The 124110-nt window shown below is 41.3% G+C and overlaps 2 protein-coding genes, 2 non-coding genes and 1 pseudogene across 4 annotated transcripts; 2 read left to right on the forward strand and 3 right to left on the reverse strand.

The window, feature by feature from the left end:
• The first annotated feature begins 15409 nt into the window (after positions 1–15409).
• trnaw-cca (transfer RNA tryptophan (anticodon CCA)) lies at positions 15410–15520 on the forward strand. The gene is made up of 2 exons: positions 15410–15447; positions 15475–15520. It is a non-coding gene; the product is annotated as a tRNA-Trp (tRNA).
• Positions 15521–20253: 4733 nt separating this feature from the next.
• trnat-agu (transfer RNA threonine (anticodon AGU)) lies at positions 20254–20327 on the reverse strand. The gene has a single exon. It is a non-coding gene; the product is annotated as a tRNA-Thr (tRNA).
• A 6217-nt stretch (positions 20328–26544) lies between these two features.
• Positions 26545–27560, forward strand: LOC148824451 (uncharacterized). Its single transcript, XM_088926454.1, has 3 exons — positions 26545–27102; positions 27204–27319; positions 27395–27560. The coding sequence occupies exons 1-3, from the start codon at positions 26545–26547 to the stop codon at positions 27558–27560; spliced, it is 840 nt and encodes a 279-aa protein (XP_088782580.1).
• A 25636-nt stretch (positions 27561–53196) lies between these two features.
• Positions 53197–66367, reverse strand: LOC148824452 (antigen WC1.1-like). The gene is made up of 16 exons (XM_088926151.1): positions 66331–66367; positions 65560–65793; positions 63931–64161; positions 63179–63493; positions 62471–62785; positions 61006–61227; positions 60833–60931; positions 59691–60005; positions 58331–58633; positions 58014–58082; positions 57502–57813; positions 56685–56831; positions 56048–56137; positions 55232–55303; positions 54049–54120; positions 53197–53357 (listed from the first exon to the last, which is right to left on the reverse strand). Exons 1-16 carry the CDS (start codon positions 66365–66367, stop codon positions 53197–53199), a joined length of 2994 nt encoding a protein of 997 aa, XP_088782277.1.
• Positions 66368–66754: 387 nt separating this feature from the next.
• Positions 66755–93187, reverse strand: LOC148824453 (uncharacterized; annotated as a pseudogene).
• Positions 93188–124110: the final 30923 nt, after the last annotated feature.

Consider the following 124110-nt stretch of genomic DNA (forward strand, 5'->3'; position numbering starts at 1 on the left):
GCGCTGGCAGCTGTGTGGTGTGACGCAGTGATGGCCTGGCATGGTGAGGTGCGCTGGCAGCTATGTGGTCTTACGCAGTGGTGGCCTGACACGGTGAGGTGCGCTGGCAGCTGTATGACGCAGTGGTGGCCTGGCACGGTGAGGTGCGCTGGCAGCTGTGTGGTGTGACGCAGTGGTGGCCTGGCACGGTTACATGCGCTGGCAGCTGTGTGGTGTGACGCAGTGATGGCCTGGCATGGTGAGGTGCGCTGGCAGCTATGTGGTCTTACGCAGTGGTGGCCTGACACGGTGAGGTGCGCTGGCAGCTGTATGATGCAGTGGTGGCCTGGCACGGTGAGGTGCGCTTGCAGCTATGTGACGCAGTGGTGGCCTGGCACGGTGAGGTGCGCTGGCAGCTGTGTGATGTAGTGGTGGTCGGGTATGTAGAGGTGCACTGGCAGCTGTGTGCTGTGACGCAGTGGTGGCCTGGCACGGTGAGGTGCGCTGGTAGCTGTATGATGCAGTGGTGGCCTGGCACGGTGAGGTGCGCTGACAGCTGTGTGGTGTGACGCAGTGGTAGCCTGGCACGGTGAGGTGCGCTGGCAGCTGTGTGATGCAGTGGTGGCCAGGCACGGTGAGGTGCGCTGGCAGCTGGGTGATGCAGTGGTGGCCGGGCACGGTGAGGTGCGCTGGCAGCTGGGTGATGCATTGGTGACCTGGCACGGTGAGGTGCGCTGGCAGCTGTGTGGTGTGACGCAGTGGTGGCCTGGCACGGTGAAGTGCGTTGGCAGCTGTGTGGTGTGTCGCAGTGGTGGCCTGGCACGGTTACATGCGCTGGCAGCTGTGTGGTGTGACGCAGTGATGGCCTGGCACGGTGAGGTGCGCTGGCAGCTATGTGGTGTTACGCAGTGGTGGCCTGACACGGTGAGGTGCCCTGGCAGCTGTATGATGCAGTGGTGGCCTGGCACGGTGAGGTGCGCTTGCAGCTATGTGACGCAGTGGTGGCCTGGCACGGTGAGGTGCGCTGGCAGCTGTGTGATGCAGTGGTGGTCGGGTATGTAGAGGTGCACTGGCAGCTGTGTGTTGTGACGCAGTGGTGGCCTGGCACTGTGAGGTTTGCTGGCATATAATGAATATATTTCCATGGATATAATACAACTGTTATTATTGATCACCGAATTATTGTACTTGACATGACTTCATTCAGCCTTTCCTGAACGTCTATGACAGGCAGAGAGAGTGCTGTTTCTGGTGTGATCTTTTGCAGCTGACATTTCAATGTTTTAAACGAACAAGAAATTAGATTGCTCATAAATCACTTATTCTATATAAACACAGCGTAATTGCCCTCCGAAAATCCTCTTTTTCTTGTTCGTTTTAGAGACCTTGATCGAAACTGATTTTAGATGTCAGAAAGGATTTATTTTCTCTGTATTTCCTACATTGCTTTGTCGAGATTTTAACTTTATATCTAACTTTATATCTAGGCTCAGATTTCAACTATAAATTGTACAGTGATTAATAGCAGTAAATACTGATGTTTTGCGACCTCCTACCACAAAAATATATGTTTAAAAAAATGTCATGTTCCCATAAAAAAGTCATGCCTTGGAGTATAGACCCCCAAAAGAATGCCATAGACTCAAACTGCAAAATAAACACATACAGAAAGAAAGTATTTGTATTGTAATTGCAAATCCTGGTACTGTATGAGTGATTGGTATGACTTTCCTCATTACAAATCTCTTATTAGAATTTAAATTTCTCTGTAACTCCAGGTCAGAACAGAGAAAATGTAACTGCCTTAAGGAGTTTACGATTATGAAAAATAGAAGGATAAGCATGATACGTATGTCTTCTGTCATTTTCTAAGTCATGTTACTGAGCACCAAATCTTATTGAGAATATGAATCCATTTAAGGTTTATACCATTAAAGTAACGGTTTATTCCATGCTGAAAATGTTTGTACCAGACTTTTTTGAGGCCTGTTTAATAGTGTCTGAAGTCTGATGTTGTAAATTTTATTGTTAAAAAGATCCATGAAAATGTCACAACTAAAGTTAGCCGGTACTGTTGGTATTGTAGGTGGCAAGTAGAGCTCATATTTTAGATTTTGTGTAGTTGCTAGCGTTGAACTGTGTGTTGGATGCACATGAATTGAAGGAATGGGCAAACAGCTGATGCGGATCCACAGAGCCAGCATATTAAGATGTTTATAATTAGAGGCAATTTGTTTAAATAACTAGGTATGGATACTGATGTGCAAGAGAGGTGGAAAGGCTGTTTCCTTAAGCCAGTAACTTAAGCCTGTAACATGCTGTAACAAGATTGGTTAAACTGCGAAGAAAATGCTTTCAGAGAAAATGTTTCAGGTGTGAAGAACATAGATCTCCAATGCAATTTCAACCAAACCTGTTCCCACACACCCTGCCCCCACTACCATTAGAATATACACAAACATTTTAGCGTTTCATTCTGAGCAGAAGACCCTCACACCTGAAGAGTGCTGGCTGTGACAAATTAAACCGGTTTTACAGGTTTCAATCACAGACCATGTGACATGGGAGTCAGGAAACTAACACACAGCGCCACCGGATTTGATAACGCTATAAAAACGCTATAAAATAATGTGACTAGGCACAGAACAAGTTTACAGCACAGTACAATAATAAATGCTGACCATGACTTTAGAAGCATAAATTGCCTTACACTCAATTTAAACACAAGCTGTCTTTAGCCCTCTAAGCTGGTTCATACAGAAATGTAGAGATCCAGGCTCAGAACACACAGCTTCATTAGCGAATACATATGCAGGACAACTAGAGAAGACGTTTTACAGAGGATGGATTTTTAGAAACATCCCATCAGTGACATCACTGAAGTCAACTCCTAGGTACTGTAACTGTCGTGTGGATAGTTTCACAAGAATCAGACAAAGGTTTAAGCATCGCTTGTTCTAGATAAAACTGCAAAAAAAAAAACAACAACCAATAATGTACTTCTTTGCGGCTCTGTTTGCCCAAATCATATATTCACAACGTGAAATCTAGAAAATAATATTACGTAACCAAAATCCGCAATATGGAAACAGAACCTGTGTAATTGTTGATAGATGATGTACTCGTAACATTTTTTCAAGACGAACTACAACATTTAAAAAATGACTTGTATGTACTTGATATCTCTAATCAATCCACGGGTCCCAGCACAAAACGAAACTAAAACGCATACCGTTTCGCGCTTCTTATTAGTTGCTCAAAAGTAATTTGACCGTATGAAATGGATAATATAAACCTAGAAACATATACGTGAGCAGTACTTAAGCACTGTAGTATCGGTGTTAAGACATACCTCTCAAATACTGTAAATCAAGTTAAAAATATCTCAAGACCGATTCTGGTCATAATGAAACCATGTTTCGTGTATGTTTTCTTTTTCATCTTGAAATAACTCATTTCTAAATACCCTTTTCACTGTTAACATCTTGCAGCAACTCTGCGACAAAATATACACTCTGACAGTTCATCCTGCTACCAACATTAAATAAAACAAATCTTAAGATTTCTATATTTATGTCTTTATTTAGTGGTTTCATTAGTGACAAAGGCTAAACTTTCTTGGAAAAATGTATTTTATGTGTTGTGGAAAAAACTGACTTGCTTTAACAAAATATGTTTACAAATCCTTTCACCTGGCATTTTCGTTGTTAGAAATTATGGAACGCTCTGTTAAAAGCAAGGGAGTTTTTATGTCCGTTGCAGTTCTTTTGCAACATGAATATAATTATATCGTTATTAATTTCTTGAGATACGCGATTCCATATTATATTCCCTTTTAATCAAATTCTAAAAGTATGCTTGTTGACTCCGGTATCGCGTAAGTTAAAGACTTCGATGCTTAAAATGTTTAGGGAGTAATGGAATACTGGTGTGTATGTTTTCTTTAAAGTACCGAGACCAGCCATATACTGTATGTTTATGTTCCAAAATTAATATCGTTTATGGCCTTCACACGCGTTGCAGTATGCTCCTCTTCTTTTTATGCTCAGCTACTAAGATTTCCCTTCAGTGGTAAAATTAGATATGAATATTCAGTACTTAAACGGGCACAGTTAAGACATTAAATATACATATACATACTGTATACAGTACAGTTTGCATACGGTAATATGTTTATGTTACGCGATTAAAAAATAAATAAATAAAAATGAAAATGAAAAGTCCAGCACCAGCTGGATTTGAACACACAACCTGCCAGTTGGTAGTCATGCACCTAGACCAGTAGGCTACAAGAACTCTTTAGATATGCGATTCCATATTATATTAGCAGAAAAGCTTAAAACTACCACTTTTTCACACGCTATTTCACATGCTAGTTAAATACTTCGATGCTTAAAATCGTTAGGGAGAAATGGAATACCGGTGTGCATTTTTCCTTTAAAGTGCCGATTCCTGGAATCTGACTGGCTGACACCCCTCTGAAGTGGTTCCATAAAATCTGGTATACGGAAAAGAAAGCGTTGATAAATACAAGTGTCTTTTAATACACTCTTTGCTGTGCTCTTGAGGATCCTTGTGATATTTTAAGCTCTAGTTGAATGATAGGTGTCGCATTTTAAATCATTTTCGTAGTTAGAAATTATGAAACGCCCTGTTAAAAGCAAGGAAGTTTTTATGCCCGTTGAAGTAAAACAAAATGCCTGACAAAGTATGGCTTGGACAGATTCCAAGTGCTTGTACAAATGTGCTAAAGAAATTATACTTTGAGTATACAGCTTGTCCAAAGTCATCCATTATTAATACTATTAGTAATATCTTCAGTAAAGGCTTTGATGCATAAATATTTCTGATAAAGGTAGGTTGTGTACTTTTGTCCAACTGAGCAATCTTGCTTTCATAAAATATACCAACATTTTAATGACTGATGATTAACATGCTGTAATACACAGTTCAAAATTAAAGGCTCAAATGCTGTACATGAGAGGTTAAGCTCCCCCTGGCGGTTTTACAAGGCGACGCCGGATAGTTAGTCACGTGACACACGTGAACTGCGTGATACCGCGACACGCCCACCGGGGTATGCCGCGAAATACCTCACCCATTTTGAATGGCTGCATCTGTACATGCACAAATACAAACTAGCACACATTCACAGACACACACATACTGTAGACACTACACTCAGAGATACACACCCACACACTGATACGCACACATTTACAGAATCACACATAGACAGTACACATACTCACAGACACAAACTCACACACTGATGGACATCACATACACTCTTACCTACAGTTACACTATAACAAACACTAACAAAAATACAACTAATATTACAACAGTAAGACTATCACAAAGTTACTACTACACTACTAATACTAATAATAACAGTAATAATTCAGGTGGGTAGCTGCGTCAGCATGCGTAGGCTGCAAAGGAACAAGTAATAGGTTTTATTCCATGCTGAAAAAATGAAGAAAGAGAGAAAGAGAGAGTGTGACACCTGAAGAAGGCTCCACGGCCGAAACGTTGTGTTCTCTTTCTTCTTTTTTTCAGCATGGAATAAAACCTATTACTTGTTCCATAACAGTAATAATATCACTAAAACTAACATGACTACTAGTGTAAATAGTCTAACAGTATATCCATAATAAGCACTAATATTAACATGAATACTAGCATTAATATTAAAACTACCAGTTGTACTCTCACTAATATTAACATGAATACACTAGTATTAGTATTAGTAGCTGTCCGTGACGTCACACCGCTCTTTGTGATGAAGGCGAGACACCTAGCCGGGCACAGTGACTTGGCCCGTGTCGCCGTGGTTACCATACTTATGATTTGTAAACAAATGAAAAATGCATTTAAACTGTTACTTAAACAAATTTATCAACTTGAAATATAATTCTCTAGCTCTATGATTAAATTCCTAAATAATAATTTGAATAACCCTTCTTTAATTTCGGATTGAACATTATTAACACTAAACGCACTATGGTACTGTAATTGATCGATACAGGCGGTATTGACCGTTTTCTAGATATTTAAAACAGGGTCAAGAACGGGAAAAGAATCAGTACTCACCAGTCGATGAAGTTAATCGTTTATTCTACGGTTCTTCAGTTGAATTAATAGGTTGTCGATAGATAAGTGATCAATAACTCTCCGCAGTGCGCTCTGCGCACCTCCCGTGGTCTTGCTCGCTGATCCCGGCGCTCTGGCTGGTGTCTCTGACGTCACAGTGCTCTTTCTGACATATACAGATGCAGCCATTCAAAACAAGTGGGCGGTACCGCATTATTTTGCGGTGGGCTTTACGCAGTCTACCGCGAGTTACCGTAAATTCTCCTATAATACCGCAATTAAAATAATAGTATCCGGAATTTCCGCAAGGTGGAGCTAATAAAGCTCAACCTCTCATGTTTGAGCTGTCGCCATCAAAGTCCTTAACGAAGATATTACTAATAGTATTAATAATGAATGACCTTGGACAAGCTGTAAACTCAAAGTATTGCCCTTGTCCACATTCTTTTTTTCATTGACCGTCTTTGTAAAAGTAACACCACAGCATTTCGCAATCACGCATTTGTTTCCAATCATGCAAAGTACAGTAATTTTTGAGAATCGATTCACCATGCCTTTCACATGCTCATAAAAGAGATTGATTTAGGAACATAACATATTACTGTATGCAAACTGTACTGTATACAGTATGTATATGTATATTTAATGTCTTAACTGTGCCCGTTTAAGTATTGAATATTTATATGGAATTTTACCACTGAAGGGAAATCTTAGTACCTGAGCATAAAAAGAATAGGAGTATACTGTAACACGTGTGAAGGCCATAAACGATATTAATTTTGGAACTTAAACATACAGTATATGGCTGGTCTCGGTACTTTAAAGAAAACATACACACCAGTATTCCATTTCTCCCTAAACATTTTAAGCATCGAAGTCTTTAACTAACGTGATACCGGAGTCAACAAGCATACTTTTAGAATTTGATTAAAAGGGAATATAATATGGAATCGCGTATCTAAAGAAATTAATAACGATATAATTATATTCATGTACCGCAACACAAGAATAGTACACGCTGTACATTGTCTGTTGATAATGTTTCTGTAGTGCTTTTCCAGCACTCTGGGTGTGACCTTGCTGGTGGCGCTGTGGGTTAGGCTCCTGACTTCCATGTTGCAATGTCTGTGATTAAATCCCACTGAAACCATGACTCTTCCTTTTTAACAAACATTTCTTTGAAAAAATGAAACGTTTCCCTGGGTCAGAGATTAAATAAAACCTCACTCGCACCAAACAAATTTATATTTCTAAATATAAATATTTCAAAATATCACAACATGATCGAATTTAAGTCATTTTAATAACAATGAATAGTCACCTAGTGGTAGTGGTAAAATTCCATATAAATATGCAATGCTAAAATGGGCACAGTAAAGACGTTTACTGTAAATCTTTCTACGACCGACCAACGGACCACGAGTGCCCCTGTCGGTCAACCAATCACGTACCGCGGTGTTTTGCGTCAATTACCTCCGGCACTTTGAATGGCTGCATCTGTATAACATCTCCAAAAAAAAACACACCGGGCTTTGAAGAGAGGCGATTCATTACAGCTGGAGAAGGTGTAATATTTGTGTGCGTCAGCAGTGAAACTGCATGTTGATTGATGGAGGGCTGAGCGGAGAATAACGGTTGCTCAGAGTCACAGGTCATAGTGTATTTAGGAGCTAACTGGTTCGGAGTTACAGGTTAAATAATAAAGAGTTTGTTCGAGTGTCACATCTTCGTCCTGGGTTCTTAATTTTTACACTATACGTGTAGGAGAAACAAGACAGTGTGTGTGTGCGCCCAGGTAATTCTGGGAGACAGATCGAATCTGGGCAAAAAGAGAGGGGGCTTAGCCCTCTTACATTTGCTAGTTCAAAGTTGTAGAACCCATTTGTATCTGCTAGGCCCTGGTGAATTGCTGCGAAATGCTGAAATAACCTCTCGGCTCCTTTTCGTCATTTGGTCAAACTTGCGTTTGGTACAAGAGTGCATGAAGGCTCTGAAAATACATTGGGAACAAATGACCTGTGGCTCAAGACCTCTATGAAGTAAGGGAGCGTGCAAAAAGAGGTTGTTTCCACATGGTCTCGAACCAGGGACCTTTCGCATGTTAGGCGAACGTGATAACCGCCACACTACGGAAACCTGCAAAGGATGGAGCTAGTGTCTCACTTGTGTTTCGGGCTGAGAAAGGGAAGCATCATTTTGGCCAGGGGGCGCTGGAGAGAGGAACAAAGGGCGCGATGAAACAAAATGCCGAAACCCGGGATCGAACCAGGGACCTTTAGATTTTCCGTCTAACACTCTCCCAACTGAGCTATTTCAGCAGTGCGCACAGCCCACAGCCACCTGCTCCAGCCTTCCTGTGTTGTGGCATGAGCGCACCAAGAGTAGCGGGAGAGTGTTGCAGGAACGTCACTCAGAAGGAAAGCCACCCAGGTGTGAGGGGTTGCCGGGCTACTTTGGAGCAGAGCTTGGGTGGAGGGGGGGTGGGAAAGCAGACAAAGAGGTGACACCTCAAGGTCTGCACGATCACAGCTCTCCGCCGCCCCAGGCTTCCGCTCGATAAGCTACTGGACACACCCGCCCTTCCTCACACAGACCGTGAAAAAGCCCCCGAGTGGGAGGGCTCTCTCTTCCTCCCAGGAGCTCTTGGACACGACGCACAGACAGGGCGCAGGGAGCTGCCGCCTTCAAACACGGCTCCAGGCAGGACTCCACTCCGCAGGAGCCGCAGAGCAGAGGAGATTGGGGCAGCTTAGCTCCTGTGCAGAGACCTGAGCTGTTGTTGCTGCGGACGCTGTCTTTTCTGCACTTGGGGTAGGAGTGAATGTTGAGTTGCCCTTAGAAATGAAGCAGAGCACTTCAACGGCACGGGTGTGTGTGTGCGCGTGCGCCCTGGTGATTCTGGGAGACAGATCGAACCTGGGCTAAAAGAGAGGGGGCTTAGCCCTCTTCCATTTGCTAGTTCAAAGTTGTTCAACCCATTTGTATCTGCTAGGCGGCGCAGTCGTCGTGCACAAAGAACGCTTTGAAAAGCGTCAAAGGCAAGTCATTCCGAGTTGGTCGTTTGTGTTTTCTGTTCAGACGCGAAATGCTGGAATGATCTCTCGGCTCCTCGGTTGTCATCCCTGACATCCCAACCCCGCCACTCTTTGTGTAAAGCATTGTCATATGGCCCTGACATCCCACCCCCACCACTCTCTGTGTAAAGCAGTCGTATGGCCCTGACGTCACACCCCCACCACTCTCTACGGAAAGCACTGTCATATAGCCCTGACACCCACCCCTCCACTCTTTGAATAAAGCAGTGTCGCCAAGCCCTGACATCCCAACCCCTGCCACTCTCTACGTAAAGAAGTGTCATAAGGCCCTGACATCCCACCCCCACCACTAACTGCGTAAAGTAGTATCTTAAGGCCCTGACATCCCACCCCTGCCACTCTCTATGTAAGGAAGTGTCGTATGGCCCTGACACATACCCCTCCACTCTCTGCGTTAAGCTGTGTTGTCAGGCCCTGACATACCACCTCCGCCATTCTCTGTGTAAACAGTGTCATATGGCCCTGACATCCCAACCCCGCCACTCTCTGTGTAAAGCAGTGTCATATGGCCCTGACATCCCACCCCCACCACTCTCTGCGGAAAGCACTGTCATAGAGCCCTGACACCCACCCCTCCACTCTTTGAATAAAGCAGTGTCGTCAAGCCCTGACATCCCACCCCCGCCACTCTCTACGTAAAGAAGTGTCGTAAGGCCCTGACATCCCACCCCCGCCACTAACTGCGTAAAGTAGTATCGTCTGGCCCTGACATCACACCCCCACCACTCTCTACGTCAAGCACTGTTGTATAGCCCTGACACCCACCCCTCCACTCTCTGCATAAAGCAGTGTCGTCAAGCCCTGACATCCCACCCCCGCCACTCTCTATGTAAAGAAGTGTCGTATGGCCCTGACACCCACCCCTCCACTCTCTGCGTTAAGCTGTGTTGTCAGGCCCTGACATCCCACCTCCGCCATTCTATGTGTAAACAGTGTCATATGGCCCTGACATCCCAACCCCGCCACTCTCTGTGTAAAGCAGTGTCATATCGCCCTGACATCCCAACCCCACCACTCTCTGTGTAAAGCAGTGTCATATGGCCCTGACACCAATCCCTCCACTCTCTGCATAAAGCACTGTCGTATGGCCCTGACATCACACCCCCACCACTCTCTGCGTAAAGCACTGTCGTAAAGCCTTGACATCCCAACCCCACCACTCTCTGTGTAAAGGAGTGTCATATAGCCTTGACACCCACCCCTCCATTCTTTGCATAAAGCAGTGTCGTCAAGCCCTGACATCCCACCCCCGGCACTTTCTACGTAAAGAAGTGTCGTATGGCCCTGATATCCCACCCCCACCACTAACTGTGTAAAGTAGTATCGTCAGGCCCTGACACCCACCCGTCCACTCTGTGCTTAAAGCAGTGTCATCAAGCCCTGACATTCCACCCCCTCCACTCTTTGTGTAAAGGAGTGTCATATAGCCTTGACACCCACCCGTCCACTCCCTGCGTAAAGCACTGTCATATGGCCCTGCCATCCAACCACCGCCACTATCTGCGTAAAGCAGTATCGTCAGGCCCTGACATCCCACCCCTGTCACTCTCTGCGTAAAGCAGTATCGTCAGGCCCTGACATCCCACCCCTGTCACTCTCTGCGTAAAGCACTGTCGTATGGCCCTGACATCACACCCCCACCACTCTCTGCGTAAAACACTGTCGTATAGCATTGACACCCACCCCTCCACTCTCTGGGTAAAACAGTGTCATATGGCCCTGACATCCAACCCCCGCCAATCTCTGCGTAAAGCAGTCTCGTCAGGCCCTGACATCCCAACCCCGCCACTCTCTCCGTAAAGAATTGTCGTATGGCCCTGACACCCACCCCTCCATTCTCTGCATAAACCAGTGTCTTCATGCCCTGACATCCCACCCCCGCCACTCTCTGCGTAAAGCAGTATCGTCAAGCCCTGAAATCCCAGCCTCGCCGCTCACTGCGTTAAGCACTGTCGTATGGCCCTGACACCCACCCCTCCACTCTCTGCAGGAAGCAGTGTCTTCATGCCCTGACACCCACCCCTCCACTCTCTGCATTAAGCAGTCTCGTCAGGCCCTGACATCCCACCCCCGTCACTCTCTGCGTAAAGCAGTATGGTCAGGCCCTCACATCCCACCCCTGCCACTCTCTGCGAAAAGAAGTGTCGTATGGCCCTGATACCCACCCCTCCACTATCTGCGTAAAGCAGTATCGTCAGGCCCTGACATCCCACCCCTGCCACTCTCTGCGAAAAGAAGTGTCGTATGGCCCTGATACCCACCCTTCCACTATCTGCGTAAAGCAGTATCGTCAGGCCCTGACATCCCAACCCCGCCAGTCTCTCCGTAAAGAATTGTCGTATGGCCCTGACACCCACCCCTCCATTCTTTGCATAAACCAGTGTCTTCATGCCCTGACATCCCACCCCCACTACTCTCTGCATAAAGCAGTCTCATCAGGCCCTGACATCCCACCCCCGCCACTCTCTGCGTAAATCACTGTCGTATGGCCCTGACATCCCAACCCCGCCACTCTCTGTGAAAAGCACTGTCGTATGGCCCTGACATCACACCCCTCCACTCTCTGCATGAAGCAGTGTCTTTATGCCCTGACATCCCACCCCCGCCACTCTCTGCGTTAACCCCTGTCGTATGGCCCTGACACCCACCCCTCCACTCTCTGCATAAAGCAGTGTCGTCAAGCCCTGACATCCCACCTCCGCCACTATCTGCGTAAAGCAGTATCGTCAGGCCCTGACATCCCACCCCCGCCACTCTCTGCGTTAACCCCTGTCGTATGGCCCTGACACCCACCCCTGCACACTCTGCATAAAGCAGTCTCATCAGGCCCTGAAATCCCACCCCCACCACTTTCTGCATAAAGCACTGTCGTATGGTACTGACATCCAACCCCCGCCATTCTCTTCATAAAGCAGTATCATCAGGCCCTGACATCCAAGCCCTGTCACTCTCTGCGTAAATAAGTGTCGTATGGCCCTGACACCCAGCCCTCCACTCTCTGCATAAAGCAGTGTTGTCAAACCCTGACATCCCACACCCTCCACTATCTGCGTAATGCAGTATCGTCAGGCCCTGACATCCAACCCCCGCCACTCTCTGCATAAAGCAGTGTCGTCAAGCTCTGATATCCCACCCCCACCACTCTTTGCGTAAAGCAGTACGGTCAGGCCCTGACATCCTACCTCCGCCACTCTCTGCCTGACCGTAAAGCAGTACGGTCAGGCAGAGAGTGGCGGAGGTAGGATGTCAGGGCCTGACCGTACTGCTTTACGGTCAGGCCCTGACATCCTACCTCCGCCACTCTCTGCCTAAAGCACTGTCATATGGCCCTGACACCCACCCCTCCACTCTCTGCGTTAAGCAGTGTTGTCAGGCCCTGACATCCCGCCCCCTCCACTCTGCGTAAAGCACTGTCGTATAGCCCTGACATCCCAGCCTCGCCACTCACTGCGTTAAGCACTGACAGAAAGAGAGGCCAATCAAGAGGTTTGAAGTCAGAATGGGTGCAGAGAGGTGTGAAATGAAACTTCCAATGAATGGAGAAAATTTAAAAGAACAGTTGTCTGTCGTTAAGGGAAGGGAGAATGTGTGATCCTAGCTGCAGAATAATTTTAGTTTCGGTGGTCTTTCTGATGTATGAGTTCGGAAAACAGTCTTTGAGAACACAGACGGAGAGATTAGAGTGGTCGTGGCCGTCAGAGGTGAAATGAGAAACAATGGGCTTGGAGAGATCTTTAATCTTCACAGCCCTGACGTGTTCTCTGAAGCGGTCTCCGAGTCTCCTTCCTGTTTCTCCAATGTAGATGGCTGGGCATTTACTGCAAGAGATACAGTAAATAAGGTTGCTGGAGGTACAAGATGCTGTCTGGGTGATCCGGAATTGTCCTGAGGGGTCTTGAATGAGTGTGGTGGTGGCTGTGTACTTGAAGGTGATACAGCGAGCTCTGTTGCAAGGGAAAGTGCCTGGTGTGGATGGTTGCTGAGGGCGGTCAAGGGAGCTGTGAACAAGGAGGTTGCGCAGATTAGGTGGTCGGCGATATGAGATGATAGGGCGATCAGAAAAGAGGGCCCCAATGGAGGGATCATCCTGTAGGATGGAAAAGTTCTGGTTAATGGTCCTGGGGATAGGAAGTGTGTTAGGGTGGTAAGGAAGCACCAAAGGAATGCAGTTGTTACGGTGGGAGTTCCTGATCGGGTTGATGGTCCGGGGGGTGTTTTTGGCTCGGGCAAGGGCCCTGTCAATCTGTCAATCACACTGCTGGGGTATCCTCTGTTGATGAAAAATGAGTACATTTCGAGGGCTTGGTTTTCGAAGTCGATGTCGTCGCTGCATAATCGTCGTAACCTAAGGAACTGTGAAAAGGGAAGAGAGTTTTTAGTGTGGTTGGGGTGAAATGAGCTGTACAGGAGGTAGCTGTGTGAATCCGTGGGTTTGTAATAAACTGAAGTGGACAGTCGGGGGTAGTTGATAGACAAGTGGATGTCTAGAAACGGAAGAGTGGTGGAAGATATGTTAACCGTATATTTGAGGGACGGGTGGAAGTTGGTAAAATGGTGCAGGAAGAATTCAAGCTGATCGTTGGAGCATGTGGCGGCATCGACGCAGTCATCAATATATCGTTTGTAGAGGTCAGGGACATAGCCAGTGTAGGAAGCGAAGAAGCGTTCTTCTACCCAGCCGACAAAAATGTTGGCATAGCTGGGTCCCATTCTGGTGCCCATGGCAACTCCACTGACCTGTTGTGTGCCATGTCTGCCTTTGTAAGCATTTGTTTCAAAAATAAGTTCACAATATGTTAAAAACACAAAAAGCACAAACTTAATAATACAACGATACAAAATCAAATTCAAATCATAAAGCCAATTAAGTACCTATCCTTTGAAAACAGAGAACACCTTTATATCTAAAATAAAAATGTGACATTTGTATCTACTTTTGAATTACTGTACAAAGCAGACAGAGTAGTCCCTGAATTCAAAGATCAGATCTTGGCCAAAACAAGACAATCAGACGTGAGCTGAATTCGGAACAAGAGCCTCTGCTTCGTCGTTTATTGCGCTTTTGATCAAAGTCTGAGTGAAAAAAGATCGGCTATTTTAACTGTTTGTATGAAATACACAAAGGGCACCTTCCTTCAAGCCAGAGTCAAGCCAGCAACCTAAGGATTCCCTCTTGTTTCAACTACAGTCCTCTACTCTACCAACTGAGCTATCAACAGATGTTAGGAGCTGCTCTCTGGCACATACTGCCCAATGTAGTGAAATGTTTCGGATGATTTAAATCCCAGATCGACATCGTTTCCAACTCGTTTCCTTAGTCTTGTTTACCTTGAATTTAAGCCACAAACCAGGATTCTACTGTATAAACTTCCGGAGATATTACAAAATGTTTGATGGAGCATCAATCATTCCAGGCGGAAATTGACTCCTTTTCTTTCTCGAGGGATTATATTAAACTTTTCATTTGGATCGAGAAGAGGATCACCATGAGACACAAAACAAACAGTTTCATTCTGTCTTTATTAGAATCTGTATCACAGCTAATGCATGTAAAGCCTTTAGTATGCGAGAGTGAGAGTTCAGTTATGCGAGGGAGTGTGAGAAAGGAGAACTGAAATTTAGTAAATTAATATTTAAATAGAGTGTAAATCTTCAAAGTGTCACTGCAAAATTATTACAGGGGTCTACCAGCTGCCGGACGTACTTGTTTTGGGACTATTTCCAATAAGTACCGCATTAGTAGTTGTGTGTCCTTACTGGTATCTTTTAAACATTCGGTTATATACAAACGGGACAGAGACACAGTAATAATCCGATTTTAACGTGTCCTGCATTTTAACTTACTGAACAGATAAATTGAAATGTTCTGATTCAGAGCCCCTGCAGTTCGTGCTAATTAGAACCACAACAATACTCCTGAGTCCTGAGCACCACACTGAGCAAAGGTTCAGCTGAACTGACTTTGTTCAGCACAACTTGTTATTGCAGTTGAGCTCAGAGCTGGAGATGATCTCCATATTCTACCACACTAACTAGTCCTAAACGTAGAACACAGTACACACTTTTTTAAAACAATTTAAAATATTACACAAAGGCTGTAAAGCACACTCAAAATCGATCCGAATATATGATTTCCGCGATCCGTTTAGGCAACATTAGGCAACGTGGCGCTTCTCCAGCAAAGCATTTCTCAGTTTTGTGAACTACTGGTGCTTTTAACACACCAACTTACATACCTCGTCAGGATGGCCGAGTGGTCTAAGGCACCAGACTCCAGGTCTCCTGTCTTTCCATTGCTCGGGTGTTCTGGTGTCTGAATAGAGGCGTGGGTTCAAATCCCACTCCTGACAGCTCTTCCCTCTCTTGCATTTTTCCTGTCTTCTTGTGCTCGCTGACAACGACAGAAAGAGGAAAACGGAGAAACCGGCTTGCGGGCACATGATGTGCAGGGAAATACTTCTTGAACACTTATGTGATTAGCAGAAAGTCAAATAGGCTTCGATTTCTCCCTTAAGAACTGTTTGGGCTGCCTGTAATCGAGGAAAGATTTACGGTCAAGGTATGCATTCAAAGGTGAAAGACCGAAATATAAAACCACAAGAAGACTTATTAAAAGAAACATTGTTTTCCTTGAGGTTTCTCCTGTATTTCACTGGCTGGAGACGCTGTGTCCGGGCTCAGCGGTTATATAAGAAAAGACACAGGCGCGGTTCATGGTTCTGCGCACCCCGTGCGGAATGCGCGTCTCTTCTCTCCTTTAATACCTTCATACACTCCTCTCAAACCACAGCAAATTCCCGGAATATTTCGGTTTTACCTATTTCACAGGTAGTGGGTCTTTCTTTCCGAGATCACAGGTAGAAACAATAAACACGCTGAAAACAGGAAGGTATTCCTGATCGTAGGCGAAGATGTGCAAAAATAAATTTCCTAAAATCCAATAAGGTCCAGTCACGTTCAGGTACTATTCTGATGTAGATGAATATTTTTGGCACAGCTGTTACAACAAACAGGCAAATAAACTTTTTTTATTATTCTATTCCAGCTGTAGTTTTGAAAATGTTTTTTTCCATTCATTAAATAATACAAAACACAAACCCACCATAAACGTCTGACCATTGATATTCCTGAATTATAAGATCGTACACACGTACCGCGAAATTCGTGCAAGAGTCACAGCTGGTAGGCAGTTCAACGAATATGATGCCTTTCAGGGGCCGAGTATTAGACACGCTTTATCGTGCGGAGCTGATTCTTCCTCTACCGCAGTCTTTGCCTCCGACCACCCCTCTTGGCACATTAGCACTTTAATTTTCGATTTTCTGTATAGAACAATGAATATCTTGAGGAAGTCTGTCAAGCAAAGACTGCTGGATAATTGAGGTGCAACCGTTGGTTCAAAATCAACATCCTCTGCTATTGCCGTTGATTCTTTGAGAGTTTCTTCAAGTTCTTCATCTGACCTTCAATATCGAGGGATATTAAGCATAATACCGTACTATTTGTAGCTTTCTTTTGATCGCCCGTTTTATTAAAATGCCAGCCTCTTTTACAATTATTTAGATGTTTGGCAAGGTGTAATAGCCCCCCTCGCATCCTCAGCTCAAATATTTTAAAAGTACAACAAAATTACATTATATTGAACAGCGTTTATGTTAACAATTATATTCAAATTATAGTAAATATACGAAAATATTAAAATACAACTTCGGCGATCTGTCGTTTTTGCTTGTCAAATTCTCAAACAATTTTGCGTTGTATTTTAAATTACTTTAGCTGAAGATGCAACGGGAGCATAAGTGAATTCTCCCGCCATCCACTCGAACATATAATTCCATGGGTGAATACTAACTGCTCGCAAGTTGCCAATATCAGAAATTATTGGAAATTCCCGGTAATGTTGACTCTGGTACTCAATTGTTTACTACTGCAAATATCAAAATAGTTCAGGTTTTGCGGAACAATTAAATTTTTGCGGTGATGATGTTTACTATAGGAAGAAGTGCGTCCCTGGGTGGGATCAAAAAAACCCACCTTGGGGTTAATAGCTGAACACGCTAACCGATTACACCACAGAAATGCTTACACCTTGATTTTTTTCATTTACATACTTTTGGTGAACAAACAAATTCGCTCGCATTTCACCTTTCGCAAGCTATATGATTTAAAAAAAAACAAGTTGTTCTGCAAAGGAAATGAATAAACGCATTAAACCAAATCAAGACCTCTTTGAGTGTCCCAAATTACATGTTCTGTAAAACAAGACAGGAAAAAAAGGTACCGCTGGAATTCGGATCCAGTATCTCCTCTTTATGAAACAGGTGTTTTAACCAGCTTTACCACAGCACCGGCAGAACACTATTCTTATACAGGTGGGTACCCACCCTCAAACCTTTGTTCTCCGGCTACTTTACCTTTGCCTACTTCCCTGTCTCTCTCACACCTGAAGAAGGCTCCACGGCCGAAACGTTGTGTTCTCTTTCTTCTTTTTTTCAGCGTGGAATAAACCTATTACCTATTCTTATACAGCCGCTTGGACACACCGCTCTGAGACATCTGAGGTCGATGTGCGCTGAGCCTGGTCGCCGAGCAAAATCATGCCCGGGGGGGGGCAGTAGCTGACAGATATAGTCTCTTAATATTTAGGTTAAATTTATGCTTTGGACTGCTTTCACTTGATATTAATAGTAGTCCTGATGAACGATTTAGGGACATGGCGCATCTTGAAAATGTTCTTGTTAATTTCAGTTTAGAAAAAATGCACTAACCAGAAGCAGAAACTGGTCTTATCTGCAAAATGCGCAATGCAATAGCATGTCTTGTCTTGCTATGAGTCCTTATCTGTTACAGGAGGCGTTGTAGGACTTTTTTAGCTCAGAAAAAGCTATCAATTCATCTTACATTTCTACTCCACCAATATTAGCAATGTTATCTTTACTAAGCTCTAAATAAACGCAAATTTTAAAATACATTTTAAAATAAATGCTATTCCATATATTGTAACTTTTTGGTATTTAGAATTTTTATCTGAGGATGCAAGGGAAAGTATTATACAAATGTGAAAGAGGCTTGTATTTTAATACAATTTTCCATCAAAAGAAAACCAAAATCCGTATGATATTACCGTCAATATCACTTGATATCAACGTTCAGTTGAAAGGTTTGAAGAAACTCTCAAACAAGCAACTGCAGTAGCAGAGAGTTTTGATTTGAACCGATGCTTGCAGATCAATACTCCATTCGTCCTCGAAAGAAGCAAAGACAAGTATGTTTTGAGTGTCTCCATGATCCTCTTCTCAGTCCAAAAGAAAGGTTTTATATGATCCTGATCCCACTAGAAAAAGGGTCAATTTCCGCCTGCACTGATGTCCCTTCAAACGTTTTATAAGAACTCTGGACGTTTATAGAGTAGAAGCCTGGTCCATTTCTTCTTCAGAACGAGACTATGGGAGTGAGTATTTTGATGTCGAACTGGGATTTAAATAAAGAGTAACACTACACTACATTGGGCTACACGTGTGACAAAACGTTTATTTTCGGACCTCTCGATAGCTCAGTTGCTAGATCTTGAGACTGTAGAAAAAACAGCGAGTATTTCTTATGTCCCTGGTCTGAATCCAGTTTGAAGGATGGTGTTTTCTTGTTCCTTAATCAAAAATTGAAATCTCTGGCATCTCTGTATTCTTTTTGAACGCGATATCTTTTATTCTTCGTGTGTGAATTTCAGGGAGACTCATAGACCCTTTGTCTGTTTTAAAGATACATTATTTTAAACCAGACATAATGAAAGACGTAGCAATTAGACACACATACAAAACACATGAATCTAATTGAGAAAATGTTGACCGGGGCGATGTACAGTATTACTAGTAGCGGCTCTGAACTCAATGTGGTGCTGTTTGGGAATGCAATACAAACGCCAATGGCACAATGGATAACGTGTCTGATTACAAATCAGAAGACTGTAGGTTTCTACTCCTTCCTGCTTCGTGAAAAAGCTTTTAAACCACACTACTCAACACTGACATCGTAGTGTGTGCGGTCCTACACAACCTTACTATCGACTAGATGAGTCTTCTGTTCAATCTCCGATTCTTTCCGCACATTCCTGCTATTTCACCACCGTTATTGTAGGATAACAGCCACAGACACGAGAAGATATACTATTCCAAACAAATGTCTTAAAAATATTACGTTGAAAAGGGTGACAATAAGTTTTTGTTTCTTTAAGGTAACCTTACGTTTGCCTGTAAAGTTCACATTATTTTCTGTAGCCGCAAAACCCCAATATTTCTGCTGTCTCCCGAGAAACACAAGCGTGGAGTCAAATCATATTAAATAACACAACACATTTATTAATTTAACACCCAGATGTGACAGAACACATGTAAGACTTACACACAACCTTTAATATGCGATAGTGAATTTGCAGGTATCCTGGGGAGGGAAGAGAACTGTTATTAAGGAAATACATATTTAAAGGGGATGTAAGTCTTAAAAGTGGTTTGTCACATCTGGGTGTTAACTGAATAGTTTTTTAGCATTATTTATTGTGTTTTGACTCTATACTTGTGTTTCTCAGGAGACAGCAGAAATATTGATTTTTACATTTATATTCACACTCCCGGTGATATTGACTTAGGAACTCAACTATTTACTTGTAGTTTGACTCGTGTCAAAAGTTGAAAATCTCTGCAAACATCAAGATGGCTAAGGACGTGGAAAGAAACTCAATCACATTTAGAGAAGGTAATGTTTAGATCGGATTAATTCGAAGTGTGTCTCTGGGTACGTTTGATCTACCAACGTTGTGATTAACTGAAGGACACCCTGATTGAGTGTGCCATAGAAATTTACACATGTCGTATTTTTTCTACATTCACAGATTTTTGGCTAAAGTTTTTTTTTCTTTTTTTTTGCCAGCTGGCAGTAATTCTTTTGCACTGATAAGAAAGATGAGCATTTTATCTTTCGCAATGTGTGGATTTCTTGAAAAACAAGTTGTGCCAAAAACGAACTGAACACTTCATTTAAACATAATACAGAAGCATGTTGTCTGTAACAATAAACGGTGCGCAAAGACAGGCACCGCTGGGATTTGAACCCAGGATCTCCTGTTTACTAGACAGGCGCCTTAACCAACTAAGCCACGGCGCCGGTGAAGAGCCACCCTTTTAAAGCCACTTGGACACACCTCTCTGTCACATCTTCGTTCGGTGTGCGGTGAGCCTGCTCGCTGAGCAAGTTGAGAAAGGATGTGAAATGGCTTTTATCCGGCAATTTCATTACCAAGGAGCTCGATGTGCTTTTGATGATTTACAGGGTGTCCAGTGCAACACAGGCGATGGGCTGCTGGGATTTGGAGCCAGGATTTCCGTTAACTAGACAGGTACTTTAACCAACTAAGCCACGGCGCCGGCAGAATTATCCTCTTTTACTTTATTGCCTCTTTACTGCCGCTTGGACACACCGCTCTGAGACACCTGCGTTCAGTAAGCGCTGAGTCGGCTGGCTGAGCACGTTGCCTACTTTACATTCAATAGGAGCCCCGACTGTAAGAGAAACGAAGAGAAATGGCTTTTATTGGGCACTTTTCATGTCCAATGCGCTTGACATCTCCCAAGGGCGGCAGAGTTCATTTACGACACTTTTCCTTTCTTTCTTCTTTCTGTACTCTTTGATGAAACAAAACGAGAAATCATGTGAGGGAAAATGTCTTTTTTCATGGAGAAAACATGCATCAGAAAATGTTGTGTTTAGAAGAAGTGAGTTAACATGAAAAGTGACCTAATTTACCGGAGCAAATGCTCACCTAGCAAGGTCTGCTTTACTACAAGAGAAACGTAGAATGAAAGATGTGATAATTTAACGCCGTTGTGGAACAAAACGCTTTTTTCTTGGAATTCTAAATCAATTAGAAATTCAGAGCGACACATAAACGCTTTGTCTGTTTAAAAGTGACGATTTTTTAAAACTGATAAAAATGTAGAAAACACGTTTCTTACTTAGAAATTGTAGATGGGGTGGTGTACTAGTAGCGGCGCTGAACTCACCAAAGTGCAATTCAGTTACGTGACGGGCTAAGTTGTTTAATGGATAACGCGTCTGATTTCGGTTTATAAGATTATCGATTCGACTTCTACCGGGGTTGTGTGATTTAAATCAGGCTCCTCAGAAATAGATGTCGGTTATGTAAATAGACCGCACCTGAAAGCAAACGTTGGGCTTGGTTCTCAAAGTCGATGTCGTCGCTGCATAATCGTCGTAACCTAAGGAACTGTGAAAAAGGAAGAGAGTTTTTAGTGTGGCTGGGGTGAAATGAGCTGTACAGGAGGTAGCTGTGTGAATCCATGGGTTTGTAATAAACTGAAGTGGACAGTCGGGGGTAGTTGATAGACAAGTAGATGTCTAGAAACGGAAGAGTGGTGGAAGATATGTTAACCGTATATTTGAGGGACGGGTGGAAGTTGGTGAAATGGTGCAGGAAGAACTCAAGCTGATCGTTGGAGCATGTGGCGGCACCGACGCAGTCATCAATATATTGTTTGTAGAGGTCAGGGACATAGCCAGTGTAGGAAGCGAAGAAGCGTTCTTCTACCCAGCCAACAAAAATGTTGGCATAGCTGGGTCCCATTCTGGTGCCCATGGCAACTCCACTGACCTGTTGGTAAAAAAGATTATTGAAAGAGAATGCGTTCAGTTTGAGGACCAATTCTGCAAGGCGTACCAGGGTGTGGGTGGGTGGATCAAGCACTGTGCGTTTGTCCAGCGTGTGCTTGAGGGCTGTAAGGCCGTCATTATGGGGAATGACGGTGTACAGAGATGTGATGTCCATGGTAAAAATTTAGCATTCGGTACCCTGAAATTGGAAATCATTAAAAAGTTGGAGCGTGTGGTTGGTGTCTTTGATTTATGAGGGAAGATCTTCAACCCGCGGTCTCATGAGGCTGTCGAGAAAGGCTGAGATGTAAGTAGTTGGACAGTTACATGCTGATACGATGGGGCGTCCAGGGGTGTCCGGTTTGTAGATTTTGGGGAGGAGGTAAAATTGAGATACCTGTGGATGTTCCATGATGAGCCGGTTCGCCTCCTGGGGGAGCTCGTTATTGCTGATAAGAAGGGAAATGGTGGATACCACTTCCTTTTGGTAGTCAGTGGTAGGGTCCTGTTGGAGAGGGAGGTAGGCAGAAGTGTCAGTTAGTTGTCTAGAGGCTTCAAAGATATATAGATCCTTACGCCACACCACAACAGCACCTCCTTTGTCCACTGGTTTGATGACAATATCATCCCTGTTGCAGAGAGACTGGAGCGCCTGATTTTCTCCTTGGGTGAGGTTAGACCTATGTTTACTGGGTATAGGGAGTGCCTTGGGAGCTTGATTAGTGCATTGGTTGATGAAATAATCAACTGGTGGAAAACGGCCAGAGGAGGGAGTCCAACAGCTCTGTTTGGGATTAATGTTGTCAATGACATCAATAACCGGGTTGTTATCAGCTGCCTGTGAAGAGAAATTGTCGGCAAAATATGCTCTGAGACGGATCCTGCGGTAAAAGCGGTTAAGGTCGACATTGGTCTGGGGGATGTCCAGCTTCCTGGGAACTGGTACAAAACTGAGCCCTTTGCTGAGGAGGGATCACTCATCCTGTGAAAGGGAAAGGTTAGAAGGTATGGTGACAACAAGGTTAGGGTTGGTGAGGGTGTTCGGGGTGTTGATGGTTTTCTTCTGTAGAAGATGACTGAGTTTTTTGTCCTTCTCTGTAGTGAGAAACTGGTAGAGTTTAGAGTTCAGAGATCTAATGAGGTTAGTTATGAAGGGAAGATGATGTGGAGCTGTCAGCCGTAGAAATTCCTTAGCCTCTTTGATGTTGTTGTCGGAAAGGATAATCTGTTTTTTGAGGGAGAAAATGGTAGAGAGCATTAGTTTCCTAGAAATTGTTTTAGAAGTCTCTGAGTGTTACTCTGGGTGGTATCAGAGTCAAAAGAAAAGGTATTAAATTTAAGGCGAAATCCTTTAGGGATGATATTATGTCGACGACATCTGTAAAGGAATAGAAGGTGGTTAGAAAGCCTGGTCTTGGAACAGATAGCTGTAAAGAGACGGAATGCTGGTTTAGTGAGAGAAGCGAGCAAGTGGCCCAGGGAGGAAGAGAAGGTATGATGAAGAGATCTAGAAAAAGATTTGGAGGAAGGCATAGTGGGTCGCATATATTTTCGTTTTTCTCTTTTTTACATAACACGCTTTCGAGAAATAGACTGTCTTGTAATGAAAGCTGCATTAGAAAATGTAAATCTAATTTAAAATCCGGAATATGTCTTTTGCGTTATTCAGCTTTCTTAGCGCTTGGGTCTCGATTCAGATATTGCAATGAAAGCAACAGGGGAGTAAGTTTTCCTTTTCTAAATCAAAGGTGATCTGCTCACAAGGAAGTATAAAAACTTCAGCGTTTACTTTTTGAAGACCGCAAATGGTCGAAACACTGTTGCTTCATAAGCTAATAAGTAACATTTCTGAGCACGCATTGTATTACTAATGCTATTATTAATTAAAAAAGCTTAAATTCACATAATGGAATTTGGATGGCTCAAAGTAGTCTATTCCTTGTACAACTTTACTTGCCCGCTGAGTAGAGTTTTAACCAACGGCAGCAGATGTAACAGTAGCAACACCGGGGAGTGTCACAATACACTCTGTGAAAGAATTGCGGCTTCAGATCGTTTTGTTCTGTTGAAGCTACCTACAGGCTCTAAATTGTTGACATTGGCTGTGATCTTTTTTCAGGTTTATTGAAATTCTTCACATATTTGAAATATTTCATTCGGGTTCGCCCAATACACGGTGCAAACCATACCTGCAGCAGAATGCTGTGGCACATGAAGCCGTTTTGTTTATCGGTTGTAAGGATTGAAGAGCGTACTACAAATCGAGCAAGCGAAAAGAAAATTAAACAGGAGTCACTTTTTGGATTGCTAATCCATTGTGCTCTGCTCGTCTAGTTTCAAATCCCATCCTTGTCATGGTTAAGGCCTGAGACGTGTGTGTTTTTTCTAAACGGTGTTTGCATTTGTTTCCTCTTTTACTACTGTACTAGAGCAGTAATATTTCTAGCGGTGGAAGAACATGGTATCACAGGCTGACAGCAGGAACACGTGGCCACAAGCTGCAGTACATTGGTTTGGGAACAGCAATAACTTTCCTGTGGAGTCAGGTGCGCCGGTATTAATACAGCGCTTTCGAGCGGAAAGAGTAACTGAACTGACTTAAACTTACCAGTTATGTTCAATAGCTAAAAACATAAAACCAACCTCTTCAGTGGTTGAATCTAAATAACAGAAGCCAATGCTGCCATCAAGGAAAAAAAAATCCTGAGTTATGTAGTTTTGAGACTAAATATCTGACTTTCAGTTTGAAGCGGTACAATGGATTCTAGGTCACATTCGTTATTGATTCAGGATATATATGAGTGTGCTAATGGTTAAAACTGTTTACATGAGCTACAAACGGTAACATTTTCATTGCGAGAAGAAAGTCAGTCCGTGCGCATTTCTCAGCATGCACATTGTCAGGAAAACTAAACCCACAGTGCCAGCAAACCTTTCGATAGCCTGTAGGTACTGTCATTGCAAATGTAACAGGTTGTTCATACACACATATGATATCATTGCTATCTCGTAATTAGGAGATAATTTGGTATTTATTAATTAAGATTTTTTTCCTGGGTGGCAACAATGCGCATCCGCAATAAATCATAGACTCTGCTTTCAAAATAGCTGCACCAGGCACTTGGACACAGATAAACACAGGATTTAAAATTCAGGAATATGAATGGTCAATTGCTTACAGTTGGGTTTTTACGTTTTCTTATTTAGAGATTTGTGTATCAATCTTTTAACAATTCATTAAAATTCTAACAATATGTAAAATAAAAACAACAGCACCGTTAAAATGAAGGGGAGACAGGTAGTTTTTTTTTACAATCAGATTCCAATCTCTAATGCTGTGTGTGAGAGCTTAGGTAACTTTCCTTTTCTCACATTTTCTGACGACTATTCCAAAGGGGCACCCTGTCAACTTCTTATACTTTTCAAAAGTCTGCCTGCATGTTTGATTATTGTCGTTTTATTTAGAAAAAGTTCAATATTGATCATAACTTAAGAAAATTATGATCACGAATAAAAAAAAGGGGCGAAAGATGTGAGTTGCTCTTGAATCAGAGCTGGGTGACACGGGCTTCTGTTCTGATATGGTTGTACGAGAAGCAGGAGGAATCGCTTCACTCCTATGGAGCATGAGCTGAATCAGGAGGGAGAAATTTCGTATGCTCGTGGATATGTTAACGTATGACCTACATCGTAAAACTAAATTAAAAACTAACATTAAGTTGTCAAAGACATTCATTTATATACAAACAAGAGACAGACATAGCAATGGTTCTACATTGACTTGTTCTACACTGATGAGACTAATTGAAATGTATGAAAGCCCGTTTCTGCCAGGGAGTTAAAAAAACGCGCTATGGTATCGCAGAATTCCGACTAAGTAACTCAAAATTGCGACTTGGTAACTCAGAACTCCGACAATGAAATATGGGCTATTTCGAAGTCGCAAATGTGAGATCTAAAGTCAAAATTCTGAGTTTTTAGGTCGCAATTCTAAGATTCTAAGTCACAATTCTGAGATACCATAGTGCGTTTTTTTTTTTTACTCCCTGGCGGAAACGGGCTTCCATTGGTTCTCAGTGCTGCGAAGCAAAAGCAATCTCTGGAAAATCAGACAAATTATTAGCAGATCATGTCAAAAGCTGATCAGTATTTCTTTACTGGGAAGCAAATAAATGCTTGTATTACACATTTTAATATGACATGCAATTACACATGAAAAATAGTAAAATTATTTTCATTGCGGTACATGTTGATAGAACAGCCCCCTCGATAAAAGAAAGTGTGGACGGACGTGTCACATGTTCCGAACTCTGTCTGACAGCGAGTTTAACACACTGTCCTTGGAATTTAGAAACTAATTGAACAATAAATTAATCTGAGCAAATTTTACACGTGTGGGTGATTTAATTCTGTCGAAATTGCGTGGAACTCTTCCGCTGAGCTCAGATACACACGGGAAAGTGTTCAGGCGGCTTCACGGAGTCCCGCCTCAGACTGGAAGCAGGTTCTAATTAGACGCTGAGAACAATCCGGGTCTCTGTGTGTAATTGATTGTGTTGATTGAGCGGTAGTGTGACCATGTGTGTGGTAGCATAGTCCTGCTAGTATAAAAACCTAGTCACCGCGTTCACACTTTATGCTCTCTTGCTTCAACATAGTTTGGTGGTTTATTTGTCTTACTTCTGTAGTAGTTTAGCGGGACGTCAATTTGGCAATGCGCTCGTTTCTCTTTGTGCTGTGCCTGTGCGAAGGGGCCGGGCTCCCTGCACTGATCTCCGCCGGGCCTGCTGGCTGGGACTCTCGGGAATTAGCGCTCCAGGCCGACCTCCCGGCTCCTGAAGACGCAGCCCAGTTGGAGGACTTGAGCCTGGCAGATGCGCCCTCCGAAGACCTGTCTGCAAGCGAGAACGACTCGCAGTCCTTGGCTCCCGACTTTCGCCGCCTTCCCGTGTCCAGAGACGCGTACTCGCCCTACTTCAACAAGGAGAAGATGAAGCCCGAAGCCGGCAGCCGCCCCTTACCCGCCTACATCAAGAGCATCCTGTTTCCTCCCCAGCGAGGGCGGCAGCCGGCTCGCCCGGCCATCGGGGGCACCCGAGGTGTGGCTGTGTGGTGCGACTCCAGCAGGATGTATGTGAGGGTCAGTCGGCTCCTGTTCGGCTTCAGCTGTCGGCCATCGGAGGTGACCTTGGGCAACTGCAGCGTCAGCCGAACCACACGCAGTTACTTCTACTTCATCTACGGGCTTCACGAGTGCGGCACCGAGCGATCGGTAAGCGGGTCTTCATCTACAGGCAGTGTATCGATGTGAGCTGTAGGACTAGTGTCGGGGTTGCCTTGCCTGGGAATATCCCTTCCTCTGTGACCCTGCAGGTTGTCCAGGGCCACCTGGTGTACTCCAACACTCTCCGCTATGCCCCACCCTCCTCCAGTGCACCTGTGCATCGCTTCATTCCCTTCTCTGTGCCGGTCAAGTGCTCCTACAACAGGTAGGCAGGGCTCTGCTGCTGCTGAGAAGCCGCTAGGAAAGTGTCCAGAAGCCCCTCATCCCCTCTGTCCTGCAGGTTCCACGACTCCTACAAGGTTGGTTATGTCCCCACGTGGGCCAGGAGAAGGACCTTCTTCAAGGACCTGAAGAACAAGCACAGCTTTGTCCTGCTCACCACCAACTGTAAGCTCCTTGAGCGAGTGGCTCCTCCTGCCTGCAGGGGGTCCTGTGTGCAGGTGTAATGCTGCCTGCCTGCCTGCCTCTCTCTCTCTCTCTCTCTCTCTCTCTCTCTCTCTCTCGCCCACTGGGTCTGGCTCTCTCCTAAGGATGAGTACTTCCTGGGTCAGCCCATGTACTTCCAGGCCACTGCCTACTTTGCCACAGTGGAGCAGAGGCTGTACATCCGCTCGTGTTATGTAACGGAGAAACCAGACCAGCACTCCCAGCCCCGTTTCCCTGTGATCAACAACTTGGGGTACGGCCCCTTCTGGGAGGAGAGGTGGGCAGGAGCCCCGAGAGCCTGCAGGGATTCATCCTTGTCCTTGTCCCCAGGTACATGGTGGACAGCAAGGCAGATGGCTGCCTGTCCAGGTTTGTCACCTCCAAGCAGAAGGATGTGCACAGCTTCACGATTTGATGCCTTCCTCTTCCAGAAGCTGTCCAGGAAGGTACTGCTCTCAAAGGCTGCTCAGCCTTCCTGCTCTACTGATCCATTGTCTGCTTTTCCATCCATGATCTAGATGTGAACCAGACTGTGGCAGCTGTAGTGCCTAGAGTTGCCAGCTTGCCTTCACTGATGGCAGAAGGTCCTTCTCTGTCCCTCTATTGGCCTTGATCCATTAATGCTGTGGCTTTCCCTCTTGCAGCATGAAGTGACTGAGCTGTACATGCACTGTCATGGCTGTGGCTCCTGCTAAAGCAACACCAGGGACCAAGTCCTGCACCTACAACAGGGAGGCGAAGAGCTCCTTCTGCAAGGAGCCTGCTGAGGGTGCTCTGGGACATGCCAGGTGGAGGCCTCACCTGTCCTCCTCTCCTCCAGGTGGGAGGAGCTGTATGGTGACCATGAGGTCTGTGCCTGCTGTGAGTCCAGGTGTGCTGGCAGCTGGAATGAAGGTGGGTCTGGTTCTCTATCCCTTGTGGATGCATCTCTGCCCAAGAGACAACCATGCTTGGACAACTGAGGAACGATCCCATGCTGGACAAAGGGACTGTTTAGATGAGTAGCATCACTGTGGGACTCTGGGTATAGCGGATCCCTCACTCCTGGGTGCTGCTTGTCCACAGGTACCAGGAGCCTGGTGACCAGCAGTCAGGTGGCTGTGGCACCAGTAGAGGGTCCTCTGGATGTGGGAGCTGACTGGACTGAGGATGAGGAGGGAGACCCTCAGAGCTCCAGTGAAGATGCTGAGAGCACCAGTGAGGATGTGGAGGGAGCAGAGGACTTTGGAGATGTTGGCCAGTGGACAGGTAGGGTCTGGCAGGAGGAGCTCCTGTAGGGGTGGGTGTCCTGCAGTTCAGCTTGATTGTTCTCCTTCTTCCTCCCCAGGTGCCTGAATGAACGCTCCAGCCTGGCCCTTGTGACTCTCCTGCCTCCACTTGCCTTGTAATGGCAACATCTCAATAAAGCTGTGAAAGACCCTTCTGCCTGCCCTTGTTTCTTTATGGTTTATAGGTTTGAATGGGGTGGAGGAATTCAAGGGGAGTGAGACCCATTAATAAATGGAAGTATTTGTGGGGGTTCCACTTTCAAGAATGCTTCCTGTCTTGCTGCCAATGAGGACTGAAAATGGCTGGAGTAATAAAGCGTTGTACTGGGGGAAGATGGCCGCACTATTCCTTGGGCAGGGCCGTGTCTCTTTTTTACGGGGGGAGAGACAGGTGTTCAATATACTGGAAATTCTCCCATTTCCGAGAGGGGTAGTGCTTATGGAGTGTGAGTTGCTACTGTAGTGACCAGTAAGAGTGAGATCTGATGTCCTATTCTAGGCTGCACAAACTGACTAAAAGAAACACAAGGAAGGAATTGTCAACAGGGGCTTGGTATAAAGTAGGCCTTCCTTCCTTAGCAGAAGAACAATACTGGTGCACAAACATCAGTGAATAATGGTACAGTTAGAGTCTTGGAGGTCTTGTCTTACGGGTGTTGGTTTTGTGGTAGTGGACAGTCATGAGAAGTATTAGGATTGAGACTGGAGATCCCAGTACTTGACTGGGAAGACAGGTGTTCACAACCACCTCTACCAGCAGCTCAAACTGTGTAGGTTGAGACTGAACCTTTACTACACAAAGCCCCTCCCCTGTTTCAGTGTCCCATGTCATGAATTTTAAGTGAATCCTAGTCTCCCGTTGTGACTACCTATAATTTGCACAAATCCTGCTGGCCCACTAACACTGTCAATTTTTAGCCCTACTGCACTGCCCTATTAAAGCTTCAAGGATTTAGGATAAACTATTTTATATAATGGTTCCAAAGGTGGCTTCTCAAAGCACTTGACATAATTACAATAAGAATACACAGGATAAAACAATTCCAATAGACAGAGGAGACCATGGATGGTGGTACTAAGGAAAGTAGAAGCAGAGGGGTAAAGAATGGAACCAGTTCAGTAAAGGCTCTTCTACAGAAGAAGGTGTTGAGTCTGAATTTGAAGGAGTTTAGGGAAGGTGACTCTGGTATCCTTGGGGAGAGAGTTCCAGAGCTTGGGGGCATAACAGGAGAAGGCCTTGTCACTCATACAGTGTAGAGGGGCTTGGGGGACAGTTAGGAGACCAGAATAAGAAGAGCGAAGGTTCTGAGGTGGGGAGTAGGGTGATAATAGATCAAACTGCTACTGAGGTGCAACTGAAATGTGACGGCATGTTCTACAATTTATGCAAGAAAGGGTAATGTTAGGCTTTTATGGACCGTTGGTACAACAGCAGTGCTCAAGGATTCATTTCTAATATTGAGGACAATGGGTTATATGCCCATCGTTCTTACCAAAGGATCGGAGACCTTTTGCTATATAAAAAGACTCCTTTCCACCACTAATTTATACAGGTTTGGTTCATTTGGGTTTTATCAGTTAAACATTTAAGTGAAGTCATTGTCCTGCTCGCAGCCGAGCCCGACACACGGTACCGTCTGGTTTCTGTCGCTGGGCGCTCACTCTGCGGTCCATATGGGTCCTAATGCCCCAGTATACGGTAGTGGCAATATCCCTAAGGAAACAAATACTCCACATTAGTCTGAATGCCACATTCTTCATTGGTCCCATTACATCACAGAAATATAAAAACAAAACTACTCACTCTTTAATCTCGTCTAATCCAAGACGCACCAAATATCACAGTCTTCTTTTAACACGCGTGCTGTGATTCCTCTATGTAGCAGAAATGACAACCGAGGAGCCGAGAGATCATTTCAGCATTTCGCGTCTGAATGGAAAACACAAACGACCAACTTGGAATGACTTGCTTTTGACGCTTTTCAAAGCGTTCTTTGTGATACTCGCCACTATACTAACGAGGAAGACATCGCTCTCTGCTTAGTGTTCAAAACACTTACTTGCAGCATTGTGGGTGCTGTGGTTTAAATGCTATTGGTTTGTGAACAGAATACCCCTATCCCAGTGCATTGTGCCACATTAAATAAACGCACGAGAAAAAGAGATTCAGAACGCAAAGCTGTGTCAGTGTTCTGTGTAAAAAATCGGTTTGAACATCACGGGAGCTGTTTTTAATTAAGCTGCTGAGTAAAGAATATTGTAGCATTTACAGGTTCTTTTCAGAACAAAGGACGAGTGGAGAAGCGATTAACAAACAAGCATTAGCTTTATTCGTTAACAACCACACAAAACCCAACACAGGATATACACGCACATGAGGAGACTGACGGAACACGTACACATCATTAGGGTGGTAATTACCTAACAACACACTATACTTTTACAAGACTACACAGGGCACTCGAACAATTAGGACATTATTTACACAGGTAGGGTCAGCCGCTGGTCATCGTGCTGACCCTCAGACTCTCCCCGGCTACCACTCCCAGCATGCCCAGCGGTACTACGAGCGCCTGGGGGCGTTTCTTCCTCACCACCAGGCGAGAGCGTTACACTGTCCCCACCTGAAGCGTCTGGCGTCTCGTCGACGTCGAACACCCCCCTCAGGCTGTACTCGTACTCGGCTAACTGCTGTGGAACCCTGCGTGAGCGGCTGCTGCGCCGCGGTGACGGCTGGCGACCCATGGACGCCCCACTATCGGTCAGCTCCAGCCCTGGCTGCTCCTCTATAGCCTCCCCACATGGCTCCTCCTCCCGGGCCTGGTAGGGGGCCAGGCGGTCTCGGTGCAGGACCACCACTCTCCCCCGTGTTCGCAACCAGACACGGTAGCAGACCTCGCCCACCACCTCGAGTACCTCAGCGGGCCCCTCCCACGTAGTGCCGTTTCTGCCGCACTGCTGTGTCAGGTGGGTCTGTGCAAAGCTGTGCACCCGCTGCATCCGCTGCCACAGGTCCAGCCGGCAGTGCCGACCCGTTTTCGGGCAGCAGGCCAAAGACCAGGTCCACCGGGGTTCGCATTTCCTGGCCCAGCATGAGCGAGGCTGGGGTGCACCCGGTGGATTCCTGGACCGCGGTCCTATACGCCCAGAGCGCAAGGGGGAGGTGGCGGTCCCAGTCCCGTTGGTGCCGGGACACCAGGGTGGCCAGCTGGGAGCATCCGATTAAACCGCTCCACCAACCCGTCGCTCTGGGGATGCAGCGGTGTGGTCCGCGTCTTAGTGATCCCCAGGCGCTGGGATACTCTGGCGAAGACCTGGGACTCGAAGTTACGCCCCTGGTCACTGTGTAACTCCTCCGGCACCCCCAGCCTGGCAAACATCCCCTCCAGCAGTGCATCGGCCACCGTGGGGGCACTCTGGTCCGGGAGAGCGTAGGCCTCCGGCCACTTCGTTAAATAATCCATGGCCACCAAGACGTAGCGGATCCCGGCCTCGGTGCGCGGAAACGGGCCCAAAACGTCCACCCCCACCCGCTCCATAGGAGCCCCCACCTGGTGTTGTTGGAGGGGGGCCCGAGAGTGCTCGGGGGGACCCTTCTGCGCCACGCACACCGCACACGTTCGGCAGTACCGCTCCACGTCCCGGTGGCAAAGACCCCAATAAAAATGGCCTCGGAGACGCTGCAGAGTTTTTTTACCGCCGAAGTGCCCCACGCCCGGCTGGCCGTGCACCGCTCAGAGCACCGCCCCGCGGAGTGACCGAGACACCACCAGCTGCCACCGTATTTTGCCACTGGAGGGTACCCGCCACCCCCGGCGCAGCACCCCGTCCTTTACCTCCAAGGCCTCCCACAGGGCACAGAGGGCCTTGACGGAGTTTGGGTGCGGGGCGAGCTCCTCTTGCGTAGGCCGCACTCCTGCTGCCCTCCAGCGGAGCACCGGCCCCACGTCAGGATCAGCTGCCTGACGCTGCGCCAGGTCTGGCAGGCCCACCCCCAGCGGACCCTCCCGGGCCGTGGCCACAGTGAAGTCGTACTCCTGCAGAATCTCTATCCATCGCGCCATCTGCCCCTCTGGCTCCTTAAAGTGGAGCAGCCAGGTGAGGGACGCATGGTCGGTCCTCAACCGGAACCGGGTCCCGAACAGGTACGGCCTGAAGTGGTGGACAGCCGCCATCACCGCAAGCAGCTCGCGACGGGTCACGCAGTAGTTCCGCTCAGGCCTAGTCAAAGCCCGACTATAGTAGGCCACTACGCGCTCCCCATCCGGCCCCTCCTGCGCCAACACCGCACCCACTTGAGTTACTCGTGTCGGTATCGAGAACACACGACAACCGCGGGTCGGGGTAGGCCAGCACGGGGGCCCCCACCAGAGCTTCACGCAACCAGCCGAAGGCAGTCTCACAGCCCGAGTCCCAGTCGAAAAAGCGGCCCTTGTCGGTGAGGCAGTGCAGCGGGGCAGCGATGCTGGCAAAGTCCCGGACGAACCTCCGGTAGTACGAGGCCAACTCCAGAAAGCTGCAGAGCTCCGCGACGGTGCGTGGAGTCGGCCAGTCCCTCACTGCGGCGACCTTACCTGGGTCCGTAGCCACCCCTCGCGGTCCAACAACTTGTCCCAGGAAGGTCACCTCCCGCCGCAGGAGCTCACACTTGCGGGGGTTGAGCCTCAGGCCAGCACGGCGGATGCAGGCCAGCACCGCCTGGAGGTTCGTCAAGGCCTGGTCGAAACCCCGGGCATGAACCAGCAGATCGTCCAGATACAACACACACTGGTTCCGCGGGACCGATGCCAGCACCCTCTCCATCAGCCTCTCGAACGTCCCTGGGGCATTGCACAGGCCAAAAGGCATGACAGTAATCTGCCAGAGGCCCAGGCCGATGGAAAAGGCCATCTTCGGGCGAGCATCGGGAGCAAGCAGTACCTGCCAGTAGCCGCAGCGCAGGTCCAGGGAGCTGAACCAGGTCGACCCGGTGATGTAGTCCAGGGTGTCATCTTTCCTCGGCAGGGGGTAGGAATCTTTCCGGGTGACCTCGTTCAGCTTGCGGTAGTTGACGCAGAACCTCCATGAGCCGTCTTTTTTTTTTACCAGTACAGCTGGCGCCGACCACGGGCTCGCGGAGGGCTCAATCACCCCCGCTGCGGCCATCTCCCGGATCTTTTCCTCAGCGTGAACCATGCGTCCCAGTGGGATGCGGATGGGCCGAGCGTCGCCGGTGTTGATCTCGTGTTGGACCAGGGCAGTGCGGGTGCAGTCCTCATCTCTCGCCGCAAAGAGGTCTTCGTTCTGGGCGAGTAGCTCCTGGAGCTGCTGCCGCTGGTCCTGATCGAGGCCCTCGCAGCTCCGCTGGAAGAGGTCCTCAACGGCACGCCTCGCTTCCACGCAACGCTCGGCCCCCGCCGCCGCCGCCTTGTCTGGCCCCCCAGCCAACTCGGGGGCAGGATCCGGCACGCTCGCTCCCCGGCTCGCAGGCCTGGTCTGCCCCAGCAACTGACGCTGCCGCCGCCTCTTTTTCCCCCGGCTCCGGCAAGCCCGCGTCCCTCGGCCATCGCCGGGCCTGCCCTCCACCAGGTGAAGTTGCTCCCCCTGCCACACCAACTCCTGCCGGTCCAAGTCCAAACTGGCCCCCACTCGCTGCAGTAGGTCCAGCCCCAGAATGCAGTCCTCCTGGATGGTTGCGAGGTAGCAGGGGTGGCGCACCGTCTCTGCACCCAGATGGAAGGCAAGCACCTGTTTCCCCCGGACTGCAGCGAGCTGTCCCGTCACGGTCCTCAGCCGCAGGCTGGAGGCCTCCCATCCTGGGGGGTTGGTGCCCTCGGTGTCGGGGAGGACGCCCGGCCGGAGTAGGGTTACCGATGAACCGGTGTCGAGTAGGGCCAGGCAGGGTTGGTCCTCGATTCGGCAGTGGAGGTACAGGCCCCGGCTACAGCCGACTCGCCCCACGGTGGCGTGAGGGGCGCCAGTTTTTACAGCGCTCTCCGGAGCGGGGGTTGAGGTGTTCAAGGGCGGCCTTCCCCGTGCTGAGCCGCCCCGTTCCCGTTTCCCGACGCCAATCGGGGAGTGCGAGGTTCGGGTGCCCGGCAGAACCGGGCTCGGTGTCCTCTCTTCCCGCAGCGGTTGCAAATCAGCGTGCGGGTCTGTTCCGCGGGAGGCGCTGCACGGGCTGGCTCCTCTTCCCCCTTGCTGGATTCCTCCGTTGCCGCCTCGGTCAGCTGGCAGGGCGCACTGCGTCTGCTGGCGCTTCCAGTCACCCCGAACACCGCCTCAGCCCATGTAGCAAGGGCCAAGGCCTGCTCCAGCGATGTTGACGCGGTCAGCTGCACGTGGCGCCGCAGCTCCTCGGGTGAGAGGGCCTTGAGAACGGCCTGGAGAGCCATCTCCCGCTGCGCCTCCCAGGGAAAAGTTGGGTATCCTCGGCGGGCGAGGAACATGACATCCGCGGAGACCGGGCCCAGTCGCTCTCCTGGTCGGCGCCGCCGCAGGGCCAGCCTCTCCCGCATCAAGTCCGGCGCCTCCTCTACACCGAAGCGCAGCTGGAGGGCTGCTGCCAGCGCCGCGTATTCGCCTCGGTCCTCCTCCGGGATGTCCAGGAGCACCTGGCAGGCCACTCCTTCCAGCGCCGCCCGGCACCAGCCATTCGTCCGGGCCGCGAGCTGGAACTGCGCCTTGTAGGTTTCCCAAGGCGCTTCCCCGTCGTAGCGACCAGGTCGCACCCGCGCTGATGGGTGTGGGAATCGCTGGTCAGCTCCGGCAGGGAGGGTATCTTCTCTTTGGGGCATCCACTGGGCGGGAGTAGCGGGCAGTCACCCTAATTCTACCGGCAGGACCACTACTGGATAGCCCTGGTAAGGGCTGTGGCCACCTGTCGCACCCAGGAGTTGCTCAGGCTCCCTTTGTGCGCTGCCGATGGGTTCTGTCTCTTTTAGAGTCAGCCAGCACTTGACAGAATCGGTTAATGTCTGCCAAGATTTGTCCATCCTGCCGCTTCTGACACCAATGTAGCATTTACAGGTTCTTCTCAGAACAAAGGACCAGTGGAGACGATTCAATTTTTAAGAACTTTATTTTCTTTTCACAAAAAAGTACAGGACATCACAATTTAGAACGCTTTACATTAATATACATACTTAAAACAGTATATATGATCACATCTCATTACATTTTGACACGGTACCAGTTACATAGCAACAATTTCTTTTTTTCTGGTGCAAATCACATTCTTTACTTAAACATCATAATGTTTTTCACAGTTTCTTGAGATATTGACCTATGCTCTCTATTTCCCACAGATTTTCTGCTTCCTCCCTCCCTTCTCTCCACAGATCTCTGAGGTAATAGTTCTCTCGGGTGATGAACAGGGCCAGGCTACCTGCTGCCTTGACTGGGACCTCGATGCCTTTGAACAGCCCCATGTTCCTCACTCTCCACAGGGCGTCTTTCCCACTGTTCACCACGGCCCAGATCCTGTCAAACACGTCAGGAGGAAGTTTGACAGGAGAGATGCCGTATATGACGAAAGCAGCGGTCAGGGTAAATTGGGGCGAGAGAGCTTGCAACCAATCTTCAAACTGTGCCCAGAAGGCCTTAGCAAAAAAGCAGGACCACAGGAGATGGGTCACAGTCTCCTCCTCGCCGCAGCCCACCCTAACGCAGCGAGGGCTGGGGGTGAGGCCCCTACGGTACAAGAAAGTTCGTACCGGTAAGCACTGGTGGACGACACTCCAGGCTAAATCTCTGTGAATGTTGCACAGAAACTTAGAGGATGTGTGTTTCCACACCTTCCTTGTTTGGGCTGATGTTAAAATGCCCACAGGGGTCTGCCTATTGTTCTGGGGTGCAACGAAATCTTCCAGTTTTTGGACGCTGACATCTCGGAGGGGAATATGGCCAATTGGGTGAGATCTTAGAAAACTTTTAACTGTCCCATAAATTGCAGGGCATGTGTCAGAGAGTGGGACATCCAGCTTGGGTCTGACACCCCACACTCTGAACACCTCCCTACCTATCCAGAGCCTGGAAAAATAAGTCCAGGTACGCGCTGCAGGTGCTGTTGCAAAGCCTCTCAGCACAGAGGCCAGGAAAATGCACAGCAGCTTCGTAGCAATATCTGGGACAGACTTCCCCCCTGAGGGGAGCGGCCTGTACATTATTTCCCTTCTGAGTCTTTCCTGCTTCCCACCCCATAGAAATTGAAACATCAATCTCCTCAGCACCGCCGCAACACGGTGTGGGATTGGGAAGGTAGAAGCCAGAAAATTCAAGACAGGCAAGAGCTCAGCTTTGATGACCAGCACCTTCCCTGTCATGGTGAGGTCTCGGTCCTTCCATTGCATCAGTTTTTTGTTTAAGATTGGCAATTTGTTCTGCCAATTTACTGTTCCCATCTCTTCTCCAAAATACACCCCCAGGACCTTAATTCTCTTCTCTTGCAGCCTGAGATCATGTCCTTCTTTTGGCTCCCTCCAGTTCTGATAAAAAATCTCACTCTTAGATTTGTTAATTTTTGCAGAGGAAGCCAAAGAGAAACGATCACAGCACTGCAGAGCTCTGCTAATTGAGGCATTGTCAGAGAGGAGCAGGGTGACGTCATCCATGTATAGAGATGTCTTTACCTCTCCTCCCCCACTTCCAGGCACTGGTATCCCATTAATGGCCTGATCCTGGCGCAAGGCACAGGCTAAGGGCTCCATAGCCAAAACGAATAACAAGGGGGATAATGGGCAGCCCTGCCTCACCCCTGAACAGACTTCAAAGGGGCGTGATCTATTGCCATTAACCATTACTCTGCTGTTGCTACCTGTGTACAGCAGGTTAATCCACTTTCTCATGATGGGGCCAAACTTCATGTGCTCAAGTACCGATGTCAAGTACTGCCGGTTTAGGCGGTCAAAGGCCTTTTCTAGGTCTACACCTAAAATGCACAGAGGGAGGGAGCGATCCTCCGAGTACAGACAGACATCCCTCAACAAGGCCAGGTTGTCGCTCATCAGGCGTCCTGCTATCCCACAAGTCTGTTCTTTCCCTACCAGTGAGGCCACTACATTTTGTAGGCGCAGGAAAAGGGCTTTGGACAGGATCTTAGTGTCCACGCCTAACAGGCTGAGGGGTCTCCAGTTCTTTATGTCATTCTTTGCTCCTTTCTTAAACAAGAGAGAGATAGTGCCTTCTCTTAAGGAGTCAGGCAGCAATTCTGTCTTATAGCTTTCCTCGAATAGGAGCAGTAGCGGATCCTGAAGCAGATCCCAAAAGGTGCAATAAAATTCTTTAGGGAGCCCGTCAGCACCCGGAGTTTTCCCCTTCTGTAAGCTCTCCATAGCCTGTCTCAGCTCTTCTACTGTCAAATCCCTCTCAAGTACTTCCCTATCTTCTTCACTCAAAACGTTTTCTAGCTTTGAGGTGAAAAAATGAATTTCTTCATCCTTTACCTCTGTAGAGCTGTACAGTCTTGAGTAGAAGGCCTCGGTGCAGGAGAGGATAGCACTCGGCTCTGTTCTCTCTCGTCCCTCCTCATCAACTACACTTTCCATGACAGACTTGGAGCCTACCACTTTCCTGAAAAAGAAGCGAGTACACTTCTCATTTTCTTCCAAGAACTGCACTCTGCTTCTTAACATGAGAAGACTGACAGAACACGTACACATCTTTAGGGTGGTAATTGCTTAACAACACGCTATACACTTATAAGACTACACAGGGCACTAGAACTACTAGGACATTATTTACACAGGTAGGGTCAGCTGCTGGTCATCATGCTGACCCTCAGACTCTCCCGGCTACAACTCCCAGAATGCCCAGCGGTACTATGCACGCCTAGGGGCGCTTCCTCCTCACCACCAGGCGAGGGCGTTACAATATATATATATTTTTTCTCTGGTTCTCAGCAGTATCATTGGGCTGAACTCCAGTTAAATGCTTGGCTTAGAAAGATCAAAAGTGAGCGAGGGAAGATGGGTGGAGATTAATGGAAGTTATAAAAGCAATGGGTTGGCTCTGCTTAAGCTTCATTCAGACCTTATTAGGGCAAACTCTATGGGTTAATTGCATCGAACTGAAAGTAGCATACTAACAGGAGTTCAACCTGTGCTTAGAACGCAGATGCCGTCTAAACTTGTGCTCCACCTTAAGTCCAATTGCAACAAACTTTGCTGCTGTGCTTAGTCTGCAGTGCCGAACTTAACCTGTTCTCAATTGCAATGAACACAAAGTAACAACTGCAGCACTCCAGAGTAACTAAATTAGCAGACTAATTTAAATTATGTCTTCATATGGCTTAGCACCGTACTCGGTGTAACGCAGGATTGCATTAGAAGGCTCCCAAATATAGTGGAAATAATCCGTTGCTTGGAAATGTATTGGAATATTAATTAAAATTGCTTTACACTCATACCATATTTATTAATAATGAAGTTCATTAATGTGTGTATTTACAGAAGTGTCATTTACTATTTATGTTTAATGTCAATCATTACTAGTAGCTGTGAGTTTTAAGATATGCTAGGGAGTGAAGAGAACAGAACAGAGCAAATGGTTATATAAATGGAGTGGGAGCCTTTAATATGTTCTATAAAATTTGGGAGTCAACTGAATAGATTTGCTAAGTATTTTATTGTGATGGGTCTCTGTATTTGTGGTTATCAGTGGAAAGCAGGGATAATAAGGAAATGGGTGGCACCCAAGCATATGTTAAAGAAAAAAACTTGGCTTCTTAAAAGTGATTATGATAGCCACAGGACAGAAGAGACAGTGCACTGTGGTCCAATAATGACTGTGTTGAAACAGCCAGAGTGTGCTGCATGCCATGGAGATGGAAAAGGTAGCTCATCCCAGTCAATCGCAAGGTTGTGTAGGACTGCACATGACCTGATGATGATGGTGCTGGCTCTTGATGGACTGATATACAAACCAAATGACAGCCAAGCAAAGCGTTAGTTGTTTTACAATTCCGAATGATTGTTCAATGTGGCTTCTTGCATTTTTATGACTCCTGTTATAGCGCTTCTCTTGTAATGTTGTCGGATTGTGCACAGGTGTCAGAAGATATAGTCATAAAGAATACCCACAGGCAAAACAACATGCCAGCTTGCTCCTCCCTACTTTGAAAGGATATTGGAACTGATTAAAGAACTTAATTTGAAATGTAAGCTCCTACTGACACAGGAGAGAGAGAAAATCAAAGTTCTGAAAAGTAAGCACAAGGCACACCGTGGATAAATTAATGTATTAATTTAAACAAATGCTGAGAAGGTCAGAGGAACAATATTTGTTGTATTTATTTGCTCAGGTAATTTTATAAGTTTAACTTTCAGTAAAGTTCTGTTTAAAATAAAACTGGTCATTAGTTGGCATCTTTTGTAACGATTTAGCAATAGTGACATGTCTGCTTGTTTGACTGGAGTGTTAAAATTAATACGGTAACATCCTGTCTCAGGTGCACAGCTGCAGTTCTCATTAGTTTCGTTACTAATTGCAATTGCATTAGTCTGTGTAAAAAGAGACTTCTGCAGCTCCAGTGGTGTGATTGAACTCATGCTGAGATTGAGTTCAAGCCTCACCTGGAGCAGTGTGGCCTGTATCTTCAACTATTTAAACTAACTGACCAGTTTAGGTCCTGTTAAGTATTTGCTGGAGATCAGGTCTAAATTAACATCAAAGGAACAAGTAAAGGTTTGTTCCTTGTCAGACCTGAAGAAGGCTCCAAAGCTCAAACGTTGTTTGCTTCTCTTTTCAGCATGGAATAAAATTTTACTTGTTCCTATGTAGTCCACACATGGTGACACAGCTCCCTACTTAAGTTACCATCAGCAATGGACCTCCAGCTGACCTATACACAAATATATGAGAGAGGTCTACTGAGACGAGAGGAGCACGATGGAGTACTGAAGACTTGAAAAGCTCTCGCATGAGATTCTGTGTTTTTGTTGTTCCCCAGATTTGTTTTTAATGTTCTTTTTCTCTTTGTTTTGAAGTTGTTCTGTTTTTTGTTTTTTTTTTGTAGTTGTTAGACTACTACAGGGATTTACCTAGGTTCTATGAAGACTTCTTTTATCAAAACATATTTTATTAATAAAAGCGTGATTTCTTAATAATCAACTTTAATGTTATCTTTATTAGTAGCTGTATTACAGGTAATGCATGCACAGCCTTTATTATGCTATAGTGAATTTTCAGGTATCCCATGGAGGGAAGAGAACTGAAATTAAGGAAATACTTATTTAAAGGGGTATAAGTCTTAAAAGTGTTCTGTCACATCTGGGTTTTAATTGAATAGATTTGTTGTATTATTTCATATGATTTGACTCTACACTTGTGTTTCTCAGGAGACAGCAGAAATATTTTGGGGATATTTGCAGGTACAGATAATAAATTATACTATACAAGCAAATGTAAGGTTACCTTAATAAAAAAAAAACTGTTATCATTACCCTTTTCGGCGTTATTATTTAAGACAGTATTTCGGAACAGTATTCTCACATTAGGGGCTATAGTCTAATGATAACGGTGGTGAAACAGGCGATATGTGCAGAAAGAATTGGAGATGGAACAGGAGACTCATCCAGTCTGTAGAAAGGTTGTGTAGGGCTGCACACGTTACAGTGATGCGAGGCATGTGCTCTACCACTGAACTAAACTCCCGATAGGTACTGTTACCTGCAGCTCTTTGTGTTAGGAAGAGTGAGCAGTCGACATTTTAAAGGTCTAAACCAGACGTGATAAGAATTCAGAACAAGAGGCTGTGCTTCACTCAGCTTTTGATGAATGTTTAAGTGAACGACAAATTTGCTATTTTCACTTTTTGATTAAAGAACATAAAAAGCACCTTTCTTCCAGCCAGATTCAAAAACCAGAGGCCTGAGCATTCCCAGCTGTTTCTACTATGGTCTTCCACTCTAACAGCGAGTTATCAAAAACACAGAAAGCACAACTTTTGTAATACAGAAAGCACAATGGAGTGCAGTGTTCCTATTTATTTCAATCCCAGTTCGACATCAAATCTCATTCCAATAGTCTTGTTTAGTTTGAATTTAAGCATTTAACCAGGCTTCTACTGTATAAACTTCCAGAGATATTACAAAATGTTTGAGGGGACATCATTTCAGATGGAAATTGACTTTTTTTCTAGTGGGATCACATTAAACCTTTCTTTTGGTTTGAGAACAGGATCTTTGTGAGACTCAAAACATTTCTGTCTTTGCTTCTTTCGAGGATGAATGGATTATTGAGATGCAAACAATGGTTCAAATCAAAACACAATTGTGCTATACAGTACTTATGTTTTTATTTTTAGCTACCAAAATTTAGCCTTAGTTGTAAAATGTCATATTAATATTCAATATTAAATGGATTTAAACATGCACATTAGAGAAACAGATTGAATGAAGTAATCGTTTTACTAACATCTAAGTGCAACCTATTGATTGTCTTTGGCCAGTGAAATGCATAAGGCACCGCACAACTTTTTCCATATCTAGAAGAAATACCATGTGTTCTGAGTGGCTGCATCTGTATATAATGCTATTCAGACATAAATTTAGGTGGAGGTCAAATTCTAATCTAGCACTTCCTGTTCCCTGCTGATAACAGCTCCCTGGCTGCAGAGGGCGCTGCACACCTCTTTTCTATCCCCTCCCTCCACCGCAACACCACTGCAGCAGAATTTTCTCCCTGGAGAGGGGATGTGAAGACACTGATCTCTGACCTGCACTATCCTTTCCTCAACCATTGGAGTTAAACCCAAAGCACTCAGTACTCAACCCCTTGATATTCATCTGGCTACAGAATTAATATACTTTTTTACCAAACTGCTGGATCTGTGAAGTTCCATCACCATGGAAATATTATTTCTACAGTTCCATCACCATGGAAACATTATTTGTATAAGTATGTTGTGGAAACACAATGTACTTCCTTTCAAAAGCTCACAGCTGTAGGGCTCTAAAATGTCATTCTAAATCATTGCTAGAGAGAAAAAAAATCTCAGCTTGATACATTGTTGTGCAAGATTCTACTGTCATTTTCACTATTTTATTACTGACCAGGAAAATGACTCTTACCAGATCAATGAAAGTAAAGCTTTATTTAAAAAGTTAATCCAAAGTGATACTGTACATTCAATGTGTAGTGAATAATGAAGATTACCAACATACAGATGCAGCCATTCAAAGTGCGTGTTACAGACACGTACCGCAGGTGGCGTCGCTCAGTGTGACGCAAGATGACGCGTGGCACCGCAGTACGTGATTGGTTGACCAACAGGGGCACTCGTGGTCCGTTGGTCTGTCGTAGAAAGACTTACAGTAAACGTCTTTGCTGTGCCCGTTGTAGATATTGAATTTTACCACTGAAGGGAAATCTTAGTAGCTGAGCATAAAAAGAATAGGAGAATACTGTAACGCGTGTGAAGGCCATAAACGATATTAATTTTGGAACATAAACATACAGTATATAGCTGGTCTTGGTACTTTAAAGAAAAAAATACACACCAGTATTCCATTTCTCCCTAACGATTTTAAGCATCGAAGTATTTAACTAGCATGTGAAATAGCATGTGAAAAAGTGGTAGTTTTAAGCTTTTCTGCTAATATAATATGGAATCGCGTATCTAAAGAATTTAATAACGGTATTCGTGTGCTGCGACAGGGTTGTGTAGGGCTGTTTCGCCTGCCTGTTCATGCGAGCTGTCTTGTAGCCGACTGGTCTAAGTGCGTGACTACCAGCTGGCAGGTTGTGTGTTCAAATCTAGCTGGTGCTAGACTTCTCTTTTAACAAACATTTCTTCGAAAAAATAGAATAGCGATATTATGGACAATCAATTGACTTTTATATTTCAAAATATCGCAACATGATCGATATTTGCGATATTTTGAACATATCTTCCCTTCTGACAGCGGTTCCTGCTTCTATTGTGTGTGTGTGTGCAACAGAGTAAATTTTTATAGAGAAATGGAGGCTGGACAGTATGCGTTACAATATAAACATTTATATTGATTTAAATCGTGTTCTGATTTAAATCGCAAACGCATGTTTAATTATATGTGTTTTTTAATCATAATCAGGCTAATGCAACATAAATTGATACAGTATCTTTGTCTTCTAAGTATCTTTATAAACTTTCAGCATAGCTTTCTACCCGTCAAGATTTATATTTCTTGGGATTTTGGGATCAAATGTGGAAGGATTAGATTATAATCGTTTTTATTTGTCAAATACGTGATTGTATTTCTGAATGTTATGTGACACCTACAGTAGTTCACTGCTTTAAATACATCGAATTAAGAAAGTTATGTGTAGCACTTTAGAACTTTTTTCTGAACCAGGGAAAATCTGATCATGTTTCTCTATAACAATAATAAAAAACTTTATTTTACATATCGCCTTTAAAAGTGGCATCTCAAAGCAATACAGTAGATCGAAAAACAGTTAAAAGGGACCAAATTAAATACCAGACAATCGCAAACGCGTTTTCAATAAAATTATTTTATTCATTCAGCAGTTTGTGAGAGGGACATCCAGCAGGGAGAGACACACACACCGGTTTTCATTGACAAAATTGTTTTTTTTCAATTCCTCTTGTCTAACAGGAATGTTTTGTTTGTGGACAGACTGTTAGACAAGAGGAAAAGACCGCCTCTTCCTACGAAGCATTAATCGCGTATCTAAGGAAAATTGCAGTATACCTTTGTTCATACACATCATTATACAGTACAGTATCTCAATTTGTATTTCGATAAAAAAAAATCACTTGCCCAGCCATTACTGTTGTTATTGTTTTTATCCTGTAAAGCGTTTCCTTTTTCTGCGTTTTCCATTTCCTTTTTCTGATCACTCGCTTTCTGGATACACATCTCACCTGTCCTGTTCTTTGTTTTCCTGGTTTGCTGATTATGCCTGCTGCGGTCCACTCCTACCCTCACACCTAAAGAATACTATTTTAAATTTCTTGGCGCAGTTCATTAACCCTTGTATGTGCTGTCCGCGCCGAAAATGCAATTAAAAAAAAGTCAAAAAACGCGCTCAAAATACAATTTATAGCTTAATAAGATACACTCCACAGGCAAATTTAATCCGGTGGCGCTGTGTGTTAGTTTCCTGACTCCCATTATTTAAACTGCGACACTGATCATTCATCTCTAAATAAACTTTATTTTATATAGCGTTTTAAGCGAATAGGTAATTAGATTGCTCATAAACCTAATCGCTTTTTCTACATAAACACAGCGTGATTGCTCTCTGAAAATGCTTTTCCTTTATTTTTAAAGTAGGCTCAGATTTCAACTATAGATCGTATTATTATAAACTTTCTTGGAAAAATGTATTTTATGTAAACCATGTTTGCTATTAATTCATTTAGGGCTAAAATACGTTCATTGTCTTCCAATCGAGTCAAGTTGACATTGGAAGCCTGCCACACCCGGACTGTTAAACCAACGCATTAGCACGTCAAAGCCCGTATTGGTATTGAGCCAGTATTGTCTTTAGTATTCCCCCCCTCTCCCCTCAATTCAATTCAATTCAAGGTGTTTTATTTGCATGACAGATGGGTACAAGCAGTGTTGGGTATGTATATTGTAATGCTTACGGCAGACAGGCACTGTGTAAGAGCCGGCGCACCAGAGCAGCGCACCGAGGGAGCGTCTGCATTTATAACTTAGTTTTTAAAATTAGTCAAGCAATATGAAGGATCTCCTTTTACGTTTAAGTCCCTTAAATACATTGAGCACAGCTTTCTCACCACTTAAGATTGCTTTTGATACCATCCTTACACAAAGCAGAAGGGAGATCTTAGTGCCTGAGCATAAAAAGAATAGGAGCATACTGCAACGCGTGTGAAGTCCATAAACGATATTAATTTTGGAACTTAAACATACAGTATATGGCTGGTCTCGGTACTTTAAAGAAAACATACACACCAGTATTCCATTTCTCCCTAAACATTTTAAGCATCGAAGTCTTTAACTAACGCGATACCGGAGTCAACAAGCATACTTTTAGAATTTGATTAAAAGGGAATATAATATGGAATCGCATATCTCAAGAAATTAATAACGATATAATTATATTCATGTTGCAAAAGAACTGCAACGGACATAAAAACTCCCTTGCTTTTAACAGAGCGTTCCATAATTTCTAACTACGAAAATGCCAGGTGAAAGGATTTGTAAACATATTTTGTTAAAGCGAGTCAGTTTTTTCCGCAACACATAAAAGACATTTTTCCAAGAAAGTTTAGCCTTTGTCACTCATGAAACCACTAAATAAAGACATAAATATAGAAATCTTAAGATTTGTTTTATTTAATGTTGGTAGCAGGATGAACTGTCAGAGTGTATATTTTGTCGCAGAGTTGCTGCAAGATGTTAACAGTGAAAAAGGTATTTAGAAATGAGTTATTTCAAGATGAAAATTTTCAGAATAATTGCAAATCTAGCAGGATAGAGAAAGCACAGAAAACTGGCAGTTAGATTGATCAGATTAGTATGAAAAGTCATTTAGCAAAGGGAATGAGAAGAGTGACAAACTAGTATACTTTAGATCTTTTTAAATCTGATCATGTTTCCCTATAACAATAATAAAAAACTTTATTTGATATATCACCATTAAAGGTGGCATCTCAAAGCAATACAGTAGATGTAAAAACAGATAAAAGGACCACAGATTACAAAGTAAATGCATATAAGAAAGACAAGCAGTTAGAGGTGCTACCAAAATTAGAAAATGAAGCAGATACAGACACTAAGTCTTCTGAAAAGAAAGGTTCTGAGGTTAGATTTAAACTGGCCCTGGTGTGTGTGTGTTTGTGTCTGTCTGTCCTGTGATGGACTGGCGCTATGTCCAGGGTGTATTCTGCCTTGTGTCCGTCGCTTACTGGGATAGGCTCCAAATCCTCTGTACTGGATAAAGAGATTAGAAATGGATGGAAGTAAAGGCACTGTGTGGATGGAACTATACACAGTGTTAGAAACCCACTATGAAATGGCAGCATCTCACTGAGAATAAAACATTTTATAGTGCTGGCTTAAGGAAACAGCCTTTCCACCTCTCTTGCACATCAGTATCCATACCTAGTTATTTAAACAAATTGCCTCTAATTATAAACATCTTAATATGCTGGCTCTGTGGATCCGCATCAGCTATGTTTGCCCATTCCTTCAATTCATGTGCATCCAACACACAGTTCAAAGCTAGCAACTACACAAAATCTAAAATATGAGCTCTACTTGCCACTTACAATACCAACAGTACCAGCTAACTTTAGTAGTGACATTTTCATGGATCTTTTTAACAATAAAATTTACAACATCAGACTTCAGACACAATTAAACAGGGCTCAAAAAAGTCTGGTACAAACATTTTCAGCATGGAATAAACCTTTACTTTAATGGTATAAACCTTAAATGGATTCATATTCTCAATAAGATTTGGTGCTCAGTAACATGACTTAGAAAATGACAGAAGACATACGTATCATGCTTATCCTTCTATTTTTCATAATCGTAAACTCCTTAAGGCAGTTACATTTTCTCTGTTCTGACCTGGAGTTACAGAGAAATTTAAATTCTAATAAGAGATTTGTAATGAGGAAAGTCATACCAATCACTCATACCAGGATTTGCAATCACAATACAAATACTTTCTTTCTGTATGTGTTTATTTTGCAGTTTGAGTCTATGGCATTCCCTTGGGGGTCTATACTCCAAGGCATGACTTTTTTATGGGAACATGACATTTTTTTAAAGTCTTTTAATGCAAGCTTCATATTCACCCTTAGCAGTGGTTACTGTCTGGAGCAGGTACTTGAATGGCACAGATTCATTGAAATGATTCAATTTCTTTTGAAAATATTTGGGATAATACATATTCCAGAAATCACAGCCGTTGAATTATCCAGAAATTAATTTCTCTCAGGGTGTATTTAACCCCTCATGGATGGCATTGTATGAAATGAGTTTGAAGTTCCCCATTTGCCTCTATTATGAGATGCTGTGGACACTATTTTATACATTTTAGGAGTGTCCATAGGAAGGTATGTTCTAGAAAGAGTGAACTTCTGTTTTGCCATTATTTTTAATAGGGGCGTTACATGTTTACACTTGGTGCTCCTACTAGAGGAGAGGATATGATTAATCTAGGCTTATCACAGAAACTGAAACACATCTGGTTGGTGAGTCTACTGTGGGTAAAATGTTACTGGTACCGCATGTTGTAAAGCTCGGTATTTTCTCTCTTGGCCTGACTTTTTTTAATGTCTGAGTGTTAGAATCCATGTTGTTGCTGGTAAGGGAATGGTAGGTGCTGTGATTGACACAGTCAAAGCCTTGTACAGAGATACCATTGTAGCTGTTTGACAGTATTTTAGATGCCCTTAGTTAAAAGCATGGGAGGAAGTACTGCCAAGGGAAGGGGGGGGAGCAAGGATTTTTTCTTTGAGTTTGTGAGGTTATTTTTTGTTATATTGTGTTTCAGAAAGCAAGAAAATAAGATTTACTGTATGATAAAAAGAGAAAGAGCTGGAGTAGATCCTCAGATCAGTTTGCTACCAGCAATCAAACAAAAAAATGGAAAGAATTGTCTCCTCCTGATTGGAACCTTTCTTACTGTCTTATTATAATTTATCAGGCTACCTTTTAATTTCCACTGAGAGAAGGAAGTCACTTGTCATGCAGCTATTTTATTCTTCATTGCACAATATGCTCTAAGTTAGCAAATGAAACATGAAATAAATCAAGAATACGATTAACATGAATGTATAAACATCCAAACTATACTTTATCACATTTAATTATTGGGTTAGCTTTTTATTGAGCCAAAATGTTATAAATGTGTGAACGTCTGTAAAATGGAAATATTTATATTTTTCTCTTTTCTGTTACCTGCCTGACAGCATTTTGTATCCCATTCTGTATATTACTGGAAAATATTAGACCCAACCTAAAGAATTCATGGGGGTAGTGGGACACAGTACTGCAAAGAGTCTCCTAAAGGGACAGAGCTATTAGTACTTATGTGTTTGAGTCTGGAGAATATAGTAAACTCTAAACATTAAGGGAATGCATGGAATCGGAAAATATAAATTGCATAGTACACAAGACTTAACTGGTTTTATTCTAGGAAAGCAGACAAGACTGAGTCATGGGACTCAGAGGATCCAAGGCTAGACTGAGTATAATAGGCTTCGGGCTTCTATTGTGACATCTACTGTAAATTACAGAAATGTTAAAAGTAAACAAAATAAAGTAACTAAAATGTGGTCTGAAATCACCCCTTTAGACACCCCTTTTACTTCACTGGTGTCAGATATGAAAGGCAATAGTCTCCCGTTCTGTCTGCTGTGTGTTGCAGCAGAGGGACTCCCTGCAGCTGAAAGGGGCAGAGTAACTTGCATGCCCTCTAGTACAGTTTACACATGCACGACTTTAAAAGCTAGCAAGACAGGTTTCGATTCACATTAGCTGGCGAGCCTTGTTAAAAAACGAATGATAATGTAACATGCCACTGTTCATGAACAAAGTTATACTGAGATTTCCTAAGATACGCGATTAAAAAATAAATAAAAATTTGAATCTCCTGCGGAACACATTCCATAAGAATCAGCGGTTTTACAGTATATATCGCCTTTAAAGGTGGCTTCTCAAAACGCTTTACGGGATAAAAACAACCAGAACAGCAGCAACAACAATATTGTATTTCGTTGCATTTTGAAAACCAAGTAATAACTTAACTATACAGTACGTGCAAACGTTTCGTATGTTGCTGTCGTGAATGCCTGCGTACCCATAAGTATTTTATTTGCCTTGAGTCTGTCTACAGTATCTCTGTCCCACTACCCCCCTCTCTCCCTCAATTCAATTCAATTCAAGGTGTTTTATTTGCATGACAGATGGGTACAATTCTTGTTGGGAATGTATACTTTGATATTTACACCCGGCGCGGCACCGAGGGAGCGTCTGCATTTATAACTTGGTTTTTAAAATTAGTCAAGCAATATGAAGCATCTCCTTTAACTTTTAAGTCCCTTAAATACATTGAGCACAGCTTTCTCACCATCCTTACACAAAGCAGAAACTGTCCGATGACTCACAGTACAAGTGGAAAGATTACAGATTTTAATCGTCTTTAATTTTGTCTTTAATTTTGCCTGTGGAGTGTATCTTATTAAGCTATAAATTGTATTTTGAGCGCGTTTTTTGACTTTTTTTTAATTGCATTTTCGGCGCGGACAGCACATACAAGGGTTAATGAACTGCGCCAAGAAATTTAAAATAGTATTCTTTAGGTGTGAGGGTAGGAGTGGACCGCAGCAGGCATAATCAGCAAACCAGGAAAACAAAGAACAGGACAGGTGAGATGTGTATCCAGAAAGCGAGTGATCAGAAAAAGGAAATGGAAAACGCCGAAAAAGGAAACGCTTTACAGGATAAAAACAATAACAACAGTAGTGGCTGGGCAAACGATTTTTTTTTATCGAAATACAAATTGAGATACTGTACTGTATAATGATGTGCATGAACAAAGGTATACTGCAATTTTCCTTAGATACGCGATTAATGCTTCGTAGGAGGAGGCGGTCTTTTCCTCTTGTCTAACAGTCTGTCCACAAACAAAACATTCCTGTTAGACAAGAGGAATTGAAAAAAAACAATTTTGTCAATGAAAACCGGTGTGTGTGTCTCTCCCTGCTGGATGTCCCTCTCACAAACTGCTGAATGAATAAAATAATTTTATTGAAAACGCGTTTGCGATTGTCTGGTATTTAATTTGGTCCCTTTTAACTGTTTTTCGATCTACTGTATTGCTTTGAGATGCCACTTTTAAAGGCGATATGTAAAATAAAGTTTTTTATTATTGTTATAGAGAAACATGATCAGATTTTCCCTGGTTCAGAAAAAAGTTCTAAAGTGCTACACATAACTTTCTTAATTCGATGTATTTAAAGCAGTGAACTACTGTAGGTGTCACATAACATTCAGAAATACAATCACGTATTTGACAAATAAAAACGATTATAATCTAATCCTTCCACATTTGATCCCAAAATCCCAAGAAATATAAATCTTGACGGGTAGAAAGCTATGCTGAAAGTTTATTAAGATACTTAGAAGACAAAGATACTGTATCAATTTATGTTGCATTAGCCTGATTATGATTAAAAACACATATAATTAAACACGCGTTTGCGATTTAAATCAGAACACGATTTAAATCAATATAAATGTTTATATTGTAACGCATACTGTCCAGCCTCCATTTCTCTATAAAAATTTACTCTGTTGCACACACACACACAATAGAAGCAGGAACCGCTGTCAGAAGGGAAGATATGTCCAAAATATCGCAAATATCGATCATGTTGCGATATTTTGAAATATAAAAGTCAATTGATTGTCCATAATATCGCTATTCTATTTTTTCGAAGAAATGTTTGTTAAAAGAAAAGTCTAGCACCAGCTGGATTTGAACACACAACCTGCCAGCTGGTAGTCACGCACCTAGACCAGTCGGCTACAAGACAGCTCACATGAACAGGCAGGCGAAACAGCCCTACACAGCCCTGTCGCAGCACACGAATACCGTTATTAAATTCTTTAGATACGCGATTCCATATTATATAAGCAGAAAAGCTTAAAACTACCAATTTTTCACACGCTATTTCACATGCTAGTTAAATACTTCGATGCTTAAAATCGTTAGGGAGAAATGGAATACTGGTGTGTATTTTTCCTTTAAAGTGCCGATTCCTGGAATCTGACTGGCTGACACCCCTCTGAAGTGGTTCCATAAAATCTGGTATACGGAAAAGAAAGCGTTGATAAATACAAGTGTCTTTTAATACACTCTTTGCTGTGCTCTTGAGGATCCTTGTGATATTTTAAGCTCTAGTTGAATGATAGGTGTCGCATTTTAAATCATTTTCGTAGTTAGAAATTATGAAACGCCCTGTTAAAAGCAAGGAAGTTTTAATGCCCGTTGAAGTAAAACAAAATGCCTGACAAAGTATGGCTTGGACAGATTCCAAGTGCTTGTACAAATGTGCTAAAGAAATTATACTTTGAGTATACAGCTTGTCCAAAGTCATCCATTATTAATACTATTAGTAATATCTTCAGTAAAGGCTTTGATGCATAAATATTTCTGATAAAGGTAGGTTGTGTACTTTTGTCCAACTGAGCAATCTTGCTTTCATAAAATATACCAACATTTTAATGACTGATGATTAACATGCTGTAATACACAGTTCAAAATTAAAGGCTCAAATGCTGTACATGAGAGGTTAAGCTCCCCCTGGCGGTTTTACAAGGCGACGCCGGATAGTTAACCACGTGACACCACGTTAACTGCGTCATACCGCGTGATACTGCGACACGCCCACCAGGGTATGCCGCGAAATACCTCACTCATTTTGAATGGCTGCATCTGTATTAAAATTTCCTCTGCAAATATAGAAAGCTAAACTGTATCAGAACCAGAAATGTCAATAAGCAGGAATGATACTCCCATTCTGTGTGTTCAGATGCCTGCTCAACAATCGTCTTATCAACACTAGTCTAATAGTCATATCCGAGTTATTAAAAAAAATTAAAAAAGACATTCAGCAAAAAACAACATATAGGTTACTTTCAGTCTTTCAAAAGCTCATTAGAAAGGAAGGATCATCAGTTCAGATTGAAAAATCTAGAATTTGGGCCTCGCTGCTGTGTCCTGGGTTGGATGGTGGAAAGACTTATTTTTCTTCATTTTTCTGTGTGTGAGATGCTTTTATTTTTTCTTTTATCTTGAACTATTCATCTTCCACTCATTCTGATTGTTCTTATGCATCTAGGTATACAGATGCATATATAATGTACACAGACTGTTTTCAATATGTAGCACTCTGTAAGGGCAGTGTTTATAGCAAATGCTACATGAAATCAGGCCAGATAAACTGATCATGAATTGATGTTGAATCTACGTGTTCTGATAATGACACACTTCTGGGAAACAACAATCACAATGTTCAGTTCTGGTCTCAGAATTGCTGGACAGGTAGACCTTCTTTAGCAATGCAGTGCCTCTCAATGTAAAGGTATAAATGTACAGGTTAGTCTCACAGCCTTGTAGACACAGCAGGAGACACAGTAACAAGGTCACACTAGGCCAGTGACTGTGTGATTACTATACAGGGTCTCAGCTGTACAGCGACTGAATAATCTCAAATCAAACACTTCATAACATATAGAACTACACACATTAAGGGAAAGTTAACAGTATTTTAACAGTATTTTAATCAGAAATACACAACGCATATCGTTATGGTGTTACTCAGTTAAAAACTCTAATCTGACTTGAGGATGAATCCTCTATAAAACTGCACAAACAGGCTCACAGTGCTCTGACTTAATCATACTCAGATCCTTCTTCAGAGGGTGGTGTGGTCAGGAGACTCTGACATCATCATAGTCACATCCTTCTTCAATGGGCTGTGTGGCCAGGAGACTCCAACATCATCATAGTCACACCCTTCTTCAATGGGCTGTGTGGCCAGGAGACTCTGCACTCCAGGAGAAATGGGGGAGACACCTGCCAGAGACACACAGTCAGCAGAAGAGGTGGACAGGATACAGAAAACAGAGTCATTCATACAGAAACAGACCATATGTCCATATTTCTCTTAACACACTGTAATTTTCTTTTTTAACCATTTACCTTATTCATCAGGATAAATACCAATAGCTATCTCATACTATCTCATACTTGCTGGTTCTGCCTGCTGAGCTGGTGGTAAAGTTTGCTGAGGCAGTGACTTGTGGAATAAAATAAAATGTGTTAGAAAGGCAAATCGAGACAGATTTTTCCCTTCAATATCTCATTACTCAAAGAAACAAGCTTGTGGAAAATATATAAAATACATGGAGTGTGAAGATACAAAATACATGTGGCACTATCAATGCTAAGAACTTTGCAATGGGAATCCTTCCCATAATGTGAAAATGTAAGTGAAAGAAGTCAATTTAAGTCACTAGAATTTAATAATTATTAATTCTTTACTGAAAGGATATGTAGGAATTTATAGGTATTATTCCAAACAATCACTAGTAATTAGTGGTTGGTAGTGCTGTGCCACAAAAAAGGCCATCAGCTGAGAGTTTGTGTGTTGAAAGTCGTCTTTATTTCATATGCATATGGAAGTTTGGATAGTCTGTGAACTATCGGAAGACCTGCTGAACCTCCCACGCCCACTGTGAGCTCCCCTGGCTTCCACAGCCCTCACCTGAGTTGGGATCATTCTCATTGTTCTCCACATCATCATATTCAGACTGCAGCTCATCACAGAGGAGTTTTCCTGGGAACATGAGATCAATTACTGACAGAGTTTCACCTACAAAATTGATGCAATTTTCTTCTTCTGCTTCTTACTTCTTGTGAATGTGGTTAGATTCTTTATTATAATTCCTTTATTTACTCCTAACTACTTCAAAATAACTATTTCATCCTCTAAAATGAAAAGTTTACTCTTCAGTAGATACAGCTATCTGTTCCCCACTATATCTCAATAGGTTATAGGAAAGCAGGAAAAAAAGGTTTGTAGATAAACTGTCCATTATTCAGACTAAAAATATTTTAATATCATTACTTATATGCAAAAAAAGTGTTACACACTAAGTACTGTCTTGACACATATGAAGGCAAGTTGTCATCATTTGTGTGTGTGGCTGTATAATTGTGTGTTTGTGGAACTGTGTCAAGGAAGAGACAAATGAGGAGGATCTGGGGAAATATGTATTATGTTGACCACAGAGTGGCACTGTTTCAGTTTGATTTCATACAAATGAATTTTTTTTAGATTATATTAAACACATAAAAGATGGAATGGTATCAATTTGTTATTTTAGCTGTGTGTGACACTTTTTCATGAGTAGTTATTTAGTTTCTTTGAAATAGACTTTCAAGACCTAAATGATTGATGTTTAGTGCCACTGTACTGTAATGCTTGAAACATTCTCATGGTGGGGGAAAATTTGGAAGACAGTGCATATTAGCCACAGAGCTGATGGGGACACGTCATCCCTGTATGACAAATATATGATTCGGTGATATAAGACTCACAAAGCCATGAGTGACCCATATCATGTACTGCAATTTTAAAGAATTGTGACATTGGGGTTGAATGTGGGATTTTGACTTTGACATAGGGTTTTTTTATAGCACGGAGTGAAAAGCAATTTTTAAAATGTGATCAAGTGAAAATGACAGCAAAAATTAACTAACTATTGAAGATGGCATTAATTTACCCAACAACATCATACTACCACTGCTCTGACATAACAAGCATGTTATAAAGACATCACTGAGCCTTTTGCATTGCCAAATTGATTTACAGAGATTTCAAACAACAAACGTGTTTTCTTCTGAGGGTGTTGATAGAAACACATGTGCAAGGGGGCTATGTTTACCTGGGACTGGGTCTCCCTTACTGTCCTCCAAATCGTCGTATTCAGAGGGCAACTCATCAGAGAGGAATCTCCCTGTGAAAAGGAGGACAGAGCAGAGATACCTGCAGTCAAAAAGCAGCCTCACTGCATCTAATGTCTTTTCCCACTGGGGAACACCAGGGTGTGAACACTAACTCAGAGTTTGTGCTTTTAAAAAGTGACGAACGCTGCACTGAATTATTTCTATTCAGTTAAACAATGATAAGAGTAAATTCACTGTTGCTATGAGGTGTGATATTCAAATGTGTTGCATAACAGTGCTGTGCATCCATTGCTAATCAAGAAATTCACATCCAGTTATTAAAATAGGGAAGATTTTTCTCCAGCTGCTGCGAAGGCTTTGTGGTGGCTCTGTGGCTAAGGATCTGCACCTGTGGCTGGAAGGTTGTTGGTCGAATCCCATGGCTGGCAGAGGAATCCTACTCCGTTGGGCCCTTGGGCAAGGCCCTTAACTCCAACTGCACCAGGGGCGCCATATAAATGGCTGACCCTGCGCTCTGACACCAAGCTTCTCTCCCTGTCTATGTGTCTGTGTGATGTATGCGAAAAGACAAATTCCTAATACAAGTAATTGTATATGGCCAATAAAATGATCTTATCTTATCTTAAAATAATTGGTCCACAGAGTCAGTAATGACAACCTGGGCACACACATTCTGTGGCAGTGTGTTTCTTCATGTGTTGAGACTGTAGTACTGAGTGTTGAGCATGTTCTCTTGCCTCCTATACAAGAGAGGGTGCTGTCATGGATGATGGCCAGTGTGTGTGTCCACTCACCTCTCCTGAGGGCTCCCTCTGCAGTCAGTGTGAAGTCAATTTCTTGGTAGAGAGCTTCATTCATGGGCTTGACCTCTACTTCAGCTAAAGCTTTGGAAAAGAACAGAGAAGTAGACACATTGCTGCATATCTTAAGAAAAAGTTAATTTATTATTATTATTATTATTATTATTACTATATTTTTATGGGTATTTTTTTATCAGAAGGGAGACAAACTCAAAACCCCGAAACCTTGGCCTGTCACCTCACTAGACTGCAATCCCTGGACCATTGTTTATTGTTTATTGTCAGGTAAGAGCTCTGTGAAGGCCAGCACACATCTCACTGCTTGATTGTGAAATGATGAGAGCTGAATTCTGAATAGCACAGGTCTGGACACCCAGTCTGGAAGCTCTGATTTCCTGACCTCACCTGGGAAGAATCTCTCACCTTGTAAGGTTGATGTATAGTTTGAAATGCAACTTGAATATATTATTTCTCATTAAGATTGAGCATCCTTTAATTATCAGGATATACAGTGGCAAATGAATGGATGTTATAACTCCAGATTGGACATAGACAAGCTCTTGCATGAGCTTATCACTGTAATAAACACAAAGCTCTTCTCAGGGTTTTCCCAATTGGACTCACTCCTTACCTTTACGCAGTCTCCTGTTCAATATCAGCTGCCCAACTAGCAGGACCAGCAGCACAAAGACCAGAGCTCCCAGCAGGAAGAAGACCACAGCTGGGACAGTCCAGCCTCCTGGCTCCTGCTTTGGCTGTCTGGGTAATTTAGTGACCCCTGGTAAAGCCAGAAAAGGAGAGGAGCTCAGAAGAGGAGATGTAGTGTTGGTTAAATACAAACACTCGAAGCTTAGATCAGACGTCTCTTACTATCTGTTAAGAAGTTTCAACTGTCTCGGTTTTGTAAGTGTAAGTGATGTCAATAAAACCCAACAGAAGGTCAACCCACCACCTCCACCAGACCAGTAAAACTGTTAGTGTCATGCCAAGAAGAGAGAGAAAAGGTTTCTGCACTGCATATGTGAAGACGCATAAGTATGGAGAATAAGGATAATTTGGAACAGGAAAGCCTTGTAATTTACTTGTTGCTGCTGCTGGAGTAGCTGTTGTAACTGTTGTAGTTGTCAAACCTGGGGAAGAGAAAAGAAAAGCTTGTTTTAGAGAAATCAAGCATGTGGTCTAGCTGTCTGTCCAGATTTAAATCCCTTTACATTTGTAAGAGAAGTCAAGAGAATTCCCAAATGGAGATCAGGGCAGGAGAACCTAGATAGGCCTGGGCTTGAATCACTTCCTGCAACTAAATTAATTGGCTTAACAAGAGCTGAATGTTGCCCCTGCTTAGAATGATCATGAAATAAAGGAAATGACATGGCAGAACACGAAACTCCTTCAGAGATAAGTATCCCTGTTTGTAATGTATTGAAAATCCTCCATCCCTCCAATCTTACCCGTACAAGTAACCCCTGCATCCTCCTTGTGTCGACAGTCACTCTGATTAAGTCCAGAGTGACAGCAGTCCCACAGGTGAAGCTCACTGCCTGTGCAGTTCACCTCGTCCAGCCAGATGGTGCCGTTTCCTGGTCCGAATGAGGCCTCTATTGCTGCGCTCACTGCGTCCCCACAGCCCAGCTGTCTGCAGACCACCTGGGCATCCTGCAGGTCCCAGGAGTCGTCACAGACTGTCCCCCAGGAGCCCTCATACCGCAGCTCCACCCGGCCAGAGCAGTTAGTGCCTCCAACCAGGCGCAGAGCCAGGGGGACTGAAAGACAACAGTGAGGTTACTGAGTGTCATTAGATCTGTGACTCTAGATGAGAGCAGAGAGGTTACTGAGTGTCTTCAGCTCAGTGACTGTAGTAGAGATTAGTGAGGTATTGAATGACTCTAGAAGAGAGCTGTATGGTTACTGTTCCTCAGCTCAGGGCTGCAGTGTCTCTGACTGTTTTACACACTGAACTCACCTGGGCTGTACAGCTGAGGCTGCTCTTCCTGAGGGGCTGGAGTGCTTCTGTCAGCTTCTTTTCTAGGACCTTCAAAGATTAATAATCATATAAAAACATTATTATTATAAAATGAAGAACAATGACATTGATTTCATTTTTATACGTTTGGATATACATTGATAATAATTTAGTTGAAAGCTCTTATTCTGTTCTGAACATGGCAAAACACTAATCTGCTGAGCTGCTCGAGATATAGACATGTCGAGAAAGCTCATGACCAGACAATCACTGCAGAGCTGCTCAAGAGGAAGATAGCATCACTCTTCACTTTCTACCTGAGCAGGTGATCTCAGCAACTTCCCTGTCTTCACACTCATTCTGACCCCAGGGGGTGGAGGGACACTGCCACAGGGTGGAGTCATGTTTGCGACAGGAGACAGAGTCCAGCCATTTGGGATCAGGGCTCAGCCTGGAGTTTGTGTCTCTGATGGTACCCTTGTCTCCACAGCCCAGCTGTTTACAGATCACTGCAGCTGTGGTGTCTGTCATGCCATTGGCACAGATGCTGCCCCAGGTGCCATTGTAGTAAACCTCTGCCTGTCCTGAACAACCTGCAGACAGCCTCAGCTGCTTGTGCTCTGGGAAGAAAGTGAGAAACCGAGAAAGAAATCACTCTTACATAAACAGCTTAACCTTATTTTAATACAACAGTTAAAATTCTCAAAAACAATATTGCTCTGCAATATATTTCATATTTGGGTCTGATCTGAAGCATTTTTTTTTCACTTTTATGGATCAACATTTTCACACCTGTGAAAATAATGGCAAATATAATAATACAATATTTTAATAATATTTTAAGTTCTCATAGTCTACATGTCGGTGATTTATTTCATCAAGTGGCACAATCAATTGTTGATATCCAATCCAAAACGTATATATATAAATGTATGTCACTTAGCACTGACACCAAATATAAATGATCTCCAGAGTGAGTCTGTGCCAAGATTGCCTCCATCATCTGATATTCTTTCTCTCCCCACTCACTCCTGTCAGCACTGGTGGCTCCACATTGACCGAGAGTCCACTTTCACACATTACTCTCCACCTCTTCAGCCCCAGAAGCTTCAGTATGTTTTCTGAGGCCCAAATGAAATTAAAATTTTTGCCCCAGTTTTAAATCTTAAGCTTTTTTTCAGTTTTCCTCTAGTATTTGTTTGTACTTGGCTCTGTCCATTTTTCCTAAGGTCTTAATGATTTCCTAGTCCCTGTTGTAGAGAAGAAACACTGCCATGCTTGACTGGTTGGTAGTGTTTACTGGGGTATGTTGGATCTGTGCATTGTATTTAGACCAAATGTCCACATTTAGTGTTATCTAACCTCCACACATTGTGCTGCATTTTTTGCATGCTCAATCATTTTTTTTGGAAATCCCTTATGGGATTTGAGATGGGTTTTTGAATTCTATCCAAACTCCCTATGTTGAGGAACAGGGATATTTTCTAACTCATACACATTTCCTCCCATCACAGCCTATTAAACTTCAGTTCTTTCAACTTTGATCCCTAAAAGGGATATGTATATTTTTTAAAGACTAAAAACATGTAATAACAATTTATTATTTTACACAATTTTATTCTTTTATTTATTACTTCTTTGCACAGATTTCAAAACATAAAAATATAGCCCTCTTACCTGAACACAGGATTCTCACATCCTCCTTGTGTCCACAGTCATGCTGTCCCCACCCTGCTGAGGGACACTCCCACAGAGAAGACTCGTTCCCCAGACAGCCCACCTCGTCCAGCCAGATGGGTCCAGTTCCCTGGCTGAAGGAGGCTGGCACTGGGGCACTGAGGGCCGTCCCACACTGGAGCTGCCTGCACACCACCTGAGAGTCTGCCAGGTCCCAGGAGTCATCACAGACTGTCCCCCAGGAGCCCCTGTGATAAACCTCCAGCCTCCCAGCACAGTCACCTCCTTCTCCAACAAGTCTGAGGGACAGCTGGTCTAGGAGCAGAGAGTCAGAGGTCAGGGGTCAGAGGTCTGTCTACTACTAAGATGTGAATATGACCTCTAGAGGGACACAATTTGCTAAGAGTTATGGTCTAAGAGGAACAGACAGTATTAGCAATAATACCTTTCTTTCCAGTATTAGAGTTAATAATAATAAAATTAAAATTGCATTAAAACGGCACATTACAAATATAATTTTCTATCTACTTGGGAAGGAATGATGGATTTTTATACTGCCGGGTGTGTATTTGGGAGAAATATTAACATCTGTGAAAAATAGACCCTTAATAAAAAAAAAATATTTAAAATGTAACAAAGGCTAGAAGTTATGAAACAGTTGCATCACTGAGTGGAAAGAAAACTGACTGAATTTATTCAATAAACACAAAAAAGGGACAGTAAAAATTAAATCTCATTCATTATCAATTGGTTTAATAATTTATCGACTTTTTATTTCCATTACCTTGAAGAAACTGATGATTTGTAAAGGAGGGATTTTACACACAAAGCCTCATGTGCACTGATTTGTATAGTATAAATGCTAAACAACTGAGATCCAGTCCAGTGCTACAATCCAATTAGGAAAATAATTTGATGAAAACGGTGACCCTGAATATTAGTGCATGACACAGCTTCTAGAAAACAATTTTCCTCTTCCTCTCAATACTGCAAGTTCATAAGTAATGTTTATTAAATGGGATATCAGATATTTGGATGATTTAAACCAACATTCACATTCTCAAGCCATTTCAAAGTGTATTGATTAAACTGTTCTCACCTACAGCTCTAGATTGCTAATGAAAAAGAAGCTTAGCACTCACTAGAACAGAGCAGGGCCACTTCCTGTCCAGGGCTGCAGCTGACTGTCTGTGGAGAACTGCAGTTCACCAGGTGAGACTCATCCCCAGAGCACTGAATACCTGTCAGACACACAGCACTGTCACTGTCCCATACAGAGAGTAGTTATAGACTTATACTACAGAGCACTGAATACCTGTCAGACACAGAGCACTGTCACCTGTCCCATACAGAGAGGAGTTATAGACTTGCTCTACAGAGCCACAGCCCAGCTGTCTGCAGACTACAGAAGCCTCCTTGTAGCCCCAAGAGTCCATGAGAATGGTCTTCCAAGTCCTGTTGTATTGAACCTCCACCCTGCCTTCACAGTGACTCCTTCCTCCAGTTAGCCGGACATCCTGGGCTGAAAGCACAGGCCCTGAGATAAAAATGTCCAGAAAAGTATTTATTCTCTTAATTCTTACACTGTTGCAGAAATTATCTTGTGGTAGCACACATCACAACATTTGGGAGAAAACACAATATTTCATTATTCTGGAAAACCCATGTTAGATATTTCCCAAATTGTAGTATATATTTTGCTTCTATTTTTTTCTATCAATTAATTCAGTTGTGTAGCATGAGGGCTATATTAACAAGAATTTCTCAGAATAAATACAAGTCCTCTTTAAAAAAATAAAAGCTAAGCTTTATTGTCATGATCCAAATTGTGATTTTAAAGATCTTTTTGATACAAAGTATTTGAGATATTTTAGTATATTGAATGACACAGTGGAAGGAATCCTCCCCTGTTCACCACTAGAGGGGCCCTAACACCACCAAGGCAGGCATCTAAATTATTTCTCTCTCCCTGATTGTCACTATCATCAGCATCCTCATCGATCATCAGCACCACCTGAGCTTCTAATTGAGACCCCTACATTACATTCTTATGTGAACTAATTTGTCCTAGAACCACGCCGTTACAGGTATACAAGTCAGGCACTCTTTTCATGTATAAAACCCTTAGAGAAGTTTTCTCTTGATCATTACCACACCCCCTATCTCACCTTAGTGAAGAACCCTAATTTTTGAGCGACTACACATTGGCTCTCTACCTCCTCTCAAGGTGTCGACCCCCTAGCCCGTGAAAAGGTAGTTCCTAGTGTTCTTGTGATACCATGAGGGGTGTAATCCTTGTAGAATGGTACTTTACCCAAAGCATCATCCATTTTACACAGGCATTTGCTCATACCAAGATGGCAGAGAGTGAATGCCAGCACACAAAAATATTGTTAGACAGCAGGGATCAGCTGCTATCAACTACCAAGCATGAACATGGCCAATAGAAAAGGTCTGCTTTCTTCATAAATCAGTGTCACAACGTACAGAAAAGACAATTAAACACACCAGTAAGCTTGGCTTTTTGAGTTGAGTTGAGGGAAAACACAAAGTCAGTTAGGAGCTTGAACAAGAACTAGGTTTATTTTGATTTATTTTCTGTTGATAAACAAACCAAACACTGAATATCAGTTTTTGGGTGTGTCTGTGTCTTTTTATCTGTCTATTTTTCATGACCAGTGATGACTACGCCCCCACGACATCACACTCGACCTTTATAAACCCTGGGACTAGCAACCTTTATAAATGCTTCTGTTTTTGCCACCATACTCCAAACTCACCAGAGCAAACAAGCCCTGCATCGTTCCTGTGAGAGCACAGAGCTCCCCCCAGGGTGGATGTTGCACACAGAGATAAGTGAGCCTCGCTGCCATCACAGAGGAAATGATCTTTCCACACTGAGCCCTCTCTGTGTCCAAACCAGGCCTGTCCTGGAACTGCTACAGCCAGTCCACAGCCCAGCTGCCGGCAGAGAACACTGGCGTCTCTCATGTCCCAGTACTGGTCACACACTGTCCCCCACTCGCCGTCATACTGCAACTCCACTCGGCCAGAGCAGGAGTCTGAGCCATTAATCAGCCTGAATCCTGTGTATCCTGCACAGGAGAAACAACAGGAGGAGGATTGAGACTCCTTGTGAGAGAAAGGAGTTGGTAAATTAGCCTACCTTCTCCTGTGCTGACCACACTCTTATTTCCAAACTGGAAATTTCAAGAACACAAACAATGATTGTACAAATCAGTGTTCCTATAGTGTAAGTTGGAATTTGGAGAGACTGTTTTTACAGGTCATGTTTTGAGACTCACCACTACTCCTGTGCTCTAATTCTAAGGTTTCTCCACCGATCTCCAAGCAAAATTCATCAAAAACACTGGGACCAAATTATAATTTTTAATAGGGAAAATTCCAAAACCTTGCAATCACAAAACTCCTATTGGCCCCACAAAGTATTTTCATTTTTTTGAGTAAGTGTGAACTGATGCTCTCACCTGAACAAACAATGCTCACATCATTTTTGTGGGTGCAGTTCTGGTGCTGTCTGGTGGAGATTTGACAGAAGGTCAGGTGGGTTTCATTGCCCTGGCACTGGATCTTTTCCGACCAGACAGGACCCTGCCCCTCTCCGAAGTAAGCTTCACCCAAGACAGCTTTGGGAATCCCACAATTCTCTTGTCTACAGATGACCTCTGCATCCTTCCAGTCAAAGTCATTCTCACACACTGTGCCCCAGGTAAGATCAGGCATAACCTCAACACGCCCTGAGCAGGGATTACTACCATCCACCAGCCTCACTCTGTAAAGATCTGTAATTACAACCATGATCACTTTAAAACTGAAGGATGGTAAAACAAGTGTAAGCAACTTTTGAGATAAAAAAATCTGAGTATCTCACATAAAGTGAGCTGTGAGATATATCAGTTGCATAAATAAGTTAAAATTGCTTTTAAGGAGGTGAGGTGTGTTGGTGAATGACAAGATGAGGTGTATTAGTAAGTGATGTTGTGTTGGTGAATGATGAGTTGAAGTGTTTGGAATTGACTGGTATATTTTGAGATGAGACTTGTTGTTGTGTTATCAGGTGAATCTCCTTGAGTCTCTCATCAAAAATGGTTCAACTCACCATCATAACAGAAGAAAGGATAAGGGACATTGCAAAAATTATCATTCCATTTTCCCCTATTACTATCATCTGAGAACACAGCAGCACAGTCTTCAGTTCCACCATAATTGTTGGGTTCACCTCTAGCCCAGTTCTGGAATGACAAGTTCTCCTGGTCTGACCATTTCCAGTTCCCCCTGTAGAGGCCGATCCACACTTCATTGCCCTTTGCCGTGTTTTTGATCTTCTCATTCTCCCTCTGGCTCCTCACACTGACCAGATCTTTGTGCCTCTCTCTACAGAATCTCTGAGCCTGCTGCCAGCTTCTTTGTTCCCGGATCAGAATGTATGTCAGTGCATCGACTGTTTCATCTGAATAGACAAAGGGTATATGTAAATATTATGTTTGTTTTTAATTATATGTAGTATTTTTGTTTAAAAATATAGTTGAAAAAATCATTTCTTATTTTGTATATTTATGTTTCTTAGATCATTTTTTAAGTAGCCTTTAATGAGTTGGATATATTAGTATCGTCAAGCAGGCTGGTAGATAGTTCCAAAGTACAAGCAGCTGTCTTTGTGTCTTGTGCATCATTTGGAAACTCTGTAACAATCGCTGACACAAACAGTTCCCTAATTCAAACATGGCCAGCCTGTCACCCTGTCAGGAAAGACCACGTGGTCATCTTCTTCCTTGGTTGTTATTCACTTGATTCTGGTCACCAACTCTTCACTTTCTGTCTTCATTAGACATCAGGCACTAGAATAGTCAACCCCATTAACTTTGTGTTGAACAATACTTGATCTACAATACTTGATCTACACTTTACTAATCACTACTCACAGCCAGGTTTTCAATAGACTCTTCAATTAGACTAGTCCATGCCACCCAGTCCCAATCTTCACTTCAACTCAGCTCTTCAGCTCTTACTCTACATCAAACACCAGTTTTTCACAAAGCAATTAGTAACTTTGCCCATTCTTATTTCTCTCTGTTCATTGTGTTTGGGCCACAGCTCTATAATCAAGTGATTTATTGTTTTCTCTTTCTCAAACACTCTGTGATCTCTCAACTGGCTGCTAATGTCAAGACGGAGAGAGTCTTTAGGACTCAACCAGTGTCAATTAGACTCCTCTCTCTTTTCTGTGGGAGGAAAATGAACTGTCACACTAACATGCAATGCACACTCCTTGAGGTCCAGTTCCAGGACCATTTTTTTCTCAGGCCTCCCTCATTTAGTCCCCCAGGTCTATAAGCTAGCCCAATGCATTCATAATAAAATCTCACTCTTCCTCCTTCCAGCCTGGAGTTTAGACACAGACTCCCTCCTACCTGGTCTTATAAACCTCTCAGTTAGCACAGAGGAGTGGTTACTTCCACAAAGTCTTTATCCCAACAGCTCCTGTTTCTCACATGGACTAACATTGCTAACGGGAAAATGTATCAGCCAGGAAATTCTCAGCTTTCTGTGGCAGAGACTGCAAGGCAGGTAACCTGGATTGAATATGAATGTGTCATTAAATAAGGAAATATTTTGTGACAGAGGACGAGTCAAGCATTACTACAACTGTGTGAAACATTAATCATTTTAAGGGTCTTAGTAATTAAAAAGAGACAGGGGTGGTTACCTTGATAGCAGATGAAGTATTTGGTGTAACTGCAGGGCATATCATTCCATGTACCTTGACTATCCATTGCCGCACAATCTTCATTCTTTGACTGGTGATTGTTTGGTTGCCCACTACGCCAGTTGTGGAAATTAGCCTCACCCTCACTGTAGAAATCGCTGCCTGTCAGGGACCACTGCCATTCTACATAAAGTCTTATCCAGGCATAGAATGTCTTCTCTGCATTGCTGAGAAGCCTGTCTAGTTGTTCCCTGCTGTGGATGGAGGCCAGGTCAATGTGTTTGTCTCTGCAGTAACGCTGAGCATCGGCCCAATTCAGCGGTGTGCTCACAAAGTGATACTGACGTGTGCGACACAAAGAGACTTTACAGAGCCCTGGAAACACACAACACAACACACAAGGAGTTTCAGACAAACACTGCAACCACACAAAAGTCAGGATGACATCAGTGGATGAGGTTGGTTCAGGGCAGAAATCCACTTTTCCACTTGTCTAATACTGAGTCATGTCAATGGGCTTTATATGTGCCTTCCACAGAAAGAAATTTGATATCTGATCTTTTGGAAAGTTTGTTTAATATGTTCTTCACAGACACATTGTTTCCAGCTGCAGATGGTTGTCCATTAATGGCATTAGTGCTTTTTCATTGCCAAGTAATTCTAACCTGCTTTTAACCTTCATGTTGGCTCTTGTTTGTATCTCTTAATTATCTAACAATATTATCTATATTGTGTGAAGGGAAATATATTTTTAAAGTAATTAATAATTAATTTTAAATAATGTATTCTATATTTATATAATTTAATACTATATTTATTATGTATTTAAATAAATAATCATTATTTTTAAACTATTATTTAAAGTTAATAAACAGATAACGGAGATCAAGATATGCAGCAGAAAACACTGACCTGAGAACAGCAGGATGAGAAACACACTCTTCTCCATGCTTCTGGATTTCCAGTCTGGAATGTAAAGAGCAATAAAGATATCAGGAATATAGAAAGAGGGAAAAAAACAATAACATTTTGACTTCAGAATCTAAACCAAATTCCCTACAGAATTACCCAGGTTAACTGTGTTTGTATCCCAACAATACAGGAGATGATGCTGATACCAATAGGCACTGGTATCACTCCAGAGCTGCTAGCCTCCTGCTGTCATGAACACTTGAAGGCAACGTGAGACATTTATAGTGTTATATAGTAAAAGGAGGTTTAGTAAATTCATTTAGCAGGAAAAATATGCATGGTTTGTAAAGATACTGTAACAAAGGACTGGTTGGATAAAAGTTGCACAACTAAATTGGAACAATGAATATACAGATGTAGCCATTCAGAATGCGCGGTAAAACCCTGTTATGCGGGAGTGGGGCAGCAGGTTGCCGCAGCACGTGATTCGCTGTTAAAGGTGATTGACAGGTGGCACTAATGGTGCATTAGTTGTTAGTGAAACGATTGCTTTATTTAATCTCTCTACTGTGCATGTTTAAATGTGCTTAATATGGAATATTAATATGGAATTTTACAACTAAAGAAAACTTTTGGCAGCTGAGCATAAAAACAACATGAGCATAATGTCTCTGAACATCAAAAACTATATTAATTTAGGAATATAAATATTATACACAAACTGTATATGGCTAGTAGTGGTACCTAAAAAAAATACACAACAGTATTCCACCTTCTTCATAAACATGCATTCATGCATCAAAGTCTTTAACTCAATCACTTACTCTATTTATTTGAAAAAGATTTTATATGTGCTCGTTCCAACTATATTACATTGATATACAGATGCAGCCATTCAAAACGAGGGGGGTATGCTGCGGTAAAACATGGTGGGCATTTCGCATCACAACGCATCATATCGCGTCAAACCATACAATACCACAGTTATGATAATAGTATCAGGAATAACCATGAGGTTGCGCTAATAAAACTTAACCTCTCATGTACAGCAGTTGAGCTGTCACCAGAAAACACATGGTTTCAAATCCTGGTCACTGCTTAAGGACAGTCTTTTTCCAATTAAGAATTTAAGTTGTTTGCTCTTTAGACTTTTAATAATTTTAAACTGTGTATTACAGCATGTTAATCATTAAACATTAAAAAGTTGGTATATTTTATAAAAGCAAGATTGCTCAGTTGGACAAAAGTACACAACCTACCACCTTTATCATAAATATTTTAATTATGCAGAAATATTTTATGCATCAAAGTCTTTAAGGAAGATATTACTAATAGGTTTAATAATGAATGACCTTGGACATGCTGTAAGCTCAAAGTATTACAGTGGTCCACTTTCTTTGTAACTGTCTTTGTAAACGAAAAGACTTTATTTTTTCATTGACAAAAAGTAACACCACGATAAACCACCATAAACAATATTAATTTAGGAACATAAAAATATAATGTAAACTGTATATGGCTGGTATTGGTAGTTTAAAGAAAAAATATTCGGAAATGTTTTTATGTGCTCCTTCTGAGCATATTAAGTTTATATACTTTGTGAAAAGTCATAATGTTTTAACCTTTTCTGTGAATACGCTCATTATCGGAGAACACAAAAGCATAGTTTTAGAATTTGATTAATAGGGAATATAATATGTAATTGCGTATCTAAAGAAATTAACAACGATATAATTATATTCATGTACTGTAGCTCGAATAGTAGTATAATACACTTTCTATGGATATGTGTGCTTCTACGGAACGCGGAAACACAGCCACAAGTAACATTAGCTAGCAAAGAGAGGACATTAGCTAGCCAATATGATAAATATAATGGAAAAAAGCAATTCGGAAAGAAGACCTGCTGATCTGTTCTACATACCAGGAAGAGAACATAATATTATTTTTTGTGTTCGAAATGTGTGTTGTCTTTATGAAATTCATATATTTTAAATGTTTAATTAAGAAGAAAAAAACGTACAGCGTACGCAAAGATTCTAAGCTGATCACGAGGAAGAAAGATCACCTGTTTTTCGCGCATAAAAAGTGGTTATTAAATGGGTGAGCTGTTAATAACTGGAGTGAACTGGGTGAAAACTCCAGCTGAATCCCCAAATTTAAATCCAATAGAGATGGTATGGCATTCCCTGAAATGGCATTCAGAAAACGGCTAAACCCAGCACAAAGCAAGAAGTGATCAATCCGATTTACAAGTTCTGGGAGGAAGAACTGACAGAACAAAGTTGCAACAATTTTATTAACAGGCTGTTTCGTGTTCTTCCTAAGATTGTTGATTAACGGAGGGGGGACATTCAGGAATGTGAGTTCTGTCGTGCATTGTCTGATTGTGACTAAATAAAAGCATTTTATGAAACACACGTTTGTGATTTTAATCAAGATGGGGTAAATGGGGACTCTCTATTATACTCTCTTTTATAAAATTAACAAGAAACAAAACAAAAAATAAAAAAAAGATACAATCTACAGACATATCACAGATATTTTATAACAAAGACATATCATAAAACATTTACATATACTGTTAATTTATTACTTTAAATATATACTTTAAATTACTGTAAATATATGACAAATATATTACTTTATTTTGTATAGCACCTTTAAAAGTAGCATTTCAAAGCAAAACAGGATTCTGGCTGTCAAATTCTGAACATATTGGAGATTACCAATTGATTACCAATTTTGTGGAGTGGTGTCATCTTAACCATCTCCAGCTTAACACCAGCAAGACCAAAGAAATGATCTTCGACTTTCGAAGGAATAAGTCTCCGCTGAACCCTGTTTCCATCCAGGGTGAGGACATAGAGGGCGTACATTCCTACAAGTACTTAGGGGTACACCTGGATGATAAGCTGGAGTGGTCTGGTAACACTGACGCCCTGTACAAGAAAGGTCAGAGCCAACTCTATTTTCTTAGGAGACTCAGGTCCTTTGGTGTGCGGGGAACACTGCTACACATTTTTTATGAATCAGTGGTGGCGGCGGCCATCTTCTACGCTGTTGTGTGCTGGGGCAGCAGCATCATGACAAAAGATGCAAATAGGCTCAATAAACTCATCAAGAAGGCTGGCACTGTGCTGGGGATATTTAGCAATAGAGTGCTCCAGCTACGGTGTTCAAGGGAACGTTTCCGCAGGTCTTTCCTCCCGGCGGCTGTCAGGGTATATAACACTGCCCTAGGCTCGGACTGTTAGCCCTTCATTTGCTCGTCTATGGACAGCATGTTGCTCCATTGTACTTTTTGGACAATCAGTCTGTATAAACCTATGCACATTTTGCACATATTTTATTGTTTTTACAGTGACTATGATCAGCACATTTTGCACACACCTATGTATTTATTTATTTTTATTTATTTTGTTCTCTTTTGTTTTATAACTATTCTGATGTCTGTTTTGCTTGTCTTGGGCTGGACTGCTGTAACACATCAATTTCCCTACGGGATTAATAAAGTATTATCTATCTATCTATCTATTACTCAGTGTGGATTTAATTACCCCAGTGAACAGGATGTGCATTTATTAATTCCTAGTTTCTCCAATTCCCTTTAAAAGAAACTATTATTCCTCAATGCAGAGTACTACATGGCCAGTATTTGCATACTGTATGATATTTGTGATTTAAACAAATTAACACAAGCAGCTTTTGGGGATTTAAGTGTTGGCTGAGTTATTGCACGAAGTAAGACTAGAGATGTTGTTAGGAAAAAGATAATTTGGGGAAAGTTGAGGAATACACTGATAACAAGAACACTTCCTAATGATTTTAGGCATAGTTTTGACAAAATGATGGGAGATGTTATAGACTGCAGAGGAAGATGATGAAGTTAACAGACTGTATGTTTACATAGATACTGAAATGAGGATTGTATTTTAGATTTTGTGTAGTTGCTAGTATTGAACTGTGTGTTGGATGCACATGAATTGAAGGAATGGCCAAACATAGCTGATGCTGATCCACAGAGCCAGGATCTTAAGATGTTTATATTTAGAGGCAATTTGTTAAAATACCTAACTAGGTATGGATACTGATGTGAAAGAGAGGTGGAAAGGCTGTTTCCTTAAGCCAGCACTATAAAATTATTTATCCTCAGTGAGATTCTGCCATCTCATAGTTGGTTTCTAACACTGTGTATAGTTCCATCCACACAGTGCCTTTACTTTCATCCATTTTCTAATCTATTTGGATCCTATCCCAGCAAGCAACGGATGCAAGGCAGAATACACCCTGGACATAGCACCTGACCATTACAAGACAGACAAACAGACACAAACACACACACACCAGGGCCAGTTTTCCCATAAGCCAATTAACCTACCAGTATGTTTTGGACTGCAAGAGGAAATCATATCACATGTATGGAGAAAACCCACGGAAATCAGAGAGAGAATGCAAACTCCACACACACAGGACGGCAGGAATTGAACCTAGGGCCCCAGTGCTGCAAGATAGCAACACTAACCACATTACCACCATTAGAAATGGCTGCATAGCTTAGTTATCTTTCTAATTCACAGGTTTGCATGCAAAATTTAATTTTGAAACCCACTGAGACATCTGGTACTATTATTGTATTTATGAAAAAAAATGCAAAAAGCATGCTAACAACTGTGCCATCCTATGCCTTAGTTAATACATTTTATTTTTTAAGAACATTTTACATTGTTAGCAAAATATTTTGAATTACATTTTACCCTATTTTTTCTTTAATTTTGTATTTAACTTATTTTCTGATTTAATGTATATTTGAACAATGAAAATATATATCTTAAAAGATGCAGGGAAAAGTGCAACAATTTATTACAGTGCTAAATTTAATATTATTGATTACTTATAGTAAAACAACTTTCAGCGTACACAAAGATCCCCAATTCAATTGCAGCCTAAATGTTAGGCATAGTTTTTGCCTTATCTGTCTGCTGCTAAAAAATCATGGCCGGCTTTTCAATAGCAGCAGACAGCTCAGCGTATCAGGGAAGAAAACAATTATCTGCTGTCTGCCGCTGAGGCTGGGAGAGAAAATCACTCCTGGCTTTTCAAAAGAATTGCATTAACTTTCTAATGCGTCTATCTCATTTCCTGGCGTATTGTGTTAATTTTCAGTATTTTATATTGTGTTCGATTCAAGTAAAGAAACATTTCCTAGATATTAGCTCATCAGTATAGTAGACATTTATCTGTACGATTGTCGGGACAGACAACTTACTACACTATAGCTTTGGTAAAGAGATGGACTATGGCCAAAATCAAGAAGACTCTCTCACACCAAATAATGAAGATGAAAAGAAATGGGAAGTCAACAAGAGACATTGTACAGCATTTTTCTTCCATGGACGTCTTTGTTTGTGAAAGCACAGTGAGACGACATTAAAAGGGGAAAGCAGACAAAGGGAGCACTTTGGATCAAGGCATTGTTTCTTTCAGGACAACGATCCGAAACACACAGCAGCAAAGGTGAGGCTTAACGCAGAGGGAGTAAACTGGGTGAAAACTCCAGCTGAATCCAATAGAGATGGTATGGCATTCTCTGAAAGACTATATTTGGAAAAAGGCAAAACCTAGCAAAAAGTGAGAACTGATCAATGAGATTTACAAGTTCTGGGAGGAAGAACTGACAGAACAAAGTTGCAACAATTTTATTGACAGACTCTTTCATGTTCTTCCTAAGATTGTTGAGCGCAGTGGAGGACATTCATGAATGTGATTTCACAGATGCTTTTGTAGTGTCTTGCATTGGCAGATTGTGAATCAATAAAAGTATTTAATTAACACGTGTTTGCGATTTTAATCAAAATGGGGGTAATGGGGACTCTCTGTTATAAACGTAAATGTAAAGCCCAAAAATAAATACACAGTAATAAATAACATGTTCTACATTGACCTTGTTATTAAGTGATAGACAAAAAGCAGGGCAATGACTTTCTCTGCAAGCTAGTCGAAGAAGTAAGTAGGCAACTCAATGCTCGAAGCCCAGCAACAACAATAATTATTACAGTGTGTATTCTCCTGTCACGGCATAAAATAGTACAATGCAGGATACATAACATGGTTACGTATCAGGAATGTTTGCAAATGTTGAGATAATTGTGCAGCATATGTTTTTGGGAACACATTAGTTTCCGAGCAGTTAATTGCTCACTTCTGCTGCTGTACAGTGGTTTGGAATCTACATGCTCTCCCCGCATCGTTATCGACAATGAAAATGTCTGTGGAATAAGCATACTGTATAAATGATAAATCAGAGTATATGAATATAATTATATCATTATCAATTTCTTTAGATATGTGATTCCATATTATATTACCTATTAATCAAACTCTAAAAAGTATGCGTTTTTTTTACTGTGATAACGAGCGTAAGCATTCGCAGAAAAGGTTAAAACATTATAACTTTTTACAAAGTATATAAACTTAGTACAGATGCAGCGGGGTATGCTGCGGTATAACTCGGTGGGCGTGTAGCAGTATACCGCATCATACCATATGCAAATTAGATTATGTTAATAGTATCTGGAATCACCTTGTAAAACTGGCAGGTGGAGCTAATAAAGCTTAACCTCTCCTGTACAGCATTTGAGCTGTCACCAGAAAACATCCATTTCGAATCCCGATCACTGCTGAGGGACAATCTTTATTCATTTAAGTTGTATACTCTTTAGACTTTTAAATTTAAACTGTGTATTACAGCATGTTCATCATTATACATTAAAAAGTTGGTATATTTTATGAAAGCAAGATTGCTCAGTTGGACAAAAGTACACAACCTTCCACCTTCATCATATTACTAATAGTATTAATAATGAATGACCTTGGACAAGCTGTAAACTCAAAGTATTACCCTGGTCCACATTCTTTGTAACCATCTTTGTAAACAAAAATACTTTATTTTTTCATTCACAAACACCACCGCATTTAGTTTATCCAATCACGTATTCGTTTCCAATCATACAAAGTCTTGAGATTCTCTGATTCACTGTGCCTTTCACATGCTCATAAACGATATTAATTTTGGAACATAAACATATTATGTAAACTGTACTGTATATTGCTGGTCTTGGTAGTTTAAAGAAAAAATACACACCAGTATTCCATTTCTCCCTAAACATTTTAAGCATCAAAGTCTTACATGTGGTTATTTTGGAAATGTTTTTACGTGCTCCTTCTGTGCCTGTGGGCACTTTTCCTGTCCGTGGGGGAGGGCGGACTGTCTTTCATTAGAAGGTTAGCCTATTCTACACTGAGAATATAGAGGGGGTGGAGGTGGTCTTTTAATTAGTATTACAATTTGCACTGATTCCCTTGCGAAGATATGGACATAAGAATATTTGTGCATGGTAAAAAAAATGGCATTAAGCATTTAAACTTAATATGGTCAGTAACTGTAAACAGTAACATGCTCAGAAGGAGCACGTAAAAACATTTCCGAAATAACCACATTTATTTTTGATTGGTTTATTATTTTGGCTTTGATGCTTTGTCTTTGATTTGAAACGAATGTGTGATCAGATCAACTAAATGCTGTGGTGTTACTTTTTGTCAATGAAAAAATAAAGTCTTTTTGTTTACAAAGATGGTTACAAAGAATGTGGACCAGGGTAATACTTTGAGTTTACAGCTTGTCCAAGGTCATTCATTATTAATACTACTAGTGATATCTTCGGCAAAGACTAACAGCAGGAACATTTCTATTCTTTACTCAGCAGCTTATTAAAAACAGGGTGTTCAAACCGTGTTTTTACACAGAAGAGTGACACAGCTTCGCGTTGTGAATCTATTTTTCTGTGTTTACAAAAAAAGTGGAATACAGTAAAACTACCTGCTATATAGATACATATTTTTAGATATTTAGATCCTTAAATTAATATCATTAGTAATTTCTTTAGATACGTGATTCCATACTATATTCCCTATTATAAAACTGATAATTCCGGTCCTGAAATCTGATTGGCTGACACACATTCGAAGAAGTGCTATATTCTCTCATATACACACACCCAGGAATTTTGACTTCACTGTGTGATACAGAAAGTTTAAAGACTACAGTACTTCGTAGCGTAGATAAAAAAGCTTGGATTCTCATGTATCTGATATCTTTTTCTGCTGTCTTTGTTGCGCGCTTGAGGATCCTTGTGATATTTTGAGCTCTCGTTGAATGATACTTGTCGCATAGTTTAAATCATTTTCATTCTTAGAAATTATGAAACGCTCGGTTAAAAGCAAGGGAGCTTTTATGTCTGTTATAGTAAAAGAAAATGCCTGACGGAGTAGGGATTGGACAGTTTTTCAGTGCTTGTACAATCGATGGAAATCTTCAAATAAATGTACTAAAGAAATAAACAAAAAAGTCATTTATTCCTTTATCATATTGGCTAGCTAATGTCCTCTCTTTGCTAGTTACTTCTGACTGGGTTTCTGCGTTGCTTAGCAACGAGGGACTATATTCTCAGGTGGAGGAACGTAAACAGCTTAATTTTCATGTTAAATAAATTTTAAAAATTAAAATTAATTCTATACAGCAATCACATATTTGGGGACCGTTTTATAAAACTTTGATGCTTAAAATGTTTAGGGTGAAATGGAATACTGGCGTGTATTTTTTCTTTAAATTACCAAGACCAGCCATATACAGTACAGTTTACATACAGTAATATGTTTATGTTCCTAAATTACTATTAGTGATATCTTCTGTAAAGACTTTGATGCATAAAATATTTCTGCATAATTAAAATATTTATGATAAAGGTGGTAGGTTGTGTACTTTTGTCCAACTGAGCAATCTTGCTTTTATAAAATATACTGACTTTTTAATGTTAAATGATTAACATGCTGTAATACACAGTTTAAATTTAAAAGTCTAAAGAGTATACAACTTAAATTCTTAGTTGAATAAAGATTGTCCCTCAGCAGTGATCAGGATTTGAAACTGGATGTTTTCTGGTGACAGCTCAAATGCTGTACAGGAGAGGTTAAGCTTTATGAGCTCCACCTGACGGTTTTACAAGGTGATTCCAGATGCTATTAACATAATCCAATTTGCATACGGTATAATTTGGTATACTGCTACACACCCACCGAGTTATACCGCAGCATACCCCGCTTGTTTTGAATGGCTGCATTTGTAGAAGTAAAAGAAAATGATTAATGTTGTTTTATTTTAAACACTAAGTTATGAACGCAATTGGTGCTTTAAAGCCATTGTGCATTACTGAGCTCCGCGCTTTCTCCTTTCCAATGCGGGCAACACGCTGTTTTCAAAGCCTCTGATTGGGGAAAAAAGACCTGCTGATCTGTTCTAAATACCAGGAAGACAACAGAATATGATTTTTTTCTATTCGAAACGTGTGTTGTTTTTATGAAATTCGTGTATTTTAAACGTTTAATTAAGAAGTAAAAACCTTCCAGCGTAGACAGAGATTCTAAGCTGATCACGAGGAAGAAAAATCACCCATTTATCGTGCATAAAAAGTGGTTATTAACTATCGAAACCTGTTTTTATAGCTTTTAAAGTCGTGCAATGCCTAAGTAGGAACACATCATTATATCTTGTTTTTTATTTATTTATTAAGAACTAAAATAATCGTTTGCCCAGACTAATTTTAAAAACCTCTACTTGTGAAACTTTTCACAGCCTGTACATAAAATTATTATTAAAAAGCTTATTAAAAACAGCCCTCATGGTGTTCAAACCAATTTTTTTTTACACAGAAGACTGAAACAGCTTAGCGCTGTGAATCTGTTTTTCTAAGAAAACATGTGTCCGTGGGGGAAGGTGGAGTGTCTTTCGCTGGAAGACTTGTCCTATTCTACTTTGAAAATACCTGTGAAACCGGTTTAATTCGGCACAGCCAGCACTCCCAGAGAAAGAGAGAGAGATGAAAACCGCACAGCGCCAGGCGAATGCACAACATTAATGTAGGGTTTTCGGGCTCACGTGGATTTACGCCCTACAACCTGCGGTACCACTGTGTACATACAGTACAAACATGTTGTGATATGTAGAAATATAAAAAATGTCAATATACTGTAGTGTCTATAGTATTTGCTATTTTAGTTTTTCAAAGAAATGTTTATTTGTTAAATGAAACCTCATAGCAACTGCTGGATTTGAACACCTGACCTCACGCTTATAAATCAGTCACTTAAGCTGTCACGCCACCTGACACATACCAAAACAGCAATACACATATCCATATAGAAATATAGTTATACCATTATTAATTGATTTAGATACGCAAATCCATATTATATTCTCTATTAATCCAGTTCTAAAAGTATGCTTTTGTTTATTCCGATAACGAGCGTATTTGCAGAAAAGGTTAAAACGATCAATTTTTCATGAAGTATATAAACGTACAGTAATATGGTCAGAAGGAGCAGGTAAAAAAGTTTCAAAATAACCACATGTACCGTAAGACTTTAATGCTTAAAATGTTTAGGGAGAAATGGAATACTGGTGTGTATTTTTTCTTAAAAATACCTAGACCAATCATATACAGTACAGTTTACATACAGTTGTATGTTTATGTTAATAAATTAATATCGTTTATGACCTTCAGATGCATTATGCTCCTATTCTTTTTATGCTCAGCTACTAAAATGTCCCTTTAGTGGTAAAATTCCATATAAATATTCAATACTAAGCGGATTAAAATGTGCACAGTAAAGAGATTAAATGATTAAATCTTTTCACTACCACCCAATGCACCACGAGTGCCCCTGTGTGTCATTTTTTCCAGCCAATCACGTACTGTGGTATGGCACGGTGGCGCACGCGTAGATGCCCGTGGTATGGGTTTGTACCGTGCATTTTGAATGTCTGCATCTGTATAGTCAGAAGGAACACGTAAAAACATTTCCAAAATAACCACAGTATATAAATGAATAAAAGACTTTGATGCTTAAAATGTTTAGGAAGAAAGTGGAATGCTGGTGTGTATTTTTTATTTAAACTACCAAAACCAGCTACAGTATATCCAGTTTTTATAATATGTTCATGTTCATAAATTAAAATTGTTTATGACCTTCAGATGCGTTATGCTCCTCCTCTTTTTATGCTCAGCTATGAAAATGTCCCTTTAGTTGTAAAATTCCATATAAATATTCAATACTAAGCAGATTCAAACATGCACAGTAAAGAGATTAAATGATTAAATCATTTCACAAACAACCAATGCACCACAAGTGCCCTTGTCGGTCATTTTGGCCACCCAAGGCACGTACTGTGGGTAACTGTGAGTACTTTAGCGCAGTACGGGGTTGTACCATGCATTTTGAATGCCTGCATCTGTACTGTGCCTGTCCTCTTTGGACAGCCATGTCTGTTTGATTCCAATTTCAATGGCCAGGCTGTGGTCACTGAGCCTGTCCTCTCCGGGCAGTCACATCTCTCTGTGTCCAGTTTCTATGTCCATGCTGTGGTCACTGAGTTTGTCCTGTCTGGACATTCTGGTTTGTCTGTGTCCAGTTTCTATGTCCAGGCTGTGGTCACTGAGCCTGTCCTCTCTGGATAGTCATGTCTCTCTGTGTCTAGTTTCTGAGGCCAGACTGTGGTCAATGAGCCTGTCTTCTCTGCACAGCCAGGTCTGTCTCTGTCCAGTCTCTATGGCCAGGCTGTTGTCACTGAGCCTGTCCTCTCTGCACAGCCATGTCTGTTTGTGTCCAGTGTCTATGGAAAGACTGTGGTCACTGAGCCTGTTCTATCTGAACTGTATGTGTCCAATTTCTACATCCAGTTTGTGGTCTCTGAGTTTGTCCTGTCTGGACAGTGAGGTCTGCCTGTGTCCAGTTTCTATGTCCAGGCTATGGTCACTGACCCTGTCCTCTCTGGATAGCTGGATCTATCAGGTCTTGTCAGTGTCTGTTTCTCATTGTTTTCTCTTTCGCTGATAATATATCTTGACTGTGACTTTTTCCTACACTGACAGGATAAGGGAACTGAGTCTCTTTAATCTGAAGGGAGTGTCTCACACTGACATGCTGAAGGAACTGAATCTCTGTCTTAAGGAATATTGTTCACTGACAACCTAAATACGCTGAATCTCTTTAGTCTTGAACAGAAAATACTTTAAGTACATCTTATACAAGTATATAAGAACTTCAAAAGCATTGAGACTTAGACAATTTCTTCACAACTAACAATAACACACAAACCTGAGGCTGCCTGCAACACATTTAAAACTAAGAGGAGGTAGTTTTTTTTTTAATGGCAATAGTTGACACCATGACATGAATATAGTAAGAACGAAATGTCAAAATTTGACATGATCTGTTATCCTTTTACTGCTTTGCCTCCTATGTTAATTTATCATTAATGCTTATAAATTTACTCTGGGGTTTACCATATTTTACATGTAGTGCATTTCTACAGACATCACATACAAATCTATCAGTGGATTTTGACCTTTAAATCTTTACTACAAGGTCTGGTTTTCTGAAACTGTGACCGTAACATTGAGATTTTACTTTAAAATGCAAACAATGGTATCTGTCTGCCTTTTAACACTATAGCTAATTTTATAATCGAAAGAGTAGCTAAACTGAAACAATAATTAAATGTAAAAGCACCATAAATTGAATGGTATAAAACTTAATGCATTTCTTGAATTTTAAAATAAAGAGTGATTCTTAGAATTGAGTTTGCACTTATGCTGTAATAAAAAATGTTGAGATATTTTATGAGTGAAAATTCTTACATTAATAAATTGTATGTTATTTCCCCATTCCAGGCATTACAGTAAATGCTCTGTAGCCTGTTCTCTTTTGTTTTAAAGAAGAAATACTATGTCTAGAAAGCTGCTAATAGTAATAAAAACAATGTTATAATTACTGATATACATTTGGTTCATATATATTTTTGCTAATTATATATAATTAGTATTATCAGCAATAGCTACAAAATACTGTAAAAAGAGCAAAGGGCTAGAACACAATAAAGCAATGATGAATTTTTATTTTATATATATAACACATACAGTTAAATGAAATACATTGTTAATATAAAATGTATAGTTGCATGTTGTGCAATATTTTGATATCCTGCTATTAAGTTAAATTTGTATTATCTTTAAGTAGTGCAGATGGAATTTAACACCTGAGTTCTTCTAGAGCTGCAAAACACCAATCATTTCACAGACAATTTACTGAAACTGTACACATTTGAATATATTAAATCATTGTCTGCCTTAATTTAAACCCAGAACTCTACACAAAGATCAAATTCCGCATTAACTGTAGCAGTATCCATAATTGAAAGAATAGCGAGTAGAACATCAGAATTTCGTAAAACTAGCAATATTCTATTATTATTTTGAGCTCTTCTGATTCTTTTTGTATTTGTTTTGTGTCTCTAAAATGACTTTTAGAAAATTGTCACACTCAGAAAATCAAAATGGAAATAAACAAATTATGTCTTGGAACATATATAAAAGCAACATCTGCCTTATCTACTGTCACTGTTTCAAATAATGTGGACGTTCACCCTGATTCTCTATTTAATTTTACTTCAATAATTTAAGAGGCTTTACCCAAAAGCACACAGACAGTAATACATCAAATGTATCCTAAAAAAATGGAACACCAACCACCTATGACACAACCTCTGGAGATCCTCATCCTGACTGCCTGTCTGAAACAGAATCAGTGCCTCCTTCTGACCAAGCTCAGAGGTCAAATAATAGTGGAACACTTACTAGCAGGAGAGAAGATGGACAGGCAGCTCTCTGTTGTCGTCAGGACAGAATGCAGCTGAGACCCCTGTCTTCACCCCTGAGCCCACAGGGCAACTGAGCTGCTGCTCCGCACCCCGGACCCCCAGTAACAACACAGCCCCCCGCCCCGCCAATCACACACAGCACTGCCTTTTCGGACTGATAACAGGAACATCTCACACAGGCGGGACGCCAATCAGACAGGGCCCTTGCAGTCTTCTCCATATATATCAGAGACACATCACTGTTTCCTCTCCCTGAAGACACTCCCAGCAGTGTAGAGGAGAGGAGAGACAGGAGCAGCTCTGTGTCTCACTGGAGGAAACACAGATACAGATACAGACAGCAGGGCTGCAGGTGCTACAGGGGCAGGAAGAGCTCAGATATTAACACTGAAAAATCTTTGCAGTTGTAGACAAGTACTATAATTGTAAATCAGAATCAATTATGTATATATGGTCCTGTGATTCTTGCTGTCTGTGTCTGGCAGTTTCCAGTGACTGGTGTCCTGAATATAGTCCTGTGTCTCTTGCTGTCTGTGTTAGGCAGTGTCCAGTGAATGGTGTCCTGCAGTGAGTCTTCTGGTCCTGGTCAAGGACAGTGTGAGGAGAGCTTGTCCTCAAGATGGCAGTGAGGTCACTCAGGTAAGCACAGGAATACAGAGACAAGGTGGACTGAATAAGAACTGGCTGTCTTGTGGCTATGAACAGATAATTTAAATAAATAAAATTTTTTAAATAAAAAAGAACGAAAAGCCCAGCAGTGACTGTCCCCTCTGTACTGAGCCAGGTGGACAGCAGCTCTTCCAGTTAAGTCCCTCAGACCCTGAGTCTGTCCCTGAGCAGCTCCAGTCCACACAGATGTTCCAGCCCCTCCAGCTGTGGTTCCAGTGTCTCTCTCTCTGTGGAGCTGACTTTTTGAATGAGACTCTGTAACAGCACAGTGGAGCTGAACTGATACTGATACCCTGAAACACCCACAGGCTGAACACAGTGAGGACACAGCTCACTGACCTCCTTATTATTAGTAGTGGTAGTAGCAGTAGTGTTACTCGCAGCAGTATTAGTAGCAGTAAGAGTCCTACTTGCAGCCGTAATAATAGTAGTAGTAGAAGCTTTAGTAACATTAGTAATTGCAGTAGGAGTAGCAGTTAAAGTTTATCAGTTGCTGTTGTATCAGTGGCAGCAGTAGTAGTAGCTGTAGTAGCTGTAGTAATAGCAGAAGCATTAGCAGTAGTAACAGTAGTAGTATTAGTAGTTATGCTGTATTTAAACTCTTTAGTTCAACAATTTAGTAGAGTTGTGTTGCAGCTTCGCTATAATTACTGCAGCAGCAGGGGCAGAAGAGCAGGAGTCAGTTTCAAAAGTCAGAGAAACAACAAAATGAGAAAAACAGTCCTTGTTAATACACCCAGGCTGAGCAGTGAGAACACAGCTCACCTCCTCCTTATTAATAGTAGTAGCAGTAATAGCACTGACAGCAGTAGTAGAAGTTACAGTAGTACCTGCAGCAGTAGCCACAGTAGTACTAGTAGCTTTAGTAGCATTGGTAATAGCACCAGTAGTAGCTGTCATAGGTGTAGTAGCAGTAGTAGCTGAAGTAACAGTAGCAGTGTTAGCAGTAGTAGTAGTAATAGCAGCAGTAGTATTTGTTGCAGATTCACCATAATAACTGCAGAAGCAGTATTAAAGTATTAAAAAACAACAAAATGATTAACTAGAAATATTCAGTCCTTGTTAATACAGCAGAACAGCTGTGATTTAAGCCATCAATCCCTTAGGCCAGGATGAAATATTTTCATATAATGACATGACAACATAATTTTACAGAGGGACATATTATCTTCAGTAAAACTGCACTATCTCTTCACTCCCCTGTTCTTAGGAAATGGGCCTGTCGTCAGAGCTTTACTGGAACTGCAGGTCAGACTGCAGTGAGTCTGTGGTTTGTGCTCCTCTGAGCTTTTCCAGCACAGGAAGCCAGGCCGTACTGTGAGGCTGTGGGTGTCAGTGTGATGACTGAGAGCTGAGAGCTGAGCTGTACAGGGAGACACACAGGGAGTCCAGTGTTCAGAGCTCCAGTGCTGCACAGGGAGACACAGGAGAGCCTGGTGTTCAGAGCTCTAGTGCTGTACAGGGTGACCCTCAGTGTTCTCCCCTCCCTACACAGCTCTCTCAGTGTGTCTCTCAGGGCTGAACAGGAGGGGCTGTTCCTGTCAGAATGGAGGCTGACTCTCAGAGCTCCAGTGTCAGTATGAGGAGAAGCTCTCAGACCTGACTGCTGCCAGAGTGGCCATGAACCCTGAGCTCCTCAGCAGCTGAGAAAAGGCTCCTGTCTCCTGTGGTCACAGTGTGGTTGAACACCTGCACTGTCTTTCTGCTCCTTCTCCTCTCTCTCCCCCTTCCTGTCTCTCTCGCTGTGCATGCTCTTATCTGTCTATCTCACTCCTCTTCTCTCACTCTGTCAGTCTGTGCAGAGTATCTGAAGGGGATGTAACATCACATGACAAAGGATAAAAATTCTCTGAGGTAGAATAAAAAAAAATCCTCTTCTCAGTCAGATTCACAGCTCAGACTCACACTCAGAACTCTGGGTCCCTCAGTACTTTACCCAAACTCCTACCTCCTGAACAGACAGAAGCTCATCTTCATACTTTTCTGTCCTGACAATCCAGAACCAGAGGACATTCAGAAAATCAGTGCTGCTACATGAATAATATCAGACAGAACAGCCTGGACTCAGGTCACATCTCCCCCTTTTCACCTTCCTCACAGCCTCTAAGAGACAGAAAAGAGCTCCTGGTTCTCCTCTCTGTGAACTGGGCTCAGGGGTCACTCATCTGGCTGCTGTGGGCTCTGTTCCAGGTCAGAAGCAAGAAGCTTCTATTAACCCTTTCCAGGCCCTCCAGCCCTTCAGTATTACTGTCCTGATTCATTGTCTTTACTGTAAGTCAGGCTCCAATCCTCTGTCATAAGTGTTTGACTGACAATTGAGCAATATGTGATTATTTCTTATATTATTTTTACTTATTTAATGAACAGCAGTATTGCCACTCTTACCAGTGTATTATGATTCTCAGCAGCAACAGACCAATGGTCTTGTCTACAATAGTGACCAGTTGACCAGTCTGTAGCTCTGAGCAGTGGGACTCAGATCACACAGAAGACCTGTCTGTGTGTGATTCCACACCAGCCCTGGGATTCAGCATCTCCCACACGTCTCTCACGGAGAGACTTATAAATATACAGTTAAAGAGAGTCTGATAATGGTTATACAGTTAATTAAATCATCAAATTAGCTCGAGTGGAAATAAAACCAGGAGATGCCCTTGAACCTCCAGGATCAGGAGTCTGATCCTCCTGGCTTCTATTCTGTGGAGAGCCGTGTAAAACGCTTAAAAGCGCTCATCACAGGGGCTTGTGCCCTTTCTCTTCTGCTTTACGGGAGTAAGCTATACAACGCAATAGTCTATGTAGTAAACTATTTTTTTCCTGCTTAATGAATTTCATTCCTCGGTTTGTCGTTCTCCTTCTCCAGCTGTTATGAATCGCCTCTCCTCACAGCCCGGTAAGTTTTATTTTTGAAGATGTTATATTTATAAGAAAAGCCCCCCGGGCTCCGGACAGGAGTCTCCTCCAGCGGAGAAGCGATCTGCTCTGTCAGAAAGAGCGCTGTGACGTCACAGACACCAGCCAGAGCGCCGGGATCAGAGAGCGAGACCGGGGGAGGCACGCGGAGCGCAAGAGAGGAGAGTTATTGATCACTTATCCACCGACAACCAATTAATTCAACTAAAAAACGTAGAATAATCGATTAACTTCACTTATTGGTGGGTACTGATTCTTTTCCCATTTTGACCCTGTTTTAAATATCTAGAAAATAGTCAATAGAGCCTGTATCGAACAATTACCTTAGTGCATTTAGTGTTAATAATGTTCAATCCGAAATTAAATTATTATTACTCAAATGATTGTTAAGGAATTGGATGCTAGAGCTTAAAAAATATATTCCAAGTTGATACATTTGTGTAGATAACAGTTTAATTTCATTTTTCCACGGTTTACAAATCATCAGTATGGTAACCACGGTGACAGACGCCACGTCACTGTTCACGGCTAGGTGTCTCACCTTCGTCACAAAGAGCGGTGTGACGTCACGGAAAGCAACTAATACTAATATTACTGTCTTCATGTTAATATTAGTGTGAGTATAATCGGTAGTTTTAATATTAATACTAGTGTTCATTTGAGTATTCATGATGATAGTGCTACTGATTGTTTTAATGCTAGTATTCCTGTTAATATTAGTGATAATTATAGAAATAAGGTTAGATTATTTACACTAGTAGTCATGTTAGTTTTAGTGATAGCATTACCGTTATTATTAGTATTATTAGTGTTGTAGTATTTTGTGTCAGTGTTAGAGATAATGATAGTGTAAGTCTTAGCGATAGTGTTACTGTTGTGATATTAGTTGTATTTGTATTTGTGTTATTTATAGTGTATTTGTAGTTATGAATGTATGTGTCTGTGAGTGTGTGGTGTTTGTGAGGAGTGTGTGGTGTCTGTCAGTGTATGAGTGTGTTTGTGATTGTGTGTGTCTAAAAGTAATTGTAGTGTCTATGTGTGTGTCTGTGAATGTGTGCGAGTAAGTGTGTGAGTGTCTGATTGTGTGTTGGCTATGAGTGTGTGAGTGTTTGGATGTGTGTCTGTTGGTGTGTGATAATGTGTGTGAGTGTGTGGATGTGTATCTGTCAGTGTGTGTGAGTGTGTGTGTAGGTGGGCTTGAGCTCCACTTCTGTCACGATCGCTACTCCTCCTCTTAAGGGCGCTCCAGCCCTTCCTCGTTCTTTCCCATTACCTGCACCTGTTCCCTATTTCCGTTCCACCTTAAAAGCCAGACGCAGACGTCACTCCTGGTTCCTCATTGAATTCCGCGTCGTGAGAGGTCCTGCTGCGTCTGGCTCCGTTATGGTTTTAACCTTCTGTTCCTGATTCCCCGCCCCGCCGGTCCCGACCCGGTTCATGGTTTTATTCTCTGGATGGATCCCCTGGCCTTGGACTCTACCTTCTGTCTTGGATTACCCGTTTGGATTTCTTCATGGATTGTTCACCCCGGACTCACTCCCCCTGGACACCTGCACACCAAGGACACGCCCCCGTCTCCATACCAGTCTCCTGCATGACTGTCTCCCCCGTGTTTCCTCACTAATCTGGATCGTGTCGTCTGCACAGGGCCCGGAAAGAACTGTTCATGACACTTCTGTGTCTGACAAAGGTGACCCATCAACAGGTGTTGAGGTCCAGAGTCGCTTGCGAAAGGAACCACTTTCTAGAGTCCAGACCAACATCCAGAGATCTGTGAGTCCTCTGATTTTATCACTATTAGTAGTAATGACAGCAGCAGCAGCAGTAGTAGTAGCAAGAGTATTAGTATCAGAATTACGGATGCAGCCATTCAAGTGCGCGGCACAGACACGTACCGAAGGTAATTGGCTACGGCCTTGCGCAACGTGATGCGCGATTTCGCAAAACACCGCAACACGTGATTGGTTGACCGACAGAGGCACTCGTGGTGCATTGGTCGGTCATAGAAAGATTTAAATGTCTTTACTGTGCCCGTTTAAGTATTGAATATTTATATGGAATTTTACCACTGAAGGGAAATCTTAGTAGCTGAGCATAAAAAGAATAGGAGCATAACCCATGTGAAGGCCATAAATGATATTAATTTTGGAACATAAACATACAGTATTACAGTATATGGCTGGTCTCGGTACTTTAAAGAAAAAATACACACCAGTATTCCATTTCTCCCTAAACATTTTAAGCATTGAAGTCTTTAACATGTGAAATAGCATGTAAAAAAGTGGTAGTTTTAAGCTTTTCTGCTAATGTAATATGGAATCGTGTATCTAAAGAAATTAATAACGATATAATTATAGTCATGTACTGCAACAGGGTTGTGTAGGGCTGTTTCGCCTCTCATCATGTGATTTCCCCAGTAGCCTACTGGTTTACGTGCCTGTTTAGTTTAGTAACCCACAGGTTGTGTGTTCAATCCAGCTGGGGCTGTGGCTTTTCTTTTACAAACATTTCTTTGAATAGCAATATTATGGACAATTAATTGACTTTTTATATTTCTAAATATCACAACATGATCGAATCTAAGTCATTTTTAATAACAACGAATAGTCACCTTCTTTTCTTCTGACAACTGTCCCTGCTTCTGCTTCCTGCTTCTATTGTGTGTGTGTTTTTTTTTCAAATACATTTTAGAAAAGTGTAATCTATACTAAAAAGCTGTACACCACCTGCTATATAGATACATATTGGCAGTTTTTAACTCCGCAAGTCATACACCAATACTCCATTTCTCCCTAAACATTTTAAGCAGCAAAGTCATCACTCTCTGCGGGAGTGCTGGCTGTGACGAATTAAACCGATTTCACAGGTATTTTCAAGTGGTCGAGTCTTCAGCGGGAGGGGGGGACAAGCTGAAAAGTAACAAAAGTAACACCCACCACAGCATTCCGTTGATCTAACTAACAAGGATGGGACATTAGCTAGCCAATATGATAAAGAAATAACTCTTTATTTCTTTAGCACATTTATTTGAACATTTCCATCGATTGTACAAGCACTAAAAAACTGTTCAATCCCTAGTTCGTCGGGCATTTTCTTTTACTATAACAGATAGAAAAACTCCCTTGCTTTTAACAGAGCGTTTCATAATTTCTAACAACAAAAATTATTCAAACTGCGACACTTTTATCGTTCAACGAGAGCTCAAAATATCAGAAGGATCCTCAAGAGATCAACAAAGACAACAGAAAAAGATGTGTATAAGATACTTATACCATGGGATATAGCTTTTTTATCTATGCTACAGTAAGTAGTCTTTAATATTTCTTCATTACACAGTGAAGTCAAAATTCTGGGATGTGCCTATGTACGCTGGGCAAACGTTCCGAAGTAAAATTCTTCCAGCACAGGGGTACCTTTAAAGTGGAGAAGATGGCACCAAAATATTTTGGCATGCATAAAAAACAGCAATTCTGTCAGTAAGCCCTAAATGAATTAATAGCAAACATGGTTTACATAAAATACATTTTTCCAAGAAAGTTTATCCTTTGTCACTAATGAAAGCACTAAATAAAGACATAAATATAGAAATCTTAAGGTTTTTAAAATACATGACTTTGCTAAAATTAATTTAAAAATAAAAACGATTACAAACGCCAGCGGAGAGAGAGAGTGCTTAATTTGTCAGCACCCAGACAAAAATACAATGCTTTATTCATTCTTAATCAGATGGTGAGAGTGAAGGGGGAGTGATAAGGTTGAAGGTGAGGAAAAAGAAGTGAAAGAGGGGGAAGCTTAATTGACTAGAACTGGGGAGGGATGTTGGTTTTGCATAAGGGGTGGTGCTATGGAAATGAGGTATATCTGGGAATGTGGAGATGCATGTTCTGGCTGTTGGTGAATTATCATTGTTGAGTATGGAGTGTTGAAGTATTGATTTTGTGTAATGCTTTGTTACCAGCCCCCTGAGAGAGAGAGAGAGAGAGAGAGAGAGAGAGAGACTGAGACTTCTTTTTAGTTTTGTAGCCAAAGGGTCTTGCAGATCAGATCGGATTCCCTTTGCCCCACGGAAAGACAGACACATGTTTTCACAGTTTAAAAGTCACTATTCAGATGCAGGCAAGCAGCCCCTAGATAAAATATCAACTTTATTTCAACTCCAACAAAAGCATTAATGGATTTCAATTACCGTACTCTTATGGAACATGCCACCAGCCATCTGCATTGAACGATTAAAAATAAAAACGATTACGATTGGCACTCCTGTAGCTTTTTCACGAAACCTCCAACAGAGCTGTTCAAGCGGTTTTTATCGGGCACCTCTTATGTCAGGCATAAGCGATAAATAAACAGTATTTAGCTGAAAAGCTGTACAATGCAAGACATTTCGTTACTCTAGGAGGTTTCGAGAAAAAGCACATTGTGCTGCTGTAATAGTTTAAAATAATTAAAAGTCTAAACAGTATCAGCTTATTTATGGGATGTAATTAAAAAAAAAAGTCCAAAACCGCACTCAAAATGCAATTTAACACTTTCTGGCAAGAGGAGACACCCAAATTAATAATGTAACATGCTACTGTTTGTGCATGAACATAGTTACTGTATACTGTTATTTCTTTAGATACGCGATTCCATGTTTTTTTTTAATCCCTGGCAGGACCGGACGTCCAAAAAGAATCGAATAATAGGTTTCATTGTGCTTTGACAGATCGTCTTTAAATCAATTGTTGATTTAAAGTTTGACAGTAAATGTTTATATTATAACGCATACTGTACAGCCTCTATTTCTCTATAAAAATCTAAAAGATCGTTTGCGCAGCCTAAGAGGGGGGTGAATGCACTACAATAGATTAGCATACTGTAGAGGAAAACAGTATAGGCATCATTGATATGAGGACTTTTGAAACCAAATTTCCCAATTTTAATATGTGCTTTTCTATATTAATTGTATTAATAAATATAAATTAAAATATATATTAATTGTCCATAATATTACTATTCTATTTTTTCAAAGAAATGTTTGTTAAAAGTCATAGCACTGGCTGGATTTAAACAGCCAACCTGGGGGGGGGTTACTAATCCAGCACCTAAACCACCATACTACCAGAACAGTCACATGAAGAGTGGTGAAGCAGCGTATACTTTTCTTGTGTTGCAGTATATGAATATAATTATATCGTAATTAATTTCTTTAGATACGCGATTCAACATTATATATTTCCTATTAACCAAATTCTAAAAGTATGCTTGTTGACTCCGGTATCGAGCGTATTTGCAGAAAAGCTTAAAACTACCACTTTTTATACACACGATATTTCACATGTTAGTTAAAGACTTCGATGCTTAAAATGTTTAGGGAGAAATGGAATACTGGTGTGTATTTTTTCTTTAAAGTACCGAGACCAGCCATATACAGTTTACATACTGTAATACTGTATGTTTATGTTCCAAAATTAATATTGTTTATGGTCTTCACACGCGTTACAGTATGCTCCTATTCTTTTTATGCTCAGCTACTAAGATTTCCCTTCAGTGGTAAAATTCCATATACATATTCAATACTTAAACGGACACAGTAAAGACATTAAATATACATACTGTATACAGTACAGTTTTGCATACAGTAATATGTTTATGTTCCTAAATCAATCTCTTCTATGAGCACGTGAAAGGCATGGTGAATCGATTCTCAAAAATGACTGTACTTTGCATGATTGGAAACAAATGTGTGATTAGATCAACAAAATGCTGTGGTGTTACTTTTACAAAGATGGTCAATGAAAAAAAGAATGTGGACCAGGGCAATACTTTGAGTTTACAGCTTGTCCAAGGTCATTCATTATTAATACTATTAATAATATCTTCAGTAAAGACTTTGATGGCGACAGCTCAAACATGAGAGGTTTAGCTTTATTAGCTCCACCTTGCGGAAATTCCAGATACTATTATTTTACTTGCGGTATCATGCGGTACTATGCGAGCATATACGGTATTAATACTGTAACTTGCGGTACACCGCGTCAAGCGCACCGCAAAATAATGCGGTATCGCCTGCTTGTTTTGAATGGCAGCATCTGTAGTATCTTAGCATCTTGCACTTTTCTAATTATCTCCTTTCCATCCAGTTCTCCAGCTCTTTCCATAAGCCTTTCTGTTTGTATCATTGTGTTCCTAATAAAATCCCCTATTTTTATAAAACGAAGCAGTCCTGATTTGAATTCACACAAATCAACCTCACCGCTACCTTGAATTCGGGCTGTTAAGCATTGTGTTAATTGTCACATTAGCCTGATTGTGTTTTCAGAGAACAGTTTCACTCAAGGGTTGGTGTGGTGATTACTACCAGATCACAGGACCTGTTTCATACCTGGCGTATCAGTGACACATGGTCTGGGTCTTACAGTTGAAAGTGCTTGCAACAGGGTCTAAGGTTTAGTCACATGTGCTATTCTCTTAATTCATGTGTTCTTTAAGTAGAATCTCTTTATCCATTTTCCACTGATTTCATTCCTATCACATCAGATTTGACATCTCTTAAATGTTGTCTTATTCTTTCAAAGCCTGCTTCCAGAAATGTAGTTTTCTTTTTATTTTGCACTCAACTCAAAGAACACTAATTCTGATGATGGTACCCTAAATCTCCAGGTTTTTCACCTCTGCTTGCCTTACTACATCCTGGTTATCTGAAAAGAAAAGATCAAGGCAAGCACTGGCTTATGGGTATGAAATCTGTCATTAAACATGTCTCTTATTTCAATTTCTGCTGTTGAAATTCCTATTTGTCTTTCATAGTCTATGCTGGAAATGTTGAAGTTTCCCATCAAATGCTTAATGTTTTGCACAAGAGTTGTTTTATTATGAAAAAAAATTGTTGAATCATAATCAATCATAATGTATATCTGCATTTGTTGGCTTTTAATGAGTTTGACCCACATAGATTCAGGGACTTGATTCCTCTTGCTGATGTTCCTGTACCTGAATAGTCTGTCTTACAGTTTATATATATATACAGTATAGTGTTCCACCTCCCCCTAAATCCATCTTACCTGTCTCTCTGAAACAATGTGGTGGATTCTATCTCATCTCATTTATTTCTGATACTCGTGGCCCTGAAGTACAGTATGAGAACTAAACTATCCAATCATTTGTTTTGTACTCTCTTTAGTTTTGTCTTGGTCTTTGTGAAAAGGCAGTGAGACCAGTCAAAATGGAGAAACAAACCCCAGCGGTTAATGGATGGGTGCTTACAAAAAACAACGCAAAGTTTACTGCCATTGTCCTAATTGAACTCCCAGATCCACATTGACACATCGGCCATTTTGGTAGGAGAACAGTCAAAAACCTGGGACAAAAGCTACCACTGGCCTTATTCAATTTTTACATCGACTGATGTCACAAAGTCTTCTCTTGCTTGTCAGTGATTCTTACTGCTTTTGAAGGAACAGGGGAAGGTTTATAAACAGGGTTTATTCTGTGCTGAAAAGAAAAGAGACCTAATGTGTCGGCTGTGGAGCTTCTTCAGGTGTCATTTATTGCTTCTGTCCATCATTACACGAGTTCTTGGGCTGATTCTTATTTGTGAGTCAGTCGTGCATCCAGGCTTCACTTTCACAATGAACACAAAAACACGGCTTTCATTTCAGGCATTTTGAAATGTTTTTTATTCATATCTATTTTGAAAATTGGCTCCATCTTGATAAGTACAATGTGATGGTTTGAATTGATTAAAAAATAGGAAATACAAATTGGAAAAAATGGAAATAATGTGTTTGAATTTATTTTAAAAAAATGGAAATAAAAAATAAACATAGTTGAAGTTGGAACAATAAATATTTCCCAACTCCGCTATTAGCCCCACTGTAAGGAATGACCAGGGTAAAGAAACCGTCAGTGAGCCTGACCTTGTCTATGACACTAAACTTCACTAAACCAGGTTCATTTCTGTATGCATGGCTTCACATTAATGATCAGTCTGTGAAAAGTGGGGCTTGGTTTCTTTTAGGGGAGAGATGTCTTCAGTTGAGATGGGGAGATTTCAGTCACAACACAGACTCTGAACACTTTGAATTATTTGAGCTTGTTCCTTCTTCTTCTGAAGATTTCCAATTCTCTCCTTGAATCCAGGTTTATGTTCCTCCATCTCCTTGGAAATCAGGAGCTCAATGTAATCTGTTGCAGACAGAGGATTGGGCTTCAACGCAATCTCTTCTAATCTGCTTACACACTCATGTGATTTCTGAAGAAACATCTCGACTTTCTTTTCGGTTTCATCCAAATCACGCTGCAATTCTGCTAACACCATTTCTGCATTCATTGTAGCCCCGCATGCTTGCTCATACTGTGCTTTTTGTTCTTGATAGGTGCATTTCTCATGTTTTACTGTCTGGATGTAGTTTGCTTTTTCTCTGACGTGCAGGTCCACACTGCACATTCCAGGACAGACTATACATTCAGAGTCCTCCATTACATCACACCACTTTAGGACAATAGCCCAAGAACAGTCGTCATGGCAAGTCATTTTGCAGCGGTTGCAGTTATTTGAGTAGTGGTCCGTGTCCTTCTTTTCCTTCACTAATACTGGTACTGTGTAAGTGAAATTTTTGTTTTCCTCCATCTTGTCTGTTTTTTTTGAATTCTTGCCAAGTCCGTCTGAGCTCCTCTTGTTTATTTAATGCAGCATTGATCTGGGGCTGCAGTCCCTCCACACAGGCCTGCAGCTGTTTGCGCTCTTTCAGAACCTCCTGGGTTAACTGCAAACTCTTTGGCTCCATTTCATTCACTGCCTCAAAAAATGTTTTCATGCTTTTTTCACCTAATTTCCAGAACATTTCGTCAAAGCTCTCATCATCATCATCGCTGTCTTTACTGGATTGTTTCTTGCTGTTACAAACAGAGTACAGGGCAGAGTTGTTGAATTTGAAGTGAACCGGTTTTTATCTTTAATACAAGGAATAGCTGCAGCGTTTATGGCTTCAAGAACAGCAGGAGGTTTTCCATCTGCAAATGTTACAATTATCATGATGTTTTTCTCGATGTCCTTTCCAAATATTGACAGGATAGAGTCAAAAATATATCTCTGGGTAGGTGTGAGACGGGCTTGTGATGCCTGGACACAAAGCACACCGCATCGATCATGTGAACACCCTTTGGCGATTTGAACAGCTCGCGCAAACTTTCAGTGATCATTCTGTCTTGCTCAATCCCTCTAGTGTCTCCAAACCCTGGAGTATCAATTATAGCCAGGGAAAATAGAACTCTAAAATTGTCTTGTTTGTTGATTTTGTAAACAGTAACTGCTGTGGTCTGAGATTCAGCTTGAGATTTGCTCTTTATGCTCTCATTTATAATTTCAATCCGGAAGTCGTCTTCCTGTTTAACTCCCAGGATATAATTGACTATTGAATTAATGTGGGTGGATTTCCCAGAGCCTGTGGCTCCAACCATCATTATTGTCCTGTTCCTGATCCTTGGGTCATTTTTACCAAAGGTACACCTTCTGATCATCCCCTTCGGATTAAGATCCTCAGTTTTTGTCTTTAGTAAGTAAACTTGTGGAGATCCACGTGTTTTCACTGTACTTTCATTAATGATTTTATATAGATGATGTGGATGTGCACATTTTTCTTCTTTTTGTGCTGTCCTAAAAAATAAATAAATAAAAAATCAAAATGAATATAGAAGTAGCAAATATTTAGCCAACATAGCAAAAAAAACATGGTTCTTTTAACATAAAGGTTCACGAGAGTTTCAAGTCTTTCATTTTCATTGTTCAGTTTCTTTTTTTTCACATCTTGATGCACATTTGAATTTAGTGAATATGTCATTGCGGGATACTCACACAGGCTTGTCTTAGAGAAAGCAAAAGCCATCTTACTGTAGGTGCTTAAATAATGAACAATAATGAACAATTGCTGGAATTTCATTGTAACTACAGTGCTATGAAAATGTACTCAGTTCTTGCACATTTCTTTACATTTTGTTTCAGTCAAATGCCTTTGAGTTCACATTTATACACACCAATTTCAAGTAAAGTGAGCACTTAGGTTGTTGCAATTGACCCATAGTTGCCAACATACCTCATTATAAATAGCAAATGTACCATGAAACAACATAAATGTTTAGAGTCAACAAGAGATACAAGTCTCTTGCTTTTCATTAGAATTATGTGCGTTGAAATACGCCATCGATGAGTGTAATTCAATAGAAAAAATAAACCTCTGTTGTTGCCGTAAACTGTTGCAGTAAGCTTGCTGAACAGCTAAATTGAGCTTGTTGAAGAACTCTTATTCTGGATCCTAGAAAAGATAAACACATACAATTATTTGCAAGGGTTTGCAAATCACAACTACGTGTAGAGGTTCAGCAATTTTTTCCCAATGAGTAATTGATTTTAACTTTATGAATGGATTCAGCAAACACCGACAATGTCGTTGGCTGCTCTTGATGTATTTCCTCTGTCATGAGACTCCTTCTTCCATGTACATGGATTGGGCCAGGTGTCAGAGTAAATCCAAGACAAATGCCAAGGAATGAAATAAATAAATATGTTTGGTGATTATTTCCCTCCCCTGTGACACAAGGACAGCAGATGAACCTTCACCTTTGTTTTCACTAACTGTACTTTCATCAATTTCCCTACGGGATTAATAAAGTATTATCTATCTATCTCTACATCCCACCTGGCTTGGAAGTCAGCCTTTTAATTTTCAATACAGACCACAAGAGGGCACCATGGAACAGCTCCACATCCTTCTAGTGACTATTTTCCGTATAAAATAATGTATTTGTCTGGTTAATACATTTATCCCAACAGACTTACAGATATTTTACTTGTTCAGTTCAAGTGAAGTATCTTGCGGAAGAGTAGAACCACAGCATCTCACCTGGGATTTCAACCCAAAACCTTCCCTTTCCTTCTTAACTCCTTACTGCAGATAAGAGATTGATTTATATCTCTCTTCTTTTGTGCAGTGGCCAGTTGAGGACAAGGTAGTGGTGTTCAAAAAAGCTACCTTTTGAAATGATAAGGAGTATTGCATCAATCCTGTACCACTGTAATCCTGCAAACCTGTAATTATTACTTAATTCTTAATTAATTAAGTCCTTATATTACCTTAATTGAAGGTAAGGGCTAGGGGCAGTAATATGTCATTCTTATCTTTCAGGAAACTTAAGTGACAGGAATACCTCTCTTTAAATTCATCCCATTTTTATAAATCATATTTCCCCCCACATTTGCTGAAAAACAACAAAACTGTCATGGAATTGGGTTAATACTAGATCGAAAGCATAACTCAATACACTGACCCAAGAAAACAAAAGCAATGTTGTTAGTAACCAGCTGCCAGCATATCAGAACAACTGCCATCTACTTGACCTGCAAAAGCATATTTATTTCATACTCACATGTTAAATAGGTATATTTCAGAATCATATTCCTAATTAACTTGCTTAGTAAAGTTTACCAACTTAATCTGATGTGTATAGTAACAGCATGGTTAATACAGTTTAATACAAAGCTAAAATATGTTAGTTATGTTAACAGTGTATTAATATTAATATGAGATCTGTAAATAGTAGTTGAGTTTTATTTTGTATTTGTCACGCTCTCTGCAGTGTTGCTCTCTCCCTCTGGGACTATATATTTCCGGGTCTTGCACTCCGCCCGGGCTCAGCATTGATGTTCGGATGTCTTGAGACCCGCCTAGCACCAGGTCGCCCCACGTCCGCTCCCTGAGGGCATAATTTTCTATACGGCACTCCTGAACTCTTTACACTTGCGAGCCCAGGCCTTTTTCCCGTTACGCCGCTACGCATAGGGTCATTTTCTGCTCTCCTGCCTCTCCACGGTTCGTCCTGTTTTCAGACTTCCGTGACAGAATGCTGAGCCCTTTTTTCGACCCCGCCAGCGGCGCCTTTTGTTTTTTCGCAGTTTTTTCTTGTTCTCTGTGCTGTTTGTTTTTCTCAGTTCCTCTATTCTAATCGCTGGATATCACTCCAAGCATCTGTGTATGTGAGCGGGTTTTAGTACCTGGCTCTCCTCAGGTTGTTCATTCCGATATCAGTGATTGAATGTTGAGCTGGCTTTCCTATTCTTATTGCTGAATATCACTCCGAGCTTCTGTCTGGAGCGGGTTTTCGTGCCTGGCTCTTCCTGGTCTTGCTCTCTCCGATATCAGTGATAGAATGGTAAGCTTTCTGCCGTTCCTCCATTCTTTTCGCTGGCTATCACTCCGGGCATCTGTGTCTGTGAGCGGACTATGGTCTGGCTTTACTCAGGTTGTCCACTCCGATATCAGCATTAGATTGTGAACGTGCCTATTGCCCAGTCTGCGATATTTTTTCTCTGTTTTTTTGCTTTTTTATCTTGTTTTTTGCCTGTTTTGGTCCCCCTGCTCCCCGTGTTCCTAGCTAGGAATTTTGGTTCCTAGCTGTGTTTTGTAGCTTGTCTCCCTGTTCTCCCTGGTTGTTGTTTTTGTGCTTGTATTTGGATCCCCCTGTTCCCTGTTTCTTGGAACTTTTTGGTTCCTTCTTGTTTTTGCAGTCTGTCTCCCTGGTCTCCCAGGTTTATGTTTTTGTGGTTTGTGTTTGTGTACGTCTTTTGCTTTTGTTTTTTGCCTCCGGAGCCCTACCTGACCCCTCCCTTCCTCTACCCAATAAAGGTTTATACCCCGGAGGAGGGGGTCGCTCTCAGCTGTGTACTCCCAGAGGTTTCCTTTCAGTTAAATGAGGTTTTTCCTCCCCCCAGTGCTGTGCAGCTCATTTATTTGTATGAGCGTCAGGAGCCGCCCATGAAGGGGGGGGTACTGTCACGCTCTCTGCAGCCAGAGGGTGCTCCTTCTCTGTCCTCTCTCTCATTTCCGGTTATTTGCTGTCCTTCCGGTGTATCTCTCTCTGGGGCTATATATTTCTGGCTCTTTCAGTTGTCATGGCTCAGCATTGGTGTTCGGATGTCCTGAAACCCCCCCAGCAACAGGTCGCCCCATGTCCGCTACCTGAGGGCATAGGTTTCTATACGGCACTCCTGAACTCTTTGCACTAATGAGCCCGGGCTAACTCACCGTCTCGCCTTTTTTCGCATTTATTATTTAGTTTTTAAAATTAAACTACGTAAATCATTATCTTTGTCTTCTAAGTTCCTTAATTAACTTTAAGCATAGCTTTCTCACCATTTAGATTTATTTTTCATACCATCGTTAAACAAAGCAAGAGCCTATTGTACTTCCTAATGGCATCACACGTGGAAAGATTAGATTGTAATCTGTTGTCATAACAATCAGAAATAAAATAGTATGTGATATTTGTGTAGATGAAATGTTTCTAAAATTTATTTTTTTAATTAAAAATGATTAAAATGTATAATCTTTCCATGTGTAATGTCATTAGAAAGTACAATAAGCCCCTGTTTTGTTTATCGATCATTTCAAAAATAAAACAAACTGGTGAGAAAGCTATGTTTAATAATAAAATATTTCAAGTTAAAATAAATTATTTACACTCTATTATTAAGTTTTAAAGGCAGGCGCAGTCAGAGCCATAAACACTGCACTGCAGAATGGTGTCCTTACGGCGCCCTCCTTTTCTCTGACTGAGCTCAGTGGGTGCACCGTTTTCTCAATCTCCTGCTAATTCATTTCACACCACGGGAAAACAGGAGATTGTGATTGTTCTGTATCTGTGAGAAATTTGTGTTGCGTTTACAATATTAAAGTCTTTAATTAAAAAAATGTTTAATTAAAAAGTTTAAAAAATGTACAGCTTGCACAAAGATTCTAAGCTGATCACACAAAAGAAATGTTTTTTTTTTCGTATTTTTAACTAAACCAGTTTTTATGGGTCTATTTGAGACACACACTTTTATGTTTCCTATTTTTGATTTTCTTAAAAATTAAAAGAATCAGTTGCCCATCGTACCACACAATATGTTACATTTTTATGTTTTTGAGAGACTTCAGCATGCTTCAAGTGATGCATAAAAAATATATCATAATGTCTTCTCGCGTTATCACTTGCACCTGGGATCCGCTTTATTCAAACTAGGATTTCTAAAACTACAACCAGGTACTAGATATTGTTTAAATTAAAGCTGTGAAATTTTTCACAAAGCACGATCTTTAAAACTAGGTTGCAGGCTCTGTCATTTGTTCACAAAATTATCGACATCTGAAACATTGTGTCTCCTAAACGGGTATTTTAAGAAGCGAAGCTTATGAAAACCGAAGAAAAAAATGACTCTGAAAAAGATACAAGAAGCTTGAAATTATTATTATTAAATTAATACTGTTAATAATGACCAGACACATATATAGTTTCAGTGGTATTTTTAATTTGTTATTCTCGATTCTAATAACAATATATACAACTTCGTTTTAAGGCTTGAGGCATCTGTTAAACTGCCCAACTGAATAAAGTGTTTTGAATCAAATCGGTTGAACAGTTGACAGTATTCCCGTTTGATAATTCACGTTTTTATTTCATTATTAATATAAATTAACATTGAATACGTTATGATGAATATATATATATATAAATATGTTAATATAGTGTACATAATACTTACTATTTTATTTTTTTAAGTATTTGTTAGAAGAAAAACTTGTCCCGTAAGCAGGTATTGAACTTGGATTGTCAAGGGCTGCTCGAAAACACAGCTGAGACGAACAGTTTTAAAATGTTTTGAAAGTAATCATGCGCGATTGAGTCAAATTAAAAATAAACCATGTTTACAAAGAATGTGGATTACAGTAAATTAATATCATTATTAATTTCTTTAGATAAGCGATTCCATCTTTTATTTTTTTTGCTATAACGAGTGCAAGTTTTCGTAGAAAAGGTTAATCACTTAACTCAGTTAACTTTGAATGTGTTTTGATATTTAGAAATACCAACAAATTCAATATGGTGTCAATAATATTTACTTTTGTAGTTTTTCAAAGAAATTTTTATTTGTTAAAAGAAAACTCATGGCAAGAGCTGGGTTCAATCCCCCAACTTCCAGCGTGCAAATTAGATGCCTAAGCCATTATACCAACACACTGCTTGATAGTTTAAGCTATAACTGAACGAGGGGTTTCCAAGGGGATGAATGAGTCAAATTGATGAAGATGTTTACAAAGAAAGTCTACTACTGTAATAATTTGAGCTATATGAATATAATTATATCATTATTAATTTATTTAGATACATGATTCCAGATTATATTCCCTATTAATCAAATTATAAAAAGTATGTGTTTTTTAACTGTGATAACGAGAGCAATTATTCATAGAAAAGGTTAAAAAACTTATGAAGTATATAAACTTAATACAGTCAGAAATACGTAAAAACTTCTCCAAAATAACCACAGTATGTAATGGAATGAAAGATTTTGATGCTTAAAATTTTTTATGAAGAAAGTGGAATACTGGTTTCACACAATCATTTCACTAACAACCAATACATACAGTAGTGCCTCCTGTCCTGACTGTAGGGTCTCATCCAGCTCTCTCTTAAGATAAGCCACCCTATCGGCTTCAACAACATGGCTAGACAGCTTGTTCCACACCCCCACCCTCCTCTATGTAAAGAAGTGCCTCCTGCTCTCATTATTAAATGCTCTTCCCCAAGTATTAATTCTGTTAGACCAAGAATAAACCTGTACTGAGACACAAACTTGGTTGGCTTCTGCTGGTGAGACTAAAGCAGTCAACTTGCTGACAGGTCTTGACAGAGGTGGACGTGACCCTGAAAGGCCGGAGAGGGGCAATCGATACTGAGGCTCTGAGCAAAGACTCTTCCAGTGTAAGACAACCAATGTGTTCTGCTCAGGATGATGATGGTGATGCAGATGGTAGTGTAGATAATGAAGGTGGTTATGATGATGATGTTGATGGAAAGGTGTTGATGATGATGATGGTGGACATGATGATTGTCATGATGAAGAAGGATATGGTGATGAAGATGGTGTAGATAATTTACTAGAAATGTGATGAAGATGATGGTGACGAAGATAGTGGAGATTATAATGGTGGAGGTGTTGATGATGGTGACACAGTCATGCCTGTGTGTGGCTGTGTGTGAAAGGGAAGGTGGGGTTGGATCAGGTCTGCCGCTGTCATCTGATAGGACTGTCAGAGGAAGAGGGAGCAGACTCCCCCTGCGTCTCACCCCAGGCAGCCGAGAGCTGCAAGTCTGTGAGCCTGATATGTCTGTGACGTCTGTCGAAAGTTTGGTTTCAGCTGCAATGATGGTGACTGTGATTGCTGGGAGACCAGGGGCAGGGCTTGGTCCTCCTGGAGAAGACCCTCTCAGGTTTCTCTCTGTCCTCCTCATGCCATCTCTGTGCCCTTGTCCCCTCAGGCCAGCCAGCCAATCACCAGGCAGGAGACCGAGACCCAGCTGTGGAACTACCCTAAGGGCCCGGAGAGGGATCTGCAGAAGGACAGGGCATGGACCTCCTCCTTGGCAGCCCCCATACCCCATTGCTCGCCCTCTCACACACCCCCTCACCCACCCCCTGGTACACCCGCTCACCCGGGCCTGACCCCAGCGGCCCTGTGGCGGCTCAGGGAGGGCCTGCAGGTTGAGCTGGAGGGGCTTCTCCAGGAGGAGGAGATACGGGTGCGGACCTGGGCTCAGAGCATGATATCATCTATCCAGCTGGACTGCCTGGCGCTGTACAATGAAGTCCTGCCTGACTTTGAATCAAAGGGTGCATACGTGGGATTGGTAAGTCCCTTAAACCCCTCCCCCTTGCTTGAATCACACTGAGGTATGCAGGGGCTGGGGCGACTCACCTCTCCAAGACACCTGCGTCATCCCACTCCCATTTCACCTCAACATGGTTCGGAGAAAATCTCCCGTCCCCAAGGGGAGAGAGACAGGAGCCGGGCTGGGCCTCCAGCCCTCTGTTTATTCAAGATTATTGCCTCAGGAGGTGGGTGAGGTGGAAGACACACTGTCTACAGATCACCACTAGGGACAGCGTAAAGCAGGGGGTGAGACTCTTGATCATGGATAAGGATAACAGTGGGATGACTCCCCCTCTCTTGACTCACTGCCTACTGATGATGTTATGTCACTCCAGCTCCTCCTCATGGTGGTGTCTGCAGTCAGGCAATTTGGAGAATCGTTGAGGGATGATGATGAATATTCACCTTTCTTGTTCTCCCAGGGCACAGGAATCATGAAGCAGGACAACTATGAGGAGATGAAAGAGGCGCTGAAATCCTACTTCGAAAATACAATGGTCAGGTGTGACTTATCTGAGGTGGACAAGTGCTTCCGCCAGGTTGCAGCTGAGCTTGACCTTATCCTGCAGAAGTACCTGGGAGATGTTGTGGCCGAGGTCTGTGAATAGCAGGTTTATTTTGATAAAAGACATTTCTCATCCCCTTCTATTGTTGGTGTCTATTTCATGTAAAGGATTTGACTTGAAAATGAAATGTTTATTCGACTTACAGGGAGTCTTCTTTAAGATGTGTATCGGATAGCTATCCACTGTCACTTTACTGGACTTTTGAAGTAACCAATCTACAATGAAAATATATACTGCACATCTTAAGGAAAATGAAGAGAAATCCGTGTGCTGATTGTCACCAAAAATGTCACAAATTAACCGCCAAACTGTTTAACATGTCCAACCACCTCTTCCTATTTTGCAGTGATTATAATTCTTTCAGTTTCTTCTCTTGTATTTTCCTTACTGTTTCACTGTCCCCTTCCCCCATGTGGAGATGGATCCACAGATGAAACCCTGTTTCACCATTTGTTTGTTCAAAGTCTTTGGACTGACTTACGACTTGCGAAGCCCCAGTGGCACAATCAGTCAGCGTGCACAGCAGAGTCATGGCGATGTTGTGTGTTCATGCCTCACCTGGAGCAATGGCACCGACAGATCCAGCCATTCAAAATGTGTGGAGTACGTGGCGGTAAAACGCGGTGGGCATAGCGAATCATACCACATTTGAATTGAAATATGATAATAGTATCTGGAAGCACCTTGTAAAATCACCAGGTGGGGCTAATAAAGCTTAACATCTCATATACAGCATTTGAGCTGTCACCAGAAAACGCCTAGTTTCGAATCCCAGTCACTGCTGAGGGACAGTCTTTTTACAATTAAGACTTTAAATTGCATACTCTTTAGATTTTTAATAATTTGAAACTGTGTATTACAGAATGTCAATCATTAAACATTAAAAAGTAGGTATATTTTATAAAAGAAAGATTGCTCTTGTGGACAAAAGTACACAACCTTCCACCTTCATCATAAATATTTTAATTATGCATAAATATTTTATGCATCAAAGTCTTTAACTTGGTAACTAACATGGGTTCTGGTTTTAACATGCTTGTTCTAACATTATTAAGCTTATATTCTGTAATTCATAAAAAGTTATAACGTTTTATCCTTTTCTAAGAATACGTAGTAAAAACACCACTTGCTGTTATTGTAAACAAATACATGTTGTAGTGATTTAACATCACTTGATAGTTATATTAATATGGGATCGTGTAACTAAGCAGCTAAAGTATCACAAGTGGACATTTTGGAAACATTTTGACATTCTTTTCTTTTTAAAAAAAACTTCTATTGTCGCTGTAGTGGTAATGAGCACTGTAATTGTCACGAAAGCTTTCTTTCCGGACCCTATGCGGACGATACAATCCGGGGTTGAGTGAGGAAACACAGGGAAAAAGTCATGCAGGATACGGGAATAAAAACAGGGGGGCGTGTCCATGGAGTGCTGGTGGTCGGGGAAGGTGTAGCGAGGCAAACAATCCGGGGACGAGTCCAAAGAGAAGTCCAAAAACAAGGCAAAAGTCCATGGCCAGGAGATCCATCCAAGACAGGAGATTAAAAACCAGAACCGGGTCGGGACCGGCAAGGGGAACAGGAACAGAAGCTTAAAACCATGATGGAGCCAGACACATCCAGGACCCGGGCTCGCATGATACAGGAACCAATGCAGAGCCCAGATTGGCGTCTGCGTCTGGCTTATAAGGGGGAACTGAAAAGGGGCTGGAACAAGGGACAGGTGTGGGGAATAAGGGCTGGAGCGCCCTTAAGAGGAGGGGTTTGCGATCATGACAGTAATGTACCTAGGCGCACCTAGGCGCGATCAGAGCCGAATGCATAAAGATAGTCCTTTATTATTATAGTCTACTACTACTACTATAGTCCACTATAGCTTATTGTGAACATGATGTGTCTTTTTCAGGTTTACACCTGAATTGAGAAAATAATGACCAGACACATTATTATAGTTTCAGTGGTATTTTTAATTTGTTATCTCGATTCTAATTACAATACATACAACTTCGTTTTAAGGCTTGAGGCGTCTGTTAAACTGCCCAACTGAATAAAGTGTTTTGAATCAAATCGGTTGAACAGTTGACAGTATTCCCGTTTGATAATTCACGTTTTTATTTCATTATTAATATAAATTAACATTGAATATGTTATGATAAATATATATATAAAAACATGTTAATATAGTGTACATTATACTTACTATTTTATTTTTTTTAAGTATTTGTTAGAAGAAAAACTTGTGCCGTAAGCAGGTATTGAACTTGGATTGTCAAGGGCTGCTCGAAAACACAGCTGAGACAAACAGTTTAAAGTGTTTTGAAAGTAATCATGCGCGATTGAGTCAAATTAAAAATAAACCATGTTTGCAAAGAATGTGGATTACAGTAAATTAATATCAGGTTTTTTACTGCGATAACGAGCACAAGTATTCATAGAAAAGGTTAATCACTTAACTCAGTTAACTTTGAATGTGTTGTGATATTTAGAAATACCATCAAATTCAATATATTGTCAATAATATTTACTATTTTAGTTTTTCAAAGAAATGTTTATCTGTTAAAAGAAAACTCATGGCAAGAGCTGGGTTCAATCCCCCAGCATACAAGTCAGATGCCTAAGCCATTATACCAACACACTGCTTGACAGTTCAAGTTATAACTGAACAGGGCAGGCCAAAAGTTTCCAAGTAATCGCGGGTGAATGAGTCAAATTGATGCAGATGTTTACAAAGAAAGCCTACTACTGTAATATTTTGAGCTATATGAATATAATTATATCGTTATTAATTTATTTAGATACACGGTTCCATATTATATTCCCTATTAATCAAATTATAAAAAGTATGCGTTTTTTTACCGTGATATCGAGCCCAATTAAATATGAATAAATATTAATGAAGTTAATACTTATACTTTTACTTAGTATATACTTTTATATACTTTTAATGAAGTTCTGTATATAAACTCAATACAGTCAGAAGTACGTAAAACTTTTTCCAAAATAACCACAGTATGTAACCGAATGAAAGACTGATGCTTAAAATGTTTATGAAGAAAGTGGAATACTGGTGTGTATTTTTTATTTAAATTACCAAAACCAGACATATACATTTTACATAATATGTTTATGTTCCTAAATTAATATCATTCATTACCTTCAGACGCGTTATACTCCTCTTCTTTTTATGCTCAGCTACTAAAATTTCCCTTTAGTTGTAAAATGTCCATATTAATATTCAATATTAAGCTGATTTAAACATGCACAGTAAAGAGATCAAATGAAGCAATCGTTTCACTAACAACCAATTCCTCACGAGTGCCGCCTGTCGGTCATTTTGGCTAGCCAATCACTTACTGCGGTACAACGCTGTGATCTGTAGATACTTTCACGCAGTACGGGGTTGTACTGTACATTTTAAATGCATGTATCTGTATATATAAAAATAATAAAAGCCAACCACTTTTATCATAATATTATATATAATATAATTATCATAATATTCTCACTGAGAGGAAGGAATGAGTGTAAATAGTTGAAACACTATTACAAATGATAATAAGAGCAGCTTTATGATAACCCTAAGAAAATACTATTATATTGGTAGTTGGGGGAATGTAATTGCATATATCTAGAATACAAAATTAAGGAAAAGTAAAAGTATCACTTAAAAGAAAAAATGAGAAAATCATTGGTTAATGAACTATTAGAATACAATATATATATATAATATTTATGAGTACATGATTATGTAAAGTTAAAAACTACTTATTATGTTGAAAGAACTGCAAAAACACAATAATATGCATACAATGCATGGGATAGTAAAAAAATAAAACTTTTCTGACCTTTGGAATTTAAATTATACAACAACTAAAAATTAGAGGTATATTTACTATAGCTGGAACAAACTTTATATCGTAAAGATAAGAGACAGGTGAGTTTATAAAGAACAACATGAAAGTGAAGCTCCCAGGATTCATAGGAAGGCATACAGCAACTTAAACCCTTTATCAAACTAGGTGAAGCCTACACAAAGAAGAACCAAAACCATGAAATAAGACTTTTGTCATGGTCTAACACAACGTAAGAATAAATTTAGACGAAATATTTACTATTTTACAGGATAATTATACTGTAATACTATTTCTCAAGAAACCTAGAGAGAATTCACGTGCAGTATCATTTTGCTTAAAGTTGAACTGAGTAAAAACAATACAGTTGCATTGTAAACATGCATGTAGAATACACTATTTCAAGTCTGAACTATAGTACAACTCCCTGCTCTGTGACTCCTTGTATCTCTACACTATAACTTCCATCGAAGATATATTTTATCAGCACTATGCAGTTGATACTTACAACATTTTGTTTAATACTGTAATGGGGATGTAAGAACTACATTTAGCGATAACACTGCTGATATTGATGGAGTTGAAATGCATGATGTATTTATTGACAGCTATATCTGAGCCGATAATGAATAAAATACCTCCTGTAAAGTGTTAGGATTCATAGCAAGCCATATTTCTCCCCCCTAAACGTTGTTATTGCATTGCACATTATATGAGCATTACCAGTTTCAGTAGCTCCTGGTGTACGTGGTTTTTCAAAACCTAAAGTAATAAGAAAATTACTTGTACACAGCAGTGTGTCTGTGGAACTGACCTAAGACACGCTGAAGTTCTCTGCACACAAGCAATCCAACATAAACGAAAAATGCCTGCAGTCTGCTGCTTATGCGATTTCTTTACTACAGAGTATAATAATAATAAACTTTATTTTATATAACGCCTTTAAAGGTGGCTTCTCAAAGTGCTTTACAGGATGACAATAACAATAAATAAGAAGAATACAACAATAAATAAGATTTACAATTACAACAATACAACAATAACAATAGAGGAGACCATGGCAGGTGGTACTAAGAAGAGCAGAAGGGTGAAGAATGGAACCAGTTAAGTAAAGGCTTTGAGTCTGGATTTGAAGGAGTTTAGAGAAGGTGACTCTCTGATATCCTTGGGCAAAGAGTTCCAGAGCTTGGGGGCATAACAGGAGAAGGCCCTGTCACCCATACAATGTAGACGGGCTTGGGGGACAGTAAGGAGGGCAGAATTTGAAGAGCGGAGGTTGCGAGGTGGGGAGTAGGGCGATAATAGTTCAGACAGGTATTGAGGTGCCAAGCCATGTAGAGCCTTATAGGTGAGCATGAGGATTTTAAAGTCTACGTGGAATTTGACCAGAAGCCAGTGCAAGGACTCTAGGATAGGAGTAATATGAACACTTGCACTAGACCTGGTCAGGATTCTGGCTGCTGAATTTTGGACATACAGATGCAGCCATTCAAAACACGTGGGGTATTTCACGGTACACCACGGTGGGCGGGTCGCATGAAAACGCAGTATCACGCGGTATATCGCGTCATTTGACGTCATGCCGGAAAGTATCCGGAATCACCTTGTAAAACCGCCAGGAGGAGCCAATAAAGCTTAACCTCTCATGAACAGCATTTGAGCTTTTAAATTTAAACTGTGTATTAGAGCATGTTAATCATCAGTCATTAAAAAGTTGGTATATTTTATGAAAGCAAGATTGCTTCCTGCTTCTATTGTGTGTGTGTGGAGGGGGATCCTTTTAGATCTCCCTTCAGATTTAAAAGGTTATTAATCATATTTTCGGTGTCGCATCTAACCAGTGCAGTGGAGGCTGTACATTATGCATTACAATATAAACATTTATATTGATTTAAATCGCGTTTTGATTTAAATCGCAAATGCGTGTTTAATTATATGTGTTTTTTGTAATCAGACAAATCAGACAAATGCAACATAAATTGATACAGTATCTTTGTCTTCTAAGTATCTTAATAAACTTTCAGCATAGCTTTCTCCCCGTTTAGATTTATTTTTCTTGGGATTTTGGGATCAAACATGGAAAGATTAGATTGTAATCGTTTTCTTATTTTTTAAATACGTTTTAGAAAAGTGTAATCTATACTAAAAAGCTATACACCACCTGCTATAAAGATACATATTGTAATACTTTCGGGTTTGGATAGGACAGACACAAGAACTCAGACTTGTGGAGTTAAAGGAAGTGAAAGCCTTTATTTTTCTTCTCCGTCACCACCTGCTAGCCCGGCTCTCCCGCGGCCCCGCCCGCCAACAACGCGAGCCAACACACCGCCTGCATGCCTGAGAGAGAGAGAAAAGAGAGAGAGAGTAAGACTACAGAATATGTCAATATTTTATAAAATGTCTTTGTTGTAAATGTCTGTAATATGTCTGTAGATTTTATTTTACTTTTATTTTTTGTTTTGTTTAATGTAAATATAATTACTTTCATATGCTTTGGCAACACTGATTGTACCCATCGGTCATGCTAATAAAGCACCTTGAATTGAATTGAATTGAGAGAGGAGGTGGGCGAGTGAGAGAGTTTTTTGTCCTCTGTCAAAAAAACCCAAATCACACCTTGCTAATACATTTGCAGTCTTTTCAAAGTATGTGCTGTCGCTTGACAAAACAAGGCTCGCCAGATAATGTGAATCGAAACCTGTTTTTCTAGCTTTTAAAGTCATGCAATGTGTAAGCAGGAACACATCATTATATCTTACATATAAAAAATACATAATATAGCTCCCAAACAAACGCAAATGTGTTTTTAATAAAATGCTTTTATTCACTCATAATCTGACAATTTCAGGAAGACTAAGGAAGGACTAAGGAAATTGTCATCTGTTGTTGAAGCTCTGTGAGCTCGGTGACTTTGAGACCACTTGTTATCCCAAGTTGTTTGAATCGCCACAATTCAAATAGAGAAAAAAAGAGCTGACTGACAAGATTTAAAATGTGGCTGTCACTGTTGGATTTGTAATCTGTGGTCCTTTTAACTGTTTTTACATCTACTGTATTGCTTTGAGATGCCACTTTTAAAGGTGATATATAAAATCAAGGCTTTAACTTGCTTTAACTCCGCAAGTCTGAGTTCTTGTATCCGTCCTATCCAAACCCGAAAGTATTACAATATGTATCTTTATAGCAGGTAGTGTACAGCTTTTTAGTATAGATTACACTTTTCTAAAATGTATTTAAAAAATAAAAACGATTACAATCTAATCTTTCCACGTTTGATCCCAAGATCCCAAGAAAAATAAATCTAAACGGGGAGAAAGCAATGCTGAAAATTTATTAAGATACTTAGAAGACAAAGATATCAATTTATGTTGCATTTGTCTGATTGTGAATCAAAAAACACATATATTTAAACACGCATTTGCGATTTAAATCAATATAAATGTTTATATTGTAACGCATAGGTGACTATTCATTGTTATTAAAATGACTTAAATTCGATCATGTTGTGATATTCAGAAATATAAATTTGTTTGGTACGAGTGAAGTTTTATTTAATCTCTGACCCAGGGAAAAGTTTTATTTTTTCAAAGAAATGTTTGTTTAAAAAAAAAAGTCATGGCTCTAGCTAGATTCGAACAGCCAACATGTGATGTGTGAATCAGGAAGCTAACCCACAGCACCACTGGCAATCTCATATAAGGAGTGTTGAAAAAGCCCTACAGAAACACTATCAACAGACAATGTACAGCGTGTACTATTCTTGTGCTGCGGTACATGAATATAATTATATCGTTATTAATTTCTTTAGATACGCGATTCCATATTATATTCCCTTTTAATCAAATTCTAAAAGTATGCTTGTTGACTCCGGTATCACGTTAGTTAAAGACTTCGATGCTTAAAATGTTTAGGGAGAAATGGAATACTGGTGTGTATTTTTTCTTTAAAGTACCGAGACCAGCCATATACTGTATGTTTATGTTCCAAAATTAATATCGTTTATGGCCTTCACAAGCGTTACAGTATGCTCCTATTCTTTTTATGCTCAGGTATTAAGAGTTCCCTTTAGTGGTAAAATTCCAAATGAATATTCAATGCTAAAACGGGCACAGTAAAGACATTTACTGTAAATCTTTCCATGACCGACCAACGGACCACGAGTGCCCCTGTCAGTCAACCAATCACGTACCGCGGTATTTTGCGTCATCGCGCGTCACGATGCGTGAAGCCGTAGCCAATTACCTCCGGTACGTGTCTGTACCGCGCACTTTGAATGGCTGCATCTGTACACCTACACACTCACACACATTTACAGACACAACACACATTATACACACAATCAGACACTCATACACTCACAGATACACACCCACACACTTACTCACACACATTCACAGACACACAAATAAACACTATATACACACATAGACACCGCATACACTCTTAGGTACAGATACACTATAACTAACACTAATGCAATAGTGCTAATATTACAACAGCAACACTAACACAGTAACACAATAACACCAAAACTTACACTATCATTGTTACTAACACTAACACCGACAAAAACTACTACTAGACTAATAATACTTATAATAACAGTAATAATGTCATGAAAACGAACATGATGATGAGTGTTAATACTCTGAAACTAACAGCATAATTATCACGAATACTAACATGAAAACTAGTATTAAAACTAAAATTAAAAGTATCTATCATCACAAACTCTCAGATGTATAGTTGTATTATTAGTAAAACTACCAGATATACTCTCACTAATATTAACATGAATACTAGCATTAATACTAAAACTATCAGTAATGCTATCATCATTAATACTCACATAGACACATAGACACTACACACACTGACAGACATACCCACACATACACTTACAAATATAAAACTACATACTGACAGACACCACACATTCACAGACACACACCATACAAACACATTCACAGGCATGCATTCACACACACAGATACCACAAACACACTTATCTACAGATACAAGATGACTAACACAAATAGAAATACTACTAATATTACAACAGTAAGACTATAACTTACACTGACACAAACTACTAATAATAACAGTAATGCTATTACTAAAACTAACATTACTACTAGTGTTAATACTCTAACAGTAACTCTATAATTATAATTAATATTAACATGAATATGAACATTAAAACTAAAACGATCAGTAGCACTATCATCATTAATACTCACATGAACACTAGCATTAAAACTACCAGTTGTACTCTGACTAATATTAACATGAAGACACTGGTATTAGTATTAGTTGCTGCCCGTGACGTCACACCGTTCTCTGTGACAAATGCGAGACACTTAGACGCGCGCAGTGACTGTCAATACCGTGCCTGTCGCCGCGGTTACCATTCTTATGATTTTTAAACACTGGAAAATGTAAACTGTTACTTACATTCATTTATCAACTTGGAATATATTTTTCCTGCTCTGGGATACAGTAACCTAAATAATAATATGAATAATCATTGTTTAATTTTGGATTAACCATTATTAACATATAACGCACAATGGTAATTGATCGATACAGTCTTTATTGACTGTTTTCTAGATATTCAAAGAGGGTCAAGAAAAGAATCAGTACTCACCAATCGGTGAAGTTAATCAATTATTCTACGGTTCTTCAGTTTAATTAATTGGTTGTGGATAGATAAGTGATCAATAACTCTCCTTCGTGCGCTCTGCGCGCCTCCCGCGGTCTCGCTCTCTGATCCCGGCGCTCTGGCTGGTGACTGTGACGTCACAGCGCTTTATCTGACAGAGCAGAGCGCGTCTCCGCTGGAGGAGACTCCTGTCCGGAGCCCGGGGGCTTTTCTTACAGATATAACATCCCCCCCCCCCAAAAAAGAACACACCGGGCTGTGAAGAGAAGTGATTTATTACAGTTGGAGGAGGAGAGTGACATACCAAGGAATGAAATTCATTAAACAGGAAAAAAAATAGTTTACTTCGCAGATTAATGTGTTACAAAGCGTACCCGTGTGGAGCAGTAGAGAACGAGCACAAGTCCCTGTAATAAGCGCTTTTAAATGTTTTAAACGAATCATCAGAGTACAGGAACCAGGAGGAACAGACTCCTGATCCTGGAGGTTAAAATGGGTATCCTGGTTTTATTTCCAGCCAGCTCTCAATTTCATAGGTAGTCTGATGATTTAAATTAACTGTTACAATAATTCATCTAATTGTAAATTTATAAGACTGTTAGACACTTGTGAAAGCAGCTGAATCCCAGGGCTGGTGTGGAATCTTCTGTGTGATCTGAGTTCCACTGCTCAGAGCTACAGACTGGTCAACTAGTCACTATTGTAGACATGACCATCGGATCATCAACTACTAATAATCAATATACTGATCAGAGTGTTAATACTGGTGTTTATTACATAAATACTAAGATAATTCCACACTCATGTGTGTTATAAAACATTTATAAAACATGTTTGTAGGCTGACATATGCAAAAAGACGAATTCCTAATGCAAGAAATTGTACAGGGCTAAAGAAACATTACATTACATTACAGTAAAGAAAGTACAGTAATATTGAATGGCTGGAGGTCCTGGAAAGGGTTAATAGAAGCTTCTTGCTTCTGACCTGGAACAGAGCCCACAGCTGCCAGATCAGTGACCCCTGAGCCCAGTTCACAGAGAGGAGAACCAGGAGCTCTGCTCTGTCTCTATGAGGCTGTGAGGAAGGAGAAAAGGGGGAGATGTGACTTGAGTCCAGGCTGTTCTGTCTGATATTGTTCATGTAACAGCACTGATTGTCTGAATATACTCTTGTTCTGGGTTGTCAGGATAGAGAACAGTATGGAGATGAGCTTCTGTCCGAGTGTCTGATCTGTGAATCTGACTGAGAAAAGAATAATGATTTTTATTCTGCGTCTGAGAATTGTTCTTCTTTGCCAAGTGGTGTTACATCCCCTTCAGATACTCTGCACAGACTGCCAGAGTGAGAGAAGAGGAGATAGAGATGACAGATAAGAGCACACGCAGAGAGAGATATACATCTTGATTTACTTTGAAACAAGTCTTCATTTCCTTTCTGGAACAAGCTGTTTCTTAATTTCAAGAAAGTCATACAACTTCTGAAAAATAAAGTACAAATCTTGCTTATCAGGACAAAAGAAATACTGCAAGAAAATGCCAGTGATTTTTTTTCCCCTTTTAACGAAAAGTGGAGAAAAACAACTGCAGTGCATCTTCGTCGGCTTGATTTAGCTTAATACAAGTATTCACTTCCTTTTCTGGAAATTACAACCTATGAAAGATGAAATAAAGTTCTTGGTTATTCTTGGTCAGTGCAGAAGAAATACTGCTGGCTGGCAGGAAAATGCCAGTATTTTATTTTCTTTAACTGCAAACGTGTGAATGGTGAAAAGCAACAGGAGTGTGTCTCTGTGCAGCTGTTAAACAAAGGGCTGGTGGTTCAAGCCCACTCAGGGATGCGCTTCAGATTGTTCCCATGTGAACATAATCTCCGCTAAAATTTAATTGGATTTCTTCAAAAAACCTTAACGCTCTTGAAATTTGCAGGAAGTGTGCGTGTTTTACTCATGTGGAAGTGAAACAAGTTAACAATAAAGTACCTAAGTCAATATCGCAATAGGCAATATCCAAGGAAACCATTTTCACGTGTGGAATTGTATTTTCATCTGGCTGTTGGGAGAATTCATTTATACACCCGTTGTATCCTTTGCAAAAATATTTTAAAATTAGAACACAGATTTGTTGGAGAACTTGACAATTCTTGACAATCATAATTAAATGAGCATTATACAAATGTGCGTTGATAGTTTATATATGTGTGACCTAGTGGTGAATAGCTGCCTGTTATGCCAAATCCACTAGATGGCGCTACCTGTTAGATCATGGTGTATCTGAGGCTGATACCGAGCCTTCTAGGGCTGAGCCTACTACCAGCTTCTTTTCTAGTGACCGTGTATTAAATGTACCTACTCCTGTTCCACGCAGAAGTCATAGAGCCAATGCTGGGGTGCACACTAATCCTTTTCATGAACCCAAGTCTGTCTGTAATGGGATCTCCTTAACTCTAGAAGTCTTTTCCCAGATGAGAACAAACTTAAGTGCTGTCCTTTTTAGGGAGGCAGTCAAGGGGGTGAAAGGTTGATAGTCACCGGGAAGTTGACTATGCAGCAGGGGACATTGTGACCTAGTGGTGAAAAGTATCAAAAGTATTAACAAGTATAAAGGGGTATTTCATAGGATTGAGACAAGATTAGCAAGATGGATATTAGATTTTAACTGAGTGCACTGAGGCCGTAGCCAGTTTCTAGACATCTACTCGGGTTAGGAATATCTGTTTACTGATTTGTAAGTAATGTGTTTCACAGGTTCCTTGTATTTTATGTTCCTTTATTCTTTACAGAGACTTATGTTTAGCTGTGAAATGGGTATAGCACCGTTTGTTAAGTGTATGCAATTTTAAGTATTATACACTTCACCATAGCTGGCAGTAGATACTAGTTACGAAATACAATTCCAATAAACCCCCTGGGAGACTTCTTGGGGGCGTCTGCACTGCGAGTCCCACACAGCCTGGCCGTGATGACGTCACGCAGGTCCCTTCCTGTGCTGGCTGCAGTCAGAGATGCACGCCGAGAATAGTCACACAAGATCATGTTTTTTAAAGGATTATTTTCTAAAAAGTTAGTTCAAATATAGGGGTGTTTCCACAGGTTCTTGCATTACAGGGGTAACTGCAGCTAGTATCGCGGATCTTCCTCTCAGCCTCTTTACACTCATTATAGGTGATGTTACACTGTCCTGTTTAAAAACTGTCACACTCTGTAACACACACAGGACTGAACAGGACAATTCCCCCACACTGCAACTACACTTCACTGAACTCACAATACAGTTACACACAAGTGTGTTTTTCTGTTATCACTCCACGCTTCTGAAAGCTTCTTCAATTAACCATTTATATACTTCATAAACACAAGTATGAATAATTTTGCACAGAAACAGGGGAACTGGCTCCATTACTGGAGACTTTGAAACCAAACAAACTCTCTCTGACCGCTGGACGGTTTCTCACTTGTAACCCCAAACAGCTGGCAAAGGTTGCGAGGTGGGGAGCAGGTCAATAGTAGCTCAGACAGGTACTGAGGTGCCAAGCCCTGCTTGTATGTAAGAATGAGGATTTAGAAGTTGACAAGAAACGTGACAGGAAGCCAGTGCAGGGACAGTAATGTGATCACTTGCACTAGGCCTGGTCAGGATTCTGGCTGCCAAATTCTGGTCATACTGAAGTTTGTTCAGTGTGGATTTAAATACCCCGGCATTACTGCAATCAATTTGAGAGAAGACAAAAGCGTTGACCAGCTTTTCAGCAACAAAGGCAAAATAAAACATAGTGTGGTGGTATATCTGAGATGGAAGAACAATGTTTTTACAATATTCTGCACCTGAGAGCCAAAAATCAAGCAAGGATTGAAAATAACCCTAATGTTCCAGAACCGTACAATCCACAGGGTTACTGCATTGGCTCCACAGAGTTCATGGGCCTTGTCTTGTGGCAGTTTGTAAAGGAAATTGTAAGTCATGAAGGTTTTTATATCAGAAATGCAGTTTAAGAGTGTAGAGACAGCTACTTTAGTGTCAGGTTTAGCGTGGGCATACTGTAGGTTTAAGTATCATAGAAATGGTAATTCGGTCCATGGGAATTTAATGTTCTCTGTGGGTCCTCTCTCTGTTATAAAGTGGTTATTTGCAATGAGGTGATTGTTAAATTGAACTGCAACAGCACACTCTCAGATTTTCACAAAGAGGCAAGTTAGATATAATTCAATTCAATTCAATTTATTTTTAAATAGTGCCTTTCACAACAAGGTTGCCCCAAGGCGCTTAACAATACAATTGACGATACATTTTGTCAATACAGAACAGAAGACAATGGAGGAGAGGAACCAAAAACTCCTTAGTAAGGAGAGAAAAAACCTCAAGTGGTCCAAGGCCAACTAGTTGCCCTATCCCTTTGGGCACGCTAATATTATATTAGAATGATTTGAATACTGAGATTGACTCTGCATCCCAAATATGGGGTGGGAGACTGTTCCATAACCTAGGGGCCCTGTAACTAAAGGCTTTACTGCCAACTGTTTTTTATTAATGGAATATGTAGAAGACCTGCATTCTGTGATCTAAGCAGGCGACTTGGATGGTATACATTAATAAGTTCCATTAGATAGACAGGTGCCTGATCTCTGAGAGCCTTGTAAGTAAGTAGAAGGATTTTGAAGTCCACCCTGTACCTGACAGGAAGCCAATTGAAGAGAGCTAAGTATGGGGGTTATATGGTCTACTCCTAGTAACAATTCTAGCTGCTGCATTCTGAGTTCACAGTAAGGTGTTGAAAGAGTGGTGGGTGCTCCCTGTTAGTAGGCCATTGCAGTTATCTAACATGCTGTATACCAGTGCATGTATTCTCTGTGTCTTGAGTGGAGAAAAACTGCCTTAGTTTTGCAATATTTCTTGTAGGAAGCATGTTTTAGATACTGTTTTAACATGAGAGTTAAATGAGAGCCTTGTGTCTAATATGACACCTAGGTTACGTGCTGAGTCTCTGAGGCAAAGTTTTAAATCCTCTGAGTTAAGTGCTGAAGTTATAGCAGTCCTATCAGTATTGTTTCCTCCAAACAACAAAACCTCAGTTTTATCAGAGTTAAGTAACAAAAAGGTTTCACACATTCAAGTCTTTACTTCATTAATGCAATTAAATAAAGTGATAATAGACGAGTTGTCATTAGGTGTAAATGAAATGTACATTTGAGTGTAATCAGCATATGAATGAAAGTTAATATTATGTTTTCGGATTATCCTACCTAGCACCAACATGTAGAGAGAGAAAAATATTGGTCCCAGCATTGATCCCTGTGGTACCCTAAATTGAACATGTAACAGTAATAGTGTCATCCTTTTGGAACTTTAATCTATTTGGGATAACCAAAGTCAAAAATCACCATAATGCTGGAAACGAATAGACTCAACAGTGCAATCTTCCACTTTTGTGGTGCTATTTCAAGCTAGCTTTGTACTTTTAAGTCTTAGAACAAAGGTTAGAACAAAGGTTAGATTACAGCACTCACCCACAGTCTCATGACACATCACACAGTGACACACCACAGCTCATGACACATAGAGCTACTTTTGACATTTCTAAAGGAGGAAATGTATTTTGTTCAGACTTTACTATGTTCCCCATCCTTTTACTAAACTCTTCCTCAAACTCTTATACAGTAAATTTTGTACATAGACACACAGTACCCTGGCTCCAAACCAGTATCATCTCTAGACTTTATGAAAATTTGAAAATGGGGTCCTTCTATGGGTGACCGGTGAAGTCACAATATGTAGTGTCATAGTATCCACATACTTGAACTGCACCAGTACAGTTGGCTCAACACCAGTATAAGCTTCACACCAATACACTTGGCTCCACACTAGAATGAGCACCACACCAGTCAATATACTCTCAATATCTGTTGCTCCACTGCAAAATCATCTTCTGTTACCCGCTGAAATGCCACTTCGAACCTCCTCCTTGATATTGCAGACACCAAGATTGCTTGTCTTTCACCCCAATGACCAGCAGATCCTTCAATCTGTAAGTGTAGGACACTCCGTTCAATCTAAAGAGACACAGTTCCTCCAGCCTGGCAGTGTAGTTCATTTCCTTCCGCTCAGTTTGCTCTTCTCTACACTAATTCCAATATAATTTCTATAACATCTATAACATGGTGATCACTTCTGTACACAATAATTTAAATGAGGCCTCACTAGTGCATTGTACAGTTTTAATACCACTTCCCATAATTTTAATTATTCAATTTTCACTACAACTAAACATTTTGTTTTCCTTTTTAACTGCTTCCACACAGCGTCCAGAAAATGTGAGCAGAATGTTTCTCAGGGGAACAGGTCGTTTCTGTACTGTGTTCAAGTATGTGGACACAATGACACGATGTGTTGTGACACAGCAGAGTACATTTTTTTTTCTGAAACTCCACCAGTCACCCATAGAAGGAACCGATTTTCTTCCTCCACAAATCTTCTTCCTCCATAAAAAGGCATGTGGCACCTGGATCAGTGGTTAAAACTGATCCTATTTCCAGATCAGTGATAAAAGTTCCTCATATGGTTGCATGGTGTTCAATCCAAATATCACTCTCTCAACCACCCTCTAAAAATACTCTCATTATTACAGTGTACACTACTGTATGTGAATGAGTCTCCATGAACACTCTATGGACACAGTGTATGATCACAGTATAGAAACTCTCTGGAGAGGAAAGTGCAGTTCTCTAATCCACAAGGTCACTAAAATATTTGACAATATGAAACAAACATACTGTAGGCTAATGGTTTTTTTAAGATGTGTTCTATTGTGTGTGCAGATACGCTACATTTTTCATACATATATATTGTGTATTATCCATTAGCCATTCAAAAGTATCAGTGTCAGATGATTTGCTATACAATGTCAGATGGTGCACTCTGCCTGCAACCATCATTTGTAGCCAGGAAAGTGACTCACTGATTCCAGGTAAAAGATGTACTCTGCAGAGAGCTGTCTGAGTTCTGTTCTCAGACTGACTCTTCCAGCTGGGAAGTGTTACACTTTGGCAAAGTGGAAGAAATCCTAAAGCCTATTGAGTAATGAGAGAATTCATACATGAAAGAGGTATTAACGCGAGCAAAGAGTTGATGTACCTGAAAGGATGAGGTCTCATGGAAATATCTGAAGCCGAGGCAAGCAATGATGGAAGATTCCGAGGAGGATCTGCAATAATAGACAGGAGCAGTGGGAGTGGTCCAGGCAGGTGACGGTGCAGCACAGCAGGACTGGACAGGATAATCAGGAACAAGACTGGAAATGACCAAAAGTGCACAGACCACCAGGTAAGCAGGAACTGGACCAGGAACAGAAGAAGAAGTGTGCAGGATCGCCAGAAAGCAAGATGAGACTAAAACATGGAAAATAACAGATCAAGACAGAGTGCAGAAACAACATTCAATAAAGAAAGTTATATATTTTTGGCTAAAATCAACATACTAATTATTATAGAAAATGCGAGTTCATTCCTGACCTTTATGCCATGTTAAGAGAAACATTATCCAGTTTCAAACTGGAAATCAGTTAAAAGCAGATTCATATCAGCAGGGTAACAATCCATACCCTGAGTGAACACTCCTGGACATTGGTATCACTCTACTTGCTCCAAGAGGAAATACCGTAGAAGGACCTGACTGCTGAATTTCGTAGGCCTCTTTATGGGAAGTAGTTTCAAGGGCGTTTCTTAATGGTGCAGTTATAAAAGAAAGGAAGCTTGTAGTGTTTGAGCAGCACAACATTGATTTTATCTTTGGCTTTGACAGTACTGAAGCTCACATACATTTTAATTTTAAAAGAATCTTCAAAAGTTCAGTCAACGATCTATAATCTAGAATCTGTCATCCCAGCCATCCTACTATTCCAGATCTGTCATCAAGTCTCTGACCGCCTGAGTCGGTGTGAACAGGCCCCTCAACAGATATTTTGCTTTGCCAGTTGTAGTTAATAAGACCACGATTCCAGGAAGTGCAAATATAATTCTATTGTTGCAGACTTCGCTAGGTTCATTTTTAGAATGCCACTCATTGAAAATATGATATGCTTTGTTTGATGACCTGCTTAAAAAACTCTTATCTTATCTCCACAGAGCCATGATATCAATAAATATATACAGCCTCATTTTGAAAGTGAAAGGGTAGCTGTATCTGAGTTTGGGGGCATTGTGAAGTTGAAATTTCACTGTAACACGAGGTTCTTGAGTGGTGAGAGCAAAACTACTATTCCCATACTTTCTGTTCTTCTACAAAGTGCTTGTTGTGAAGAGGTCATGTTCATTCTCTTAATGGCTAAGGTCATGGGCTGTGAAAGCCAAGTCGGCCCAGCAAACAGTAACGAGAAGAGATGAGCCATTGCTGATTGCTTCTTTATTACCCCCTCTCAGACTATGAAAACTGGTACAAACAAAATAGTAGTTTCACTATGACAGGTTAGAACACAAACAAAACATTGCTCTCTATCAAAGTCACCTGGAGATCTCCTCTCTTGTATTCATCTAAAACTCAAATATCACCAAATGTCAGAGTCATTTTTTTACGTTTATGTATAATGAATGAACAGTGCCTGCACACATGCTTTAAAGAACTCAAAATCAGGTTTTGACATATATCATCATATGTTGAAAATGGGTGTTGAGCATCCTTTTTTTGTCTGAACACTGAAGAGGCAGGAGAAGGACATGAAGTAGTAAGAAAAGAAACACACACAGTCAGTGCTAAAAATATCAGAGTTGATTTTCCTCTTTCTCTTTCTTGAGGCGATCCTTGACAAGAACAATTTTGCTCAGAGCACTTGAGCTCACAGGAGTCGGTTCTCTAGGACAAGTGGAAAGGAACAACCTTTAATAAAGAAAGTAATTCATGAGTCAAGGGGAAGAGTTTTATATTTTGTGCTGATATCAACATGCTAATTAATGTAGAAAGTGTGAGTTCCTTCCTCAGCTTTATACCATGTTAAGAGAGGAATGATCCAGTTTCAAAACTGAAATCAGATAAAAGAAGGATGATAGCTTTTGGGGGGAAACCTGCATTTCCATTAATCAAGGTAATAAATACTGATGGGTTCAAGAGCTGTCAAGCAACTGAAGTGGAAATCTAATGAGTAAATTGATTCTTAAAAATGTAGAGAGCTTTGAAAAAATATATTGGTGCTTTTAGATAATATATTTCAAGGATATAACTGCTATGCTACAGTACGTGCAGAATTGGCAGAAAACAGTTCGTCAACAAAGTACACTGTTTAGGTTAGTTTAGAAGACAATGTACCAAAACAATACATGCTGTCTGGGTCATTAGAATTAGCTGAAAGTAACTGATAAGCTTTGAATAACAAATCTAGTGCTTTTTCTCTCGCTCTATGATGTAATTTGTTTTCCTTTAGAGAAAGGGGAAGTTTTAGAAGGGACCAAGTGCTGAACTTTTTTACAGCGCAACGTCTTATAAAAACCCTGTACTGCTTGTAACAAATTGAGTCCCTGGTTGCACTTTGCGAAGTGGCAGCAGGGCTCCCAATATTGCAATATTGAAATAAAGACCTTACTCAGGTGAGAACTCTCTCTTGTGGCTTCCTTGATAGTTAAATTTCCACGACACAACCGTCCAGATAACTGAAACAGAAGTGTAAATTTGAACATCGACACTAAGTACAGAGCAACAATATTTACACTTCTATGTCTGCCTGTGCTCAGTGTCACCAGAGAAAAGCTCCTCAAGCAAGCATTCAGTAGTTCTAGGGATTTCCTTAAATACCTGCTTACTGTTTAGCTTTACTAAACACTGGAACAGAGTTTAGACTGGAACAGACAAGAAGGGGGGATCTTACAGTACCATCTAACATGCAAATTCCATGGGCTCTTGAGCGTAGCTTGAGCCTTACTCCTTGGGAATAAGCTACCTGGTGCAGATCATGAGGTCAACAGCCAGCAGATTCATATCAGCAGGGTAACAATCCATACCCTGAGTGAACACTCCTGGACATTGGTTATTATCACTCTACTTGCTCCAAGAGGAAATACCATAGAAGGACTGGAGTGCTGAATTTCTTAAGCCTCTTTATAGGCAGTTAGTTTCACAGGCATTTCTTGTAAGTGCAGTTGTTATAGATAGGAAGCTTGTAGTGTTTGACAGCAGAACGTTGATTTTATCATTGGGTTTGACAGTACTGAAGCTCTAATAGGCCACATACATTTTAATTTTAAAAAAAAGTGACTTCAAAAGTTCAGTCAACGATCTATAATCTAGAATCTGGCATCACAGCCATCCTTCTATTCCAGATCTGTCATCAAGTCTCTGACTGCCTGAGCTTGTGTGAACAGGCCCCTCAACAGATATTTTGCTTTGCCAGTTGTAGTTAATAAGACCACAATCCCAGGAAGTTCAAATATATTTCTATTGTTGCAGATTTCGTTAGGTTCATTTTCAGAGTGCCTCTCATTGAAGATTTGATATGCTTTGTTTGATGACCGGCTTAAAAAAACTCTTATCTTATCTCCACAGAGCCATGATATCAATAAATACATACAGCCTCATTTTGAAAGTGAAAGGGTAGCTGTATCTGAGCTTGGGAGCATTCTGAAGTTGAAACTTCATTGTAACACAAGGTTCCTGGGTGGTGAGAGCAAAACTACTGTTCTCAAACTGTCTGTTTTTCTACACAGTGCTTGTTGTGAAGAAGTCAAGCTCATTCTCTTAATGACTAAGGTCATGGACTGTGACAGCCACGTTGGCCCAGAAAACAGTAACAAGAAGAGATGAGCCAGGGCTGATTGCTTCTTTATTACCCCCTCTCAGACTATGAAAACTAGTACAAACAAAATAGTAGCATCACTATGACAGGTTAGAACACAAACACAGCATTGTTCTCTATCAAAGTTACCTGGAGTTCTCTTCTCTTGTATTCATCTAAAACTCAAATGTCACCAAACGTCAGAGTCATTTTTTTTACGTTTATGTATAATGAATGAACAGTGCCTGCACACATGCTTTAAAGAACTGAAAATCAGGTTTTGACATATATCCTCATGTGTTGAAAATGGGTGTTGAGCAACATTCTTGTCTGAACACTGAAGAGGCAGGAGAAGGACATGAAGTAGTAAGAAAAGAAACACACACAGACAGTGCTAAAAATATCAGGGTTGATTTTCCTCTTTCTCTTTCTTGAGGCGATCCTTGACACGAACGATTTTGCTCAGAGCACTTGAGCACACAGGATTCGGTTCTCTAGGACAGGTGGAAAGGAACAACCTTCAATAAAGAAAGTAATTCATGAGTCAAGGGGAAGAGTTTTATATTTTGTGCTGATATCAACATACTAAATAACGTAGAAAACGTGAGTTCATTCCTGAACTTTATACCATGTTAAGAGGGGAAAGATCCAGTTTCAAAACTGAAGTCAGATAAAAGAAGGATGATAGTTTTTTTTGGGGAAACCTGCATTTCCATTAATCAAGGTAATAAATACTGATGGGTTCAAGAGCTGTCAAGTGACCGTCCAAATATCTGAAACAGAAGAGTAAATTTGAACATACACACTAAGTACAGAGACACAATATTTACACTTCTATGTCTGCCTGTGCTCAGTCTAACCAGAGAAAAGCTCCTCAAGCAAGTGTTCAGTAGTTCTGGGGCTGTCCTTAAACACCTGCTTACTGTTTAGCTTTATTAAACATCGGAACAGAGTTTCTGTTAATTCCTGTTTCATTCAGAGAATCTTTTTTAAAAAATTGCTGGTGATCTTAGTTTTACATCGGTTTTGGGTCTGTAGTAGAAGTAGTTTTACAAGAGTTAACATAATCATGTTCGAGACGGATCTGTTCCCCGCCCCACCAACTCCCACCAGCCCAAGTCTAGGCAGCCACCTTCCTTCCAACCAGTCCCCCAGGATTCAGTCCTCATGAATTTGGAGGAGATAAAAGGGGGCTGCCCCAAACTTTACATTCACAGTCAGTCAGCACCCCCTTGCCGAGGACCTCTGCGCACTGTCCCATCACTGTCCTCAGGCGCAGGCTGATAGTCTCCCATCTTGAGGGTCCGGCTGTCTTGATCCCCAGCCCTCAGTGAGGCAGGAAAGGAAAAAACCCCACAATGGCAGGCGGGGTCTAGCACTCCTCTGGGTTTTCTTGCCCCCTTTAGGCTGCTCTTCTCCTGTTTCCCGACAGCTTCTGGCTCCGGCGCCCAACACCTCCTGGGCGATGTCCACAGTGGTAAGTAGGTGACCTGTCTTCGCTGCTCTACTGGTGTAACACCTGTGGCCATCTCCTCCTCCCCACCCGATTCCTCTGATGCGGCCCCTGTTGCCCAGCAGGGAGCACCCTTCTGGATGTGCCCACCGGTCTCCTCAAACACAGCATTGGCCTGCTGCACCACAGCCAAAAAGCCTGCTCCAAGGAGACCGGCGTGGCCAGCATCACATGGCGCTGCAACTATGTCGCCTGGGGTGCTATCTCTCATTGCGCCTCTTACGGAAGGGTGGTGTCATCCTGGCGGGCGAAGTAGACCACGTCTGCGGTGACTGACCCCAGGGGCTCGCCTGGTAGGTGCCATCGTTGGGCCAGCTTTGCCCACAGCAATCTGGGCGACTTCCCTCCTCCACTGAAACGCCTCCGGATGGCCAACGCCATGTAGCTGTATTGCTGGTCAGCAAAGCCTGACAGGCCTTCCCGGGCCATGGCAAGGTGGCCTGCCATCTCCCCCTGGGACCAGCCGTTCTCCCAGGCCGCCCACTGAAACTGATACTGAAACTGATACGGGAAATAGTCCCCTCTCTGTTGGGCACAAGCCAACTGTACATATCATATACAGATCCTATGCATCTGCGTCTGCATAGGATCCTTACACTGATACATTTATTCCATATTCTCAAAGGACATTGATCACCAGTGGAGACACTTATCCACTGAAACCCAGTGGATTTCTTTAGTATGAACAGTGGAAACTACATGGATTTAAAACTAAAAACTGGAGGCACTACTTTACTCATAGGGTGATGGAAAGGTGGAACAAGCTACCCAGCCATGTTGTTAAAACTGATACCCTGCTTCCTTTCAAGACACAGCTGGATGAGATCATCTGATGCATTAATTACTACCAAATGGGCTAGATGGGTCTCTAACTCTTCTTTTGTTCTTATGACCAACCACTGGGAGAATTTGCAGAGATGGTTTTGGATAGATTTTATGTTGAAATCAGTTTAGAGAGCAGGGAGTGGGAGTGATGGAGATTCTGGTTTTATTACAGCAAGCAGAAGAATAAGAGGAGCCTGGTCTAGATTATTTAGGTCTTCCTCTGGTCAGAACAGGAACCAAATGTAAAAAAGGGAATGTGCTCACTCAGTCCACCTAGATTTAATTTCTAACAGTGGCTGCACCGGTGGAGCCATTCTAGCTCTTGGCACTTAAGGGTGTCCCTCACCTGCTGGGGGAACTGGCGCATCTCTGAGTCCAACAGGTGCTGTAGGTCTCTGTCCATCCATCCCACCCTAACACCAATGTAACGAATTTGGGTTCTCGGGCTTGTGCCCCCGCCGCTCCCAGTTCCCAGTTCCCAGCTCCCACATGGGCACGAACCATCACTCAACAGGGGTCTTGCCATCT

The sequence above is a fragment of the Atractosteus spatula genome, chromosome 10 (assembly GCF_055471065.1).
Source record: "Atractosteus spatula isolate fAtrSpa1 chromosome 10, fAtrSpa1.hap1, whole genome shotgun sequence".
In the NCBI taxonomy this organism is placed as follows: domain Eukaryota; kingdom Metazoa; phylum Chordata; class Actinopteri; order Semionotiformes; family Lepisosteidae; genus Atractosteus; species Atractosteus spatula.

Bases quoted from the DNA above. Each gene is read 5' to 3' on its own strand.
- LOC148824451 (XM_088926454.1), top strand. From the start codon at position 26,545: ATGCGCTCGTTTCTCTTTGTGCTGTGCCTGTGCGAAGGGGCCGGGCTC. The intron at 27,103-27,203 runs GTAAGCGGGTCT...GTGACCCTGCAG, and splicing joins AGTGCGGCACCGAGCGATCG to GTTGTCCAGGGCCACCTGGT. The intron at 27,320-27,394 runs GTAGGCAGGGCT...TCTGTCCTGCAG, and splicing joins GTCAAGTGCTCCTACAACAG to GTTCCACGACTCCTACAAGG.
- LOC148824452 (XM_088926151.1), bottom strand. From the start codon at position 66,367: ATGGAGAAGAGTGTGTTTCTCATCCTGCTGTTCTCAG. The intron at 65,794-66,330 runs GTCAGTGTTTTC...GTGTGTTTCCAG, and splicing joins TCTCATCCTGCTGTTCTCAG to GGCTCTGTAAAGTCTCTTTG. The intron at 64,162-65,559 runs GTGAGGCTAATT...TTGTCTATTCAG, and splicing joins CAGCGATTTCTACAGTGAGG to ATGAAACAGTCGATGCACTG.